This window comes from Elgaria multicarinata, chromosome 9 (genome assembly GCF_023053635.1).
Source record: "Elgaria multicarinata webbii isolate HBS135686 ecotype San Diego chromosome 9, rElgMul1.1.pri, whole genome shotgun sequence".
Taxonomy (NCBI): Eukaryota; Metazoa; Chordata; class Lepidosauria; order Squamata; family Anguidae; genus Elgaria; species Elgaria multicarinata.
The window spans coordinates 27,604,028-27,708,380 of NC_086179.1; the positions used below are offsets into that span (position 1 = coordinate 27,604,028).

The 104,353-nt window shown below is 41.5% G+C and overlaps 2 protein-coding genes across 4 annotated transcripts; one reads left to right on the forward strand and one right to left on the reverse strand.

Annotated features, from left to right (window-relative positions):
* Positions 1-2,364: 2,364 nt before the first annotated feature.
* On the reverse strand, positions 2,365-51,019 carry GNPTAB (N-acetylglucosamine-1-phosphate transferase subunits alpha and beta). Its single transcript, XM_063133371.1, has 21 exons — positions 50,820-51,019; positions 48,026-48,111; positions 38,284-38,403; positions 35,563-35,604; positions 32,434-32,639; positions 30,099-30,163; positions 29,652-29,786; positions 21,462-21,623; positions 20,694-20,873; positions 19,186-19,356; positions 18,351-18,474; positions 16,854-17,057; positions 13,950-15,085; positions 12,533-12,732; positions 12,202-12,421; positions 10,699-10,812; positions 8,891-8,976; positions 7,176-7,274; positions 6,182-6,349; positions 5,184-5,274; positions 2,365-4,046 (listed from the first exon to the last, which is right to left on the reverse strand). Exons 1-21 carry the CDS (start codon positions 50,934-50,936, stop codon positions 3,969-3,971), a joined length of 3,804 nt encoding a protein of 1,267 aa, XP_062989441.1. The 5' UTR covers positions 50,937-51,019; the 3' UTR covers positions 2,365-3,968.
* A 10,407-nt stretch (positions 51,020-61,426) lies between these two features.
* DRAM1 (DNA damage regulated autophagy modulator 1) lies at positions 61,427-81,801 on the forward strand. Of its 3 annotated transcripts, XM_063133381.1 has the most exons (7): positions 61,431-62,134; positions 68,938-69,005; positions 70,416-70,558; positions 75,410-75,587; positions 77,293-77,351; positions 80,423-80,515; positions 81,553-81,801. In XM_063133381.1, exons 1-7 carry the CDS (start codon positions 61,941-61,943, stop codon positions 81,595-81,597), a joined length of 780 nt encoding a protein of 259 aa, XP_062989451.1. In that variant the 5' UTR covers positions 61,431-61,940; the 3' UTR covers positions 81,598-81,801. The 3 variants fall into 3 exon arrangements, with proteins under 3 accessions (XP_062989454.1, XP_062989453.1, XP_062989451.1); XM_063133384.1 differs by lacking the exon at positions 81,553-81,801 and having other exon boundaries at positions 61,427-62,134; positions 77,293-77,366; positions 80,423-80,447; XM_063133383.1 differs by lacking the exon at positions 77,293-77,351 and having other exon boundaries at positions 61,429-62,134; positions 75,410-75,571.
* The last annotated feature ends 22,552 nt before the right edge of the window (positions 81,802-104,353 follow it).

Sequence of the window (104,353 nt, forward strand, 5' to 3'; positions counted from 1 at the left end):
TCTTAGGAGAGGCTTTATCCGTCTCATTTATTTATTTATTTACTGCATTTCTAATCTAATATTCTCTGAACAGATTACAAACAGCTTTTTAAAATAAGCCATAGGAGATAGTTAGATAGATAGACAGACAGACACTCTCTCTCTCTCTCTCTCTCTATATATATATATAATATAATACAAAATAACATTGTAATCAATAAAACAGCTATAATAACTTAGAGCTGGGTCTCTAAAATGCTTGGGAGAAAAGAAAGGCCTTTGCTAAAAACAAACAAAACAAAATGTAGTTGCCCGGTGAACCACTTTGAGGGTGCTACCACCGAGAAGGCCCTCTCTCGAAGCCACCCACCTAGCTTCCATTAGTGGGGACACCTGGAAGAGGGCCTCTGAAGATGACCTAAAGGCCCAAGCAGGTACACGCAGGCAATGTGTGTTTAGACACTGTAGTCCCACCCCTCACCCACATTCAGTATTCAACCCTCTCAATTTTTTCTTTGTGAAGGCATCATGTTGTCTCCCAAGACCTTTCCTGACACTAGTACAACTTTTCTCCTCCTTTTCCCAAGCCTAGGGTGACCATATGAAAAGGAGGACAGGGCTCCTGTATCTTTAACAGTTGTATTGAAAAGGGAATTTCAGTAGGTGTCATTTTTATATATGGAGAACCTGGTGAAATTTGCTCTTCATCACAACAGTTAGAGCTGCAGGTCCCCTGTCCTCTTTTAAATCTGGTCACTCTAGTATAGTTCCTGTACTTTAACTGTTGTGATGAAGAGGGAGTTTCACCAGGTTCTCCATATATACAAATGACACTTGCTGAAATTCCCTTTTCTATGCAACTGTTAAAGATACAGGAGCCCTGTCCTCCTTTTCATATGGTCACCCTATGCCAAGCCTCCCCTTCCTCTTGCCTTCAAATTTTCCATTTGGGTTACATTCTCCACCAGTGTCTGAGGGAAAGAAATGGAGGATGACAAACCTTACAGATAATGAGAATGTGTGAACACTGCGAGAATCTCCCTTCTCAGAGAGACAGAGACCTAGTCTACACACACCAATATGAAATGGAAGAATCCTGAGGTAACAGGAGCAGACGGCAATATTTCAGATTAAAAACTAAACCCCAAACCCCCACACATCTCCCAGCATGTAATAACACCTAGTATATAGGAGCAAATGGCTCTAGCACAACCTGCTTCCTGCCATGCTAGTTTCCTTTTTGCAAGCAGCTGTTTACCTAAGGGATAATGAAATTGTACAATCCATTTTATCACCTCAGAATGCTCACTCTATGGCATATGTAAAGCAGGGCTGTGGGACAAACTATACATTATGCTAAGTTTATAACATGCAGCTAAGCCTGATAGTTTTCTTTAGTGTAACTGTGCATGGCCCTGATTCAGATCAGGACCAGCATGCATCAGGAGGATTAAACCTCTCCCCACTCCAAAAAGCCTCCATTGCATCCATTTCCAGGGGGTAGGGGGAGATTTAATTTTCCCTTCTGGTGTGCATTATTCCCAATCCAAATTAGGGCTACACAGTTAAACTAAAGTGAAGAATACTGTCAGGCTCAGTTACATGCCAGGCAATTAATATTAATATTTGATCCTCACACCTTTTCTCCAATTGTTTACTGAACATGCAGAGTGATTTGCACCTGCTAGCTCTGCTTCCACCCTCTGTACTTTCTGTTAATAGAGGCCTCTTTCACACCTGCTGAAAGTGCAGAGTGAGGGAGAGGGCCTGTGGGCACAATCTTCCTCCTCTCTCCATGTGTCCAGTATGCATATACAGGCTCTGGCCTCAATTCCCACTGCTTGTTCTAATAAAAGACAGTGCAGAATTAAGAAGGTAGAAGAGCGAACACAATTGGAGGATGGATCTCAGGCATATCATGAAATTGTATTTTCCCTAGCTGTACTCTCCTCCTGCTATCCCTGCTACTTTTCCATTCTTAATCACCTCCTCTTGAAGCTGATCTTAACCCCCTTTTTTAAAAAAAAACAGTCAGGTAATGCCAGATATATCTGTGCGTACATTTTGTTTGGCTCTCGATGCACATATGAATTTCGATCCAATACAAAAATACTTACCTGCCAACCTACTTCACATGACAATTGTGTTTGCCATGATTTCTGTTTTGAGGAAAACTAGCTAGCAATGACCACTAGCTAACAAACCAGGATGTTGAGCAGTCAGTCAGTGCATGCAAGTGGAGGAGGGAGCATGGAGCCCAAAGTATTGCCCCCAAGACTACACCATTATCTGAATTGAACCACAGTGTAACTAGCTGCTGCTTTAAAGTTCATTAAGAAATTAAACTTTGCATTTAAAAACAGGCAAAACAAGTAGTACTTTAAAGAAGTTGGACCAGATTTATTTCATTTAAAATTAGGTGTATGCACTGGATAAAGAAATAAGGTGCCTTTTCGATTTAAAAATATTTAACACTTTTCAGAGCATTAAACAGCTGATCATTTTTTTCTTCTTGACACACACAGTATAACATTTTTCAATCAATAGCATTATTAAAAGCATATATTTTACAGCACACTGAAAATCTCATATCTTCATTATAAAATTGTTTTTGTTGTGATTTAAAGTTGCTAATAACATGATTAAAGATATTTCTTCCAAAAATATCTACTTGAAAAGTGTCCCTTTTTCTTTTACTGGTTTGAGATACGTCTTGACAAAATAGGGCAAATCTCCAGAGTTCATCCCTAATATTTTGAAAATCAATGCTTGATATGAGAAATTATTCTATCATGCTAACACATTTATACCATTAAAACAATATAGTGTATTGACAACTTATCTGGCGAGGCACTTTTGCTGCTAAATATACAGTGCTTTTATAAATAATAGTTACATCCAAGCCCCTTTTACTTGATTATAGCCCTACACTTTTAATTAGGCATACAATGATTATGCTGCAATTTACATTTTGATCAGCAAAGACATTACATTGGCATCAGAGATTGGAGCCAATTTTCTTTATGCATCATTTCTCATCTAGCAGAACAATATAGCAACAAGGCGTTATTATCATTCCAACCTTTAATCAGGGAATACCCTACGGTTTAATTCTTAATATGTTTACATTACAGATACTTTACGACGCATAGATGGTAATTAAAGGGGTCACAACATTGCCCTTTTGTGCTTGAAGAGCAAGACGTACAACAGCTCTTATAGATGTACTTTAGCACTATCCTTGCCCCATTCAAGCTACTGGTATTCCAGTTGTGCAGCAATACAGACAGGCAATTCATGACAATAGAAGGCTACTTGGGCTTTCCTACAAGCATCCAGAAGCTCATTCTGTCTTAGGATCCTCCGCATGTGACACTTTTCCTAATCTTCCAGAGCAGCCTACAGGTCAGGAGTCTGAGGAAGAATGAGTGTGGCAATTCTTCCTTATTGACATGAATTGACTGGCTGCAGCAAGGAACATATGGCATAGCAGTGTCAAGCAATAGTGGAGGGGAAAGGTACAGTGGGCCAATATAAGAGCTGGTCCATATCCTGCACTCAGGATGCAGGATTACTGCCCTAATAGGGATTTGTTGTTCAAAGAACAGGATAAAAAGAGTGAGGTACTGACTGAATGTACAACAACTCACCAAATGTGCTGGGATGCAAGCTCAGGGACATATCTAACAGAAATAATTTCTCAATGTTATATTTAGTTGGCAATGGCTACTGCAATAAATGCAGCTATTGTTTCTTTCAGTAACCCTTTTTATAAAAAGGATAATGCACTCAGGAGATAATGCTGGCCGCACACCTGTTCCTCCCTCACCCTAAGTTCAGTAGCATGAGTCACACACAGTCACAAAGGCTATAATGGATGGGGGCATTTCTGATCATGCCCAGGACACAACTATCAAGACACTTCTGAAACAAAAGATTTTACATGCTCATCACATGTTGAGGTAGACTGATTTACAAACAAAAGTCTTCTACACCTTCATTCGCTCGTGACAAACTTCTTTTTGAATCCTCCTCCTTGGAAAAAATTTTCGTTTGAGAGCTATTAACTGAAAAATTAAAGAACATATTTATTTTGATTTTGCCAGTTATTAGTTCATGTGAACAATCACATTCCTCCACTCCACCCCAGGTGCCTCTGCCCACACCAGCTCTTTCTATGGTGAACCATTCTCCCATAGAAAGCAAGGCAGGCTTACAACATAGTACACCTTGTGGGAAAACACTGCACGGTGTATGCCTACACAACATAAATGGCTTAGATTCAGCAGTACACATGTACTAAATTGGGCTCCTCTATACATGCTTCCCCACTCAATCCAGGAGCTGAAGTCAGTGATCTCATGGGGGGAGTACAACACCTCTTACAGGGATCTGGGGAACATAGAGTGAGGTTAATTTTTCCCCACTCACTCCTTGAACTGGATGTGATAGGGTCCTGGAATTGGGATGCACAACATTTTAGCCAGAGAACCAGACATACGAGAGAGAGAGAGAGAGAGAGAGAGAGAGAGAGAGAGAGAGAGAGAGAGAGAGAGAGAGAGGGTTGGTTCCAGTATTAGCTGGATCAACTGTGCTGATAGAAATGGACTTTCTTGCCTCCTTCCTACAGCACAGAAATGCTACACAGAGAGCCAGGAGATCCTGTCAAGTGGGGTGAGCTGTGGGTGTGGGCAGGAGGAGGGATCCCCAAAAATCAAGCAGCAGGAACTTCCATGAGCAGAACCCTTCTTCATACAGGAAGTCTCTCTTGTGGAAGGCAGACCCTGGATCAAACCCACACTGTTCCTTATATGCCTCTATGAGTGGAAGGCTTGATCTTAGCTGGATTGAAGCAAGTCTGTGATCTAGTTGTACAGTTGTAAGGAATGCTATCTTAACATCTATTACATGCCTTTGTTCACATCAATGATAGGAGTTCGAGAAGATCTTTTAGACCATCGAGTCCAACTCTCTGGTCTCACCACCACAGTCATCTCTGACACAACATTACGTTTTCTGGACTCATTTCAGGAACTTCTTGAAATATCAGTAGCCAGTTGATGCAAACAGGCTAAGATATTAACTTTGGCTTAACATCATCATTTCCCCTCCCAAAACCCTTTACTAGGACTTCCCACACTTTATTTTTGCAAAACTCATATTCTAAGAAAAGTGCTACATTTATATAAAGTTATAGTTTTTACCTGCTCAGCAAAAAATGAAGTGACTGTGAACACAATCAATGTCACTAACACACAATGCGTCCAGAACTTCAGCTTGTCTCTGTAGGCCCTCCTAAGCACAGCACAATAGAAACAGGTAAGAATTTTAAAATAAAATCTTTAATCCTATATATTAATACCCAACTCTTTATCCAGTCCTTATGTAGCCAAAATGACACCATCCACACACAAAAGGGAGATATTCTCCCAAGGTTTGCAAAAGTACAAAAAATCCCTGTGGAGTTAAAAAAAACTAAGGAGGGGGAAAACACAAAACTTACCCAATGAGGACTAAACATGCTCGGTGGCCACAGAATGTGGAGTGTCTGTTAAGGTGGTGGAAAGAAAAGGAAAGTTGGGGTGGGGACTGGGGCATGGAATAGAGTATCCTGAAAAAGGGCATGGCTGGCATCATGAACTGCTGGGGTGGGCAACTTGCAGCCCTCCAGGTGTTCTCCCTCATCACTGGCTATGCTGGCCAGGGCTCATGGGGGTTGCATCTGGAGGGCTACAAGTTGCCCATCCCTGATGCAACAGAAACATTCTACAGTGCAACATTTTGTTTCAAGTCCCACTTGTTAGTTTAAATGTTTCCATACCATAGTACTCACACTCCAAAAGTAAAATTAACTAGCGAAATTATATTAATAAGCCAAGTGAGAAGAAAAAGTGAAGAGGGTGGGAGATAGGGGGGAAAGGGGAAGAGGGAGCAGGGAGGGCAGAGGTTAACGGGTGGGGTGGGGGAATCTCCTTCCATAAATTTTGTCTTTGTGTACAAATCTGCATGCCATCCTTTTGCTCCACCTTTTGCCTCGCTCACTGCAATTTCTGGCAGGTCACCACTTGCCTAACTTAGTAATGAGGTTCCTACATAGCATTTATGGACATTTCTGGTTTTGTTTGATGATGATGATGATAATAATAATAATAATGCAAGTGTGGAAAAGTGAATGTCTTTACATTGATCCTGAAATACTTACCATTCCTGAAGCTCCTGTGTATGAAGAAAACGGTTCCGATACTCTCTTGGCAACTCAAACTGGGATGGGATGGGAAACATTGATTCGTAAAAATCCCTAAGTACTGCCTTTACTGTCTGAGCATCCTTATGAATGTGATCGATGTTGTCATTGAGGCAAACAAATTTTCTGGGAAGGAAAAAATTGTACATAATTTCAGCATTTTTGTATACAGAGAGGGAGAGAGATAAGATCTCTTGCAGTCTTTGTTCACTTTAAACTTCAGAAAAGATGCTTTTTCTCCTTTTTGTATGTAGTACATATTTCATGGAGAGTTAAAGGTGGTTACTTATGGCCCTAATATTGTACAAAAACATTTTCATTTTAATAGATTTCTAGGGATTCTTAGAATGAGATAGTGGCCACGTTCTCAGCCAATGCTGAGAATTTGGGCTTATTGGTAAACAAGCAGTGTGCTGCTGCATGCTGCCCAATCACTCTCTCATAGATTTTTCTGCAAGCGGGAGCAGCTAAGTAACCAGAAACTTAACAATGCGGAAAAGTTTAGCAATCCTATACATGTTTAGACAGAAAAAATCCTGTAATTCCCATTCCCCAGCTGGGAGTTGTAGGACTCCCCCCACCCCCGTCCAAACATGCATAAGATTGTGCCATAAGAAACTGATCTACAAATCAAACACCATGGTTTGAATTTTGCCTCTGCTGTGAACTCATTAGTTGGTCTTAGGCAAGCCACTCACTCTCAGCCTCAATCCTCCCATTTTACAGGATTACAGGGTTGTTATAAGGATTACAATTAGTTAACATATGTGAAATGGCCTGAACATTTGAAAGTGCTATACAAATGTTGTATTAATTATCATAAAAAACCTTGCTGGTCAGGTTTACCATCAAAATTTTACTCAAGGCATTCTATGTAAGACATTAAAATTTTCCATCTATAGCATAAAATTTGAGGCAATCCCCAAACTGAACAAACATCAGAAGGATGTACCTGGGGTTTTTGCGTATGTCATCAAGTTGCCCAACTACATGAGAAACATTGGTACGGATCATTTTGAAAGCCACTTCCTCCTCTCCCATAATCTCAAACCTTGGTGTTAGAAAACATAAAAGAGCAACATGGGAACTACGAATTTACAATGGTTTTACATGCATTCCAATGAATTTCTGTATATCCTGGTATCTTAGGCTGTCCTGTTTCCATATTGGTCAATTTTTAATGTCTAATTTATTTATTCAAGAGAAAACAGTCTTATGACTACAACCCTTCTGCTTTGCATCAAAAACATTACTATTATTCACAGTTACAAAAGAGAAAACTGAGATTGAAAAATACATTGGGGTCAATTCTTCCTGGCGCGAGTGAAATGGTCCCCCATAGTTTCTTCTTACCCCCTCACCTTGGCATATAAGCAGAATATAGGACACAATGTGAAAGGAGCTCCTTGTCTGTCTCCCATTCCAGCACCTCCTCCTCTCCATGATATAAATTCCTTAATATCTGAAACTTGAATAACTTGCACAGTACAGAGGGATAGAAAAGATGAGGATATAGGAGGCAGGCAAGGACTGCCCTATTCCACACAAGGCCCTGGTGTGCTCCCTGCATGCACACTTAGAGTTGGGGTGGCATAAGCAGGATTCTCCTGAGCCCAATCCATGCATGGGGAGCACATTGCAGCTAGGAAGGATTATTCCCTTTGCCCAATCATGTTTGGAGGCATTGATCCTCTAATATCAAATATATTAGAATCATAGAATAGTAGAGTTGGAAGGGGCCTATATGGCCATCGAGTCCAACCCCCTGCTCAATGCAGGAATCCACTTTAAAGTATCCCTGACAGATGGCTGTCCAGCTGCCTCTTGAATGCCTGTAGTGTGGGAGAGCCCACAACCTCTCTAGGTAACTGGTTCCATTGTCGTACTGCTCTAACAGTCAGGAAGTTTTTCTTGATGTCTAGCTTCCAGATCTGGCTTCCTGTAACTGGAGCCCATTATTTCGTGTCCTGCACTCTGGGAAGATTGAGAAGAGATCCTGGCCCTCCTCTGTGTGACAACCTTTTAAGTATTTGAAGAGTGCTATCATGTCTCCCCTTAATCTTCTCTTCGCCAGGCTAAACATGCCCAGTTCTTTCAGTTTCTCCTCATAGGGCTTTGTTTACAGATCCCTGATCATCCTCGTTGTACATCATGTGTGTCTATTTAGCTGCTGAATAAGTTCACCAGACGAGAACTGCCAATATCCATTGGGAAATTCTTGATTAAAAATTAATTGCTCCTCATGCACCTGGTCTCTTGCACCTTTCCTGCTAATGGGTGCAACCCACTTTCTTGTTAGCGTAATGAAATAGGAAAGATTCTTCTTCTTGGGCTTATTGATTACACGACTCAGCCCCAATCTTGTTGCATAGCCCCAGACCAAAAGTACGTGCAGTTGCTGATATGGGGATATTCAGCATGACTCTCAAGACTGAAGATGAATAAAAAATAGTTTATAATCCATCACATTTAAATATATATATATATATATATATATATATATATATATATATATATATATTACTACTATTATATAATGCTCCATGTCCTAGGCAGCTTTAAAATATTTCATTTTTAAATTCACACACACGGAGTACATTCTCTAACTGCCACTATATTTGTCTACTATCTTATCTTGAGCCATTAAAATAAAAGAAGAATAGATACCTGTATTTGTTTTTGTCCTTATACGCTTTACGAATTCTATCAGTCACAAGCTTGCAGTTGGTTAGCAGATTTTTAGTCACAGGAGGCTGAAAATGGGACAAAAATAATTAAAATTGTAGATTATTAAAGTGTATATCCATCCTATATTTTAAAAGGAAATAGTCTGTAGAGAGCTCTGAACTATTCTGTTGCTTTCCCAAAGAACTGATAGTTATGTTGTTGTTCTGCAGAACCTCTGAGAAATATCAACTAAAATATAGAAAACAAAATACCTTTTGTAAATATTTCTTAGTTGGTTCATACTTCAAATCTAATAATGTAATTCAGTACTCCACAGCAGGGAAGAAAAAATGCTTTGGTGCAAGCCAATCAAGACCTGAATAACTGATGTATATTAGTCTTATTATTCCTAACTTAACCTAAGCCCTGTGAGCAAACCCACAAACAATTCTAAGAAACAATGCCCCTATTCTCAAGGGAAGTCTTTTATATGTGTAGCCTTGTTCCTGGAAATCCAAGAACTGAAATAGTTCAAAAATAAATCCAGTCATGACAACAGAAATGAAAGATATTATGACACTATTTTAAGCAAGCTTTTCTTTGAAGAAATAAAATAGCAGCTAAAAAAATGTTTATCGAGGACATTATGGCTACAATTCTATATACATTTACCTGGGAGTAAACCTCATTGAACTCAGTGAGCCTTACTTTTGACTAGACATGTCTAGGATTGCACTATAAGACACTAAATTGTTATTTATTGAATATCAATTTTGATATTGAAGATATATCAGCTTACCTAACAAGTCCTCATACCTTACTACATTCTTTCCCAACCTGAAGACCTCCAGATGTGTTAGACTGCAACTCCCATAATTCCCAGCCAGTATAGCCATTGGCCATAACTATGGGAGTTACAGATCAACACACCTGGAAAGCATCAGATTGAGGAAGGCTGCCTTACTGTAATTAAGCCTGCATGTATATTCTTGCCATTAAACCTCTCCCTCTTATTTTCAGCCCCTTCCCCTGTTGTCTCTCCCATGTCAAAAATTAGATTATAAGTCCCTTGTGGCAGAAGGCTGTCTTCTCGTTCTTCTTAAAGCACTATGCACATTGATGGAATAAACAACGGCAACACAAAGAATCATGGAATTTTGGAGCTGGAAATAAGCTTGTAGGTCATTAAATGTGGGAATCTATTATTATCAAGGAAAATTCTGAGATAATTAGGCTGCAGTCCTATACCTAGTTACCTGGGAGTAAGTCCTGTTGGACTCAATGGGACTTAATTTGGAGCAGACATGTACAGAATTTCACTGTTAGCTTCCTAAAGTGATGTTAATTCAGTATGAGAAATTGAGATGGAAATAGTGTTAATGGCCATGGCCTATATCGAAAGAACTAGCCCAGACGTTTGAGGATTGTGTTTCTTGAATGACAGCTGCTGCATGCCACATGACTAACTGCTTTTGAAACAGGCAGGGCATTCAAAAGCAGCTTTTGGAACAATATTGAGAGAGCGGGGAGGTCTGCTCTTCAACGGATGAATAAATTAAAAAAAGACATGGGGATGTCTGAAACAGGGATACGTCTTCATGAATGAAATTAATATAGCATCCTTTGCTGCAAAGTTTGTGGGGAAAACATCAAAGAGCATCCTGAACACAGGCGTTTTAAAATTATTTCTCTTTAACAATCTGAAGTATTCATCAATATAAAAACACATATTTCACAAATTAGTTTTGAAAAACCAGTATGTACAAATGAGAAGGCAGATTTCAAACATGTTTCTAACAGCTCCTTACCAAATTGGGATCATAATATGCTTCCTGTGTTGGTGGTATGATATTAATCCGAGTGATATTGACTGGAAGGGATTTAGAACAATTTATTAACATTTGCTCCAGACCTGTCAAATCCTAGCAAGGAAAATAAAGGAAAACGTTATGCTTTTTTTTTCATTCCAAACTCACAAGCTTCATAGTCTATAAAAATTAAGCGAATGTTTAATATTTGTTCCTATAAGCCCATTTAGTGAAAATGAGGTCTAAGGCTATGCTTAGACTGAAATGCAGACTGCAAAATGGGAGCTCACACAATTGTTTCCTCCAAAACCACACATTTTCATATAAATTATGAGATAGTCAGGGAAAAGGCTACGCTAGAACATCGGTCCCTGACATAGTAGTTTATCATGTGGAGAGATTTTATTTATTTATTTATTATGGTATGGAGGAGTATTCCATCATACCTGTAGTCTGAAATGATACAGCCAAAGGACAGGTTCACTACATCAGTGAGAACTCGGCCTTAAAACAGGGTACTTCAGCCTAGAAGTATTTTAGGGGAAAGGCTGTGTTCAAACGCCACACTAAACTATAGTTTCGTGCAGGGGCGTTGAATGTCTTTCAGCCCAAGGGCTGCATTCCATTTTGGAATAGGTCTCGGAGGGCCACATTCCAGTGGTGTTTGGCATCAAAGGCAAGCTTAAAACAGCTGGAATTGTTTAGCTTGGGAAAAAGAAGGGTAAGGGGAGATTTGTGACAAAATTATCTAAGGTGTGGAGAATGTGGATAGGGAAACATTTTTCGCTCTCTCTCGTAATACAAGAACCTGGGGTCATCCCATGAAGCTGATAGGTGGGAGATTCATGACAAATAAAAGTGAATAGTTAAACTATGGAATTCACTACCACAAGATGTGGTGATGGCCACCAATTTGGATGGCTTTAAAAGGGGGTTGGATAAATTCATGGAGGAGAAGACTATCAATAGCAACTAGTCCTGATGGCTATATCAGTATCAGAGGCAGTATGCCTATGTACACCATTTGCTAAGGAACATGGTCAGGAGGATGTTGTTGCACTCATGTCATGCTCGTGGGTTTCCCATCAACAGCTCTTTGGCCACTGTATGAACAGAATGCTGGACTAGATGGACTCTTGGTCTGATCCAGCATGGTTCTTCTTATGTTCTTATGAGAAGGAGGAGAGTACAACCCTGGAGGAAGGTAGGATCATTCATATCTCACTAGACCAGTCTTCCTCACCCTGGTGCCCTCCAGATATTTTGGTCGTCAATGCCCAGCAATGCTGACTATTGGCTGTACTTGGCTAGTGCTGATGGTAGGATTCCTGGCTAGTGCCAAAACATCTGGAGGGTTCCAGGTTGGGGAAGGCTGTGCTAAACCATAATTTAGTGTGATGTCCAAACACACCCAATGAGATTTAGGTGCAAGAAAAAAAGTTCTACAATTCCCACCATGACCCAGTGATTATAAGAAGTTTCCTTGAGGAATTAAAAAAATACCTGCAAACTTAAAGGGAGTTCATGAATTCTTGTGGCCAATGTACGAATCTCTCGGTCAGATAAAATTCCAGATTGATCAGTATCAACTTCATCAAAAACCTGGGAGACATTCAGTGGCTGAAGTGCACTCATGAGATAGTAGAAATACGAGAAGGCAAACTGCATATCTTCAGAGTGGCGTACTTTATGAAAGGAGGTCTTGTCAAATTCCTCAGGAAATCTGTCCAGAAAAAATGGGTGTCAATTTAATCAGCTTTACAAACAATTTAAATAACTTGTCCAGGTTTGGTGAACCTGAAGTACCCCTCCCCCCCCCCAAAGTTAGACTCACAGGTCCTGTAGTTCTTGCATGACTTTTCGATCAATCATGTGAGGCATATGAGCAGGAACTTTGCGAGACGTGAATCCAAATTTGCCATTTAAAAGCTTATTTACATATCTGAGAGAATCAGCAAATGTATCTTTCAGCTGCCTCCCAATCAGTTTACTATCTGTAAAGTAAGCTATCTCCTTCTTTAGAGCCTCTTCTTCCTGGAAAACAGGAATACATATACACAACATGCTTCCATTAGTAACAAAATAACAGTGTTTCTCATTAGGCTTATTAATTTACATGCTTGATGGAATGCCAGTACTAGCCGTGCAAAAGTGTTTTTAAACATGCTTAGATCAGGGTTGCTCAGACGGAAAAGCCTCATCCAGCAGCTCGAGCTACACACACATAACCCAGATAGTTGGTTGGAGATTGCACTAATCATCTGTTTAGGGGCTGAGGAAGGGGGTGAAATTAATTAATTAGAAGGATCTTGGTGCAGGGTTTTAAATATGGTTTTGTTCACCTTTTGGTTCTTTTCTTATAAACCAAGCCAATCTTTTCTATGAATTGCACATTCACACATTTTAAATAACCAGTAACTTAAGGCTTCCACTGCAGATCTATATGCTGATAAAACTAATATTTTATCAATTCATAAGCCTCAGAAAATACAAAAAAATGAGAACACGTAAAGAAAAACGAACCCAGGCTTCTCCAATTTTTAAACAATGAAAGAACAGGAAAATAAGTCCTATGAGGAATGTTTGGAAGATCTGAGTACGTTTAGCCTGGGGAAGAGAAGATGAAGGGGACACATGACACCTGTCTTCAGAAATCTAAAGGATGTCATCCAGAAGATGGAGGAGACTAGTTCCCTGTTGCTCCAGAGGCCATGTCTAAGACCAATGGGAAATAGATTTCAGCTAAACATTAAGATTAACTTCCTAATGGTAAGGAGTGATTGACAGTGGAACACACTGCTTCAGGAGGTGGTGGGCTGTCCTTTGCTGGAGGTGTTTAAGCAGAAGCTGGATGGACATCTGTCAGGGATGCCAAGTTGCAAGAATCCTGCACCAAGGAGCCGGCTGCTATAGATCACCTTTAACGTTCCTCCAATTCTGAAAATTATAGGATTCTAATGGAGGATTATGATACGTATCAAAAATAGCCTACAAGTACCAGCATGCACCAGTATAGGCTGAAATCCTATACACAGCTACTCAGAAGTAGGTCTCATTAAACACAATAGGGATTACAGCAGAGTACATATGTACTTATTTTAAAATTATTTCTAGTTCTCAACAGCTTCTATTATAACAAAATGTTCTCAGACTGATAAACAATAAAATAAATAATGAAAATATAAATTACAAATACATTTCAACAACAACGATCATCAAGTAAAAAGCCAGCTCTGAAACAGGATACTTACATCCAGAAGGTCTTGGAAATATTTATGTTTCTCCCATGGCAAAAAGCCTCGATAACTTCCAGTATAATACTGCAATTTCCTTCTTGGTAAAGCTTGACCTCCTGCAGCATCTTCCTTGGCAAGTGCTGGATTGGCCTCCACCTCGTCTTCCTTCCTGTCTGCCCTTTTCCCTTCCCGGATACCTTTTGACTTCTGAGTTTCTTTCTGCACAAGGGCATTCAGGGTTTTCTCCGAAGACGCGTACTTTTCGCCCACATTCTGGATTACAGGTGCAGATTTAGTTTTCACTGTAGAGGTGCGCCTTAGTGGAAAATGGCTATTAACCTTCATTGACACAAGAGGAGGTGCAAATCCCATGGGAGACGTTTTCTGCATTTCTTCTTCAACTTCTATTTTGCCATCGTTCTCATTTGGTAAAGGTTTCTGCCAAATCATGAACTTCTTCCCATTAATCAAGCCATCATGCACTTCCTTTTTCTTGATCTCCTGAGAATTGCTTACTGCTGCCTTTGTTGCTGCAGGCATCATTTCAAAGGGTCTCAGGAGAGTAGCCCTAGACAGATTGTACCCTTTCTGAGTGATGTCACCAATCATTAGCTGCAAATCTAGGTTCTGCAGAGCCAGCTTCACATCTTTGGGAAGGGCAGACATGTTCACAGCTCCAATAATTATGTCTTCAACCAGATTCTCGGTTGTGCCATTTGGGCGTTTTTTAATTTTTGGAAAGAGCTTTTCTTCAGGAATATCCTCAAATATAATTTCAGCTTCTGGCACTGAAGTTGTAGCTTTAACATCATCCTCAGGTTTCTGGGTGGAAGTTGTATTTGTTTTTGACTCCTCTCTTGTATCAACCTCCAGGGTTACCTGCATCTTAAACTCTTGATCATCTTTGCTTTGAAATGTAATATTAAAATGAATGACGGTTGCATTCATTCCACTGTGCATTATCAGGTGGATCGTCTTCCATTTGTTAGCAATGGAAGCGTGGCGGATTATTGGGCTATCACTATAAGCACCCTCAATTCCTTTCTTGGCTATTTCAGCAAAACTGAAATAAGGTAGATATTCGCCTTTCGGAATGACATAATGAGTCTGGTTCTTTTGAAGAGTCACTTTGTACAGCTCACCAAAGTGATCTGGAAGAACAGATAATTATTTTTTATTATTTACATGTTTTACCCTGCCCTTCTCCTAAGGAGCTATGGATGGTGCACATGGTTATATCCCCAGCCCATTTTATTCTCACAACAACCCTGTAAGGTAGGTTAGGCTGAGAGTATGGGACCCGCCCATGGTCACTCAGCAAATTCCATGGTTGAGCGGGATTTGAAAGAGTTCTGGTTGAACTCCCTACTGGGTCTCAGGAACTGCCACTCTGCAGTCACAGCTTTCATTTTAAAATTACATGTACAGCAATGGTCAGATAATATTTTCTAGCTTCTGATACCCAACTAAAGTAAATTGCCAGCTAACCACAAAAGACACATAAAAAAAGGTTTGTATAAAGTCCACCCTATCCCAGTGGTTCAAGGTGGATTGCTGGGAGATAGAACCATGTTCTCTGAAGGGCTCACCTAAAAAACTGACATATAAAAGTCATGATAAAACAAGAGGATTGGGGAGGGGAGGTCGGGGAATCTGCGTAATTTTGTATACAAATAACAAGGTAGCAGAGAAGCCCTGTCTGGCCTGTAAAAAGCTACTAAACGATGTTACTAAGTTGGACACAATGGTTCGGCTTGCATGACCAAAATAAGCCACTTGTTTAAATCATGGTGGATGGCGGGCCCCATTTGTCTGTCATCAGCCCAGCTGCTGTTTGTCATGTCAGTCGAGCCAGGATGGCATAGTTTTTTGGAGGGGGGAAACAACCCCCCGATAACCCATCAACAGCCTGGGTGGTGATTATGAAAATCGTGTCCCACACTGCGATTTAAATAAACCACTGTGGCTTAAGCAATGGTGGCTTATTTTCATCGTGCAAACCAGGAAGAAATTCTTAGGGTTTTTGACATTTGTGGTTTACTTGCCATGTCTCCATTTGCTTGAGGTCTGGCATACAGAGCTCTGGTGAAGTGGGATGCAAACTGAAGCCCTATTCAGGTGTTCAGCTGAACATGTGAGGGCTCAAGGGACCTGTTCAGATGACTCGCTAAGCCATGGCTAGGTCGCTATCCCTTCTGCAGCAAATGGTTGTATTTAAATCGTGGTTGTGGAGACACCGTGGTTAGGAATGGTTCATACCACCCGCTAAGTTATGTTCATACCACATGCTAAGCCATAATGTTTAGCTCAAAATGCTTAACCACTGTGGCGTAGCATGTCCTCTGAACTGGGTCACTGTGTGTTCAACTGGCATGGTCTGAACAGGAGTTCTACTTGTGTTTGCTTGAATGTGATCAGGAACACTGATAAGGCAGGCAGGGTCTGTGACCACGTGGTTGGGGTTAAGGAGGAAGAAGAGAAAGTTTTAGAGGAGCTTCTCTATATATCAGCCTTCCCCAACCTGGTGCCCTGAGGATGTTTTTCACTTCAACTCCCATCAGCCCCAGCCAGCATGGCCAACAGTCAGGAATGCTGAAAATTGTAATCCAAAACTTCTGGAGGGTCCCTGGTTGGTGAAAGCTGGTAGATACACACTAATATTGTAGTCCCCTGACCACTTCTCTCCTCTTTCCCAAAAGATGTACATTAAACACGCCTTTTACTGGACTAACTTGCATGTGAACTCATGCATTTATCACTGGGATTTCTTTGAAGCAAATGTGGTCAGAGTATAGGTAAATCTAACACGTTATATTCATAGATCCAGGCTGAATGAATGCACTTGATATACCTCAAACAAGACTGACGTATTCTACTTCAACACAGTAATCTACCTAACTATATACATATTAACCGTACCTTGTCCACAGTCACCAGCATCAAATCCACAAGAAAGGACGTTGCATGCCTGGTCACAGAATTTGTCAGCCAGCCATGAATTCGCACAACCCTGATTGCAGTAAGAAACTCCACTTATTCCTGCACCAAATTGCCATGGTGGGGCATTTCCCACACCAACACCAGCTCCACCACCACCACCATAACGGTTACCCACGCTGTTACCTAAAAGAGAAAAATGAAAGTAGTGCATCAAAACACAACTAAAATCTCAAGTGCACAAGTTAGATTTTTTTTAAAAAAGCAAACAACTGGTTAGCTGATGACAAATTTGATTTCTAAAATCTGATTCCAGCCTAGTTTTTCCATCGTGATCTGATTTTGTAAATTTAAAAATTAAAGGGCATTTTACACAGTAAGCCTAAAGATTCCTAAGGTTGTCAGAGAATTTTAAATGATTTCTGGAAAAAGTATGTATGTGCCAGAACTAAAAATATTTTCTTATCACTTTGCATCTTAGATATATATTGCAATATATTGTCCTGGCCTGACAACTAAAGGCTATAGCAATGATGCTGTGAGAAATTCACAAGAAACTTATCTGGGATGCTCCCATATATGGGTAGAGTAGCCTTCTTCAATCTGGCACCCTCCAGTTGTGTTGGACTACAACTCCCATAATTCCCAGCCAGCATGCGGTCCAAGTCATCTGGCAGGCACCAAGTAGGGGTAGAACAATACTGTGCCTAGTATATCTGTGGTGGAAGGATGCCAGCCTCCCAGGAACATCTGGCCCCTTTCACTGGCATGATACTAAGACACTGGTCTGGGGCAGGTCACAGTGGGATTTGAGCTGAGAGGAAACTCATGCACCACATCATATGCAAGGAAAAACAGAAAAGCCCAGGCCTAGTAAAAACATCTGCTAAAAATAGGGATTGGATATTAAAACTACCCTATGAGAAAGATAAACAAAATTAGGGGCAAAATTATGTGGATACTGACTGCTGAACCTTCATCACCTATGCAACTATCAATTCACATCTATCTGCGTCCAAATGATGGGAATGCTACATCCTACTGAAAGAGCTGAGCATGAGGCAAGATTGTCCCATGAAAACGAACAGCCCTCCTAAAGGGTCAGAAAAAGTGTGGTGAGTTTGTGCCTATGGCCACCCAAAAGGTTTACAAGAATGCATCCTGAAACGACAAACTCCTTCACATCTGCAAAATAATCTATCACGGTCCACACATTTCAGAAATGCAAAGAGGCAGGTTTAAGAACATAAGATGAGCCATGCTTGATCAGACAACGGTCCATGTAGTCCAGCATTCTGTTCACTCAATGACCAACCACCTGTTTACGGGAGACCCACAAACAGGACATGAGTCCAACAGCCCTCTTCCACCCATTTTCCCCAGCAACTGGTGTTCATGGCCATACTGCCTCTAACATCAGGAATTTGTCCAATCCCCTTTTAAAGCCACCCAAGACTTTCAAGATTTATGTCTTCCTACCAGCGCAATCGCCTCCATCCCAATCACACGCAGAGTTGTTACAGGCTTTATCACAGTAGCCATCTTTAATCCAAGAACCAGGACATCCTTCAGCACAGTTAGGCACAGGCCAAGTCAAATAAACCTGATAATGGAGACAAAAATACTTTGTTCTTAACAAACAAACAAAAATATTCATGCCTTTTTAACAAGCACATTTCAAACTCAACTCAGCAGAGCCAGCTGAAATGCAATTGTCAATAATTTCATGTTGACTCAGTAAGAAAATTGACCAGATGTTCTTGTGGACCAGAACAGTGATCTCTATTTGTTGCTCAACAATGTCAGTTATTAGATGAATGAACACAACTACTTTATACTAAACTAATCTGCTTAACATTTATCTGATCACCTGCATTTCCATTTACTTTAAACTGCTACATTAAAAGAAAATGGATTTGTGTCATATTAACGAAGGAGCAATGTAGACAATATCCCTTCTTTATTCAAATAAGTATCCCAGCATTTATTTCTTTTTTTAACCACACTGTCTGGGTGGTTTTAATCTGCAAAGGCACACAAAAGTGAAAGGGACTCATAAATGTTGAGGGCTTTTGATTTCTCAAATTCTACACGTTAGGGGTGCAATCCTACACATGTTTAAACAGAAAAAAACCCTCCTACAACTCCCAGCATTCCCAGCCAGCATGGGGAATGCTGGGGAGCATGGCTGGCTGGGAAATACTGGAAGTTGCAAGAGTCCACCCACCCACCCACCCCATCTAAACATGCATAGGATTACACACTAAACTATTTTGTGATGGCTTACCTTCGGAGTGACTATAGAGTGACTTACCTTTTGACCTTTGGAGTGACTATAGAAATCATCAGGCCAAACATCCTTCCCAAACATCACATCATCATTTAAATAAATGAACTTCTGGGACAGGCCTGCAATGTGGTGAATGTGGCTTTCAATGGCAGGGGAACTAAAGGTGGGCAGGTGACTCACATTCTGAAATATATCCTATAACATTAAAGAAAATGTTACTGAAACAAAAAGTTGTATGGTGAAAGGTTTTTAAAATAGCCATGCACCTTTCCAAACATTGTTTAGAGATGACTTTTAATTCTCCATTTCACATCCACTGTGGAACGACAACGGAGAAAGCTTTGTCCATATGCACTTGCCTGTAAATTTCTCATACCTATGCACACACACAATTTTTGACACATGTTGTGTGCAGACAATAATTTAAGCATGCTTGCCAACAACACAATGCAGAGCAAGAGAGTCGGGTTCTTCCAAACAAAAAGGAAGAAACTGCATCAGTTCTTCCAGGATATGTCCAACCCAGTTAATGGCTCCCAGTTCAATCATTCTCCAAACAAGCAGCAGACTTTCAGTCTTTAGCTTATGTAAACCAAAGTTTGCTGCAACATCCCAATCAGAAATGCTCGTCTATCCAGAATCACAAATCATAGTTTGAAGCAGGTTTCCAATTCCGAAGCAAGTACTAATCATAGTTTGCCAATTTGGACAACATGGCCAGTGTATGTTAGGATGAACGAATGAATGAATAAGTTTGCACAGTGGTAGAACAGCTACTGCTGTGTATAAAATGCCAGTATTTGCATGTCACACTAAACCATTGTTTCGCATAACATGAACGGTGAGCCTTGGGCTTGCATGCTTTTCCATCACCTCTCCGCTGGTCACACAGCCTATGAAAAGGGGTTTGGAAGTGTTCAGTTCTACACTTGGCTACCTGGTTTGCATGTCAAGCAGGTCAACAAACTATGGAGAGAGCTTCGGCTATTGGGCAGTATAAAAATGTAATAAATAAATAAATAAAATTAGCTGTGACTAAATGTCACATCATAACTGCTGGCTTGATCTAGATTCACTATAGTTAACGTTAACCACAATTTGTTGGTCTGGATGACACACAAACCCCCCCACACGGTTAAGCCAAAGTGGAAGAGAAAGCTACCAAACTTCTCCTTTCAGCCATGCGGGATGAGAGGAGAGAAGGGAGTCCCTGTGCATGTCACTGCAGCTCATTCCTCCTTGTTCAGGTTGCACTAAACTATGATTTATCCCTGGGTTGGCAACCTGGTGCCCTCTAATGTTTTGGACTACATCACCCTGTGTTTTGGACTACATCACCCTGTGTTTTGGACTACATGACACCAACTATTGGCCATGCTGGCTAAGGCTAACTAAAGTAGAAATCCAAAATAACTGGAGGGCACCGGGTAACCTACCCCTAGTTCAGTCAGTGTCCCCTCTAGTCAAATCGGGTATCAATGATTTATTTATTTAGCTCAATGGTGGAATGAATATTCAGAATTTTATTTTACCTGATGCGTTACTATAGTTATTCGAGGGTTATCCAAATTAAGCCAGGAAGGAATCTGTCCATTCGTGACTATGAAGATATGCCGCACCCACGGCGCATGCCTCTCTATTGATCGAAGTGAATATCGCAGCTCTTCGTTATCTTCAAAGCGGCTGGCCGAAATATCTTCGTCCTGTTTAGACTGATGGAAGATAGGGTGGCACAGATTATGCTCAGGAATGGCAAAGTAAGGATAGAGGCACATTTAACAACCCACATTATTCAATGATGACACCAAAGACTGCTTCTGCATGTCTTTGGTGTCATCACCAAGGAGAATTTTGCACACAGAAAATGTTGGGGTAGGAAGAAGCATGGCCAGAGTGATCAACGGACAAAGTGATTTTTGTCAGGCTGAGAAAAGAGTCCATAGGCATAGTGCAGAGCTCAACCAAGATGCACAAGAACACAGCGCACAATCTTTGAAACCAGATGGGTCATCCTAACATCTAGCCCACAGCTCTTCTGGTGGAGATCAAAAGGCTCATCTCATGTTAAAATCATTCTCTAGACCTGCATGTGTGTGCGCATATATGAGTGCATGCATGCATACAATTACTTTGGAAACCATTTCCAGAGCCAGACTACTTTATGCCATATGGAACGCAGTCTTCAAATGTATACCGGGTCTCTATATCGTATCATAAAATGTATTCCTCATCGCTAATTACTTAAATTTCATGAAACATTACCACAATTGCTTTCCCACACATGAAAAAATGTTGCCTACCTGGCTGATGGCACTGAGATCCCATAATAAATAAGCAGGATTAAGTGTCAATTCTTTTCCTTCTATGGTCATGTTCTTCTTAGCTTGCTGGTTCAGCTCTTGGAAACCTTTAGGGTCATTCAGTTGCAAGAGAGCTACACCAGCCTCCGAATAAAGCTGCAACTATGTAGAGAAAACATTATTTCAAGCAAGTCATGCAACCGCAAACAAAACATTCTCCCCTCCCTGCATGACTTCACAATATTCAACCATAACAATTAGCAGTGATAGGCAGAAAGGGTGAAATGAAATTGCCCTCATGAAGCCAAGCAAAACGATTTACTAGTAAAGGGTGAGCCCAAGAGGCAGCTTGGTGAAATGGTTACAATGTTGGACTAGGGAGGATCCAGGTTCAAAATGCCCTCAGCCTACCATCACTCGAACTAACTTACCTCAGAGGGCTGTTGTGAAGATAAAATGAGGGGGTGCGAATCATGCAATGCCTTGAGCAACTTGGGATGAAAGGTGGGACATAAATATAATAAATCAATGATAGACAGGAGGGACATTACTCAAATGAAGACCAATAACTGAACATTAATATATAATTTTATTGCATAATCCAGTGGTATTATTATTATTATTATTCCAGATTATCATTATTACCACATTTGTACCCTATCCTATCTCCAAGGAACTCTGGGTAGTATATGTGAGTTACTCCATTTTAATCCTCACAACCATCCTGTGAGACAGGTTAGGCTGAGTAAGAGTGAACAAGGAGAGAGAAATTCACACAGTGGGCTCATCTACACCAAGCAGGATATTCCACTATGAAAGTGGTATATAAAAGGCAGGAGCCACACTACTGCTTTATATTGGTATTGAAGTGCACTGCAGGATCTACACTACAGTTTTATAGTGGTACTGACGTGCACTGACAACCGTTGGGGCCCATGACACATCTACACCAAGCAGGCTATAACACTATGAAAGTGGTATATGGTATGTGTCACGGGCCCCAACAGTTGTCAGAGCACTTCAATACCGCTATAAAGCAGTCGTGTGGCTCCTGCCTTTTATAGTGGAATGTCCCACTTGGTGTAGATAAGCCCAAGGTCATCCCAGAGTTTCCAGATTGAGCAGAGATGTAAACCAGATTTCCCCAATGCAACACTCGATCCACTTCACCATACTGTCTCTCTTCAGAAAATGGGATTTCCCAACTTTCCCTAGAGAAAGACCAGTAGCAGTTTCCCTAGGGCAACCCTCTATATTTGGTAGGGAAATAGGTGAAACTGAACTATTAGAGAGAATCAGGTTTCAACACCCATCCTTTAACATTTGGCCAGAAAGAGAGCATTCAGACATAGCTTCAATAATAAGTTCTGTGGTACTGTGCTCCTTCCACCCCTTGTGCACTCAGATTCCTAACTTCTAGATTTGGTGAAACCATGGTTTGCTGTTACACCTGAACCATAATAGTTGGAGTGAGCCTCAAACCAGGATCGCAAATCAGTTTCATGCTGGTTTGCAATCCTGGTTTGGAAGGCTCATTCAAACCACGGTTTCCCAGTTCAGATGTTAACAAAAAACTATGGCTTGATTAGGAAGTTATAAAGTAAAAAAAAAAGAGAGAGAGAGAAGAAAGAGAGGGAGGCCACAGAGGGCGAGGGAGTGCATGAAAACAGAATTCATTCTCAATTCTCCAAAACATGCTTTGGAAGATTAGGAATGTTGTATCTGAATTCTTTACAGTATAATCCAAGGACTGTGAATCTGGACCTATATGTTTTATTTAAAAATAAATACATACTTCATGATGCTATTACCTCTAGTCTCCCAAAATGAGAACAACATTTAAACAGAATTTCGTTGTTAAGACATCCTGAAATTAAGTTTCCAAACAGTTGTTTGTTTAGCTATGTGTTTGCCAATGCACATTTTTAAGACGGCTTAAAGGATCTAGAAATCTGAGATACAAAAAGGCTCCAGAACTAATCCATTTGTGGGTCTTCTCTGCATCCTCAGCCAAGGTTGCCAATCCACTGCTAAGGTCATTTGTTACCGGGGAACCGTTTGATCTGCTTGCTATTTTTATTGCTTGCCACCAGTTATTTTAGATATCAGCTTTCATAATGGGCAAAACGAAAAGCGGTTTACACTAGGCGCTACATCCAACAGCAAACACGGCTTGCAAGGCAAGGAACGATCTGATATTTTGCACTCAAGGAAAGCAAATTTCAGATGACTTTATAACACCAAATTGTAAATGCTCAGAAAATCATAAATAATAGGAAAAACAAAAGTTAAATGGATTTTGAGATGAGATCGGAAAGCTTACTGATGTTTTGGATCATTAAGGTAGCCTTGGACTTGGCTGTTTGCTTCAGGCAAGTAAAACTAACCCCAGGCAAGCACCTGAGTAGCAAACTGTCCTCTTTGGGAAGCTGGATCAATTGCCCAGCTTCTCAGTAGATAGTGCTGCCCTGTTCAACAGCACCGAGATGAAAGTAAATGGGGACGGGATCCCCTATGCTATCTCCCAACCTTAAAGGGTGCTAAAAGCCCTTTAAAGTTAGAAGATACAGAAGCAGACCCACATCTAAAAATATGGCAATTGTGTGGGGGAAAGAAGAGAGCTGAGAGGTGCAGAGGGGTAGACAAATATCCCCTACATATATATTTGCAAGGCTGTGTTAATACCAGCTCACACTACCAGCACAAAATAAATGTTAAACTAGATACAGACATGTCCATCTTCTGGCATTCAAAGGATGATTACATACAGGAATACTTTTACATACAAAAAACAGTGCTGTACTGAATTGTTCATATGCACACATATGTGATACCTATATCAGAGACTGTGAAATTCCCGCTGAAAACAATTGAAAGTATCCTTTTCCTGCCAATGTTGTTCATGGCCTTTCTGCTGTCATTGTTCAGCAGTAGTTTGCCTTCATTGTGTGATCCTAGCCAATTAGGGATCATCTCCTAGTGAATGTGATGATGTCATGACACCAGGTAGCCAATCAGATTTAGCTACGTGGTGATGTCACTGGAAGCCAACAAAAGCCCTCATACTATTCTCAGTCAGAATGGTAGGGGTGGGTGGGGAGAGGAAACACGCCCCAACTGTGGAGACAACTGGGCTTGAAGCCCAGTTTTGTTGTGCCGTACTAGAAGCTTCTTTGTCTGCCCGCATGGGCAGCATCAGCCTGGTTGCCTCCGCAATGGAGATAAGCTCCTTTGTCCCCACACCCTTCCATGCAGAACTGGCAAATCACTTTGGTCCTCCCTTTTTTCACAGCACGTTGCTAAGAAAGGTGCCTCTCATACATTTTGGCTCAACTCTTACTCAAATCATTTAATGCTTCGTAGTCGAATATTGCCAGATTAAAAAGAAGTCACCACAAGAGCACCACGGTTAAATCAGCTTCAAGCCAGAACTTATGACTTGCATGACTAACCTTGCTCCCTCTCCTTTTAGACTTTTGTCCGGTTTACCCATCCCATCCCATAGCAAACATTAGCCCAGCTGTCACACTTGTGACATTTTAAGGCCGTCGTAGGTCTTAATTCACGCGCTACCCGATAGCTCTAAATCTGACTCATGAGGTCTGCCATTAGAAAAATCCGATAAATTTCAGCCCTTCCACAGCATCATCTGGACAAACCAGATGGGCGGCCTCGGTAGTAGTTGAGGCTGACATAGTTATACAGAGCAGCCAGCTCTCTCCAAAAATAATTGCTGTAGAAATGCTATGGATTGCAAAGCTGCCATCAGCAGCTAGACTCCTTTTTATTTAGGAGTACAACAATGTCATGCCGTCCCTTCCGTCATCTAATATATATTTATGCACTGATCGGCAGAAGTTTCCATTCCACCCAGAAAGACGATATTAAGGACGTGGGATTTCCACGCGTCTCATCTTCCCTTTCCCTGCCAGCGAAGGAAACGCAAAGTAGGTGGCATTTTTCCTGGATGGAACAAAGGTCAGCTTTTCCAAGTCTGAGTAAGTGAAGAGCCTGTAGGGATAAAGGACTACATCCAAAGTGGATCCCAAACTAAACAAACAAATATGGGCTGCCAAAGCAAAGGAGGGTGACAAAATGATGAAAACTGTAATAGAGGTTTATAAAAAAATGTGGATGGTGGGGGAGAAAGAAGGACATTTTCCTCCTCCTTCTAATACCAGAACTTTTAGTCACTGAAGGCAGTAGGTTCAGGACTGACAAAAGAAAGTCCTTCACATAATTCAACATAGGAAGAGCCCTGCTGGATCAGTCCTTTAGTCCACTGAGTCCAACATTCTGTTCACACAATGGCCAACCAGCTGCCTTTGGGAAACTCACCAGTAGGATGTGTATGCAACAGCACCCTCCCACCCATGCTCCCCAGCAACTGGTACACATAGGCTTACTGCCTCGGATATTGGAGGTAGCACAGAGCCATCAGGACTAGTAGCCATTGATAGCCTTTTTATCCTCCATTAATTTGTCTAATCCCTTTTTAAAGCCATCCAATTTGGTTATGGAATTTATCACCACAAGATGGCAATTAAGCTTAGATAGCTTTCAACATGCATAGGAAAGAAGGAATGGAAGGCATGTAAGAAATATTTTCTTTCATTCGTTTTTTCATTCATTGATTACTTTTTTTTTTACTGCCCCATAGCTGGAAGTCTCTAAGTGGTTTATAAAAATTAAAAACCATTAAAAACACATTATAAAAATTGCAAAAAGAAAAGCATTTACATAGAACTAAAGACAACATATAGTTAGAGGATCAAAGTATGAATTACAGAAAATATATGGCATGTAGCTCCGAAAGTCCTTTTTAATAATAATAATAATAATAATAATAATACCAACTTAAAAGTAAGCATTTGGGGTCTGATCCAGATCAAAACTGTAGTGGAAGGAGGGGAAGTTTCCCTCCACCGCCACAACCCTGACAAATACTGCCAGTCCACATACCCATAAGTACCACTAGGTATCTGTAATTGCTGATCATTGGACATATTATTATTATTTATTTATATAGCACCATCAATGTACATGGTGCTGTACAGAGTAAAACAGTAAATAGCAAGACCCTGCCACATAGGCTTACATTCTAATAAAATCATAATAAAACAATAAGGAGGGGAAGAGAATGCAAACAGGCACAGGGTAGGGTAAACAGGCATTGGGTAGGGTAAAACCAACAGTATAAAGTCAGAACAAAATCAAGTTTTAAAAGCTTTAGGAAAAAGAAAAGTTTTTAGCTGAGCTTTAAAAGCTGCGGTTGAACTTGTAGTTCTCAAATGTTCTGGAAGAGCGTTCCAGGCGTAAGGGGCAGCAGAAGAAAATGGACGAAGCCGAGCAAGGGAAGTAGAGACCCTTGGGCAGGCGAGAAACATGCCATCTTAGGGGTAATAGAAGTTGTAAATCAAAACATCTGGTGGGTACCAGGTTGCCTCTCTCTGGTCTACGTTGTGTAAACATTAATAGAGCTTTATTTTTTAAAAAAATTAACCCATGGTTCAAATCAACCCACAATCAACCACCAAGTGTGGATTAGCGAGTTGTGTGAACAACCCCATAATCTAGGAATATGCATATTCAGGAGGATATAGATACCTCAACAAAACAGGGCAGAATAACTCCAGAACTAATGTACAGTGCAATTAGAACCCTGAAACCAATATTATCTTAACTACAGAAAGGCTACCATTAAAATCCAGAACACAACCTCTAACACAACATGTACAACAGACTAGTATATTATGTGCATATTTAATAAAAAGGATGTAATCCCCAATGTTGTCTATAAATAATGTTATTGCCACAAGCTTCAGCTCTTGTGTTTTCAGGAAGAGCTATCACAAGTTATTAGAAACGAGTTAAATTTAGCTATGGAACAAAGGTTGTTGTCCCACGTATATTGCTCAGCTCCAGTCTCTTGTCACATATTTATTCTGTCAGCACTTAAAATTCAGCCCTACCTAACCAGGATCAAACATTTAACAAATTGTGGTTTTTAACAAAGAACACAGAAAACCTTTTTCAAATGCTAACCTATAACATGCAGAGTTATAAGCCAGATATGCAAGTTTGGACTCACTGCCATGGTTGAAAATGTTTGGCCAATGCTACGTTTCCCAATACCACTATACAAAATTTAGGAATGTGTCACTTCTACAGCCTAGCCTATGCAAGGTAAACATCTACATTTGTAGCAAAATGTAGATTTAAAATCCAGGCATCAAACTTTCTGGCCCAAAAAGGGCACAAGTTTGGAATATTTATTTATAGGTCACCTTGGTAAACCTTGGAGCCAAGCGTTCATATCGATTTGATTAGGGTGACACCTAGTGGCCAAGCGTTAATTCCTATGCAAAGTTATCCCCTTTCAACCATCTTACGAAATGGGAAATGCTACAAATTCTTTGTTCTAATGGAGGGGTGACAGGACCAACTCACACCCCTTATTCCAACCCATTTCTGCGCCTTTAACTATTTTACCAAAAGGGGGTCTTTCCTTACTGTTTCATCCAAAAACAACATTGTGCAATTTAAGCTGAACCATTTATCATTTAAATCACATGATTAATTCAACTAAGGGCACAATCCTATGGGTTGCACTCCCCATAGATAGAGGGCTCTGAGTTTGGAGCCCTTCGCTTCCGTCCCTCTGCTTAAAATACAAAGAGCAGCCAGACAGGCTTCTGCCCTTGTCTAGCTGACGTATCGCTCGACGGGCAGGGAGGGGACTTGACAGGCCATAGGACCCGCGACAACCAGGCCTCTTTCTTTCCACTCCACACACCCTAGCATGCCTCCTTTTCTCTCTCTCTGACTTCTTGTACAAGGTCATAGTTGTGTCCTTGAAAGAGCAGCTTTCTGAGGAGTCTGGAGGATGTGGGCAAGGGAAAATCCATGATGTCCTTCTCCGTGTTCTTAGTTCTGTTTATAGGCACAGAGGAGAAGATCCACAGCATCCTATGGCACTCCAGAGGGCCGCAGGATTACTCCTTAAGATTTCTTTAAACCAAGCAAAAGCCCTACTTGAAGAAAATAACAGAAGGCTCACTAATGTACTTTTTTTATTATATTACACTAAATATATCTTAGATTTAAATATTAGATATGTATTAAATATTTAATTATTAAACTCTATACTTTTCAAATTACACTACTGTAATTGCTACTGTATATTATAGTGGCCAAGTATACCTGCAGGTGAATCAGAGGGAAAGGAAGCAGCAGCCTGGATCCAGCTCCAGCTGAGAGCCCCCCCACCTCCCGCTACCAACTGAGGCCATCAGAGGGAAAGGAAGCAGCAGTCAGGCACCCCTCCATTGTGTTGGTTCTGTATGGATCCATGTGAGGGTATTAGAGGGAGGGGGGGAAGGAAGCAGCTGTCCTTCCACAGTGTCCATGACAAGCTGAACTTTGCAACTAAGAATGTAGTGCCTCAATTTGCTTTTTTTCCTCTTCCCTCCCAATCCCTTTTCCTTTTGTGTCATGTTTTTTAGACTGTAAATCTGTGGGCAGGAACTGCTTTAAGAATTGTTTTTGTAAGCCGCCTTGAGAGCCTTTTTTGGCTAAAGGATGGGATAAAAGTGCTAAAATAAATAAATATGATTTACATCCATTTTGAGACCAGAAGCAATTTTTTTCTCAAAGGCAGGCTCTACACTACTGCTTATAACGGTTTATAACGGTTATGACAACTGTTCAGGCCCAGGACACATTACATATACCGTTCTCATACTGTTTTAAAAGTGTTATATCCTACTTGGTGTAGATCGGCCCAAGGTTTAAATAACAAGGAGGCTGCAGTAAGGGTTTTATTTCAGACATTTGAGCAAGGATAAAGACTGGAACCCAAAGAACCACGTATGGCTCTGCATACCTAAGAGGGCCTTGTGTAGTTTTTTCTTGAACAGCAGCCTCCAAAGCTGTATAATATAAACCAGTGCAAAAACTGATCATGGGCAGGGTTTTCATAATGAGGATTTACCATCTTTTGACTACATATGATAGTACTGCTATAGTATCATTGGGCACTTTAAAATCACCTGGAGAAAAGGTTTAAGAAGAGAGGTGGAAAATTGGTGATTTCCAGCAGAAGACACACTCCATTATTCATGATTCCCTGCTAGAATTTTCTGCAGATCAAATTGGTTGATCTTGTTGCTTAGGCCTCAATAACCTTACCTGCTTTATCTTGGAAGCAAGGTTTTCTGGCAGTTTTGTTCTTAACTGATTTGTCTCTTTAAATGTAAGTGGAAATCCTTTGAGGAAAGCCAAGTCTTGCATTATCACTAAACCAGGAACTTCTTTGTCTGTAGTCTGCAAAAAAGGAAACTTCTCATCACTTCTTAATTTATTTATTTTTAAGGACAAATAATGGCTTCCCATTCTATCTCCAGAGAAGTACTCTAAAACATTTTGACACTAAATACAAACTGTTTTAAACCGAGTATTGAGATTATTTAAGTATTACACTTACAAGTATCACAGGAGTTACTGAAACACTGCAATGAACAAAGTATTTTTAAAAAATCAGGAGCTTTGACACCTAACTTTTGACAGCCACAGTTTCTAACAATATTATACCCTAGATTTCTAGTAAATGTGCTGATCATTTGTAAAAGAACATACCAAATAACCCCTCCACACTGCTTGCTTGCTGGTCTCCTTTAACATCTGAAAATGGGCGTCTTCAGCTGGAAGAGTTAGGAATTAAAATCACAGGATATTACTTTAAAACTCTGCAGAAATTTAAAAAAAGAAAAGATTTCACATAGAATTGCAAAAGGCGCAGCAGAATGAGGTTGCCCAGGACCTGTTCCCTAGCATTGAAGTTGGTCATGTTTAAAATATAGGGCCAAATGCATAATGTGTTAGTTCGAGGAAAAACTGGCCTGAAAATAAGTAATTTCAACAGATCGTGATACCCAGCCCTATACCAATGGGATCTCTCTCCATCAGCTATCATCAATGGAATGAAAGATATTAAGGTGTTTATAGCAAGCATAAATTAGATAAAGACTTTTTTTATTTGCCACATCCCTACTCAGGGTAGCATTCATGGGGTTCTTGACTGTGTCCACACAATTGCCCCATGAGGTATGTTCAGCTGAAAGATAGTGACTACCCAATACTTAGCGAGCTTTAAGGCTGAGCAGAAATTTGCAAAAGTTCCCATACCCAACCATGCTGGTTCTTGATTAGGTTAAGGGGACGAGACTGAAAGATCTCTTTTATCTGTCTGTATGTATTGCCAGTGTTTCCACAACTGAGCATGCACTTCTATCCATTAATACTTTGGGACAGGATTTAGGGCTCTAAATTGGTAAAGAGGAGCAAAAAATACAACTAGCATCTCCATGTGAAAAGTGCCTTTTTGAGTACCATTTTTTTGGGGGGGTTCGAAAGACGGAGCACAAATAATATAAATTAATGAAAGACCAAAAAAAAAAGTATTCCTTTGATTCAGTGAATCAGCTTCCATAATCTGTGAATGACAAGGGACAAGAAAAGGAATTTGATTTTGAATAAAACCTCACCTCTTGTACATAACGCTAACCCACAGTATGGTTTGTTGAATTCGGGGTTGTCTTGATGTGTGAACCCAGCAAACCATGTTTTGTTAACCATGAACAATCCAGACAAAGAACTAATGGTTTGTTGTTGAGTTGTGAACTCTGGCCTGTTTAAATCATGGGTTGTCATTACATGTAAGCCTAGAACCATAGCTTGTTCATGGGTTGTTTCACCAGCCTACATACGTAAGTGGTGGGCAAGAGTGGTAAAAAAAAAAAAGTCCCAGCTGCTCAATATGCCAATACTACAGTGGCGCAAAGGCATTTGTGATACAAGGATCTATCTCTCCTCTCTCATCTCACACTATTGCCCCGCTCGTGCTCTTCGCTCCTCTGATGCCATGTTTCTCGCCTGCCCAAGGGCCTCTACTTCCCTTGCTCGGCTTCGTCCATTTTCTTCTGCTGCCCCTTACGCCTGGAATGCTCTTCCAGAACATTTGAGAACTACAAGTTCAATCGCAGCTTTTAAAGCTCAACTAAAAACTTTTCTTTTTCCTAAAGCTTTTAAAACTTGATGTTGTGCGGACTTTATACTGTTAGTTTTTACCCTACCCTGTGCCTGCTTACCCTACCCTGTGCCTGTTTGCATTCTCTTCCCCTCCTTATTGTTTTACTATGATTTTATTAGATTGTAAGCCTATGCGGCAGGGCCTTGCTATTTACTGTTTTACTCTGTACAGCACCATGTACATTGATGGTGCTATATAAATAATAATAATAATAATAATAATAATAATAATAATAATAATAATAATACAAGGAGGGACCGGGGTGAAGAAGGAGGGAAGCAAATTATATAAGGATTGAGAAACCAAATGATGGTTTGTTTATCTGCCAGGCAACCCTGGGTAGGGCAACAAACCATGGATTAAATAAACCATGAGTGACCGTTATGTGCAAAAACAGGTGTGTGGCATTAGGAACAGGAGGACAATGGCAACATACCCCCCACTTTGCCCAGCTTCAGGAATACACATTTTCCTCTTTTGTGAATTTAAGAAATCATAATCAGTCAGTCTTTAAATAACAAAATTATTGGTGAACTGTCTCTGTGTACTAAGATGTTACTTCTATTAGGGGGGTGCTCCTGACACCAACATTTTTTCATATAAAGTATTTTTGCACATAAAGCATGGACACCTAATCACTACATGTGCATTCCCCCCCCCACACACACACATTATTAGATCAAGTTCCTAGAACATCTAAAGAAGGGTTATTTTAGGATACATTCTCTTTGCCTACTAACTTTATCCAACAACATCCTTTAATCGTTGCAACGACAAGAGAAAAAAATTCCCAGACAGAAGAGCCTGAAAAAGCAGTAATCCTATGGTAAATCAAAACCATGCATTTTCAATCCGTAGAAGAAGACTAAAACAGATCCTTACCTTCTTTAGAATTGCCAAAAACAACTACGGTGACATTGGTAGAAGGATTCTTTGGCTTTGCGACAGGGAAGATATTGTTGGCTGACCGCAACAGAGGGCAGGCAGAGGGCAGGTCCTTGAGAGTGATGTTGTTCGGCAAAGCGGGATCCAAGACAAGCATTGGCACTTTGATGCAGTGTGTCAGTAAGCACTCCAGTTGCTTCTCACTAGGATCAAGAGAGCAATCAAAGCGACACTTGCTCCTGGGTTCAAAACTGCATGTGGCTATTTATCTTGGATCACCGTTTGATTAAGAAGCATCCCCAAAGTTGGTACCACCTATATTTTCTTGTGTAACTATTGGGGAAATATGTCCCATGTCAAATTTGTAATTAAGGTATCATTAAAAAAAGAAAAGAAAGACCTGATGAACAGAAGATCACACTATTTATGCGACCCCGAGCAGCTTTTAAAACTCAGCTAAAAACTTTTCTTTTCCCTATAGCTTTTAAATATTGAGTTTGTTCTGACTCTATACTGTTAGCTTCACCCTACCCGGTGCCTGTTTACACTTCCCTGTGCCTGTTTGCATTCTCTTTCCCTCCTTATTGTTTACTACAACTTTATTAGATTGTAAGCCTATGCGGCAGGGTCTTGCTATTTACTGTGTAATCTGTACAGCACCATGTACATTGATGGTGCTATATAAATAATAATAATAATAATAATAATAATAATAATAATAATAATAACAACAACAACAACAACTATATGGCATACAGCAGGGGAGGGCAACCTCCGGCCCATGTGATTGCCCAAACCGACCCATGGAAGGCTGGGCACCCTCCCTTGGCCTCTCTCGGAGTAGGCACCCGGAGGAGGACCTTAGATGTTGAACGTAGTGACCGGGTATATTCACGTCGGGAGAGGCGTTCCGTCAGGTATTGTGGTCCCAAGCCGTGTAAGGCTTTATAGGTCAAAACCAGCACCTTGAATTGGGCTTGGAAACATACAGGCAGCCAGTGCAAGCGGACCAGAGCAGGTGTTATATGGTCAAACCTTCTGGTTCCCGAAATCAATCTGGCCGCTGCATTTTGCACGAGCTGCAGCTTCCGAACCGTCTTCAAAGGCAGCCCTATGTAGAGCGCATTGCAGTAATCTAACTTGGAGGTTACCAGAGCATGGACAACTGAAGCCAGGTTATCCCTGTCTAGATAGGGGCGTAGCTGGGCCACCAACCGGAGTTTGTAGAAGGCACTCCGTGCCACTGAGGTCACCTGAGCCTCCAGTGACAATGATGGGTCTAAAAGAACCCCCAAGCTACGAACCTGCTCCTTCAGGGTGAGTGCAATCCCATCCAGAACCAGTAGAACACCCCCCATCCTGTCAGCGGAATCACCTACTAACAGCATCTCAGTTTTGTCTGGATTGAGTCTCAGTTTATTAGCCCTCATCCAGTCCATTGTCGCAGCCAGGCACCGATTCAACACATCCACAGCCTCTCCTGCTGAAGATGAAAAGGAGAAATAGAGCTGCGTGTCATCAGCATACTGATGACAGCACACTCCAAAGCTCCTGATGACCGCACCCAGCGGCTTCATGTAAATGTTAAACAACATGGGGGACAAAACCGACCCCTGCGGGACCCCATACTTGAGAGTCCACGGGGCCGAGTAATGTTCCCCAAGCACCACCTTCTGTAACCGACTTGCCAAATAAGAGCGGAACCACTGCAGAGCTGTACCTCCCACTCCCAGCTCAGCGAGTCGTCCCAGAAGAATACCATGGTCAATGATATCGAAAGCCACTGAGAGGTCGAGGAGAATCAACAGAGTCACACTCCCTCTCCTGTCTTTCTCCTGACATAGGTCATCATACAGGGCGACCAAGGCTATTTCTGTGCCTAAACCAGGCCTGAAGCCTGACTGAAATGGATCCAGATAATCAGTCTCATCCAAGAGTGTCTGGAGCTGGCCCGCAACCACCCGCTCAAGGACCTTGCCCAGGAATGGAACATTTGCTACCGGCCTGTAGTTACTAAGATTTTCCGGGTCCAAGGAAGTTTTCTTCCCATGCTTCACTTCCCATGCTTTACTCCCCATGCTTCACTTCCCTGCAATCTAGGGTGCCCGGAAAAAACTCTCAACCAGCCACCCTGCCTGCCTTTTAAATCCCTGCTCATCAACATCTCACAGGCCTGTCCTGTCCTACCGAGCTGCTGCCACGCATCCCGACTGCCCTGGCTACTGGGCCACTTTCAATTAGGGCCATGCTGTGATTCCTACAGCAACCTAGTGCTTTCTCCCAGTCACTTATCACAATTTCAGCATTGCCCTACCCCAATGTGCTGCTCATGTCTTCCTCCTGTTCAGGTGTGGTATGGGCTGTTGGGGACCCTACCCGTTAACTCTTATTGCATCACCTTGCCACTAAAGTCATTTCAAGAGAGATATTTGGCAGTCACTGAAGGGATTTATTTGGACTTTGTTGCCCACATCTTTTACCTTAGAACATAAATATTTTTTAAAAAAATGTTTTGAGATTGTGCCAAATGGAAGACATTTCTCATATGCTTTAGGAGCATATGGATCTTCGGAGGTAATAGCCAAAGCCTAATTTAGAGTCCCCAGAGAAGTATTTTAACATATGAAACATTGGGCCTGTTCAGACAACACACTAAGCCATGGTTAGGCCACTAACCCTTTTGGAGCAAATGGTTAGTGAGCAGGCTTAAACCGTGGTTATGTAGCTACCATGGTTAGGAATGGTTCATACAAGCTAAATCATGGTACACACGACACACTAAGCCATAACGTTTAGCTCAAAATGCTTAACCACTGTGGCTTAGCGTGTCGTCTGAACAGGGTCATTTACTTTTGGACATGAAGGAAACTATACCAGTTTTTGCTATGCCTTTATTTTAATTTTAGATAGTATAGATTTCACTTGGTATGTCTGTCGCTGGGAAATCAGGCCCTTTTTGGGGCTCTCCCCAGATTTCTGTCATGCCCCCAAATCAGCTTGCATTTGAAGGTTTTTCCTGAAATCCAGGAACTTTTTCCATATTTATTTATTTATTTTGGGGTAAATAGAATGTTGCAAAAATTGCGGCCAACCCCATTCCCCCAAAACCGTACATTATTGTTTTACCTTTTCTTAGTTGGTTCAGTTGCATTCTTTCCAAGAATTTCCCTAAAGGACAAATAAACACAAAACTATTTTACCAGCCTGAAATATACACAACAGACTCTCTTCATCCTTGAGCCTTTAACAGAAGCTCTATAAATGGCAATTTTCCACTCTCACAACACGGCCGTGACAAAAGATGCCAGACAGTTAAAGCTCTCCCTACTACAATAAGGACACAGGAGCAATCTTAGCACAGCTACCTCACTTACAGTGCAATCCTACACATGCCTATTCAGATATAAGTTCCCCTGAGTTCAATGGGGCCAACTCCAAGGTAAGTGGTTATAGGATTGCAGCCTTAAAGATGGTAGAGCTGGGGCCCTGCAGATGTCTTGAACTAAATTCCCATAATTCCTGGCCACTGGCCATGTTAACTGGAGCTTATGGGAGTTGCAGTACAAAGCATCTGTAGGGCATTGGGTTCCTACACCTGGATTAGAGCGAGTCGCTTAGAAATTCTATGGTCCTTGCACGGAACCACTGCCACATCAAATCAATTTTTTGACAACCTCCCACGTGCTCTTCACATCTGGATTTGCCCGAAGCAATATGGCAGGTTCTCTACCCCTGTTACTCAGTGAAGCATTCCACAGTCCATCCAGACATTTCATTGCTGGACCACGGCATAAAATGGTAAAAGTTCATTCTGAGTTGGGATAAGAAACAAAACCAAGAAAATCAGACTAACTGGTTTAACAAGGTCATTAATGCTAAATTTAATTTAATTTCAAGCAGTAATGTCCTGATTTTCTATAAAAATACGCAAGGAGGCACAAATAAAGTTGGGGAGGAAAGAAAGTTGGAAGAAGGCCCAACTCTTTAGCAAAGCTTCTCAAAATGGGCTACAGTGAATGTCCCTAAATCAAGGAAAAGAAAAAAGCATTTACCATTTCATCAGAACAGTGCAGGTTTCTTATTGTTCAATGCCACAAGACAATCTGGTTCTAAATGAGCTGGAAAGTTTTTTGCCTCAACAGGCAATGAAGGAACGCTAGTTCTTAATATTCCTTTAGCACCCACAGTGTAGCAAGCACAGGGCAAAATGCAGAAGAGACATAGGCCTGGTTCCCGTGACTCTCTTGCCCCAAACCATAACTTAGCATTATGAGAATGAGCTGCAGCAAGCCTTGGGCTCATGCACTGCACCTTCTATGGCATGGCTGTGAGAAGGTTGGAAGCTTCTGCTTCCATTTTAGATTAACCACAGTTTAGCGTAGCATCCACATCCTATACTGAGGCAAATCATAACTATGGTAAGTGGAAACAAGCCAGCTTTGTAAACCATGGTTTGAAGTTGGTATGATTCCATTAACTGTAGTTGACCACAGTTCAGAAATGGTTAATCTAAAACAGAAATGGAAATTTCCAAACTTCTTCTCACCACTGCACCAGGGGAGGAAGAAGAAGGTGGGAATCCAAGACTCATTGCAGCTTGTTCTTGTAATGCTAAACTATGGTTATATCTGAAGCAGCCCACTCGTGCACAAACTGAAGGACCCTTCTTCTTGGTGATCACAGTTGGGTGGACATCCACTGTCCCACTCCAGTCCCTCGAGCCATGTGATCTGAGCCTGCTGTATGTAAACAGCCGGTATGTCTAGACCAGGGATGGAGAACCTCCGGCCCATGAGCCAGATGCAGCCCCTGGGTTCCACATCCAGCCCACAATATTCTTTTGCTGGTTACCCTATAAAAATCAAGCTGTTGCTAAGATTCTAAGCTGTACATTTTGCAGGCAGGCAGAACTTTTGCACGGAAATGAGCTGTGTATTTTGCAGGCAAGAGAGACATTGTTCAGAACTGAGGTGTGCATTATGAAGGCAGGAGAGCTGCTTCCCAGTGAGTAGACATGCAGAGGCTTGTTATTTGGGATGCTACTTGGAAGTGCTGCTGCATGATTCCGTCCTGCAGACTTCAGAGCAGACATGCAGAAGCCTTGTCTGCTTACTTCTGAGTAGGCTTACAATGGTAATAATCACCTTTGGCCCTACATACAGATGGTGCCCCCCCCCCCCCGAGCACTTCCCTATTTTGCAATTCTGCCTCCCCACCCCTGGTTTAGACTGTCAGGATCCGTATCACTGAAAAGACCCCTCCCTGTCTCCAAGGGCGTTTTTGCACATAACCTGCTGGCAAGGGAACAGGAAGCAAGAGAGAGCAGTGCCTGAGAGAGCATGTTTTCAGGCTCCTCACATAACTCTTTAAAAAAAGAACTTCTGTGCGAGAGATGCACAGGCCGGGGATGTGAATCCCCTGCTAACCTCCCACATACAAGTCTCCTTTTCAAAGGTTACATCAGCGCCACTAAACCAGAAAGTGCAACTCCTGCACATCCAGTTCACTCAGAAACAAGCAATGTGCAAAACCTTCTAAAATGAAACAGGCCTGGACAATCCCTTCCAATTGGCACTGGATGGGAAAGACGGGGATCAGTGAGGCCAAGGACTGAGAAATTAAAAGATTAGAGGGGGGAGACGGTCGACAATTTTTCGACTTATTTTTCCACTGGGGTTACAAGGCAGAAGACGGGGCTATGAAGTTTCAGGCTATGAGATCCATCCACAAAAGCCCAGGCCGTCTCAGAGAGGCTCCCCACCTCCCTGGGAAGCAACTGTTTTTCTAGCTTTTCTGCCTCCAGCTAGGACAACTTATCTGATTATGCTTCCAGAGAGAAATACTTGCCTCATTATTCTCTGTTCTTCTTCCATCTGTTTCCTCACTTGTTGCAGTTCCCTGATCAGCTCAACATCTGTGCCGTTCACCCAGGTGTACACCACATCAATAGGCATAGGCAAGCAAAGCCTACAGAAATCAGAGAGAGAGAGAGAGAGAGAGAGAGAGAGAGACCCCTGCTTAGCCTGTCCAGGATTAAACTGAAAAGCATTTTACAGCAGCATGGATTACATTCTCCTGCAAAGTTCCACTGAAACTCGTGGAAGGTGAATGAAAAATATGTTCACCATTATATTTGGCACATCCAAATCATTCAATTAAGCCTTCTGATTCTTCACCACTTACTCATTAGTTTCCTTTTGCAGCACCATAAACTTTAACAGCACCTCTGGTTTCTTCTCTTTTCTGTTTTTCTTTTGAGGACCCTTAATTCTGTGTTTCTCAAATGTTTTGAGTTGTGCAGGGGCGGGGGGAGGTGTTCTAAAGTTATTGGGCCTGTTCAGACGACACGCTAAGCCACGATTAGGCCACTAAGCCTTTTGCAGCAAGTGGTTACTGAATGTGTTTAAACTGTGATTATGTAGCCACCGTGGTAAGGATGGTTCATACAACATCCTAAGTCATGGTTCACATGACAGGCTGAGCCATAATGTTTAGCTAAAAATGCTTAACCCCTGTGGCTTAGCGCGTCATCTGAACAGGGTCACACTATCAGTTAGGGATCCCCCAACATAGCACCACATTTTTGTTCCACGGTAGAGTGTACAGAGAACCTTGCGCAAGCAACCTGCTGCTGTGGGCAAAGATCTGAAGATGCAGGACATTAGTTCTACATGGACATTAAGAGAAGATAAAGCAAGACCTCTCTGACCCCCAAGACACACACAGAAACAGTATTTGAACAACGCAACAGTTCTTTCCAAGACAGGCTGGACCAATGTGGCAAGCGAGGAAGCAGTCTTCCCTTCCACCCGCCTCGCCTCACAAATCCAGTGTGAATCAATGAGGCATCTAATCTATGTTCCACTTGCCCCAGGGTCCTAGGCATCCCAAAAACATTGCTCCCACCTGCCCTGTATATCCATGACAAGACAACCACCATTTTAATTCCTAAACTCTGGGGCTGTTCACATAACACGCTCACCCACACACAGTGTTGAGTGTGGGTTGTTATTGAATCATGGGTTATTTCTCAAACCGCAGGTCAGCGTGTTGTTTGAACAAATGCAGGGTGGCTTGTTAACCATAGGGTGGTGGTGGTTTGTTAACCTCCCTAAACAATCCAACAACAAACCATGGTTTTTCAAGGTGGTTTGTTTGAGAAAAATAAGCCACACTGAAAGTTTAACAAGCCACCCTGCGGAAAACATCCTAGATCCAGACAACATGCTAACCCACGGTTCAACAAACAACTCACGGTTCAACAACAACCCACACTCAACCACTGAGTGTGGGTTAGCGTGCTGTGCGAACCCAGCCTCAGTTCTGGAATTCAGTTCGTCATGCTGCTGCTCCTTCCTACCACCTATCCTCCTTAGTTCCCTTGGCCTTATAGGGAGGGCTCTGCATGTTTCATTACTTTTATAAACACTCAGCCATTTTCAATATGAAATAGGAAGAGGAAAAAGTGAAGGCACTCCCCCCCCCTTTGCAGTTATCTTCAAAACAAACGAAGCGAACGTTCACACAATAAAAAATAAATGGGACAGTGTGACAGGGATTGCCATTTAGGGACAGAAAATCACCCTTCTTCCTATCTTTCAGACCACAAGTGATTCTACATCCAAAAAAGCCCTTCAAGATTAATAGGTCTATGTTTTGGGTTGTTACGGAGGAACAGTGCATCCTGGGAATGTAGCCCCCCAACACCTTTTTTTGTAAAAGTTCCTCCTATTCCCTCTACAGCTGTAAACCACTAAGTGAGCTTCAACTTTTGGGTGGCATAGAAATGAAAATAAATAAATAAATAAATGAAATAGTTTGGCGATTTAATTTGTCCAGTTCTGGTCAGGGCTGGGGGGCGGGGGAAGAAACCCCTCTTTCTTCCACTGCTAATCCTACTTTGGCCGCAATGGAACCTCTGCACAGTTGCAGAGTCCCCCAGAAAGCAACCATTGCAAGGAGCCATGTTTCAAGAAGTGATGAAGTAATATCGTAAATTATCACAGCCAATTAAAAGTACTCTTCGTAGAGATTTTGCTGGCCGTTGTGAAGTAAGTCTCTGAATGCACTGCTGCATTGCTACCTAGGAGAAAAGACTTTTACTATGTGTGATCCATTATGGCAGCAGTAGGCCAAAACCTTCACACATGTCATTAGCACAGGGGGGATTGAAATAGGTCCTGGGTGCTAGTGGCATAATAGTCCTGTCAGGTAGCTTGTAGGCATCTCAGGTGAAGCTAAGATGACACAGGTGAAGCCAGGACATCACAGCTCCTTTAGAGTTCAGACTGAAACCTGGACCAGATTTACCGCCCTACTGACATCGGAATCACCAGCCTCTACTGCCAGGAATATATATTCAAAGTTGCCTGATTTGACTGGTCTTATATCCGCTCACTATTACTAATTTGTTTTTAGAGACAATGCATTATTTAGACATGGACAACTCTTCGCCTCTTGACATTGCCTGAGGCTTTGTTCCAAAGACTGCTACCTCATAGAATCATAGAATAGCAGAGTTGGAAGGGGCCTACAAGGCCATCGAGTCCAACCCCCTGCTCAATGCAGGAATCCACCCTAAAGCATCTCTGACAGATGGTTGTCCAGCTGCCTCTTGAATGCCTCTAGTGTGGGAGAGCCCACAACCTCCCTAGGTAGCTGATTCCACCGTCGCACTGCTCTAACAGTCAGGAAGTTTTTCCTGATGTCCAGACGGAATCTGGCTTTCTTTAACTTGAGCCCGTTATTCCGTGTCCTGCACTCTGGGAGGATCGAGAAGAGATCCTGGCCCTCCTCTGTGTGACAACCTTTTAAGTATTTGAAGAGTGCTATCACGTCTCCCCTCAATCTTCTCTTCTCCAGGCTAAACATGCCCTGTAGAACATACACAGGCAATGCTTGGGACCTTGTCAGGGTTGCCATCCCACCATCATTACTTGCCTGAAACACCAATATAATACCCCTGAAACACCAATGCAACACCTCCCTCTTCAATAAGCACCACCGTGGACAGGCCTTGAGCACTCGTTTGGCAGCTCCAACAGGCTATGAACTGAGTTCTTTGATCATACGAAAATATACTCCAGTTATTCTTAATACCCTGCTACTCAACATTCTTACGCCCCAAAATAGCCGTGTCTTTTAATTAGGAAGAATAGATTTCGTTCAGCAGTCAGGACAACAGTCTGCACAGCTGTATAAACCGAAGACTTGACTTTGGCCAAATAACGACAGATTTTTCAAGTGCCGATCTGAACTGGCAAGTGGCTCGAGTTAAATTTGGAATCCTCGGAGAATTTAATTTTAGTTAAGGAAAATTAAATGATTATTGTGTCTGCCCAATCCTTGAAATGCTGGCAAGCCATTACAGGTTGCTACGTACCCAAACTGATTTTATATCATTTATTTTTAATCATCTGGCTTATGCAAAGAGACTGGCAGATACTTATGACATGATACCAGGCATGATGCAGAAACAAATGCTAATTCCTCTAACTCTGTCAGCAGCCTTAAATACTGTTGGCAGGGATGTAGTGAAAGACGGCTCTTAAGTAGCTCCATTCTTCCCTCTTCAGGGGGACTAGGAGGAGAGTATTGCTTGACTTGCTCCTAGACTCTCAGAGATGCTCTGAGGAAAGGCTGTACCTCAGTGGTAGAGCACATGCTTTGCATCCAAAAAGTCCAGATTCGATCTCCGACGTTGGCAGGCAGAACTGCAGGCAGGAAAGGCCCCTGCCTGTAACTCTGGAGACAATTCTAAGCTAGATGGATCAATGGTCAGACTGGATATCAGGCAACTTCCTATCTTCTACACAATACACAGAATGATGTGAGTGTTTGCATAGAAATGCAATAAATAAATAAATTTAAAAAAAAATGTTCCCTGTGTGTAGTAAGTAAGCTAGCACATCAGGGAGAAAGAGTTAACTGCAGCCACTTTCCTGATGTGCTAGCTTATTTATTTATTTATTTATTTATTTATTACATTTATATACCGCCCCATAGCAGAAGCTCTCTGGGCGGTTTACAAAAGTTTAAAACAGTGAACATTAAAAAGTATACAAAATTTAAAACCATCAAAAACATAAAAACAACAGTATCCATTTAAAAACAACAGTTCTGGAGTCCGTTAAAAAAACAACAACTTAGTGTTGTTAAATGCTGTTAAATGCTTGGCAGAAGAGAAAAGTCTTAACCTGACGCTGAAAAGATAACAATGTTGGAGAAATTTCGTCAGTTCTCTTTAATTTACATGCAAGACTACTAGCATAGATTATTGGATCATCTAAAGTATACCAGTATAAATCAGTTACATGGTTCAGCATTTTTTCTGTGGACGCTTTTCCACTACTGCATTTTTAGTGGACATTTTTCCTCTTTCAGAAATGCATTGCTTCATAAAATTAAAGAATAACATAATGACTGAACACAATGGAAGTCAAACTGGGCAGCTGGAATGGATGTAACACTAATCAAATCGAAAATCAAAGTTGCCATTAATTTTTTTTCATATATATCTCTAGACATATATATATATATATATATATATATATATATATATATGCACACAGCTCTTCCAGCATGTTAAAATTAGTATATTAACAGTTTTCAGTAACTTCATTATTATTTTTCTAAAAAAGAAAAGAAAGATAGCTTTGATGTCTGTGTGAGAGGCACTGATAGCCCCTTTTTAAAAAATACAGAACTGGTTAGATGTGCACAGTAGCAAGGAAGTGAATAAACTATAAATGGGGAGTAGAACCATAGGTTAGTCTATGGCTCAGTTCAGGCAACACGTTAGTCAACGCACTGTAAAAACTCCACTCAGCGGTTGAGATTTTAGGGGGTCCTTGTGGTGTTACACCCCACAAGTCAATTCCAAATGTATGTCTGCGGTTTGTAAGTCTGTGGTTTTTAGAATGTTGGCCTGAGTGGGCGGAGTTAGAATGTCTTGGGAGGGGGGAGGAGTGATCTATATAAGGGAATGACTGAGGGGATTGGGAGTTCTTGTTCTTGTTCTTTTCAGGAGAAACTTTTCAGGGAGACTTGTTAGGTACTCTTAGAGTCTGTAGTGCTCTCTGTGTTTATGGTACTTAAGTTCTGGGAAATTTGAGAGTCAGTGTAGTGAGTGGGGTCTTTAGAGTGTGGTGTGCACGTAGTTGATGTATATTAATCGATACTGAGAATAAAGAAAGTTCAAGAGTGATTGTGTGAGAAAAAGGAAAGCGTGTATGTGAATGAGTGACAGGATTGTATGAAAGGTTTCAAAAAGGTTTTTAAATGTTGTTATTTGAAACAAAGCTTGTGAACTTTTAAAAATAAATTTTGATTGTTTTGTTTTTAAACTACCACAAAAATCTCACGTGTCTGTTTGGCATTTATCATCTTAAGTTTACACATTTAACACCCACTCTGACAATCATTCACCTAAGCAGATATAACTCACAGAGCATTAGTATATATATATTAAAATCCTTCTCCATTTTAACCCCTTTCTCCACATAGTTTGGAGGAAGGTGGGCTTTATCCCTTGCCTCAGGCGTATCAAGTGGTGGTGCTTGGCTTGAGCAGGGAGTAGCCTCGGCCGGGTCTGGTGTTCAGAGCCTGTGTCGCCCCATAAGAAGTGGCGACAGACGGGAGGTCTGGTGTTCAGAGCCTGTGTCGTGGCAGTCCTCCCCACACAACATGTTCTAATTCCACACGTGTAACTGCGGGCTCCCATGGAATTGAGTAAAATTCAATGCAACGTTTGATTGACAGTTCCTCCGTCCTCTCTCCTCCCCCAGTCTTCCTGATAGTATCCCATCAGCCACTGCTGCGAAAAAACAATCTCCTAGAGCAACACTGCCTCCTTTTGCAGCTCTTGCCAGAGAACTCTGTAGTCAGTGGAAAAGTCTACGCAACGCAACGGAAAACTCCACAGAACCCACCATGCAACACAATGGTTACGCAGGAACTCTCCTCTGCACAGCATGGATATTTTGCGTGGAGTGTTTTCCAAAAACACTCCAATGTTGCATGGAGTTTTCCTGCCAGACAACACATTTCTCAATGGTGGTGTAAAAACTCCACCACAGAGTTCTAAAACCATCGTTGAGAAACATGTCTGAACTGAGCTTATGGCAGACTTCCCAACTTTGGGTTGCATCCAATATTAGATCTGCCTAGAGTAAACCCATTGAAATGAAAGGGCCTTCTATTAGACAATCACTGGATACAGCTGTTGCTGCCCTCCAGATGTGTTGGACTGCAGCTCCTATAATCTCCAACCAACCATGCTGGCTGGGGATAAAGGAGTTGTAGTCCAACACATCTGGAACACATCATAGAATAGTAGAGTTGGAAGGGGACTATAAGGCCATCGAGTCCACCCCCCTGCTCAATTCAGGAATCCACCCTAAAGGTCGGAGAAGATGAGCCTATAGCATGGCTCAGGGACAAAGGAGCCACACGTTTCCCCCATATAGGCCAGGGGTAGCCAGCTGTCAGTCCTCCAGATGTTTTGGTCTACAAGTCCTCAACATTGGCTATACTGTCTAGGGCTGATGAGGGGTTATAGGCCAAAACATCTGGTGGGCTACAAGTTGCCCACCCCTAATATAGGCCAAAAACAACAACCCTTACCCCAGTGAATCAGTCTCTGAAGCAACCATGTACCTAAAGAGTTGTAGGATAGCGGAATGAGAGGAAAAGGCTATGGTCTCAGTTCCTTGTTCCTCCGTTCTTCCTCCATTCTTCAGCCATGCCAAATAATCCAATATACACAGACATTGCAGGCAGAAACACCCCAGAGCAAGAGGTTCAACATAAGCAAGAGCTAGAAGTTCTATGCTCTTTTTAAATATATGAAAATATTGAGCCTTACAGGCAGCGCAAACAGAAAAAGGCACAGCACTGCGGTCTACTGAAACCTACATAGACGATTACATCAACCACATCCTGGTTCAGTCGAGGCCTACAGAGAAAATATCCCATTCATTGTTCTTCAAAATGAAGAGAAATAATAGATAGAAGAAAGACATGCTATATCTATGAGAGCCAAGTAAAACTGGGGATTAAAAATTTCTAATAATTATTATATTTTCTTTGGGGAAAGGGTATTTACAAAAACTACTACAAATTCCCAAGCAATCAACTGAGAATTACCAAAAGTTTGGTAATTATGACCTCAAAGACATCATCTTTCTTTTAAAGATGATTTAATTTTTAGAGAGTTTACTGAACTTTTAAAGATTTCAAGCAATCACCCTGATATTATTTGGAGTCAGGCTACTCCAGAATAAAGAACCTGAGGATCATAACTTTAGGAATATTCTAACAAAATTCTCTACTGGTATAAAACTTGTATTCATTGACCTGGAGAATGTGATAATAGAGGCCTTGCAAAAGCCTTCCCCAACCTGGTGCTCTCCATATGTTTTGGACTACAACTCCCAGTATTCCTGATCACTGCCTATTTGGGGCTGGGGCTGATGGAATTTGAAGTCCAAAACATCTAAAGGGCACACAAGATGGGTGAAGGCTGTCTTACCGATTAAGCCAGCCAAATAGTTCCTTCCAACTTGCTAGTTTTTATTGTCTTGTGGCTGTTAGGAAAAAATGTATTGGAATCTGAATTAAAGTCTGAAGACAATTATAAGTGAGTAATCTATATGATTCAAGAATGAATCTGTTATGACTGGGAATTCTTCCCTCCCCCTGCCAAAAAAATCCTTCACAATTTACTGAACTAGAAAACTATTTTTATTTTATTTTTTCTCTTTGCTTTCTTGTTTTAAAATTTGCTTGTACCAAATAAAATCCACATATGACTTTAAAGAACATGTGTAGCTATGAATGTATTTTATGGCATGCATGCATCAAAACTGGCCATTGTGTAGTCCAGCCCTCCCCAATCCGATGCCCTACATATTATGTCTGGACTACAATTCCCAGCATTCCCTGGCGACAGTTCTGTAAATCAGGGATGGGCAGACCTCAGGTTTATAGGATCCATTTTGTTTCTTTCTAGTATGTTATGCTGCCAGCCAGAATCATACGCAAAATGATCTCTTAGGAGGAAGAGTTAATTATCTATTGCACCCCACGAACCATACACTGGCATAGATACAAAACTACGTGTGACTTACCAGTGAACAGGGATTCTTCTAGCACTCTAAAACTCAACAGCAGAGCTGAACAAAGACCTATTCAAAAGCAATTAATTAGCTCCATGCATCTGCAGCCCCTTTCCTGGCCAGCATGACCAGTGATACATAGATTACCTCCATCAAGGCCCCATCAAATTCCAGAGAATTCAGGGAAGCGCCACATAAAACATAAAAAGAGCCATGCTGGATTAGAGCAAGGGTCAGAAGTAGCAAATAGAGCCAGAAGTAATCAGTTCTAGAAGTTCCTAATACACTGAGGGTGTCTCTACATTAAGGGGAAAAAAACCTGCACCCTTACTGAGTTTTCTTCTTCTGGAGTCTTTCCACGTTCACGATGTGCTCCTTTAAACCATTAAGGTTTATTCCAGTTTATCTCCAATCTTTTTCAAAGCGGGATAAACGGGGAAAGGCATGAGAGACATTCTGGAGGTTGACAGCATCATGTCAAGGACCCACAAGCTTCCATGCATGGCCAATCATGAGTGTGGAATCACTCGCTGTGGTAGAGAAGCTATAAGCCTTCATGGTGCTTCTGCCTGCTCCACAGCTTGGCAGAAGTTTAAGAACATAAGAAGAGTCATGCTGGATCAGACCAAGCACCCATCTAATCCAGAATTCTGTTCACAGAGTGTCTAATGAGCTGTTGATGGGAAAGCCACAAGCAGGACACAGGTGCAACAGCACTCTCCCGCCCATGTACCCCAGCTACTGACATACATAGGCACAGTGCCTCTGTTACTGGAGGTAGCATCAGGACTAGCAGCCATTGCTTGCCTTCTCCTCCAGGAATTTGTCTAACCCCCTTTTAATGGCATTCAAATTGGTGGCCATCAATACATCTTGTGGTAGCGAATTTCATAGTTGAACTCTGCAAAGTGTGAAAAAGTACTTCCTTTTATCTGTCCTGAATCTCCCACCAATCAGCTTCATGAGAAGCAGACTTGCTGGACTACTTCCAAAGTTTCTGCACACATGCAGAGGACAATCAGTGGCAACAACAAATGACTGCTAGCTAATGAGCCAAGCCAAAATCTTGTGGACTGGGATTAAATGGTACATAAATTCTTAAGGTGAAGGATTGGCTATAGTTAACACAGATACAAGCATTGCACACTGATATGCACAGTTCAATCCTAAATATTAACAATCTCAAAGTGAAAGGCAAGCAAATGGAAAAAAGTTTATCACTCCTGGCCAGACTCCCAGCTCAGGGGAAAGTGCAGTCACACCCTTCTGCACTGTCCTCCACACTGTCAGAACTTTATTTTATATAGAAAAGAAGCATCGAGAGAAACATGACACCCCAAAGTTGTTGGGAACTTTTTTCCACATCCCAAACTGTTTCAGCACTGTTGACTGAACAAAAACCGCTGAAGATTTGGCTGTGGTTCCCCAAACGCAGTGAAAAGAAGCAGCATCATTCCAGATCTGAGACTTACCTATTCTGAAATGATTTCCCAGCAACGTTGTCTCTATAAGAGTCAAACAAGACATGATACTGGTCCCGGCTCCACTCAAGAACAACCTACGAAAAAAGAATATTCGAGATCATATTCTAAAATGATGGAGCACTGGGTTGGCATTTAAAGTAAGTGACACTAATCCCCCAATGGAAGCATGTTGGAGAAAGTAGTACAAAACTAGTTGCTCGCATTCCTTCCTGCTGAAAAGTCTTTATATGAAAAAGAGCAATGTTTTAATCTGACTATTCTCGAAATGGAAGGGAGGTTCTGCACCTCATGCATGTAGACATGTGAAGCCTCTGAGTTGATCAGGCCCATGCCAGCCACATCAGATGTCTTTTCAGTTGACAAAGCTAGTCTAAATCAGGGCAGGGCAAAAAGTAGATTTCCATATGTTTTGGACTCCAATTCCTAGAAGTCCCTGGCAGCATGGCCATTAGTCAGGAATGCTGGGAGTTGAAGTCCAAATATGTAGATATCTACTTTCTGCCCACCTCTGCTCTAAATTCCCCCAAGCATAAGTGAAATTTATGACATCAAAATAACCCTTCAGTCTCAAGGATAATATATTATTTATTTTAAAACAAATCCCACCGAGTTACAATGTTCATGTGTGAGTTCCTTATCTCACATGACTCAGCCCTTTATCTGACTACTTCATACCAACAAGATATATCAAATATTCCAGTCCCAGAAACAATATAAACATAAAATTCAGACAGTCCACTGTGCTCTTCCTGTTTAGACTTTATTGATGACCATAACTCAAAGGATTATTACTGGAGTGGGAAACAAGCTAAACACATTTTGCAATCCTATTATACGCTTTGGTGAGGAACTAGGAGGAACAAATTAACATGAAGATGGGGAAAAAATGTACCATCAGATCATATGATTTGTACTGACACACTGATCACCAGATCAAAGCTGTCAGGCATCTGGTAGAATAGCTAGCATGAATTGCAGCTGATCTATTCACCCCAATCTCAGCTGATAACAAACAAAAAATTGTAGCCAAAATTCATGGGGGGGGGTGGAGAGAAGAGAGATCATCCCACACATTTTGGTCCTCCTTTCTCCTGTTGCCACCACCTTTCATGACTCCTGCCATCTTGCCTTTCTCCACCTCTGTGCTCCACTTATTTTATTCCCATTTGCCCCCACAGCCAGGCTCTTTGGCAGTGGCATCATGTGAAAATTAAAGTAGTATTTCACAGTTCTATAACACTTTGGAGCAGCCTCCCACAGCCTGGTATCCTCCAGATGTGTTGGGCTACAACTCCCAGAATCCATGGCTGGCTGGGGGATTCTGAAAGCTGTAGTCCAACACATCTGGAGGTTGCGTTCAAGGCCCTTCTCATATATATCCTTACAACAGCCTGATAAATGAGGTCAGTGTTATCACCACACTAGGAACTCTCAGAAGATGTAAATGTTCCAGAAGGGGTTGTGTATAGAATTGGACTCTCACCCACTACCACTACTTCCCATAAACTGGCCAGATAAAAGTGGAGAGAGGGGAGAGTGATAGAATTTATAAGAAAAGTGGCATAATGTAAACAGGCACTTTTTAACGCCTCAAAAGCAGACACTAAAGTATGAAGTGCACTACTCAGCTGAAGAAGGTTTGAAAAAAGGCTGCTAGAGGTTCTATATAACAATATCCCATGGGAACATGCCTTAAAGTCATCATCAGGGACCCCTTCTCTGGGTTTCCCCCCTCAGGGCCTTCTCAGATGTGGCACCCCAACATTTTAGATTGATTAATTTTCTGCTTGTTTTGTGTCGTCTACTATGATGTGAAATCAACATTTCCCAACTTAGCGCCCTCCAGATGTGTTGGCCTACAACTCCCATGGAGCATTGCCAGACCTGGGGATGATAGGAGCTCTAGCCCCACACTTGGAGGTCACAAGGTTGGGGCAGGCTGTGCTAAATTGTACGATTAGTGGGCTAAATCCAATGCTATGTAAGCAGATAGGTGTTTCCCTTCCTCTCCTCCCAGCTTGCAGCCCCTTGTTTGGGAGATACCACCGGGAATGTAGCACATTCAGGGGGTAGGAGGATACTTTCGGTAAGTGCCAGAAGGGCACATGCAGAGCAAGAATATCAGAAGAGCGTAGAAAACATGCAAAGAAAAATGGATGTCATATGAGAAAAGGGAAGTATGCCACATGCAAGAGGTGGATGTTGGTGCAGAAAAGGGCAGGAGGTCCGCAAGGGGCATGGGAAAATGTCAATTACAGTGGGATGAGGTGGATTTTAGACCACACATATATGTGAAGAAACCTGAAAAGGACGTAAACGGAAGAAAGGGGGGAGCTGTAGGAAGGTGAAGGAGGTGCGTGCAGCACATGGAAGGAATTAAGTTTCCGGGCAAGATCTGTGCGCCTTTAAGAGTTACATGTCAGGTTGATATCCAACAGGTGAAGCTTTCCCAGCCACAGAGGTGCAATGAAGGAGAAAATCTATTCCCCATGTAAGGCAGATGCTAAGGAGGCCTTGCCGCCGGAACACAGTCGAAAGGAAAAGGGGGCACTGCGAGTGGGGAGAAACGGGAGCGCCGTATGGGAGAGGAAAGTCTGGCACACGCCAGGAAAAGAAAAACCAGCGCAGGATCTTAAGGAAAACGCAGGATCCTGGAAGGGGGCTGGGAGTGGGGGCAGTAGGCAAAGGCGGGTGGGATTTGGGGCGCATGCAAAGAGAACGCACGCCTGGGTCGGTACCAGCTGGCGATTCCCACAGCCGGGCCGGGGAGGTCGCTGCTCACCTCTCCGAACTGCAGGGCGGAGACGATCATGAGGACGATGCCTCCGAGGCAAAGGCAGGGCCCATACCTGTGGGACAGGCAGGTATAGGTCTGTCTCTGCAGGAGCTTCAGCAGCATGGCCCGCCGGCCACCATCACCTTACAGCAGCCTGCCGGTGCCACCTTTGTCGCAAGCGGCCGCAGGCCAATCGTTGCCTCCGCCGCTGCCTTACCCTGCAGCCGGGCGCATCGCAAAGGCCGCTGCTTCCGGGAGCAGGCGGGCGGGCGGGCTCGACGGCGCCACCTATGGAGGCTTGGCGCCACCTACGGGCCTGCTCGGGCCAGCCAGCAACGCCTCCTGCGGGAGCGGAAGGGACTCAGCCGCGCTCTAGGCGGGAGGGGGCTCCGCTTCTGCCCAGACCTCAGTCATAAGTTTGTCAGGCGTCTTCGCAGTCCCGTGACTGTGAGAGCTGAAGAAAGGCCCTCCTCGGAATCTTAGTACTCGCTCTCTCACACACACAGTTATACACACCCAAACATAGTTACACACTTCAGGGAATCCTGCGTGTGTGTGTGAGAGAGACAGACAGACTAGGAATTAGTGAGAAATCTCTATGCCATTATTGGGTTTGTGGGAAATTAAATTGGGGGATTTATATATAGTTATTTAGTTCTATAGAATGTATTCTTGTTTATATGTGGGGTCAGGGGGCATACATGCAACGGGAGAGTCTGTCCTCAGTCATGAATCAAGCAAATGCACAAAGTCTTAAGAAAGTAGCAACTTTAGTCCAATTACAGCCGAACCCAGACAAGAGCATGACTGACAACACAGGCACACCCAGAGAGATGAGTGGGGGCCCTTATCTTGATCTCCACCTGCTTGCCCTCCATAGGCAGGGCACTCAGAGAAGACAATTGAAGTCTTGAGGCAGGTTTATGTCAGAGTCATTTAGATATCCAGGTCCCAAGTAGTATAGAGCACTTCAATTGTTTTGCAGTGGACCAATAGACGGTGAAGTTGTTTAAGCATTGATGAAATGTGTCCTATCCATTTGGTCCCAGTCAACACTCTAACAGCTGTATTTTGGGTCATTCGGAGTTTCTGAAGTCTCCAAGGACTGCTCCATGTACAACACATTGCAGTAGCCTAATGTGGAGTTTTCCAAAACATAGATAATATCTATGCCATCTCTGTCTAGGCCATCTCTGTCAAAGAGGGGTTGCAACTGGCAGATCAATCTTAGCTGGTGAAAGGTGCACAGATACTACTTGTGAACCGCCCAGAGAGCTTCGGCTATTGGGCGGTATAGAAATGTAATAAATAAATAAATAAATCAAAGACTGGGTCAGATTTAATAACATGCAGTCTTGATCCTTCAAAAGGAAAACAACCCCATTCAGAACACGTTGAACTCACCTTCCTGGTCCAGTATCAGAGGCAGCTCCAGCATCAGAGACAGTAAGCCTAGTATACATCAGTTGCTGGGAAACATGAGTGGAAGGATGGTGTTGCACCCCTGCCCTGCTTGCAGATTCCTGGTCGACAGCTGGTTGGCCACTATGTGAACAGAGTGCTGGACTAGATTGACCCTTGGACTCATCCAGTATGGCTCTTCTTATGTTCTAAAAACCACTTACCACCAGTTGCTGTCTTGTCTAGATCAAATTTTACAGATAACGATACAGATTCATCACATCTACTGCCACACCTGAATCTGTTAAAAAGGCAAAATAGAGCTGGGTGAGACTGATAACACTTCAAAACTCTGGAAAACCTCACTCAGCAGTTTTGTGTCGATGTTAAACAGTATGGGAGACAAGATAGAATCCTATGGAACAGTTCTCAAACCCATGGTTCACTTGAACATTGCTGGGGTCTTGACAGGCCAGATTTGGTTTTACAGATCAAAGCATGTACGTAACTCATTTTATAATAATATCTATATTTTAGTACCAGCATCACCATCAAAACGAGTGCCTGAAAATCATGAGCCCTAGGCCAGGCTGCTTAAAGGTGCCTCTGTAGCCCCTTAAATGTTAATGTTAAGGGGGAAATTAATGAAATGCACCAATGGGTATTATAAAAATCATTGTCCCTAGGTCAAGGCTTTGTTAGCCTGTTCAATAATCTGACCCTAAACAAAGCAGCCCCAATTTACATTGTCAGGGAAAAAATGCAAGAAAAAGTACAGCTATTCCTGACTACAACAGCAATGTTCTCATAGACACACCTGAATGGAGCTTGTGGAGTCTGGTTTGAGAACCTTTCCATAGCTAGGGTGACCATATGGAAAGGAGAACAGGGCTCCTGTATCTTCAACAGTTGTACAGAAAAGGGTATTTTAGCAAGTGTCATTTGTATGCAAGGAGCACCTGGTGAAATTCCCTCTTCATCACAACAGTTAAAGCTGCAGGAGCCATGCCCTCTTTTGTATCTGGTTGCTCTAGTATAGCCATATAGAGGGCAACAAGGCAGAAAATCCTGTTATTTCCTGCAGCTCCTTTAAATGGCAGACATGTTTGAATTAAAGGAGTACCTCCCTCCCTCCTTCCCTAGCACGTGTGCAAAGGAGGATGGGGAGTTGTTTTCCTCTGCTTTAAGTCTGCAGCCCTCAGCACACTTACTTGGGAGTAAGCCCCATTGATCACAATGGGACTTACTTCTGAGTAGACATATGGGAAACTACTAGCACAGTGGTTCTCAACCTTTTTTACTCCATTCCCCCCTTTCACCATTGTTCAGAATATAATTCCCCCTTCCCAAGATAGTCTAACTCAAAAGGTGCATTCCAAATAATATGCATATAATACTGAAAATCTTTTATTTTTTTCTATATTAGTCCCATTTAAAGGGGCAACGCAAAGCATGGGTTCTTTTACATTCTCAGCTCCCATGCTTTGCGTTGCCCCTTTAAATGAGAAGCTTGAAACTTATAGGATTGCGAGGGAGGGAGAAAAAGAGAGCAAAGGCCTGGCTTTTGCAGACGACATGACACTTTTCTGGGATGTTTTTAATAACGTGTAGGAAGACATAATCTACAGAGGACATCATACTTTGCTGAATAGTGGTCCCAGTTCCCCCTCTGGAACCCTAAAATCCACCCCCCCCCGGTGGGGGAACTCCCCCCTTGTTGAGAACCCATGTACTAGCACAAACCAAACTCAAAGAAGAAGAAAATACTGTATTTCTTCAATTCTAAGACACACTTTTCCCCCCATATAAACATCTTTAAAAACGGGGTGCGTCTTAGACTCGCTGGCGTGTCTTAGGTTTTTTTTTCTGTTTGTGGTACTGAAATTAGTGTGCATCTTACAATCGATGGCGTCTTACAAACGAAGAAATACAGTAATTAAAAAGAATCACATTGGATTGAAACCTAGCACAACTAATAATCTAGCATAATGAAGGGTCTTGTTCTTATGGTCTTATAGAACCCTCTACGTCCCCACAGCATACCTTCTTGGGAGTAAGCGCCACTGAACTTCAAGGGGTGTGTGATCAGATCTGTCTCCCTTTTGTTTCAGGCAGGCATTTTACCCTCTTCTCTCTCAGATAGCAGGGAAAGTCCTGCCTTGGCAAGTTCATAGTGCAACACCAGCTTTACTCACTGCTGATTTTGTGCCATTAAGGGTTTGTTTCAGTTTATCTGTGATGATTTTTTTTAAACAGAATGGGAGGGGGGGACTGCGGAAGACATCCTGTTTGTTGATAATGCCATGAAATTGACCCATAAACTTCCATGAGTGGCCAGTCATGAGCATGAAACTCCAAGGCTCATTTCTGATTTTGGAGTCAGCTGGGGAAAAATATTTCTTCTATATCCATTTTAGAAATCAAACATGTACTTTTGTTTATGCACATTCACATCCTTTTACGGAACTCATTCAAAGTGATTTATGGATCATAGCCAATGACTGCTTTTTCTTATCCCTTATTTGTTTTAAGTCCATTTCTCTGCATATATCCTTTTAGTAGATTACTTAATGTAAATGCCATCCTCTCTGCATCAATGTTTTATGACAGAAGTGGGGAACTTTTAGCCCACGGGCTAAATATGGTCCACAGGAGCCTCCCCTCACAACATTTCCTCTGCACCCTTCCCAGCTGTGATCCCCCCACAGGGCAGAAAAGCTTTTTCAAAACCTTCTATTGGCACCAATGGAGGTGTTTTTGTTTTTTTAAGTCTAATTAGGCAAGGTGGGGTACAGGTGAGATAGGGAGACAGAAAGGGAAGGTGAAACAGAAGGAAAGAAAGAAATTATGGCAAAACTCATTAGTTCTGCTTTTGCATTTCTTCAGGAGAGAGCTATGGGAAGTCAAATGTTATATTATGAAACTAGTCTCATCTTTCCCATGTAAGGTTCTGACTTCTTCAGTTCACGTTGACATTTAATTATTTTCCCAAAGGCCCACTACATCCAACCACAAAATGTAATATCTATTTGTATACATTAACTCTTCAGATCATGGCCAAAATATAACTGTATTATCAGATGCTAACAGGCTGTGAAGTTTTTTAAACCACTTGAGAATGCATAAAAGATGTAACAGAGTAATCCTATTCTTGAGTTATACTGGCTGGTGGCAGGGGTATAGGATTTTGCAGAAGCCCTGCTATGCTGGTGGAATATGGGCTATGCAGGTTATTTGAAGGAACGCCTCCTCCCATACGTGCCTGCCCGGACCTTAAGATCATCCACAGGGGTCCTTCTCCGTGAGCCCCTGCTGAAGGAAGTGAGACAGGTGGCTACTAGGAGGAGGGCTTTCTCTGCTGTGGCACCCCGGCTGTGGAACGAGCTCCCCAGAGAGGTTTGCTTGGCGCCTACATTGTTTTCCTTTTGTCTCCAGCTGAAGACCTTTTTATTTTCTCAGTATTTTAACACCTAATTTAACTTAAATTTAAACTCTGTTGTTTTAATTTCATATTTTAACCTATATCAATTTTTGCTGTGTGGTTTTATCCTGGTCGTGCTTTTTATATTGTATTTTGTATTTGTGTTTTTAAATTGTTGGTTGTTTTATTATGCTCTTCATGGTTTTAATTTTTGTGAACCGCCCAGAGAGCTTTGGCTATTGGGTGGTATAGAAATGAAATAAATAAATAAATAAACAAACAAACAAACTCCCCTTTCTCCTCATTTAGGTTCCCTGGACTGTGAGGGTCAAACTACATGTTATACTAGTGTGTAGCTGAGACTTGTTCTATTTTATTTTATTTCATTTGTGTAAGCATGCAGGGCCCTGATTCAGATCAGACTACAGTACTCTGAGAGGGGAGGGTTAAACCTTCTCCCCATCTCACACATGAAATTAAAAAAAGGGGGGGATCTCCATTGCAGTTAACAGGGGTGGCTACCAGGAAGAGGGCCTTTTCTGGTATGGCATCCCGGTTGTGGAATGAGCTTCCCAGAGAGGTTTTCCTGGCACCTCCATTGTGCTCCTTCCAGAGCTAGTTGAAGATCTTTTTTATTTTTCCAGACATTTCATTTTTTTAATTTGGTTGTTTTAAAATCTGATATTTTATTTTAAATCTCTGCATTGCTTCTAGATTTTATTTTGGTTTTGAGTCTTGATTTTATACTGCAGTTTTAAACTTTTATCATGTATCTTATGCTGTATTTTGCATTGTAATTGTTGTGAGCCGTCTGGAAAGCTTCAGCTATTGGGCAGTATAGAAATTAAATGAAATAAATAATAGTGTCATTGCACAATGGAAACACTGTGTGAAGTCCTAAAAGATCTGCTTTTAAACACCTTCATTCCTGTTCTAGAAGATAGGGAAGGGACAGAATAAGAAGTTTCCACTAGTACTGTGCTAGAAGAGAGAACACTATACAAAAGTGTGTTGAGGGTGCTTCCAGACAAAACTTTTATTGTGCAATTGCCGTGCATAATTCAGAGAATTTTACAAGGGTCCAGAAAACATTGTCTTCAGTTTGTAATCCTTCTGTGTTTCCCTACCTCTTCTTCCATAGAATAGCTGCGCAATGAGCTCCACCAGACAGGGGAAATTACGCTTGCCTACCGTCGCGTCTCTGCCCTCACTTTCATTGCTTGATACTTCCTCTTTCAAAAGAGGAAGTAAACAACTTCCATGTGGTCCATTCAGTGGGCTGTTCTGCTCGCATGCTTCTTCTGTACACAGCAGGAGATAGCAGCAACTTCCATTTTAAAAAATATATCAGGCTTTCTGGGTGGGTTTTGTTTTTTGTTTTTGTTTTTTGTGGTGCGAGGAAGGCCAGAAGGGGCGGGAGATGAGCGAGAAGCAGATGACATCGTGAGAGGGACCTGCAAAAATACGTGAGTGCTCAGCAATGAGCGTGCAATAAAACACTTGTCTGATGGAGCTCAATGTCTTTTGTCTGGTGGCACTAGAAGCCATTTGTCTGCAAACATCCTCGGTACTCAAAACGTGTCTCATTGCTGGCTGACAATTTTTACTTGATATAGGTGAAACATGAATGATGTTGTTCATGATGTTGAGCAACGCACTGTGCAAACTTAAATCCATCAGAGTTGGAGCTGTTTTGGAATGTGGGTGGCACCTGCCCTGCTCTGCTGCTGAATGGCTCAGGAAGAACTACAGAATATGGTCGTTTATTATGTCCACACTTGTGTATTTGCTTTTAGAAACACCGATGTACATAAAATATCCATAGATATGCTAGGACTTATATCCAGGTCTTCCATTTCCCACATTCTAGTCACTGGAAGACAAATTACACAATTGAATTGGATATATTGGATTTTTAAAAAACAATTCCGTACCATCCTTTTCGTCAGACCATTAAATGAGACTGATGGGGTAAGGTATGGGGCAGGCAAATATGCCCTGGCCAAGGTGCTGGGTAAAGGAGGAGGTGCTAGTGAAGGTGTGTGGTAGGCAAAGCCAGGTCACTGACCAAAGTTCTGGCTGGAAGGGCACTCCTCTACCCGGGTGCTTAGTCAGGTGACTTCACCCACCCCACATCCTCCCCAATGGGGGAAGGTGTGGAGTAGGCAAAGAAAGGTCACCCACTGAAGCACTGACTGGAGGAACTCATCTGACCTATCTGCCTCATTTTTAGGCTCCTCATCCCTGTGTTAAACTATATTACTTCTGTTACTTCAAAATGTGATAAACCAGTATGCTGTATTTGGAGGCCCTCCTGTTCATTCCCTTGAGGAGGGACCTGGACATCTGCCCCGAAGTCCTACCCTGATGGCAGGTCTGCCTGGAATGAGCAACAACTTTTAGGGTGTAGATGCCACAAACCTATCCCATTTCAGCTTTGCCTCACTGTGTCCAGTCCCACTGTTGCCTTTATTATTATTATTATTTATTTATTTATTTATTTATTTAGCACCATCAATGTACATGGTGCTGTACAGAGTAAAACAGTAAAACAGTAAATAGCAAGACCCTGCCGCTTAGGCTTACATTCTAATTAAATCATGGTAAAACAATAAGGAGGGGAAGAAAATGCAAACAGGCACAGGGTAGGGTAAAACTAACAGTATAAAGTCCAAACAACATCAAGTTTTAAAAGCTTTAGGATAGAGAAAGGTTTTTAGCTGAGCTTTAAAAGCTGCGATTGAACTTGTAGATCTCAAATGTTCTGGAAGAGCGTTCCAGGCGTAAGGGGCAGCAGAAGAAAATGGACGAAGCCGAGCAAGGGAAGTAGAGGCCCTTGGGCAGGCAAGAAACATATTACAGCCTTAGTCTCAGGACTTAGCCCTTCCTTGGCAAAAGCTAGGTCAGACAGAAATATATTACAGTTCCAATCTGCCATCATAGTGGTATAATGGTTCAATTTCTTACTCTAGCCTTATATAACTTTTTAAAACTGTTCTAGCAGTGCTCATTGTGAGACAGGGTGAAAGACATAAAATGTAATCTCCTATACTAGAGCTATGTGAATGCATGACCTATGAATCTTACAGTGTAATCCTATACATACTGACTCAGTAGTAAGTCCTATTAAGTTCAATAGGGCTTACCCCGAGGTAAGTGGGTATAGGATTCCAACCTCAGGCTGCTTTTTGAATGATTCAAACAAGCAAACAGAGCCTTGTATTGTTCTTTTTTATACAACGTCAGACTAATCTCAAATTAACTTTTATTCCTTTCTGGTTTTGTTGCATGTAGAAAAACATCATGTCGGGGTGCTTCCAGATGGACCCCAGAACTGTTGTTGTTTAAATGGATACTGTTGTTTTATACTGTTGTTTTTATATTTTTGATGGTTTAAAATTTTGTATACTTTTTAATGTTCACTGTTTTTAATTTTTGTAAGCTTCGGCTATGGGGTGGTATATAAATTTAATAAATAAATAAATACTAAACAAAAGACATTGTGCAGCTATGCTGTGTTTACTTCATTAACAGATTTTCTGTGGTAAGAAAAATGACAGACGTGGTGGGAAAACATGGGAAGCTCACAAATTAAAAATGACATTATGTGGACCTCCTGTAAAATTCTGTGAATGAGGCGAGACAGTTTCACAATAAAAGTGGCATCTGGAAACACTTTCAGACGGGAAGACACCTGCAGCCTGGAGTAGTAGAGTGAAACCAGATCTTTGTTTACACTGCAGAAACTCAGTCTTAGAAGGACAACTTAATACTCCGAAAGTTTCACCATGGAAATAAATGGGATTTTTTGTTGTTGCTTACATTGCTATAGAATGGGTGTTATTTCTTTGCAGGTTTTTGGGTTCATAGCTATCCTTCATGTCTCACACCTTACAACAGTGTAATGCACACATCTATTTAGAAGTAAGTCCTATTGAATTGAATGGGTCTTATTCCTAGTAAGGGAATATGGATACAGGATTGCAGCCTTAGACCTTTGCTTTTGCAGTTGTAGCTAGAAATCCAAATATGAATTTCAGGGTAACCTCCAAGAGAGATTACTGCAATGCACTCTACCTGGGGCTGCCTTAGAAGACAGTTCAGAAGCTGCAGCTTGTGCAAAATGCAGCGGCCAGATTGGTAACAGGAACCAGAAGGTTCGAACATATAAGACCGACTCTGGCCCGCTTGCATTGGCTGCCTGTACATTTCCGAGCCTGGCTTGGGACCACAATACCTGATGGAACACCTCTACCGACATGAACCTACCCGTACACTATGCTCAGCATCTAAAGTCCTCCTCTGGGTGCCTACTCTGAAGGAAACTCGGAGGATGGCAACAAGAGTAAGGGTCTTTTCAGTGGTGATTCCCCAATTATGGAACAATCTCTCCAATGAGGCTCGCCTGGTGCCAACATTGTTATCTTTTCCACGCTAGGTCAAGACTTTTCTCTTCTCCCAGGCATTTAACAGCATATGTTGAGTTTTTAACTGACGCAGAACAGTTGTTTTAAATGGATATTGTATGTAATCTATTTTATGCTTTTTATGGTTTTAAATTTTGTATATTGGTTTTTAATGTTCAGTGTTTTAATCTTTGTAAACCATCCAGAGAGCTTCGGCTATAAATGTAATAAATAAATTTAGTTGTCTGGTCTCTACAGTATTTCCCCTTCTTAATGCAAATAAACTTTATTTGTATGGCTCACAGAACAATGAAACTACCTAATAGCGTGTTAAGTTCAGCAGGACTGTCTTTGAAAGGAAGTAAAGTTACAAATATGAAGGGGCCCAGTGCGTTTATACTAAAAGGATAGCTGAGGTGTGGAAAACAAGGTTCTTTCATATAGCTATATTACTAATTACATAATTCATTAAAATGGAGATACTGTAGCCTAAGCAAAACAACTGGAGCTGCTTGAAGTGCTATTATGGAATTACAGGATGTTTATGGGTTCTTCCTAAATGAAGACATATACTTGCAATATTCCATTTCTGCTCAAATTAAACTCTCTTAGATCCCTCCACTTAAGGCAATTGCTGTTTCCAACTTGACAGGGTGCAGAGTGTGTGTGTAGGAAATCATATGAAAAGTTCAAATTAATTGGGACGAACTATGTAACTTGTTACTGGATTTTGGGAAAGCTAAATCTCAAAATCTGCCTTCTCCCACAAATGTTAACCCAATCCATTGATAGGGTAATTGTTTGGAAATCTCAGCTAGAAATGGTTGAACTTTCTCGATAACTATCTTCTGACAGTTTGTTATGACTCATGATTTATAGATGGGAATTCTTTTCTCTTTCCGTAAAAGAAAACCAGAACTCAAGCAAAAAGAACAACCAAACAAAAAGGGGCGGGGGGGGGGGGGGAAGCAGGGTCCTTTAAGTACCGAAGCGAAAGTGAAAGGATAGACTGCTTCCCTCAGGGAGCGAGGCGGACCGTTTTCCTCAGGCTCCCGGGGTGATAAGTTTGAGAGGGAGGGGAAAGGGTGTGGTGTGGTTAGTTTACAGAATTGCACAATGTCCTGGAAGCAACTCGGCAGAGGGTGGGGAAGAACCCTTTGCTTCAGTTTGCTGAGGTTGTCGTGAACCGAATTCTGAAAAGTTCCGCCTTGTGGTTGAGCCTTAGGAGACGTGTTTGTCTGTAAAGTGCCGTCAGGCTTTAGGTGTCTGTGTGACTGTGAACTTTAACAAGGGGGAACTTCTATGTGAAAACTACCACCCGGATTGTGTTAGGCGGGGAATAAAAGCCTTGAGTGCGAGTTTTATCTGAATGATTTACAGTCCGCTCTCTTTATGAGAGGAGGGTTCACGTGGGGCTGGGAAGAAAGTTGGGTGGAACGGAACTAGGGTGAACGCGAGGGCAACCCGCTTGCGGGTGGTGAGAAGAACAGCGTCTTTCCGCCGTCACGTTCGGACTAGGGACACTGTGAGGGAGGAAAAGAAGAAAACGTTCTGCAGGTGTGTGCTGTGTGGGAGGAAGAAACCGAGAACGCTGCTGCCTCTTCTTTTCTCCCCCATGTTTCCAAAAAGGGTCGACTGAACTGTGAAAAGAAGAAGGGGGTGAAAAAACCACGGCTCGACAGCGGGAGAAAGCGTGTCGTGCGTGCCCTGGTTCGTCCACGGGAGTTTTTTTTCGAAGGGGGGGGAGACGTTACGTGTGAAGGCGACAAAAAGCCAGGCGCGCCGCTGGCCTCCGCCTGAAGCTCCCCTAACTTAAGTGTTGTGACTTCAGGCGCTTTGTGACTTCACTCGCTGGGCGGCTAGTCACCCCTGTGAGCCCGCGCGGCCTCTTTTGCCTCCATGTCTGGCCACGGCGGGGAGAGGCAGCTGTTGATCCCTCGGGGGAGCCCCTGGTGGCGCAGGATGCCCTGCTTCACGCGAGGAGCGGCCTTCATCCCAGCACTGTTGGTCTCCTGGTCTTCGGCCGCCTTCATCATCTCCTACGTGATCGCCGTCCTCGCCGGCCATGTGGAGCCGCTTTTCCCATACATAAGGTGAGGGAAGAAGGCGGGGCTGGGGGGAAAGGGCGCCTTCTCTTGGCCGAGTTGGAGCATCGGACCCAATGGGGAGGGTTGCCTGGTCTACACGTGTCCCAGCAAATCAGGCCCTGGCTGCAAGGGAAGGATGTCTGAATGTTCTCCCAAGAGGGGCGGGGGCACAACTCCCTGCATGTAGAAGACAAGTCTGTCTGGGAGAGGGCTAGGCTGAACCTTTCCCCTTGGCATTCTAGTTTTCTGTATAAGGGGAGTTTTAATCCAACGGGGAGTATTCAGGCAAGCAGCATTATACCTGCAACTCGAAGTGGTACAGTCAGGAAAGAAAACTTGGTCACATGATTCTGATGATAGTATAAACTGGCCTAGAAGGAGGTGGGAATAGACTATACTGTACTGGTTCAATCTGGAGGTGCTGATTCTTGACTTGGAGGCAGTTAAGTTTCGTTTTTAACATGGGAGAACATTCAAAAGTGGTGCCTCCCAATAGCAGCCTGAAATAGTGTAGACCACTCTATGGTCTAATTTTGTTGCATATGTAAACCAGACTTGAGAGGAGTTCCAAAGTTTTAAGGATGTGATCCTTAATATACATACAATTTGTCCCTAAGCATGTTTATTTGGAAGCAAGCCACACTGATTCCTTTCTTCCTTCTTTTTTCGTATGAACCTTTTTTTATTCAGATCTTTAACAATTTCTTACAGTAACACAGCTTGCAAAAATACATTCCATAATATATGACCAAAACAAATATAAATATACAACTACAAACAAAACAAAACAGTGAATGAATAAAACAAAAACAATGCAATCATATAGCAGTCCATATAGTTCTAAGTACGGTGACCAGATGTGTTTATTCAGAGCTGTCAGTGATAGTATGTTCTTTTGAAAATTGGAAGAGCTGTGTGACTTCTATTCATTGTACTATAGATAGAGGGCCTGTTCAGACGTCATGCTAACCCACTGGATTGCTCAGAATTGTGAATCGTGGTGGGTTAGTGTGTCGTGTGTGGGGTATTCCTTCCCCACATGATGAGTAAAGATACCCACCCCCCTTCCTACCTTCTGCAGTGGCGATAACGGGCAGTGAGAATGGTTCGCGTGTTGTCTGTCAGGCTCCCCATAGTTTGCAGCAGCCGCTCTGCAGGGAAATCCCTGCAACCATAAAGACAGTCACCAACAGCATCCACCACATCTGGTGATGCTCTAGTTCGTGCAGACTTTCTCTATGGTTGTCACGCCAGCCATAGAGTGGGGAGGGTAAGTGAACTATGGGGCACCAGTTGTGTGACGAGCCACCTTATAGTGGTTTTCCTATCCCTCTCTACTGCATAGTTCCTCTACCTCCCTCGCCCCTCCCGCGCACATGTGAACAGGCTGAGAGTAGATTTTTCTTTCCAACCTTGGAGAATCGTCATCTTGGCCACCATGAAGGCCCGTGATGCCCATTTCCTATGGCCCTCTGCCAGTTGCCAAGCTACTTTGATTTCAATGGGAGTTATACTCCCTATTAAACTGGTTTAGGATTGCAGTTTAAAAGAATGGCGAGTTCTGTTGAAATCACTGGAAATTAACAGAATCCTATACAAGTTTACTCAGAATGAACACTGCAATCTTTTACACACTTACTGAGAGTAAGTCACACTTAGTACACATATATAGGATTGCGCTGTAAGACCCATTGTGTTTGAGGAGACTTATTCCCAAGGAAGTACATGTACGATTGCAGTATTAATAACCTGATTTCAGTTACTCCAAAATAAGAGCAATTCAACAATGGAACCACTTACTTAGAGGGGTGGTGGGCTCTGCCTTGCTGGAGACCTGCCAGGAAAGGCTGGGCAGCCGTCTGTTGGGGCATGGTCTAGCTCTAGATTTCCTATACCAAGTGCAAGATTAGATGGCCTGCAAGACCCCTTCCAACTCTCGTGATTCTATGTATGCACAGTACTGCAGCCCAGCCCTAATCTCATTTCTTTAGAAGTAATTTCCAGTGATTTGTATAAGAAATCCTTTCTGGTAAGTATATTTAGGATTACAACTTTAGGTGCATGTAAGTTGGTGAGCTTCCCCCAAACACCCTTTTCTCTCAGAATCATCGCTCAACTCTCTCTCTCTCTCTCTCTCTCTCTCTCTCTCGTGTGTGTGTGTGTGGACATACACACATACCATTAATTTACCACCCACAACCCTCCGGTAACTCTACTGTCATATTTGCCCATCTCCACAGTCACTCTACTGCTCTTCCCTCTGCACATGGGGCCATGGGCACTCTGTGGAGTTCAGATGACCAGCAGTTGGAACCTCAGCAAGCACTGTGGTTTGCACTGTGTCCAGCCATCCTGAAAAAAAAAATGATTGCAAGATGAAGGAACAGAAGAGCCTCACAGACTCTGTGGGCACCACATTGAGGAAAACCAGACAAGATGAACAAATGCAAAACTGACTGCAACTTTTCTTTGCAGTATTTTACCTTGCTTAACCTTCATTTCAACCATATGGATTACATGTTTTGTCAGAATCTGCCCCAAAGCTAAGAATTTTGGAGCAGGAATTTTGGATTGGTGGTGTTTCATCTTAACACAGTGGAAACAGACTTCCAACTTGGGCTTTTGTTCTATTGATTTTCAAGCATATGGTAGAGATGGAAATAGATTTTATTGAGATAGTAAACATTTTAAAGCTTAATTGCACTGAGATAAGGAAGGTAGAAGTGCAAAACCACATACTGGAAATCCTCTATTATTTGAAATTTTAAAAATTGCAAACCATGATAAACATATGGTATTCTGTAATCACAAATATAACTCACAAATTTCATTTTAAAAAGTGTTCTGAAGTCCATTCAGAAAGTAACAGAAATGTGGTTTTGAGGCATAGAATATTATAGCAAATTATAAGGAAGTGCACTGATTGATGATGCTTAATGAGTAATGACATACCAGTTTTTGATAATCATATAACACATTTCTATAACTTTCCTTAAAAGGTTGCAATGGACCTTTTTGATTTCAGATCAGTATTTAAAGGACCAGTTTCTTCCATGTCCATGAATTTACATGATGAGAGGGAGCTCTGTGAAATTCTTGGCAGGGTTATCTGAATATTACATATACTAACTAAAACATACTCATATTTCATCTGACAGAAACATGCTCCATATATCTTTGGCAAAAAACTGCCATGTCTCTCTAGCATCCTCCTCAACAGCAGCTGCCGAATCTCTGTAGCAACCTGGGCCAGATCTACACTACTGCTTTAAAGCACTTTATAACAGTTTTGAAAACAGTATATGGAGTGTGTCCTGGGCTCCAACAGTTGTCAAAACTGTTATAAAGTGCTTTAAAGCAGTAGTGTAGATCCTGCCCTGGACTTTCCCCTGGTTGAAATTTTATGACTTGAACAATATCACAGTACTTCCTCTTACTACTGTTTGCATACTAAATATTGGCTACTACTAACGAAAATAGCAACAAGGTAGGAAAAGCAGTAGGTTAACATCACATGTTAAATATAAAAAGAGAATTAGAAGTACACTGGGGAATTTTAATTTGAGCCAATGCAGTATAAGAGGCAACATGTCTGTGTACACCATTCACCGTGGAACACGAATGGTAGGGTGCTGTTGGCACTCAAGTTCTACTTGTGAGTTTCCCACAGGCAGCTAGGTGGCCACTGTGTAAACCGAATGAGTGTAAACAGCATGGGTCATCATATGTTTTTATGTACAAAGGTTTTAATATCATCTGTATTCTTTTCCTTAGAATTATAAAACAAAAGACAGGATTCAGCCAAAGCTAAGCTCATTTAAGCCGCTTTGATTTCAAAAGGGGAGTTAAGCATATGCTTAACCTTCTTCCCTGAAATCAGTAGGACTTAAATGTTCTTTAATTTTTCTGGATCATATCTAGGTACTGGGTTTCTTTTAACTTAACTCTACTTTGTCAAAAAGATGAGAAACGTTACTTGCTCACAAATAATGTAAATACTAACTTGTCTAATGCAACTATATTAGTCATTTGTCTAAAAAAGAAGAAAAGAAAATATTTGGAGTATCCCTAAGTGGATACCTGGAGGTAAGGGTGGACGAATCAGTACTTCTAGTCCATGTCAGTTTTTCATGTGTTTATTCACAAGTTTTTTCTGGCCTGTTTCCCCATTGGTCCACCTTTTTTTAATTCCCATGAAAATCCATAATTATTTTTGTAGGTATTTTCCCCTAATAATATATACATTTGTTGATGCATTTCCATGAATATATGCATTTTGTGCATATTTTTAATGACAAGAACTGCATCCTAAAATTCAGAGACATGTGAAAACTAAAGGATAACTGCTACTTCATGTCAGTTCACTTAAAAATGAAGACCAGATGAAATTCTCCCCAACCCCGACCAGGAGGCATTTTTTACTTGCCAGAGGTTATCAGGCAAGTATGTGGCTGTTTAAAAGCCTGAGTAGGTATAGGCAAACATTTACAAAATGAGATGTTTTGTTTCCTGATTATGTTTTATGTATGGGCAATTTAGCAGTGAAACTGAAATATAAGCATGTTGTAGATGTTCTTGAGTAACATTTCTTTCAAACTCTCTAACTCATACATAAAACCTGGTTTTAGAAGGTTTAAATAAGAATGAATGATATTTAGCGCAATTTGAATTATTTGGAAAGCTCTTAAAACATTAAGTATTCCTACAAAAAGTTCAATTTGTCCATTGGTCGCATGTGCAGATTCCATTCACGTCTTACCTAGTGCACTTCAAAGCCTTTGAAGTGATTACAGTTCAGTATAGTATTTAGATAGTAGAGGCCAGTCTCTAATTGCAGAAGTACTTCAGATTTGTCAGAAGTGGTTCACTTAGGACATAAGCTTTCTGCTGTCCATAAAGTTATTCAGAGAATAATTCTAATTAAATTGTGAATGTATGCTTTAAGAAAACAAGATTAAAATAAGGATGTTTCTGAAAAGTGTCTGAAGGAACCTTGAATTTTGAAAAAGATAAGGAACCCAGTTGATGGTTAACACAGGCAGAGTTTGTTTTCTGACTTGGAGCCAAACTACTCATGACACAGGAGATCTATGATTGAATCTTGCACGGTGTGTGTGTGTTTTACTTCAGAACAATCGTGGCTGTTCTACATTGGATTGGGTTGGACTAGCAATGCCCTAATTTGGGGGGCGGGGTATTTTCTTCCTCAACATTGCCGCTTCAATGCAATTCAGAGCCCCACGTGGCTGTTTTTAGCTAAAGATGAAACTGTTGTGAAATCTCCTCATGGATTTTGACCCTTAGTCAATTGGCCCATAGTCATGGTAACAGGTTGCATTTTTTCATACCAGTATGCTGCCTAGTAGTTGCCAGTGAACCGAAGGTTAGGGTTGAATATGGGAGAGTTGGGTGTGGAGATTGCAGAAGTAGGTGTAAGTTCCCAATCAATATAACTGCCAACGTTAGAGAGAGCAGTTTTTTCTATGAGATCAGACGAGCATTTTATCGCATGCTTGTTACTAGCCACTCACAGCTTTTCGTGCGTGGTTTTGACGACACCGTCCACCTCTCGTGTGTCTCCCACCCCTTCTGGTTGTCTTTCTGTGACAAAATAGATCCTGGTAAATCCGGTGGTTTTTTTTAAAGCGGAACTTGCCACCATTTCCCGTTGTGTGAAGGAAAAGCATCACAATAAAAATGCCCATTGAATGGGCCATGTGGTTGTTGCTGCTGCTTTCTTTCCCTGTGTAAAGAAAGAGGAAACTGTTCATTGTTATTGTGGGATAGCAGCAAGAGACCAAAGTGATGGTAGTGAAACGTGATTCCCCCTCCCCCGTCTGATGGTGCCCTACGACTATTTTTTGTATACTTGCTGTTCAGCTTTCTCCAAGAAAGAACATGGATATTTAAAATGTGCTGAGGTATTCTGGAACATTTTCAAATTTTGTCCTCTTGTTATCTTCCAAATTCATAGACATTCCAACCATGAAGCTAATTGTGGGTATCTCATTTGTCCCTCAACCAACCTACTTCCATAGGGTGGTGTGTGGTTGCTATAGAAAGATCGTTCTGTAGATTTCAGCAAGCACACACAGAGGCGGATTTCTGTATGGATATGCCCTGCTAAACTAGGAATCATGCATGCAAAAAATGCCTTGCACTCAGTCCCAGGTTTGTGTCTTTGCTTCACGCACTTAGGACTAAATATGTAGTTTCCACCAATGGATCGGAAACTGTAAATTAAGTGCCAAACAGCTATGTGGCACTGTCAGCTTTGACAGAATCAATAGCCAGTTTGGAATAGCGGGAAACAGAATCCAGTTACTTCTTTCCCACTCTTTTCCCATCAGGAATTGATTTGTGCTGTCAAGACTGATCGAATTAGCCACCTCTTGGATAGTTAGCTGTGCCCAAATGTTTATGGACATCCCACTCGTATGAATGGGCACATTTATATCTGGATTGAGATCTGATAAAGTCTATGAAGTGTTGGCATTAGAAAATTTTGAAACAAGAAGAAAATATGAGTTACTACATTCACAATTTCAGATAAGTAAAATGGGATTCACTTACTAATAATTAGTTTCAGTTTATTATTCACTAGCTGATCAGGCTTTTGCCTTCATAAGCGTTTCTCTGATTTGGGTAGCAAAGTGGTTTGCCTTCTTTATTTTTGGAGTATGGACAAAACATGGTATAAAATCAGCCTGCCTTCTAAAAATGTAGCAAATTTAATTATAATTGATTTTATTCAATGTAATTTTTTGTATGTTAAAATTGTGTGTTTGTGTTTTTTTCATTTGTGTTAGTGATACAGGAGCAAAACCTCCAGAAAGTGGTATCTTTGGATTTATGATTAATGTTTCTGCATTCCTAGGTAGGTATGTCTGAGTTTATACATATTTATTTATTAACATTCTAGTCTGCCTCAACTCTAGACTTGTTTGAGTAAAAACAGTTCTCGATAAAGCTAGCATTTATTTTCAAACAGGTACAACCATGAAAAATAGAACATATCCCCTTCCCCCAAACTGTTGTGGCGCTAACCGCCAGACATGAGCCTAGAGCAGTAATCGTAAAGTAAATCATTAACATACATGCTATCTTTATAAATTTCATTCAGGGTAATTTCTAATGCCTGGCACTGGAGATGCTGCAAAACTAAGTAGGCTTTTTGTAACAAATCTCTAAAAAATGACCATACTGACACTATTAGAGAGAAGGAGAGAGGCCAGGTCTCAAAAGCAGAGTGGGTGAGGAAGAGTTAAGACCAAGCAGTGTCTCTTTCTAAAGCACTATTTTATAAGTTTAAAACTATAAACTGCAGTGAGGCTGCATAAATCAGAGAACAAATTTTGTTTTGAAAATCCCTAAGAAGGATGATGTGGCAAATAAGGCACAATGAGCCTACAAAATCATCACCACCGCTCCATGTCACTTGCTAAAAGAGCTAAAGTACACTCTGCATGTTGGCCTGTCTTTTTTATTGTTGCATATCTTTTGTTGTCAACTGTTGTCAGTGAGTCTGGCTAGTGACAAAGGACAAGTAACCTGCCTCGGAGGCTTTCATGGGAAATTAAGATGGCAGCAGCTAGAGGTTCCCTCTTCACTTTGACAGTGAGAAAATATTTTAAAAAGTAAAAATTGGGAGGAGTAGGCTGTCTTGACCGATAGGCCTGACTGTTATTTTTTCTTTCTGCTGCTTTGGTCACTTGTGGTTTAGTATTCTGTTTAGGTTTTATGTAGTTCCATTGTTTTATCTAGTATTGTGATCTGGTTTTTCTAAAAAAAATGTTAACCACCTTGGGTTTCTTTGGAGGGGGGATATAGGTTATACACCTATTAATTAATCAATATAGTTTGCTTTTCTCCCATAGGATGGAATGGTAACCGTTTACCTATGGGGGAGTGCACTTGGGGACATCATAGGGTTAGGAAGCACATTTAGCCCCCACCTCAGGTGACACCAGCCATTGAGAATCAGTTTTGCATAACTCCATCTCTCCATCTGCTTAGCCTTGCCCTGAGTTCTGTTTCTTGATCACCCAAGAGTGGGACAGAATATTGGGTAACTGACTTTTTTGTCTATAAATATTTGAGGCCGCCATTTTTTTGCTCATTGTATTACTCTGAAGAACACTGTGTAACATGTTCATTACCTAAGTAGGATGAAGGAGTATATTTTTCTTCTTCACTGTGTAATCAGGATGAAACTGAGTTCTTGTGTTGGACGAATTGCTTTTAGTCCAGTTTCTGAATATATATTTTTGTTTTCTCACTTTTTTAGGTGCAGTTACGATGTATACAAGGTATTTAATTGTAAAGCAGCAAAATGAAGTGACCCATTTTATTAACCCTTATTTCAATTTAATGACACTGTGTGTTGGAGTGGTGGGTTGTATTGGAATGGGCATTGTTGCAAGCTTTCAGGTAGGTCCAAACACTTCTTGCTTTATTAAATTGATATTCCACTTCAAGTGTAGTATAAGTAACTAAGAATATTATTATTATTTATTTATTTAGAATATTTATATACCGCTCCCTATTGAAAAATTTTGGAGAGGTGTACAAGGTAAAATGAAAATAAAAACAGAATAAAACAGTTAAAACAAAATTTAAAAAGAAGCAAAAAACAGAAATCCAAGGCTGCATGTTAAACAAAGGCTTCTTGGAATAAAGATGTTTTCAGGAGGCGCCAAAAGGAGTACAAGGTTGGAGCCTGCCTGACCTCCAGAGGCAGGGAATTCCACAGAATATCATAAGAATAATATTATAAGAATATCATAGAAGAACATCAGAAGAACCATACTGGATCAGACCAAGGGCCCATCGAGACCAGCATTCTGTTCACACAGTGACCAACCAGCTGATCACCGGTAATGCACAAGCAGGAGAGCATTATACATTTTATACTAAAAACTAAACGCATTCTAAGATCAGTCCTTAAAAACAACTCAATGCAAATCAAGTGCCAAGAATCAGGATTGTTACTGCATGGAGCACTCCAATTATCCCATCATCCAGAGGTAAAAGTCCTCCTAAAAAGCATCATCTGAAGCCCTATTCAGATATTATTACTCCAAATGATAAGTGGGACCACATGTCTAGTGAGTGGGACCACATGTCTAGCCCCACCTTTGCATCCCCTGCCAGTTCTACCCCCAAACTGGCCATGCTTTGGGGGCATGTGTACACAGGGGACGCCTGCTGAAACAGAGTACCAACTCATAGGGACAGCCTGTGTGTTTCCGGCAGGTTTCCCATCTGCAGACATGCTTCCAAAGCATGAAGAGCATGGGAGTGAGACCAGCAGGGGATGTGGGGGCAAAGCCAGTACATGCGACTTTGCTTTCTTACCACGTGTTATTAGTTGCGTGGAGTAATAACACCTGAATAGGGCATTTGTCAGCTTCTTATATGATAGAAGCACAGTGCCCATGCGAGCTTCGCAGGGCAGAGAGTTCCCAAAATATTTTTTTAATTATTTTTTTTATTGTTCCCAAAGAAATGTCACTAATACAGATACAGCCATAGATCTAGTTACTATCTGCTGAACCTCAGTCACTGGTGGCACCCTCACCCTCAACAGGGTCTCTTCTGAAGACTTAAAGAAAACGGGATGGGGATATATGGAAGAAGGTCTCTCAGAACAGACAATCCACCAATTCCTTACAGACTTGACAGCTATCAACATCTGTCTTATCTGGATTTAGCTTCCATTTCTTGGTTCTCCCCCAGCCTTATTATTGATTCCAGATACCTGTTCAGAGACCCCAGAATCTCACTAGGGTTTTAGGAGAAGGGAAAAAACTGGGTGTTATCTTCATATTGATGACACTAAACTCCAAATCCTCTTGTGGTGTCTCCCGACATCTTAAAGTAGAAGTTAAATGACATATGAGAGGGAACTTTTTAGCACCTTACAGGACAAATTCTACGGAACGGAACTTGCCCAAGAAGTAGAAGTGGAACCGCTAAAGCAGTGTCACCCACCCACACTTTTAATAGGCAATCCAAACAGCTAATGTTAGCAATACTTGTTCCATTGTTTTCAAAACATCGTCCTTTTATGTTCAGGTTTTCAGAGTTACACAGAGTAGGAATGGTAATTAATGAATAAATGTGAAAACTAGAGGAGAAAACTAGTGTTTTTTAAAGGATGGCTTGTAATGAAATAGGATCATGAAATCCAGTCTACCAGGAATATGTGTTGGGAACAACACAGTGTGATACAGGCTACGTAAAAAGGTTTTACTTCTGATTCTGGATTGGAACTTGTAATGGCCTCCTGTCAAAGACACAGTTCCATTGGTTGCCTCTTTTAGTAAAATGTCTGGATTATATTGCTAGATTTTTGCCTTTCTTTTATAATAAAGATGCAGCAATATGGAATTAGCAAATAGGCAATCAGAATCCTCCTTCACATCCTGACATTTTGTTTTATTTGTGTTTAGAGGCTGTGCCAAGACCTTACACATTGTAAGAACTTATAGAATAAATAGGAAAGGAGAGAGAAAGAGGTTATTAATTCTGCAGTAAAGATGCAAACGTTCTTCAGAGCAAGGTTTAGCAAGTTACTCAAGGTCAACCAGAAAGTACAAGAACCAAAACACACCCTCTGATTTTGAAGCCAGAATCTTAAATCACCAAGCCATGGTTATTCTAGAGAAAATAATTTCTCAACAGTATAAAATAAATATAGAAAACAAGGGCCTGATTACTCTGTGTAGTTTTGTCTGTGCTGGAGCGATATGGAAGGTTTTGAGAAAAGGGATTTATGTTCCATTATTTCTTTTCAATCCCTTATGCCTGGAGAGATCCACTCTAAGACCAACAGTGTGAAGAACAACAGTCCATCCAAATCAATTATTCTGCCATCACTTCTGTGTTCTTAATGACTGTTTCAGCCTAATATAAGAAATCTGCTCCCAAAGGAGGGGAAACTGTTGTTGGAATGTCATGTAACATCCTGTACTTGTGAAATAATTTCCGATAGTATCCAGATAGCATGTTTAAGTACTTTGTGTTATTCCATGCTACTGTGGTGACATGGTAACTAGCTTTGATTCATCTCTTATACAAAACCTAGATTGATTTAAAGAGCTGTATATTTTAATAGAATGTGAGATGTCACATGCCTCCTTAACATATTTTCCAGTCAAATCCTTGGTGTTCCAGTAGGTTAATAATAGTAAGCAGTAATTGCATCAGTGTAGTACTTTTGGGGATTGGGATCCAAGCAAAGATGAGATATCTATAATTCTTTGTTCTAACAGGTTACATGAATGACTCTATATAATTGTATATTCTGCCTTTCCGACTACAGAAAGCTTATTTATTATAAAGTAGTGGGAGCCATTTATAAGGGAACATGAAGAAGGCAAAATAAAATTGGATTGGGTTGACTTTTAGGTAGGGTAGGAATGAAGAAGCTATAAAGTGATTTTTCTTGGACTTTCTCTGTCTCTAAAATATGAACTGTTGTATAAACTCTATTGCAAACTATGACATAAATATAGTTGACTTTTTAGTAAATAAAACCAAGATTAAAGGATACAGCTGCATGTAAGAAACAGACTGTTATGGCCAAGTATTTAAAATTAATAAGACTACACGCACGCACAGCCCCCAAAGCCCTTGTAAAAATTGTTTCCTGGGGATGCAAAAGATTTTGTTAGAGAAATCTATCCTCTTCACAGAACTGTAATTCTCAGGATTCCTGGAATGAGAAGACCGGGACTACATAATAAACCACTTTAGATTTCTAGTATAAAGAGGTCTTGGAAAATTAGACAGATGAGACTTGTGGGCCTATTAAATACATCTCCATTGTCTTGAAAACTATGAAATTATTTTCTAATAACTTGTTGGTATCCATTTAATTAATTAGATAAACCATTCACTTTGAGGTAGACCTCACTTTCAAACACCTACTCGAGGGGCTGTCTATACATCTAAGCCCCTTCTTGGCTGCGCAGTGGGGTTGCGCTGGTTATACGACGCAGACGCCAATTCACAGCCACCATGGGACATCTATATGAAGCTGCGCTTCTAAAAATTCGGGGACTTATCCTGACTTTTTTCTTCAAAGTGAGGTCACCACAGCCCTTCTGCCATGTGACCTCACTCAGGTATTGGGCTGGGGTCATTCCAGGGCGGAAGGCAATCCCTGATTAGTCACCAGAAGCTGCACAGAAGGCAGGCCTGGCAAGCCGAATGGCCGCCATTGGTATTACCCACCCCACCCCACCCCAGCAGCGAAACTGCAGGGTTTAGCAGCAAAGCAGTGGCAATGCAGTGCATCAAGAAGCTCACATAATTCCATTCTGTTTTTTGGGTTCGTTCTCTCTCTCTCTTGCTCTCTCTCTCTCTCACACACACACACACACACACACACACACACACTTTCCTGTTGTTAGTGATTAGGAAAGCTGCCTCTTCTAAACAGTTGTTAGGCACTGGCCAATAAAAATTAAGGGCATATCTGCAGAGGACTTACATAAGTGATGGGGGGCCTGTCTACACACAGTCGTCGGGGTGCCCTGAAGGCGCTTCAGGGCGCCCTGAAACTCCTAGTGTAGACACCTGTTCAGAAGAGACGGAGGAAGAGGCGGTGGCGAAAAGTTCCCAGGGCTTGGCGGCTTCGCTGGTGAGTCCTTGCCGCCGAGCCCAACTCCCCGCTGGCCTCCTGCTGCCGGCGAAAGAGCCACCCGGGTTGGAGAGCTCGGTGGAAGCGGAAGCCGAGCTCTCCAACTCGGGTCGCTCTTACCCCGGCAGCAGGAGGCTGGCGGAGAGGCGGCGGCCAGGACGCGGCCGGTTCCCCAGCTGCCACCTCCTCCGTCTCTTCAGCTGCCGTCTACACCATCATTTTGGGGTCGTACTGGGGGTGCATGCATGTGCCTTCAGTGCGGCGTGTGGAAGGGGCCCAGATGTGCTTATTTAGTGCACTTGCTGTGCAACTGACCCTGCATCCCACACTTCCTTTGGACTTCATCCCCAGATAGCTGATCATCAGTCCTTGTCTCGTGGGTAACAACTGCAATGCCGTCAGGTGCACTTTAATCTGCACCTGCATTTATTGGAGCAAGTATTCCCCACCACATACACACACAAACAATTTTGGTTTGGAGAGGTAGCAGTCTTGATTTCCCGGTGTGATATAGGAACTGAGCTCTTCCAAATACTGTGTTATCAATTTGTTTATTAAAACAAAGCCAATATGTCCTTGAATGTTTATCTACTGTGCATAGTAAGTAATGGTTTCCCAATTGTTTTTTTCAGGAGTTAGCGGTTCCTGCTGTCCATGATGGAGGAGCTCTTGTGGCTTTTATCTGTGGTGCTCTGTATATTGTGCTTCAGACAGTCATTTCTTACCGGTCACGCCCACAATGGAGCACGCCATGTACATGTCACACAAGGCTGTTCCTCTCTATAATGACTTCGGTAGCTCTCTTTCCCAGTATCCTTTTTTTTTAGTATTTTATTGTGTTCTACAGCTTCCCATTCATATTGTGTTTGGTTCTTCTAATACTTTTACTGTGTTATCTGTACAGCACCATGTACATTGATGGTGCTATATAAATAAAATAATAATAATAATAATAATAATAATAATAATAATAATAATAGATAAAATAACATTTTTCTTCCATTACTTTCAAGATCTTTAATCTTCCTTGGAGTTAAACAGACTACTTGAGAGCAGGAATTTTTAAGATTACAGCCATATTATTTGAGTAAGGTGAATGTCAGGATCACTTCTTCTGAGGTATCAGCCTTTGAACTTGTTTCCATTTCAGATTTGGCTATATGATCAAGGACATATAGGTAGATTTGAACTGAAAATGATGGAAAAGAATATCTGTATAATAAAAGGCTGTTTGCTAATGTTAGTTATTAACTAAGGTTGGATGGAGTTACGCAATTCATGACGGACTCTGGGCTGGTTCGCATGATCAAACAGCCCATAGTGGCTTAAGCCAGGGGTCATTTTGAATATTCAGGCTGTGACTGCACCTTGTATCATTCATACTCAAGGACCATGAGTTATGTGAGGGTTAAACAATTCTCGCATAACCTTAAAACAGGACATGGGGTTCTGTAAGGGTTGTTTTATCCTGCACACAACCCGTGGTCCCTGGGGTTGGACAACACAGATTGAATTTTCATGATGGTGTCAATAGGTGCCACAGTTCGTCAGTGCTTAAATAACCCATGATGAGCTGCAGCAATCGTGTGAACTCAGTCACAGAGATCTGAGGTACCTACCATGAGACTACAGGACTAAAGTCCATAAGATTTACAAATCATTGCACTTAACGTAGCCAAAGTGAAGTTACTGATTCCCCACATTGCTAATGAACTCCGAAATACTTGGGTAGTGTAAATATGCTGTTCCCCAAATGTAAGAAGTCTTTTAAAGTGTCTTCAGTTGCTTGTTTTCTTGGAGGAATGATTTGGATGTAGAAGCCTGTAATCCTAAATAGAAACATGTGTTCAGTGAGCTACATTGCAGTACTGTTCAAATAAAGTTATGTTATACACATAAGGCTAAATTTTGGCACACAAATACCTGTGTCCTTGAAAGATGAATGGTGAAAGGCTCATCACAGCTGTACAGTAGCATATGCCAGCTATATTGAAACAGTTCTGCGAACAGAATTTTTCCTCTGAAAATTGCATGTGTGACCCTGTATTTGGTTATGATGAAAGTTCCTGGAGTGACATGTGACTTCCCACCCTTCAGCGCATATTATTTTAGAGAACTTTAACATCCCTTAAAAATAAAAATTATCAGCAATTTTAATACTGAAATTAAAAACCCATGACCAGACTTGAAATATCTGGATGTTATTTCTCAAGGCTAAGCAAAATACTGATTTCATCTGTGTTTCCTGTTCCTGTGCACTTACTGAGATGACCAAGCACTGAAAGTCCATGGTTATATAAATGCTAAAATCAAAAGTATATAACATCAGCAGCAAGTACCTTTAGAATTCAAGTTACCTTGTGTTCATCTGTGTAGGCCTCCACTGATTGTTCCATTCCCCTATGTGAATAATTATATATTGCCTTCATTAAGGTTCAGTTTGACAGACAAAGAATAGCATATTTATAGTATTACATTTCAAATCAGTTATTTCCTTTTAACCCTTCTTTTCTAGTGATTGCATGTGCTTCGCTAATAACCATAACAAAAATAGATTGGAATCCAGGTGAAAAGGTAAAACTTCACTAGGTAAAACATTTTAACCTTTCTGCCAGTTAAGCCAGCCGTTCAAGCGCTATTTAACAAAGTAGGCAAAGTAGGAAATGACAAAGTTTGTTGATGAGTGAGTTTGAAGCGGCACACAATTCCTTCAGCAAGATGATGACATAAATTGCACAAGACCAAAAGCCATTTTGAATTTGGGTTGCTAATAGTCATTAAAAAGCTGCTGAGTAGCTTGCTGCATTTATATTGTAAAGTTTTTCTTTGGGTGGGGGATGTCCTTGCGGTCTCTCTTACAGGTCGATATTTCATGACTCTTTTTTTAATTTTTTATTATTATTTTTTATTATTATTAATTTCACATCTTAAAATACAACCACATAATACTAATTAACACATAAATCAAAACATAAATTGCTTATAATTCCACAATTATAATTATCTAATTTTACATAATCACATAACATATCATAAGTGCTCCCCTCCACCCTTCGGGATCTATTCCTGCTTCCAAAATCTCATTGTTTCTTCTGGTGGTGGTTTTCCACCCCCCCTTAGAGAATACATATTCTAGGAACTGTTTCCAAATTCCCTCAAGATATTTCGTGACTCTTAAGAATTTTGAGATTGTTTTTTCTGGCAGTGTAGGGTGCCTGAGGTATGCCCAGTTGGAGCCTTGAACATGCTAATACATTGTTCTGACAAGGAAGTAGCCAGAGACTGTTTTGGAGAGGGGTTTATCTTCCTCCCCCCACCCAGGTGTGGAAATGCAGGTGGTTCTAGTTGGAGACAGAGGGCGAGTTCGCATGTCACGCTAAGCCACCCTGACAAGCCAGTATTGGTGAGTGGCTTACGCCTTACTCCCAATAGACAATCACCCACTCAGCAATTCCCCATGGCCTGTCTTTCCCTCAGTCCCTTTCAGTCCACCAGGCTGCTGCTGGCACATATCCCAGGGGCCTCTGTGGCATAAATCCTCTTTTCCGACATCAGCACCCTTTCTGCAGTTGTTCATTAAGATGCCAGGAGACTTTTGGTTGTTTTTGCTGCAACAGATTAACATGGCTACCCCTCTGAAAATGGCAATTTTTTAGAAATGCTATTTCTGTGGGCATGCGATACCACAAGAGGGAGCACTTTTCTTATGAATCCCACAAAGTAACTGGGCCTGTATCTTGTTACACTGTCTTGTAATAGTGTGTAAACATGTCACTTTACCTAGTACAGTGGAAAGACAGCTGTGAAGGTAATGCTTAATGATTCTACTTTTTTAACAATACATTTGTATGCAGTGTTTGCATTATTAGAGGGTCTTTTTATTGAGACAGGTGTTCTATATTGGCAGCAAACAAGCCTGTCTCTTCCATTTGTGTCCCATTAGACCTTTTATCATGATTCCTGGTATAGGCTTTTGATCCTTATTAAGCTTATACTGAAAATCCACAAACCATTTAAACTGAAATACACAGATTTCCACTCTGGGTTTAGTCGCAATGGACTGGAATGGCTATGTCAGAATAATTAGAGCGATGATCCAAAGTGGGGAGAGAAGCACAAAAGACTTTGATTTCTTTTTTGTGTTTCTTGTGTAAACTCTGAAGAAGAGTCTCATACATATCTCGTGCAGTGTGATGTGTGACTTCTGTGAGGGATACACTTTGTGCTTCTAGAGTTGTTTGGACTCTGCCATGAGGCAGTGGCAAAACCATTACAGAAGAAGCCAAATTTAGATCTATTGGCTGTGGAAAATAGATCACCCAGTCTCAAAATTACCATTTTTGAGCAAGAGCCTAGAACGAGTGGGGTCCTGCGAGCTCTAGGTGATCTTGGAGGACAGTGGTTATTTAGATCCTTTCCAACCTGGTTCTACATATGGTTCAGGATGGAAACAGCCTTGGTTGCCCTAGTAGGTGATTTTCGCTAGGGAATAGGTGGGAGAAGTGGAAACCCGGTGGTTCTCCTGAACCTCTCAATGGCTTTTGATACCATCAACCAGAGGACCCTTCGGTATTGTCTTTCTGAAATGAGACTTTGAGGCAGAGTTACCCCACTTGTTGTAACATACACCATTGCTTTCCGTGACATCAGGCCTGCACAACTTGTGACCTACAAAGCCAAATGATGTCTGCCAGCTGTGTGCGTGACAGGCCCACTGTTTCTGCAGCCCCCGGCAGGCAGCAAAAGCAGGAATTTTATCAAGCCTCCAGCAAAGCCACCATGGCTGGCGGGTTGTGTTCAGCTTGGCAGGTCACATGTTGTGCAGGACGGTGTTTGTCAGAATGTTTTTGTTTTGTTTTATTTAAAGAAACTTCTCACAGAAGACATCTTGAAATGTGGCTTATTTTGCAAGACATTTTTTTTTAAAAAAAATCTAAAAATACCCATTTGAGAAAGAAGCAGGAATAAAATAATTCAAAACAACAAAAGCAAGGATTAGCAAGGAAGTGTTAGCCTCAGTGGATCATTTTTAATTCTTTCATGTAAAGATTCTTGATAATCTAAAGAGCTTAATTTTTAATTTAAAAAATGAACTTCTCCAGATACAATGTTTTGTATTATAATATTCTATTTTGTTTGTTCTGTGAGGTGCCCAGAGAAGAGACATTGATGGCATCCAATATAAATGCAGTAAATAAGAGTTTGATCCAGTAAGTCTACTGACAGAAGGGACTTTGATCAAACACAGGCTTCTGTCCACGGGAAAGGAGGTGATTTTGGCGATCCCTCTTCCTCCCTGCATCCCTCCCTGCCCCCCCAAATCTGCTCCAGAGGGCCCGTTCAGAACAGCATGAGAGGTGGCCATGGACAGGGCTGGAGGTGTAAGGGAATAATAAAAAATCACCTCCTTCCCTGTTCTACTGATAGGAGCCTCTGCTAAATCAAAGATCCTTTTATAAGAAAAGAAAAAGACATCCTCTTTTTACAAAACTGTGCTCCTGGCATCTTCATCAATTGATGTCTGTATACTTTCCTTCTGTTTGCCATTTGAGTCTGTTTAGTGCTTGGGATTTTTTATTATTATTATTATTATTATTATTATTATTATTATTATTATTATTATTATTTCTTCTTCTTTTCACTAGGACTATGTGTATCATTTTGTGAGTGCAATTTGCGAATGGACAGTAGCCTTTGGTTTTGTCTTCTTCTTCTTAACTTTCATCGGAGATTTTCAGGTGAGTGTGATGAATAGATGGTTTCATTTTTGGACAAATCAACAAAGAAGGGCCAAGCTATACATCATGGTAAACATGCTTTTTAAGAAGCATGTTTATTTTGAAGAAAAAATAGCCAGGTGGCTTGAATCCAGAATGTTGCCCTAACTTATATTAGGGTCACATGCCAGCTTCCAGGTGAGTTGTTTTATCATGCCACTGCCCTGCCTCACTCATGGAATTTTTCAGGGGGTTCAGATGATGATGCCTTCCACTTTTAAATCTGTAATGTTTTCCCACTGTTTCTTCCACCTTCTTTCTTTCCACAAAATGGCTAGTAAGGTGGAAAAGACTGGATAGCTGCACAATGTTTTTTTGATTGGTAGTGCTTGGAGCTCTCCGTCAAGGACGTGCTGATAACTGCAAATAGCTCCTTCGTGTGGATGCTGCCCATGCTCAAGCTCAGGGGCCTCTGCACATTCTTGAGGCATTTGTGTGAGGGCTACTGCAAATGTGAATTGGCCCCATGCAGATAATGCAGGGATGTAGTGGAACATGTCCAAGGTAGCAGGGTTTCTGGTGGTGAGGTTGTAGTGTTTAGAAAGTCTTCAAAACTTGTTTGTCCAGAAATGATGGCAGAACACAAGAAAAAACAAAGAAGAAATGTCTTACACAGCAGTTTTCAAACACATTCAAGTTTCTGAAAACTTACTGCCCAAACCCAGGCCTCATTGCCAGCTGTGTCAGTAGACGTGAGCGTGTGAGGAACTCTGTTGGCCATCGCTGTGCCTATGTAGGCCTTTGAATTTCAGCTACTCTGTTTTAGGATTGGGGTGTCAGTTTTATTAGCTTTGGTCAGACTTGACATTTATTTAAGACTGGGGCTCATTTATCCTCAAACACTAAATGAAATGAACCTTTTCCTGTGAACTCCCAAGTGTGTTCACATCTCTGTCTGCATCTGTATTCACACCCTGTTTGTCCAGCTCCTCACGCTTGTGAAGTGAGTAATTGTGATCAGTTGCTGATGTTTGGTTGTTATTTCCTATTTGTTTTAGGGAGTTACCTTGCGGATATCAACAGAAATACATGAAAACTTCTGATCGGTTCTTTTTATAATTAGGATCATAGAAGCTGGGGTTGGGGAGAAGTTCATTAAAGAAACTGTTGCAGAGAAACAGGAACAGTTAAAGCTGATGTGACAGGGACCTGCTGTATCAACGCTGCAATTTGTATAATCATAGTCAGGGGAAAGTGTCTCTTTTAATTTTATCAATATTCCCTAATGTATCATTTTTTTCCTTTTAAGCTGTATATTTTAAAATATTTTTCATGTTTATTTTTAAAAAGTGAACTCTGAAAAATAAAAAAAACAAATATAGTCACACTGGTCCATGAGTAAAAAAAAAATCAAAATCTACCGGGGGTGGGGGGGCTCCACAATTCACAGTTGGGCAATACCTTTACAAAAACCAAACCAAATGCCACAAAAGATTATGTAAACTTTCAAATTCTCCAGAGTTCTTCATCAGGCTAGATGATATAAGAGGCAGCAGGATGGGGGAGAAACAGAAAGGTTCAAAAATTAGACCAGATCTTGTGGCTGTGTGCTTTGCAGTATAATCTCAGTTTCAAAATGGAGGTTGCATACTGAGCAAAATGGAGGTTGCTCGGCAATTTGACTTTGATTGTTTTTTTGTTTTTTTTACCTAGCGTATCACCTAAAATTAATATCAGGCTTTGCTAATTAAAGCAAAGGGGAAAATATATGCCATATGATGCACCTTTATAACTTCACTTAAATGTATATGTAGACCATTCTTTGCTGCAAGGAGGAAGGGGCGAAACCTTTGCTTTTTTATTATTTAAAATGTGTCCGCCTGCTTTTTCTTCTTGAAATTGCAGGGCAAAATTGAAAATTTGCAGATGGTGAAAGATAAAGGATGAAAATGAATACCGAGCAACATTTTTTGAGGGGGGTTGCAGGAATCAAATTTTATATTAGTTTTTATGGTTTCTAGTTTCACTGCCTTAACTCTGTACACAGGTGAGATTTTTAAGAGCTGGTTCACATGTTCACCCAACCAAGTATCCTCTCTGCATGTTGAAAAAGTTATACTCTCCCCTTCCAGTACCTCATATCCATGATTCTTAACCCACAAAAAAGGGGAGTTGGGAGGTCACAGAGATCATGCTGCAAATGTATGGGAGAGGATGCTTGCCTTCCAGAATTTCTTTATAATTCAGTAATTTATCTACAGAACTGGAAGAATATGCCTCATGTTTTGTAGTTGGACAAAGGTTAAAATATTATTTCAAAGTTTAAAAATATTGCACAGTTACTTTTGAATGAGGAAATATGTGCTGCACAATCCTATGCATTTATAATTGAAAGAAACTCCCTTTGAACTCGCAAGGACGACTTCAGAGTAAACATACATAGGTCCAGATTACTATGTTTTTTAATGCTTTCTGAACTGCACAGTAGATGGCACTAACAGACCACATTGGTAGTGTGTTGTGCTCAAATCCTTGAACAAGAATTTACTTGTTTCCCTGGGAAGAAATGTGTGGGCAGTTTGAATTTTTATTAAATAGACACCCACAAGATGAGTTGGCAGGTTTTCTGTGCTTGTAGAGAAAAGCAGCTGCTAATTGTAATGTACACAAAAGTCAGATAGAACATTAATTCTGGTTAAAAATTACTTCTCTAAAATCTCAGTTTAGAGGCCAAATGTTGTTTAATGGCAGTAATAGCTCTCCTTTACCTACAGCCAAATAATAAGCATAAGCCCACTTCAGTTTAAAGTCTGCACAGCAAATTACTGTGACAAAGATAGGAGTGACCGAACACAACCTGGTAACTAAGAATTCCATCCGACAAGCATTTTATTGCACACTTGTTACTGGGCACTCATGGAGTTTGCTCAGGTCCCTCGCATGACGTCGTCTGCCTCCCGCGTACCTTCAGCCCCTTCTGACCTTCCTTGATTGACCAAAAAAACCCGCCTCATTAAGTCCAATGTTTTTTTAAACTCGGAATTGCTGCTCTCTCCTGCTGTGTGCAGGAGAAGCAGCGCCATTAGAACAGTGGACTTAATGGGCCTCATGCTCGTTGCGTACTTCCTCTTTTGAAAGAGGAAGTAACTGAGGAATGAAAACACGGGCGGAGAAGCGACGGTAGGGAGTGTCTTTCCCCCTGATGTGATGGAGCTATTGTAGAATGCCAAGTGCCTGAAGACACCCTTGCTTTTATATGCCAGTTTCTTGTGCATGGCTTCTGGGCTGTGTTTGCCTGGATAGTTAATACAACTTATGCATATCTGCCCTACTATCTCCTCTCTTTTTATTAGGGTTATTCCCCCACCCCCAGCGTACAGGTCATTACCAACCTAAACGTGGAAACACGTCTACCATTCTCTTTCCTAAACAGCCAGTGCAGAGAAAATCTTTATGAAGCTCTTCATGCTTTGGATTTTACTGGCCTGAAAATGTTCGTTGTCCTGTGCAAACCTATCCTGTGCAAACCTATCTCATCTACCCCTGTCCTTGGCTTATCTATCAGTTTCAAAACATGGATATTAGTGTTCAGCCTTGACTACCCAGTTTCTTTCCTTGTGTAAACTGTCCATTTACTCCTACCCTTTTATTTCCTGTTGTTTCCAAACCATAAAGAGGACTTGGCTTTCCATTCCATGGCTGCTATCCGGCTAAATCTCCTCCAGGGCCTTTGGTAAGAAACTTTATCCAAAGCTTTCTAAAAAGCCATTGACACTTTTATTCAGTGGGCCACCCGTGCCTACAACAAAACTTGTTGACAATCTCCCAAGTAATTCCAATAGGCTGAAGCATGACTCCCGCTTACATAAGCCATGTTGACTGTTTTTCACCATGGCATCATTATTCAACAGTGAAGAATTGTTCGACCAGAATGTAGGAGAAAAATTACTGAGGTTTATGCACTTTATTTATGGAGACAGAACCTAATCGGTGTCTGCAAAGGTTCAAAGCCTAAAACAAAAGTCCTGCCTGGATTGTTCACCTTGGCCAAAAGCATGGAGACAGTTGTGCTTGAGCCAAGCAACTCATCTTTTTATGCCATGTGCATAATGTAGAAGTTGTTGACTAGGTTTCTGTTGCTGTCTATAGATCTGCATGGATCTGTGGATTTTGCAGAATAAACTTAACCCAACTGCTTGCAGCTGGATTTCTCTCTTGCCATGGGTCGGGGTATACATATGGAGCAGACAAAGACAGCAGAATGGACTGTACTGATTCAGAACACCTTAAGTGGGGAAAGCCACATTTTAAGGCTTTATTGTGTAAAACATTCCCTAGAAGAAGGAAATGGACACAGGAAACAAGTGAAACTTGCTTTTTACTTGCTGAGTTTAAAAACAATAGGCGACATTAAAAGCTTCATCCCAGGTACCTGTTTCCTTCAGATTATCCCCTGCAGCGCTAAGCTGTCGCCATTGTTGTTGTTGTTAGCTAAATCACACCCCGGGCGGCAGCGCTCCTAAGATCCTTTGCATACCAGGAAATGGGTTTAAGGGGGGAAATGTAAAAAATCATAAAAAATCAACGGATGACCCAATCCAATTCAAATTTGGTATACTTAAAGCTCTCAATATACATTACTGCACCAATTTTGATGTCTTTATCTTTAAAACTTACGCAGACGTAAGCATTTGTTTAATTTTTCTTTAAACATATCAAATCCTGCTCCTGCGCCCCCAGTGGCTGCTTGGAAAACAACAAATGATTCGCTTGAAAACTAGTAGCAAAATAGGTCGATTCTTTTCCCTTTATAGCACAATTAAAACAGGCTGCATGGGAGTACTTCACAGTCAAAGCAGATTATAACCAGGAAAACTTCAGAGTACTTCACAATAAAAGCAGATTATAAGCTGGAAAACTTTGGAGTCCTTTGCATGCAATTCGCAGTGATTGCACAGTATAACGCTGGTGTGATAAAGCTCTAAGAAAAGACACTTCCCCACTTCTAGAGCATCATCAGACGAGTGTTTTATCGCATGCTCGTTACTGCCCACTCATGCATGTTTGCAGGTCCTTTTACGATGACGTCTACCTCCCATGTGTCTCCCGCTCCTTCTTGCCTTCTTTCCATCACAAAATAGACCCCTTTAAATCCATTTTTAAAAAACGAAATGTACCGCTATTTCCTGCTGTGTGCAGGAAAAGTGTTGTGATAAAAATGGCCACTTCTCCCTGGCTCTGAGGAGCATATGGGAAACTGATCTACATATACAGATTGAAGATTCAAAATGGAAACAAATTTGGATAAATCCCCCCCTCCGAACAATATCGTCCCGCATACAGGAGTCAGCCCTCAAGGTTATATTAAGATGGTATATAACTCCAATTCAACTCTCGCATGCAATGACTTCAATCTCCCTGTTGTGTTGGAGAGGATACGATGAAAAGGGCTTTTACTTACATATGTGGTGGGAGTGTAAGGCCCTGAAGCAGTTCTGGGAAACTATCTTCAATATACTTTCTTAGGCCACTGATCAGATAATCTTTCCAGAACCAAGCCTGGCCCTGCTGTCCCTGCCCAATGCTCTAAACCCCTCCCTTACCCATAAAGAATTGGTATTTATCCTCCTTACGGCAGCTCGTTTAGAAATCGCCGAACACTGGAAGGATCCGAAGGGCCCTACACTCACTGGATGGAAAGGGAAAGTGTGGGATATAGCCTGCTCTGAAAAATTAACCTACCACCGCAGAGTCTCGTCGGGCCAACTTAGCTATGACCCATTCAATGAAATATGGTCTCCTTTTCTCGATTACATCATCCAACTCTGATTTAACCAATCTTCCTCTGACCACAGTAAATTGAAGGAAACAAGCTCGGTTCGGCATCTACAGAAATCGTGTTTGTGTATTTATTAGAAACGTTGTCTGACTTGTATGTTTTTATATATTTTTTAACTTTTTAAAACTTCTTTGTTAAATATAGTTTAATAAATATTATTTTTTAAAAAATGGCCACTGAATGGGCCACGTGGTCATTGTTTACTACTTCTTTCTTCCCCTGTGTGAAGAAGGAGGAAGTATTGTGGGACAAGCAGGGGGAAAGCGACAGTAAGGAAATGCAATCCCCCCCATCCCCGTCTAATGACGCTTCTAGTCTGAAGTGTAGTCCAACCTATGGCCTCATTCTGCTGCATGTGAACTGCATATGAATAGCTTCTGCTATTAGGCAGTTTAGAAATGAAATAAATAATAATGTGAAATTCACTGACCATGACATAGGCTATTCAAGGTTTTATATGTCAATATGTATATTGTTAATTGTGTAACACCATCATTGTACATACAGAGTTCAATAGGCAAAAGGGAAAGGAGCTTTCAAACTAAGGAGCTTGCAAACTAATTTTTTCAAGGAGCTTGCAAACTAACTTTTGACAATGGGGGAGACAGCAAAGAAAGAAAAGCAAGGGTGAGAAAAAATGAACACAAACAAATACAGTTACAGGGCTGCAGCTGAAATCCTAAACACTTCCCAGAAATCCTATTCTGAAACTTTGCAACACAACTGTTAATTAGTTTGGCTGTGTGTATGGCATTTGTTTCTTTTGACTGTTATTAACCCAAATCCTGTGCAGACATTGAATCTGTGCTGAATTTGTGTGTGTGTCAGGATCGTGCCCACTGGTCCTTCCCTGGTTGCCATGCATTCAAGGCCCTATCTGCACAGGAGCCTATAAATGAAGAGTCCAAAACATGAAAGCTTAAAATACATCATCTGTAGCCTCTAAAATCAAGAGCATAGATTGCATGCATAGAGCAGAACCCTATGGACATTGGGGTTACACAAACCCCAGGGCAGAGGATAAGACTTCATATCTGGAAGCTGGGGCTAGCTGGTATAATCCTGCCCTCACCAGAGCTAGAATGCCTGCAAAGGCCTCATCACCCATAGAAATGTTCTTTGCTATTAATAAGCACCATTTAGTAGCCACACGCTACTAGTGACTGCTGCCTAGCTTGGAACACCATCAGTGCTATAACCTTCCCCCACTTCCTACATGCTGCAGTCCTGATCCTGTTTTCCCCACTCCAAGCACGGAAGCTACTTAAATAAATTTAAGTTTTTAAAACATGTTAATGGATTTCATGCAGTTAACATCACATGTAGTTCGTGCGTGTGTGACTTACTAGATCTCCATGACTAGGTTGACCATATGGAAAGGAGGACAGGGCCCTGTATCTTTAATAGTGGTATAGAAAAGGGAATTTCAGCAGGTGTCATTGGTATGCATGCAGCACCCGGTGAAATCCCCTCTTCATCACAACAGTTAAAGCCATAGGAGCCCTGCCCTCTTTTGGATCTGGTCACTCTACAAAATAGGCCAGGGCTCCTGCAGCTTTAACTGTTGTGATGAAAATTCTCTTTTCTATAGAACTGTTAAAGATACAGAAGCCCTCTCCTCCTTTCCATTTGGTCACCCTATCCATCACCACTACCTAAGCCCCAGAGTACTCTGAAGTCCTGTCGACATGACAAGGTGAATAATACAATCCTAGACATGCTTACTGAGAAATAAGCCCCATTGAATTTAAAGAGTCTTACTCCCAGGTTAAATGGGTATTGGACTACAGCCAACATTGTTTAAATTCCCATAGCATTGGCTCCTGCAGGAAGCAAGATACTGAACCAAATAGACCTTTTGTCTGATCCAGCGAGCCTTCAGGAGAGAGGAGCTGTAACAGAACAAAGCTAGGGATCTCTGGCTGAAGATTGTCACTAGTAGTTAGGGTGACCATATGAAAAGGAGGACAGGGCTCCTGTATCTTTAACAGTTGTATTGAAAAGGACATTTCAGCAGGTGTCATTTATATATATATGGAAAACCTGGTGAAATTTCCTCTTCATCACAACAGTTAAAGCTGCAGTTGCCCTGCCCTCTTTTAAATCTGGTCACTCTAGTAGAGCTCCTGCACTTTAACTGTTGTGATGAAGAGGGAATTTCACCAGGTTCTCCATATGTACAAATGACACCTGCTGAAATTCCCTTTTCTGTGCAACTGTTAAAGATACAGAAGCCCTGTCCTCCTTTTCATATGGTTACCCTTAAGGTGACCATATGGCCGGATTTGCCTGGATTTGTCCGGGTTTTGGGTGGCAAATCCAGGAGGGGGAGGGGAAATACGGATTTTTTCGAAGGGCAGCTCTAATGGGAATTAACAAAAATGCTTATAACTCCGTCATTTTTTAAGATAAAGTCATGAAACATGGCACAATGGTAGCTCTTAGGAAGGGCTTTAGTCATACCAAATCTGAAACAGATCCGTTCATCTATTGATTTTTTAGGATTTTTTTAAAAATTGAGGTTTAAAAATTATTATTTTTTAAATTGTCATTTTTAAAGATAAAGAACTGAAAGTTGGCACCATGATAGCTTTTAGGTAGAGCTTTAGCCATACCAAATTTGAAACAGATCTGTTCATCCATTGATTTTTAGGTTTTTTTAAAAAAATTGAGATTTTTTTTTTAAAAAATGTTATTTTTAAAGATAAAGAGATGAAACTTGGCACCATGATTGCTCTTAACAAGGACTTTAGCTATGCCAAGTTTGAAACAGATCTGTTGCTGCGAATGTTGGAACCTGGCATATCATTGCTTTGCTTCGCTACCACTTCCCTTCCACTTCACTTTGTACACTTGTGAGCTAGGCTCTGACTGCACTGCTGGGATGCAATGCAGAACATTTGAAATGCATACCAGAGAAAAATAGATAGATTTGTGGCTTTGGCTGGCTGGCATATCTCTTAGAGACAGGGTTAGACTGAAGACACAACTCAGAGATGGCTGTAGCTGAGCCCTGAGAGGCTGCTGTACCACACAGAGCCTTTTTAAGAGTGTCTCAGAGTCCAGTTTTGGTGCAGGCAGAGGCGGCTGGCGGTGGAGTATTTTTTAAAAAACAAGTCACCGGATGCAACCAAGCTATAAGCTGTTGCCCTACCCCTAGCCACAGGGTACAAGTGCACAGCCTGGCTGGACTGTTGGGAGATTTTGGCAGAGAGAGAGGGGGGTGGGGGATTATTTGAGGCTGGAAATGTTGGCAGGCTGGCATAAGGCAGAGAGAGGCTGAAGGCAACCCAGATACACCTGTAGCTTGGCCCTGAGGCTGGCTTGCCACGCAGAGTGTTTTAAGAGTGCATCAAAGTTGTGCAGGAAGAGAGGAGGTGGCTGGTGGCAGAGGTTTTTAAAGTATTGGGCAAAAGGTGGGAAATAATAATAATAATGATGATGATGATGATGTAAGAGTCACCAGACATGACCAAGCAATAACCTGCAATAAGCAATGTCCCAAGCCACAAGTGTGCAGCCTAGCTGGACCATTGGGAGACTTTAGGGGAGAGAGAGAGAGAGATTGTTTGAGGCTGGAGGCTTTGGTTTGTCTGCAATGACTTAGAGTGAGAGACAACAGAGGCTGCAAAGACAACCCAGATACATCTATTGGAACTTAGCCCCATGGTGTTGGCATGAAACGCAGGGCATTAAGAGTCACATGTTTGTGCAGGAAGTAGACAGGAGTCCAAAGTTTGTATGTGCGAAGTGCCAACACACAAGCCTTGAGAAGCTAATGTATATAAGTGAGAAGTGTGAATGGGCAAAGTAGTGTTCACTGCCACAACACCCACCCTAATGTTAGAGTAGAGAAACTTGTGACAATTATACACAAGCTTTTTTAAAAAAATGAAATTAAAAAAAGCCATCCATCTGGCCGGCCAGTAACAAACCCTGTTAACAACAACAGCAGCTTGCAATGAGTGAAGATACAGTCAGAAAAGATATTTGAGGGAAGGGGAGAATGTAACACACAGCGTATAGCAAAAGCTTCAAAGTACAGCAAAACCTACAAAAGTAGGAGTGAGTGAAGTTACGTTCAGATACATTGAATCTCTCACTTGTTCTTTATTTCAGTGATTTTAACATTAAGATGTTAAGTAGAACAGATTTGTCTTAAATGTGTGCTGTAAAATCAGACATGTGACCAAGGCTATGTTCGGGTGGGCACGCCCCCTTGGGGGCAACCATGTTGTCCTCCTTTTTGGTTTCCAAAATATGGTCACCCTAGTTACCCTAGTCACTAGTACTCTTACAAACAGCTCTGAAAATTGCTTCAAGGATATCACCTTGCTGAAACCACTTTGAATCTGGTTTATACTGTAACCCAAGTCTGCTGATTTAATCCTTGCAGCATTGCCATAGAAGGAAACAGCATAGCATAGCCTTCTGTGCCATCCAACAGTACCCACGGAATAACTTACAGTATTTGCTTTCTTAGTAAGTACCCTATTCTGGAGCTAGTACTGTATACTGGGTACTAGTTTTCTTGCTTTGGTACAGGATATACCAATTTGGTTACCACACCCTAACCTCTGACATTCAGAAAAAAAGGTGTTGGAAAATTAGATGTATGTAACAGTGGGGGATAGGGATGGATACGGGTTAATTTCATCAAGATGTTTGTGTTAAAATTATTTTCTAGGGAGCAGAGAACTTTTTTAAAATCCCAACATTGTTTAGTATAGTGTTTCATATACTTGTCTCCACAGTAGTCACTTATTCAAGCTGCCGGGCTCCCTATGCACTATGGAAAGGTGTTCTCTCACATGACATTTAGTTTGACAAATTCTGGAGGGACTAGCCACTTGATGAGATGCTGGGTTGCAATATGCATATCAGGTGTGGTATCCCAGTCATCCGAAGTCTTTTTTATTTCCTTGCAGGGAAAACCCCTATGTACATTGTGTTACGTACCATTAGAACAGGCACATTTATTTATTTATTGCAGTTTTATATCGCCCAATAGCTGAAGCTCCCTGGGCGGTTCACAAAAATTAAAGCCATTCAAAGTATAAAACTAACAGTATAAAAACATGATATACAATACAATATAAGTGCACAACCAGGATACAATCAGCAGCAGCGCAGAAATACAAATTTAAAATACAAATTTAAATCAGCCAGGTTAAAATTGAATTTGTAGACTGTTAAAATGCTGAGAGAATAAAAAGGTCTTCACCTGGCGTCTAAAAGAATATAGTGTAGGTGCCAGGCGAACCTCCTTAGGGAGCTCATTCCACAGCCGCGGTGCCACAGCAGAGAAGGCCCTCCTCCTGGTAGCCACCTGCCTCACTTCCTTTGGCACATGGGATGATAGCCTAAATAAACATTACATGTACACAGGTGGAGTGAAAACCCAAATGCTTTTTAAAAAGAGAGGGAGAGATGGAGGAAGAAGCCACTTCAGAAAAAAGGTGATCTACAGTAGAGGGGTGGGGTGCTTAACCTTTTCCTCACCTTCCACTTTCCTGGTATAAATCTCCCCCTCAGGTTTCTGCACAAACTTACATTCAAAATCAGCTTCAGGGCGACTTGTAGCAGGAAAGATTTGAAGGATTAAGTGCATATATATACCCTTGTCCCCCACTTAGGGACAGGGTGACCATATGAAAAAGAGTACAGGTCACTCTTAGAATGACTAGATACAAAAGAGGGCAGGGCTCCTGCAGCTTTAACTGTTATGATGGAGAAAGAATTTCACCAGGTGCTGCGTGCATACAAATGACACCTGCTGAAATTCCCTTTTCTATGCAACTGATAAAAGATACAAGAGCCCTGTCCTCCTTTCCATATGGTCACCCTCCACAGGCTATTCTCTTTAAACATCAACAAAGTGCTGTTGGAGTTTTGTTTTGTTATGTACATTTTCCTGTCACCTTTAGCTGGGCCCTAGGATCCCAAACCGCAGGCTTTGTGAACGTACTCAAGTTCATTCACCACCTGGCTACTCTATTCCTTGCAAAGACTCTTAATCTTAATGTCTGTTGCTTCGATCAGGATACTGATCCATAGGGGACACATAAAATCCTCTGCTAATACAAATGCATTGAATTGAAGCATTTTAAAAAGAAACAAACCCCAACTCGGTGCTTGTGGCAAACTCTGGCAAACCCCTTTTAGGTTTCTGCAAGGAGGGAACATGAAAGAGGTGAAAAAAAGACGAGCTGTAATCCTCTGGAGTGGTCTCATGTGGGTTTTTTAGTTCAGGAAGAAGGGGTTATTTCCTTCTCCCCTGAAGTCACAAAAACAGACTGGCAGCCTTAAACTCCCAAAGTGTTTCAGCACACGAGGGTTCAGAATGACTCCACTGATCCAAAAAGAGTTATGGGTTTACTTGGGTTTCTGAACTTAATCTGAATTTTCTGTCAGGCAAAATGCATTTTCTCTCATCCTAAAGAGGAAAGAGCCTTGCTGACCGGTGAAACAGCTGGACACATAACGGAGAGGCAGTCTCCAAAATAACAAGTGCTTGTTCTCTAGAATATGTCAGCTTTTCTTTGACATTTCCTCGCTTCGGTTCTGGGGCACATACTTGGCAGCATTTCCTCTTTCTTCTTTTGTCTGCTGTCGTCATTCTGTGTTACATAATATTCAGCTCACACGGGTTGTCCTGGCAAAGCAACCGCACATAGCATGCTAGTATTAGCATGTGGTTTCGACTCCCCTGCTCTAAAGCCATCTTTCTTCTTTACCATCAACAATTTTTTTTTACTTGTCTCCATTTTGTGATCTTCATCTGGTGTTGCCTGACCAATGTAAAACCTTCCATTTAAATATCTATGCTGAGTGCAGGATACAATCTTTTTTTAAAAAAACCCACCCAATTAGAATAACTTGTACCTACCACATTTCTCTTAAAATGACAACATATTTTTCTTCAAGGCTGAATGCTCCTGAGTCTTCCATGAGTACTTAAATGTAGCTGGGAACTGGCAGAATTTGGACGATCACTTCTGTCAAATGGACCATCTGCATGTAGTATAGTCCAAAACAAGGTCATGGGAAGGCAAATTATGATGTGAGAACTTGTTGGGGCTTTGTTTAAAAATGCTCAAAGAACAAGCTCTGCTTCAAAGTAAAAAATTAGCATCCCAGTTATTATTATTATTATTATTATTATTATTATTATTATTATTATTATTATTATTATTATTATTTGAAGAACAGGTGCTGTTACTTAATAAACTGGATGAAGCAATGCATTTTCCTGAGATTGTAACTTTGGTTCCCAGTACCAAAATCATTTCCATTGTTGTATTGGCAGGTATTTCTAAAACATTCCTAAAATCAGTGGCTGGCAGTGGAAAGGAGACAGAAAAGACAGCTTGTAGCTTCAAAGGTTCTTCCACTTTAATGGAATCCGTATGAGTTATACTCCCATTATTATTGTCCAAAGAAATGGAGAACCTGAAATAAGTGTGGCTTTGGTTTGATTCAAACAGTTGTTGCTGTGGTCGTTTGAGCAAATCATACAAAATAGGTAGGATGATACACTTGAGCTTCTGTCAGTGTTAGGGTGACCATATGGAAAGGAGGACAGGGCTCCTGTATCTTTAACAGTTCTGTAGAAACTGACTTAGTGGATAAAGTGGCAGTTACGGGAACTCTGGGGGAAAGTGACCACGTCATACTTGAATTCTTGATTATGAAGGAGACAAAAGTTGAGTGTAGCCATACACATACTCTGGATTTTAGGAAAGCTGATTTTAATAAACTCAGAACTATGATAAGTAAGGTCCTGTGGCAAGTGAGCCTAATGAGAAAAGGAGTGCAGGATGGGTGGGAGTAAAAGGAAATTTTAAAGGCACAGTTACAAACAATTCCAACAAGGAGAAAAGATAGAAGTCAACAGAGGAAACCAATGTGGCTCCACAAAAAGCTTAGAGATTACCTGAAAACAAAAAAGGATACATATAGGAAGTGGAAGGAAGGCCAGGCTACAAAAGAAGAGTACAGACAGGTGGCGCAGAAGTGCCAAAATGGCGTCAGGAAGGCTAAAGCTGAGAATGAGCTGAGGTTAGCGAGGGATGCTAAAAGAAATAAAAAGGCTTTCTTCAGATACGTGAGTAGTAAAAGACAGAGGAAAGAAATGGTGGTTCAACTGCTTAATGAGGATGGCAAATTGATAACAGATGACAAAGAAAAGGCTGAAGTGCTCAATTCCTACTTTGCCTCAGTCTTTTCCCAAAAGTGGGTCTATGACTCCCCTGGAGAAAGTGAAGCAGAAGTTGAGGAGGCAGGATTGCAATTTGAGATTGATAAACCAATGGTCAAAGAACACCTAATTTCCTTGAATGAGTTCAAATCTCCAGGGCCCGATGAACTGCATCCAAGAGTAATGAAGGAGCTAGCAGAAGAACTCTCAGAACCTTTGTCTATTATCTTTGCAAAATCATGGAAGACGGGTGAGGTGCCGGACGACTGGAGGAGGGCTAACGTTGTCCCTATCTTCAAAAAGGGCAAAAAGGAGGAACCTGGGAACTACAGACCAGTCAGTCTGACATCCATCTCTGGGAAAATTCTGGAGCAGATTATAAAGAAGTCAATCTGTAAACATCTTGAAATAAATGTGGTGATCACTAGAAGCCAACATGGATTTGTCAGGAACAAGTCCTGACAGACTAATTTGATCTCATTTTTTGATCGGGTAACCTCCCTTGTGGACTGTAGGAATGCTATGGATGTCATATATTTTGACTTCAGCAAAGCTTTTGACAAAGTGCCCCATGATATACTGATTAATAAACTAGCTAAAAGTGGGCTAGATGGAACAACTATTAGGTGGATTCACAGTTGGCTACAGAATCGGACTCAAAGAGTACTTATCAATGGAACCTTCTCAAACTGGGGAGAGGCAACGAGTGGGGTGCCGCAGGGCTCAGTCCTGGGCCCAGTGCTCTTCAACATTTTTATTAATGATTTGGATGAGAAGGTGCAGGAAACGCTTTTCAAATTTGCAGATGACACAAAATTGGGTGGGATAGCTAATACCCTGGAAGACAGAAACAAACTTCAAAGTGATCTTGATAGGCTGGAGTGCTGGGCTGAAAACAACAGAATGAAATTTAATAGGGATAAATGCCAAGTTCTACATTTAGGAAATAGAAACCAGATGCACAGTTACAAGATGGGGGATACTTGGCTCAGCAATACTACAAACGAGAAGGATCTTGGAATTGTTGTAGGTCGCAAGCTGAGTATGAGCCAACAGTGTGATATGGCTGCAAGAAAGGCCAATGCTATTTTGGGCTGCATTAATAGAAGTATAGCTTCCAAATCACGTGAGGTACTGGTTCCTCTCTATTCGGCCCTGGTTAGGCCTCATCTAGAGTATTGCGTCCAGTTCTGGGCTCCACAATTCAAGAAAGATGCAGACAAGCTGGAGTGTGTTCAGAGGAAGGCAACCAGGATGATCAGGGCTCTGGAAACAAAGCCCTATGAAGAGAGACTGAAAGAACTGGGCATGTTTAGCTTGGAGAAGAGAAGATTGAGGGGAGACATGATAGCACTCTTCAAATACTTAAAAGGTTGTCACACAGAGGAGGGCCAGGATCTCTTCTTAATTCTCCCAGAGTGCAGGACACAGAATAACGGGCTCAAGTTAAAGGAAGCCAGATTCCAGCTGGACATCAGGAAAAACTTCCTGACTGTTAGAGCAGTACGACAATGGAATCAGTTGCCTGGTGAGGTTGTGGCCTCTCCCACACTAGAGGCCTTCAAGAGGCAGCTGGACAACCATCTGTCAGGGATGCTTTAGGGTGGATTCCTGCATTGAGCAGGGGGTTGGACTCGATGGCCTTGTAGGCTCCTTCCAACTTTGCTTTTTTATGATTCTATGATTCTATGAAAAGGGAATTCCCTTTTCATCACAACAGTTAAAGCTGCAGGAGCCCTGGCGTGTTCTGTAGAGTGACCAGATCCAAAAGAGGGCAGGGCTCCTGTGGCTTTAAGTGTTGTGATGAAGAGGGGGTTTCACTGGATGCTGCATGCATACCAATGACACTTGCTGAAATTCTCTTTTCTATACCACTGTTAAAGATACAGGAGCTCTGTCCTCTTTCCATATGGTCAACCTCGTCAGTGTAAGTGTAGTATGCAAGCTTTTGAAAATGTATCTTTTAACTAAATTTCCTTTTTCCAAAGCTGAGAGAGACTTAGCTGCCTTTCCAGTCTGCCTAAGAAAGACATCTATGTAAGCCTAAAAGGGGGCAGGCTCTACTACTAGGCAGAGTGAGGCTGCTGCCTTAGGCAGCATTTGCTGGAGGGTGGGGCAAAGTTGTTGAAAGACTGAGCTCTGTGTGGCATGTGGACCTTGCTGCCCTCAGGTGCAATGGAGGATACTGTCTTGTCACCAATGTTCTACTGCCACTTCAGTTGGCTTATGTACATGGAATGTGTGTGTGTGTGTGTGTGCCAGTGCCATCTTGTTTTTTGTCTCCAGCTGTATGCATATATACATTTATGAATTGCCTTTCAGCCCAAATGGGACTGCCAAGGTAATTTACAATTAAAACTTAAAACAATTTAGGGTGCAATTCTATGGTTCATAGAGAGCATCCCAGGGATCCATCAGATATTTCGGATTCCCCCTCCCAAGACTGTAGATACTGCTACAACCTTGAGAATGTGAATTCAACGTCAGATCCCTTCCCTATCCCGCCCCCTTGCGGCTGTGATGGCAAGAATCATGATGGCTGCTTTGACTTCAGATGATCTCGTAGAGGTTGAAAAGGGGGTGTTCTGAAGGGTAGAAATGGAAAGGTGGGAGGAAAGGCCATGATCCATAGAAGAATCTTCTGGCCTCTCCGTTGCCCACCCCTGCCCACTGCTGGTAAGTGAGCTAGCTGGGCTCAGAGGCACAACTAGCTCAGTTTTTCTATTTAGAAGGGAAATGAGAGATGAAATACCATTTTGGGAAACCTCTGAAACTGGAGGCTTCTGTCTTGCAGGAGCACAATCCATACAATTGCACTCTTAAAAGCTTTACAATTTAATTTTTTTAAAGCAATTTTAAAACTTGAATGCATCACCAACAGCAGAATTAAGAGCAGGAGAGAATCTTAAAAACAGAGTGTAGAGCAACATATTTTTTATATAAAAAACATACAGAACAACAACAAGAAGAAGTTTTAACAGCTTACCTAAAGCTAAGAAAGAAGGGGCCACCCTAACTTCTTCTGGGAGGGGATTCCGCAGCACAAGTGCTGCCACAGAGAAGGCCCTGTGCTGTGTTCTACCCAGTTAGCTTTATTTGGTGATGGGAAAATGCAAGAGGGCATCCAAAGAAGACCTTAAATTATAAGCAGGTTCATATGGGAAGAGGCGATCTTTCAAATATCCTGGCCCAAAGCCATTTAGGGCTTTTATAGGTCAGCATCAGCACTTTGAATTGTGCCTAGAAACAGATTGGCATCCAGTCCGGTACTAGACCATCTCTAGCTATTAATGCAAATCAGGCAACCAGAAATGTAAGAAACTTAAACCAAGGGGCACATAGATGCTTAAGACCAGGACAATCCCTTCCATGATGCAGAGTGAAGCTCCCACCTCAGGCAACGGAGCGAAAGAACTGGCAAACTGTCCCATCCCCTCGCCCTGCCTCTTTCAGTGGATGATCTAGAGAATTCCACCATCTGCTCTCCCACCATGCCATTTGCATCTGGTGGGGCTCTCTAGAGCAGTCCCCAGCGCCTCTGTTTTGCTTGGGCACGGATTGGATGTGGCCTGGAGACATATCAGCCCCCATCATTTTCAAAATTGCCATGCAGAAATATTGACTATTCGGTTCCCTTCAACATGTCATAAAGTATCCGTGAACTGTGGCTGAGGACAGGCAGATGGAAACAAAACAGTGGCTTTGTACACCATAAATCTAAACTCAAGTTCTAATCCAGTCCGGCCTGTGTCTATTATGGTTATTTGTTTGCAAGATGTCAGCAGTGCTGGCCTGCAGTTTTAAAACATGCGGGGAGTGTCAAAATCCAAGTACTTCCTTATTACCATCTGCCACTGATCATCACACACTGTTGGGATTAGTATCGTTTTGTGCCTTCCCTGCTCTATGGGAGCGGGAGTCAGCCAGTTTCGGGCACCGCCAGCCAATGCTGTTTTTCATAAGATTTATTCACAAATGAATAGGCTGGGTAAATTGGGTGTGCAACGCCAGCAGGCCCTCCAAAGCTCAACCCGCTTTCAGCACCAAGTAAATCCAAACTGTTTTTCCAACACTCTCAGCACTTCTTCAGCCAGATCACTGAACCCTTTAATTCGCTACAGGTAGATGGAGCTTGGAACAAGGAGGTTTAGCAAGGCCTGACCATACAATATGGGATAGAGTTGAGGCTACTGTCTCAAGTGTGGCCTAAATCCTTTTAGCAACTGAGTCCTTTCTTGAGGGCTGGTCTAGTATAGCTATGGAGATTAGGAAAGTGAAACGACCTCTGCTGCCATGAATTGAATAGGGCAGGGAAGGGCAGTGTAGGCCTGTGGCTCCAATGTCAGTGGGGCAATGAATCTGCTCCACGTTTCAGTAAGAACCAATCAAAACTCCAAAGGAGCTATCCAAGGTAAGAAGATCTTTTAGAATTCTGACTGGTCCTGACTGAAACAAGGAGCGGATTTACTGTCTCACTGACATCGGAGCATTGCACAGACATGAAATTGCATTACACTAGATCAGACCCTTGATCCATCTAGCCCAGTGCTGTCTACTCTGACTGAACCTGGAACTCTCTTCCCGGGGAAGCTATGCTGGCTCCCTCCTTGATGGGCTTTCGGAAGCAGGCTAAAACTTTTTTGTTCAAGCAGGCCTTTGGAGAATAATCCAGCCCTCCATCTATGTTAATGTCTTACAATTTTGTTGTGTATTTTTTAATTGTTTATGGTTTTGTTTCCCTCCCCCCCCAATGTATATTTTAAACTTTGTAAGGCCGCCTTGAGGCCCAGCATTGGGCAAAAGGCGGGATACAAATAAATATAATAATAATAATAATAACCTGGAGCCCTCTGTATGTGAGCTAAGCATGTGCTCTACCACTGAGCTCCGACTTCTCTCTTGTATAGATAGGCATTCATTCTTTTCACAAGCATAACCACACACAGGCAACTTTGTTTGGGCAGATGCCAAAGTAGGAAAGAAAAAATTACTCGTGGGCCCTAGAGCGATGATATCTCTTATCACGCCATATTCAAGTCATTGGGACTCATCGTATGTACCCAGCCTTGCACTGGTTGTATTAAGGGTCTTTGCTTCTGCAATATTTTTAAAAGGTGAGCCTCGAATACAATTTCTGTAGAAAAGTGGGATATAAATGGTTGAAACGATGAATAAAATCAACATATCTTACAGGATTGTTGTAAGAATACATGAACTCATAAAAGTGCAATAAAATAAAAGTGCAATAAAAAGTTCAACAACAACAACAACAGATCTTTCTTGCAGTCAATAGACCATTCCAGCTCACAAAATTAGTTACATACATAGGACAGAACACTCCTTTAACTTTAAAAGGACAATTAGTCCTAGTGGATGTGAATTCAGTAGGGTGCCCAGGAAAGAACTGAAAAATGGGATTTAAGAGGTCATTCCTAGCCCCTTGATAAAAATGAGTAGCAGTAGTTATCTAGGCATCATCAAAGGGAAGAAAGGAATTAAAGTGAAATATTTATTTATTAATTATGGTGAGGGCTATGTGGGATGTGGTTTGGATTTTCTACCATGGGTACTGAAGTGTCTTGGCTTAGCCCCGAGTTTTAGACCCTTACTGCTGTCACATCATCAGGTGCCATCACATCAAATTGGCTAATTTTATTTTAACTGAATCTTAAACTTTGGTGAGCACATTCATGTGGCTCACCAACAGCCACACTCATGAAGTGCTGATCACAAACACGTTATGAGGAAATAACTACAATGTAAGAGGCAAGTTATTAACATCTGAAGATTTCAGTCCGGGGAGTCAATATGGAAAAGAAATCCCATTCCTCTCACAGCTTGAATGTAAACTGTTCCCTATAAAAACTGCATATAAAAATGGCAGTAAGTCTTTGGCCTCACATGAATGCTAACGTTACCAGTTTGAGTTGGGATGAGCAGTTAAACTCCCATAAATTTCAATCAAGGGTATAAAATATATCCTATGTAAGCTAGGCCAAACATTGCAGCTTTACGCAAATATTCCAATCGAGCTCTAAAAGTAATCCATTATATCTTTTGGGAAAATATGCCTAACATTTTTTATTTTTAAATCTCCATATAAATCCATCCCACTTCATTCCAACAGTGTTGGGAAAGACTTTTTCAGTAGTTAGCAAAGCTGTTAAAAATAATAATAAAACGTCCCTTCAGATCTCTCATTGAACGATTCAAAGGTTCCTGGAGCAAGTTGCTAATACCCTGTGCCAGGCCTGAGCTGAGCAATTTAAGCAATCTGCTGATTTGATGACTTCCCAACGTCTTTATAATTCACAAATGTCTTGGGTTGAAAGGGGAAAAAAGGATGGAAGGAGAAAAAATTCACATTCATTTCATCTTGGTCTCTTGCAGTTTCAATTAAAGCTATGGCCAGACACATCCTTAATCTTATTGATTTTCTTATCTTATTTTATAGCTTTCCATATCATTTCAAACACAGAACTAGCTAGCAGTAGTGTTACTCACCCTTTCTCATCCCCCCCACGCAAATATAGCAGAACATTCAAAGCACTTGATTCAATTAATACAAGCATCACACCAAGCCAGTATCAGAGGCAGTAAGCCTATATACACTAACATGCTATTGCACCCATGTTCTGCTTGTGGGTTCTGGGTCGACAGTGGTTGGCTGCTGCGTGAACAGAGTGCTGGACTAGATGGTATGTTCCCATGGTTAGTATTCAAGATCATTTAGATAGAACTCAGGGCATAGTCTGAGCTCCCAAAAGTAAAATAAGTTAAGTATGGTAGGTGTACTTACCACTTCCACTGCTCCTTAATCTCCCTGCTTGACCTGGCTGAGATGGCCTTGAGTGTGATGTTGAAAACCACCAGAACAGATGTCCTGGGAGATTTCAATATTCATATTTAGGGTTGGGAACTAGTTTGCAAATTCATGGGGCTGTCTGAGAACATCATTAGCTCAAAATATCATTGGCTTTCTACAGGTCATAATTAGGACATCATATTTTCTACTAAGCAGGGGGTGGATGGTCTGGAATTAGGAGAGGGTTGCCTATGTTCTTGTTGTCATGCACACATAATCTCCTGGTGATGTTTAGATCGGCAGTGGCTTATCTCCTTCACAGGGGTAATGGGCCCATTTAGTTGGTCTGCCCCAGAGACTTGTGGAATCTGAAAGATTACTGAATGCTCTTGAGGGAATTTCCTGTTGACATGTCTGGCACTCCTGTTGAAGCTTTGGTGAGATGGAATAAGAAGAGCCAAGCTGGATCAGACCAAACCTCCATCTAGCTCCTCATTCTGGTCACACAGTGGCCAACTGTTAACAAGGAATCCACAACAGGAGGACACCAAAGAGGAATGGTGAGATGAGGCTGTCGACATGATTGCTCTTCAATGTCTTCTCCTTCAATGTAATTCCCAGTGGAGTTTGGTGGCTCCAACGTCAATGTAGCAGACTGGATAGAGCTCTTTTAGTGTCCACTCCTGGGCAGGGACTGTTTGGCTACAATGATCCACATGCTCTGGTAAACTCCTGATTGGATTACTGTAGTATGTGAGGCTTTCTGTAGAGCTTGGGACCCAAATACATGAAAGAGCGTCTCTCACTATACCAGTCTGCCTGTGTCTTAAGATCTTCAGAGGCAGCTCTTCCCTGGGCTCCTTTGCTAGGGGAAATGAACCATGTAGGAACTATGCAGAGGGACATTTCTGGAGTGGCATACAGTATCTGGAATGCTCTTGAATAGTGCTGCTGCTGCTGCCATCATTTCATCACTACCCTATTTCTTCAATTCTAAGACACACTTTTCCCCCCATATAAACATCTCTAAAAATGGGGTGCGTCTTAGAATCACGGGTGTGTCTTAGGTTTTTTTTCCTGTTGGTGGTACTGAAATTAGTGTGCGTCTTACAATCGATGGCGTCTTACAATCGAAGAAATACGGTAGGTTAAAACTTATTTGTCCAAGCATTTTATAGTGTTATGCTAGTGTGTTTAATTTTGCTGTCTTTATGCTTTTGATTTGTGTGTGTGTGATGCAGTTTGATAGTTTTGGTGCATTATATTGTGGCTTATTCTAGTTTTTGTGCCTCTTGTATACTACCCTGATATCCTAGGATGAAAGGTGGGTTAAAAATACCTTTAATAAATAAATATACTGCTGCTGCTGCTACAAGAACTGCCACTGAAACATTTTATCACAAATGCTCAGCGTTGGACAGCAAAAATTACATTGAATATTCATCATAACAATCCTCAGATGAATAATGCAAAAAAGATTTTTGAGAATTATATGGGGCAAACTAGTTTCACCTCTATGCAAGGCTGATGCCTCCCTGAACCCCTCAGAAAAAGGATCACCTACAAATCATGAATCGGGTGAGGTGTGGGTAAATGGGTAGGACAAAGGTTTGGAAAACTTGCTTTCCCAAAAATCACTTTGTAGTTCTTTAATAAGCTATGGGGTCTTATGGAAAATACTGCCACTCACCAAAGTTCTCTAGAAATAGAGCACTAAACAGAAAGAGTTTGCTGAATTCCAGGGTGAATAGTATCACCGTATTGCAAATTATCCAGTCATGAGAAAAATGTCACCCATCTGCCAGCACCTTTAGTATAAAGAAACCCTTTGTGTACCAATGGTATTAAATAGTCATTTTTCATTGCATTAAAAAACAAAAAGGATTTCTTTCCAGATTTGGCTACCAATGCGCTTTCCCTAATGAAAAGGAGAAAGCCAACCAAAGAGCAGTACGCCTGAAGCTTGGGTTGTAGCTCTGGGGAAATCCAGAACACCTCTGTTTAAATTTATTCCCTCCACTGCTGGCATAAAACATATTTAAGAAGAGCCAAGAGACACAAGTTATGTATACCCAGCAGGCATTCTCCAGAGAACCATGGTAGGTTGTACATAGCTTTAATCCTCAACTGCCCTTTTTCCAGGCAAGGAAAGATATTCCGAGGACATCTTATAAGTGCTTGTGGCGACTGGGTGTATTACTAAGGCTATTTTAGCAGACTTCGAGAAACACTTTCTCCTCTTTCTAATCATTAGGATTTCCAGTTTCAATTAGAAAACCCGTCTAATACCAGACATTTTTGGTGTAGATTTAGATGTCAATCTCTTTATAGAACTGTTTTTGATATTTATTATACATGTCAACCCATCTTTTCCTTCATCCTGCTTCCCTCAGAGCTGAAAAAATGTCTAGGTCCCATTATAAATATAAGTGAGGGCTAAATTACTTGCTATGTTAAATCCAGTGTGTACATGAACCTAACAGCTTTTTAAAAATAGTATAAGGGCCCAATTTGGATCAGGATCACTGTGGCAGTGGGGGTTAAACATTACCACTCAGCTGCTCCCTTTTGCCCTAAACATAAGAATTCAGCGTAAGTGATGATCTTACCCAGGATGTATTCACAAACAAATTCAAACTGTGAAGGCAATGTAGTGTTTGACACAAGCTTTACAAAGCGCTATGGAAACAGGCCAATCAAACCACAGGGCTCTGCAGCAGCACCTTTGACATCAGGTTAAGGAAAAGAATTCACTTATTTAACTCTGCTAAAAGAAAAATACACATCTTTAAATATTTGAAGTCCCTCTGAAGTTTGAGCATTAACCTTGAGTGGCAGGCTGTTGCATGTTTACCTGAGCTTCCTCCTCCTCCTCCTCCTCTTCTTTTTTTTACTACTCTGGGATATGATGGGATCTTGATAGATCTGAGTTAAACTTGTATGTCTGTGCACTCTTCTTTCCCTAAACTTGTTATATCCACGCAGTCCCTTTGGGCAGATAAGAGGGTTTGCCAG

Bases quoted from the DNA above. Each gene is read 5' to 3' on its own strand.
- GNPTAB (XM_063133371.1), bottom strand. From the start codon at position 50,936: ATGCTGCTGAAGCTCCTGCAGAGACAGACCTATACCTGCCTGTCCCAC. The intron at 17,058-18,350 runs GTAGGAAGACAT...TTTCTCTTTTAG, and splicing joins GGATGGAGGCGATTGCGCTG to GTAACAGCGTGGGTAACCGT. The intron at 6,350-7,175 runs GTACATCCTTCT...TTTCCTTCCCAG, and splicing joins GACATACGCAAAAACCCCAG to AAAATTTGTTTGCCTCAATG.
- DRAM1 (XM_063133381.1), top strand. From the start codon at position 61,941: ATGTCTGGCCACGGCGGGGAGAGGCAGCTGTTGATCCCTCGGGGGAGC. The intron at 70,559-75,409 runs GTAGGTCCAAAC...TGTTTTTTTCAG, and splicing joins GCATTGTTGCAAGCTTTCAG to GAGTTAGCGGTTCCTGCTGT. The intron at 75,588-77,292 runs GTATCCTTTTTT...CTTCTTTTCTAG, and splicing joins TTCGGTAGCTCTCTTTCCCA to TGATTGCATGTGCTTCGCTA.